This window comes from Melanerpes formicivorus, unplaced genomic scaffold (genome assembly GCF_026170545.1).
Source record: "Melanerpes formicivorus ecotype bairdi unplaced genomic scaffold, bMelFor1.0.p_v2 SCAF_56, whole genome shotgun sequence".
Taxonomy (NCBI): Eukaryota; Metazoa; Chordata; class Aves; order Piciformes; family Picidae; genus Melanerpes; species Melanerpes formicivorus.
The window spans coordinates 2,800-124,695 of NW_027142408.1; the positions used below are offsets into that span (position 1 = coordinate 2,800).

The window sequence follows — 121,896 nt, forward strand, 5'->3', positions numbered from 1 at the left end:
ACTGAGGGAGCTGGGGTTGCTTAGCCTGGAGAAGAGGAGACTCAGGGGTGACCTTATTGCTCTCTACAACTACCTGAAGGGGGGTTGTAGACAGGCAGAGGTTGGTCTCTTCTCCCAGGCAGCCAGTACCAGAAGAAGAGGACACAGTCTCAGGCTGCGCCAGGGGAGGTTTAGGCTGGAGATCAGGAGGAAGTTCTACACAGATAGAGTGATTGCCCATTGGAATGGGCTGCCTGAGGAGGTGGTGGAGTCATCATCACTGGAGGTGTTCAGGAGGAGACTTAGTAGGGTGCTTGGTTGCATGGTTTAGTTGATTAGGTGGTGTTGGATGATAGGTTGGACACGATGATCTTGAAGGTCTCTTCCAACCTGGTCTGGTCTATTCTATTCTATTCTATTCTATTCTATTCTATTCTATTCCATTCCATTCCATTCCATTCCATTCCATTCCATTCCATTCCATTCCATTCCATTCAAATGCTAGGGGCTGGAAGGGACCTCAAGAGCTCATCCAGTCCAACCCCCCTGCCAAGGCAGGATCACCTATACCAGATCACACAGGAACGCATCCAGGCAGGTCTTGAATAGCTCCAGAGAGGGAGACTCCACAGCCCTCCTGAGCAGCCTACAGTGGTTTTGAAAAGTGGGCTTAGTTCTTTAAATCCTTCTGAAGCTTGCAGATCCCTACATCTATTAGTTCAAACCGACAGCAAAGAAAAAAACCCACACTCTGTGCACAACATTGAAAGCCCAAGGAAACCAAACGGACAAACAGCTGCTCTTCAAAGAGCTGCATAAATTAACTGCAAACACACCCCCCAATCTGCTGGGTCTATCAGTTTCTGTAGCAGAAGAAAGATATCATTAACTTTAAGCAATCATCATGCAGAATCCTAAATATTTGATTTGCTTTAGTTCTCCTCTCTCCAAAAGCCGGCTACGCTACCACAGAAGGAAATTGTACTGCTCTGAAATGATTTGCTCTGAGGAAATCCAAGTCTGCTGCTGCTACCTACCCCCTAGTTATTTTTCCAAATCTGTGAAGTGTTTCCTTTTGTTACATTTTTTTTGCCCCCAGGAACTGAGGTTAAATTGACTATAGCATAGTCACTAAACTGTCTCTCAGATCCTTTTTTGCTTCCTTCGGTAAAGCCAGGGCCTGGTAAATAATCCATTCTCCCCAAGAGAGCAAACTTGGAACACAAGCCCTATGAGGAGAGACTGAGGGAGCTGGGGCTCCTTAGCCTGGAGAGGAGGAGACTCAGGGGTGACCTTATTGCTCTCTACAACTACCTGAAGGGGGGTTGTAAACAGGCAGAGGTTGGTCTCTTCTCCCAGGCAGCCAGCACCAGAACAAGAGGACGCAGTCTCAGGCTGCACCAGAGAAAGTTCAGGCTGGAGGTTAGGAGGAAGTTTTACACAGAGAGAGAGAGATTGCCCATTGGAATGGGCTGCCTGGGGAGGTGGTGGAGTCACCATCACTGGAGGTGTTCAGGAGGAGACTTGACAGGGTGCTTGGTGCCATGGGTTAGTTGATTAGGTGGTGTTGGATGATAGGTTGGACACGATGATCTTGAAGGTCTCTTCCAGCCTGGTCTATTCTATTCTATTCTATTCTATTCTATTCTATTCTATTCTATTCTATTCTATTCTATTCTATTCTATTCTATTCTACTTACTGGTTCCAAGAGGCTTCCTTGCTTCAGGTCTTCACACATCTGCAGATATGTTTGTCAGACTCAGTTGAGTTGAAAACATCTGATTTACCCAACGTACTCTTTAATTTGTTCTTTCCATATTCCAGTCTGAGACGTTGGCCCTTTGTTCTTTTCCATAACTGCATTAGATCACAGTTGACCTTTTTGGTGAAGACAGGCTCCAAAAAAAACCCACTTAAATATGCCATCTTGATGTCCTTTATTAGTCACTTCTCCTGTCCGTTAGGTAGCAGAAAGGTTTGGGCTTTGATCTTCCACTTGCTTCTATTGCACTGATTGAAGATGCTGAGGATTTCTTATCATCAGTAAGGTTTCCTCACAACCACATTTCACTTATGTTTTGTCCTTCTGATGTTGTTGCTGCTTGCTCAGTTTGCCTTTTCATATCCAACCTTAGTGATCTGCTCTACATTCCACTTTCTCTGTTCGTGGGCTTCATCTCCATGAAGACTTCAGTTTAATTAACCTGATCTCTTACTAACATCTTTTTTCCTTCTGCTTTGGGGCAGTTGGTGCTGCTGCCTTCAGCAGTGTTTTCTTGAGGAACTGCCAGGTCTCCTTAATGTATTTGAAGATTCATTGACATTTCCAGAAATGCTCTGCAGTCCCAAAGATGAACAGTATACTCTTCAGCTGAGTTTCAGGTTTCCTTCATGAAGCTGACACTAAGCCCGGATAAAAGGCTCGATCTAGACAGCTGCAGAACAGGCAAGGCAAATAACCTCCTGATAGGTGTTCCCATTAAACCTCCCTAAAACCTTCTCAACCTAAAGAGGCTTGTAGGACACCTTCACCAGTGAAGTTCTGCTCTCACCAGATGGGTCTCTAATTGGGGAAATCATTCACTCTCCTTCCAGGAAGAGAAAGATAATTCAAGAGTAAGAAGCAGTTGTTTGTCAGAGTAGGCTGACACTCAAAATCTTTCACTTTTTCATCTAGAATGATTGCCTTGGTTTGTTCTGAATTTAATCTACCTAGTGATAACCTCCTGATTAGTTTATTAATTATTTTGTGTGAAATTTTGTGGGTTTCTTTTGTATTTAACATTGCTTTTCTGTAAGTGGTTATAACCTTTTGCTGTTAGATGGCAGTGGCTCTAGTGCTGGCCATTATAATGCTGGTCACAAAATGGAATACCAGCTCCACCCTAATTATGAATCTCTTATTGTATGCAGTTACAAAAAATCATGCCAGAGACCAGGTTTTAATGCTTCCTCTGTGCTTTGCTATCTGATTTTCAGTATTCAGCACCATAAGTGATTACTGTAAGTTCTCCATGTCACCACATCCTTCTCTTTCAACAGTACCAAATAAAAGCAGATAACATTGCAGCAGGAAGTACAGCCTTTGATTTCAGCCTCCAAACAGTATCACAGTATCACCAAGGTTGAAAGAGACCCTGAGGATCATTGAGTCCAACCTGTCGCCACAGACCTCATGACTCAGTAGCTATCAGTCTAGATGATTTACGACTCCTTTCCCTCTAGACTTGGGCACACCAGGCTCGAAGGGACATCCCACCAGCTCCAGCAGGGCACTGATTCTGCTACACAGCATTTGTGTGGAGTCCTAAAGACAGAGTAGAGCAACATACCAGGTTCTGCTCTTTTGTGGACCAGGAAAGACAATTTCTTGCTTAAAGTGTGAGATCCATCATTGGTGGTGTTTAGGAGGAGAATTCATGGGGTGCTTGGTTGCCATGGTTTAGTTGATTGGGTGGTGTTGGGTGATGGGTTGGAAGCGATGATCTTGAAGGTCTCTTTCAACCTGATCTATTCTATTCTATTCTATTCTATTCTATTCTATTCCACTCCATTCTATTCTATTCTATTCTATTCTGCTCTGCTCTATTCTATCTGACAACCCCCTGCTAGTACCACACCACAGCTGCTGTCCCAGTGCCTGACAAAGCAACAAACTTTGCCCTTAGCCTCCTGGGCACTCAGATGATTCCCAGGCATCTCCTTTTTGCCTCATTTTAGAACAACAAAATAAAAGTTAATATTTTCAACTTAAGCTGCAAAGTGAAAAGTACAGTTCCTGCCCTGCTAATGCAAGCTTTTTCTGTGCCCTGGACAGAGAAAATACTTTGTGTTCTAAAGCAGAATGAAAGCAATAAATAAAGCCACACATAAAACGTACCTTGTGTGCAAAGTAACAGTCACAGAGCAGTATACCAGCTCAATGAAAATACTGCATTTCCCCATAAATTGGATGTTTCATTCTGATTCCAACTGACTTGAATCACACAAAATGAAAAACTGGTAAGGAAAAGCAATTTGAATATGAGAAAGAGGCAGATAGATCAAAGCTTCTGTTTGAGAGTTTTTCTAAGGAAGAGGGTGGCACAGAGAGGAGCTATGAGTAAGCCACAGCATCCTCTAGAGAGCAGGACTGCTTTTGGCAAAGCACTCCTCCAGAGCTGATTGAATAGGTGCCAAAATCAAGTGTGAGTCCTCCAGACTGAACCTCCAAAATGGATCTTGCAGCTGCCTCATGCCAGTTTGTTAGCAGCGCTTCTGCACCTAAGCAGCCACTGCCAGCTGTTGAAGCTTCCCTCTTCAATAGTTTCATGAATTCTCTATTAATCCACAACTGGAATATATTTAACTCTCATATAAATTATACTGAGAGTAAACAATTTTCTTTGATTTATCCTCAACCCAAAAAAATCTGTCACACTTGGAAGCTGGAAACTTCATTTTTCTTCCCTTACTACAGCTATTTCCCCACTTTTTCATCAGTTACTGCACTGCCCTAGGCCTTGTTAAGATACAAGGTCTACAGGGCATTGCTGCTGTCCTTGCACGTGCTTAGATAGCTCTTGTCACGCTCTAGATTAGTCTGCACAAACCTCACACAGAAAATACCCTGAGAGCATGTTATTAGCTTTGCAATTCAGTTATTAAAAGCTGAGGAAATACCAGGATTAAATTTTGCTCTGTTGTGCCCATGCTTGTGCTACAGAATGGAATGATGCAAGCACATTCTTCTCTCCTCTCAGAACAGGTAGGCTTTCAAAGAAACCTTAAGAAATTACTCCAGTTATCCTCATATAATGCATGGAAGAGTCACAGATTGCATTGGGTTGGAAGGGACCCTTAAAAAGGGCCTCTTGTCCAAGCCCCCTGCAAGGAGCAGGGACACCTCCAACTAGATCAGATTGGCCAGGGCCACATCCAGCCTGATATTGAATGTCTCCAGGGATGGGGCCTCAACCACATCCCTGGGCATCCTGGTCCAGTGTTTCACCACTCTCATTGTAAAGAATTTCTTCCTTATGTCTAACATAAATCTACCCTGCTCCAGTTTCAAACCATTGCCCTTCATCCTATTGCTACAAGCCCTTCCAGTTGACCAATGAAGACAAATAACTGTGACAGATGCTGAAGAAAGTTTTCAACTGACTTGGAGTACAGAGTTTAATATCTGCTATTAATAGCTGCTATTACAAGTAAGAAAAGCATAATTTTTGCACACTACAGTAGGTCTCTGTGCCCTTTTGTACCTGCAGCTCAACAGTAGTGCTGGAAAGATCTCCAAAGCATCTACAGCTATGCCAACTCTTACATCCTGGTTCCAAGGCAGAGAGAAGCTAAGACTTTTTCCACTTGCATTAGCCTCCTTTTTTTTCCCCCTTACAGTCTAAATGACTAAAAATGTAAAAGAAAAAAGCCAGTCTGAGCAGTCACCCAGTGCAGGAAACTTGAACCCAGGGGGAAATTGGCTAAATGATCAGCATCTGAAGGCAGTCTCACAAAAAGAAGCATCAAACACCGCTGGCAATAGGTGGGGCTAGAAGCCTACCCAGTAACGTGAAGGCGCTTGCTCTCGGATGCCCACGACAGGAGGGTTGGAGTAGATGATCTCTAGGGTCCCTTCCAACCTGAGGCACTCTATGGTTCTGTGTTGCTACAGACAAAGCCCTGCAGTTCAAGACAGAAGCATTTCTGTACATTCCACATGCACAGCTGGGAATCCCTTCCAGAAGGGCCTGCTCCTTTCTTCCAAGAGCCAAACTGAACTCAGTCAGTTTTTAATACACTAAATAGAGAAGAATGTATTAGTAATAAATATCAGCATATCTATCTATAAATAACACATTTTTTGAATGAATGAGTGATCTATCCATGGTTTTCTCTTAGACAATAGTCTGCTGATTGCAGCAAATTCCCTGGAGGAAGGTAAGCTTGGCTCACATCCACCCTCTCCCCGGGGGAATCTCGAGCTACACTTCCACCATTCTGTTCAAACACCTTTAGCAGTCAGACTGAAATGATTCTGCAGTAGTGACAGTCATTAGCCTTCCAACAAAGCCCTGTCAAAAAGGTTCAGAGCAGAAGTCAGGGGTGAAGGGTACTTGCAGGGCCTGGGGACTCTCCAGGGAAGAGTTATCTAATGCTTTCTTAATTACATGATCCTGTTCTATTTCAGCTTTTTCTTCCTATGGTATTTATTTGTTTCTCACACTGCTGTGTGTTGGGGCTTTTGTGTTTGGGTTTTTTTGCTTTAAAAAACCCAAAAAAAGCCTATAAGAGAAATCTCTTGATTCCAAAATGTTTTTCCCCTAGGCACCAAAACTGCTATAAAACCCAGACAAACAGATAGGACTAAAATAGTAGGTGTCACTTGCACATGGTGTAATGGAAGCTGTCTGACTCATTTCACTCCTTAATGTGCATCTCACTAGTGCCAGCGATCATAGAACCATAGGGGTTGAAAGGGACCTCTGGAGATCAAGTCCAAACCCCTTGCTAAAGCAGGATCCCCTAGGGCAGGCCACACAGGAACATGTACAGGTGGTTTGGAAGTCTCCAGAGAAGAATCCACAGCCCCTCTGTGCAGCCTGCTCCAGTACTCCATCACTCCATCCAGTGAAGAAGTTTTTCCTCATGTTGAGGCAGAATTTCCTGTGTTCCAACTTGTGTCTGCTGCCCCTTGTCCTGTCATAGGGCACCACTGGAGAGTCTGGCCCCTTCTTCTTGACAGCCACCCTTCAGAGGTTTGTAAACATTAGGATAGGATAGGATAGGATAGGATAGGATAGGATAGGATAGGATAGGATAGGATAGGATAGGATAGGATAGGATAGGATAGACCAGACCAGGTTGGAAAAGACCTTTGAGATCAAGTCCAACCTATCACCCAATACCATCTAATCAACTAAACCATGGCACCAAGCACCCCATCCAGTCTCTTCCTAAACACCTCCAGTGATGGTGACTCCACCACCTCCCTGGGCAGCCCATTCCAATGGCCAATCTCTCTTTCTGTGAAGAACTTCTTCCTAATATCCAACCTAAACCTCCCCTGGCACAATTTGATATGGTGTCCTCTTGTTCTGGTGCTGGCCACCCAGGAGAAGAGACCAAATCCCAGCTGGCTACAACCTCCATTCAGGTAGTTGTAGACAGCAGTCTCAGTCTCCTCCAGATTAAACAGCCCCAGGTCTCTCAGCCTTTCCTCACAAGCCTTTCCAGCTCCTTAATGTTGCTTGTAGCCCTCTGTTGGATTCTCTCCCTTATTTCCCCTTCTGTCTTGAACTGGGGAGCCCAGAACTGGCTCAGTATTGAACCCAATTCCTCTAATGGTGATTACATCATCATCACAACTGATGCTGTGGGCAGGTACCAGGGAACTCCCAGACTTTATTCAACAGCAAGTGAGAACCAGGTTCAGGAGCTAGATTGGGGAACTGGATTCAGGAACACAGATCAGGATCAAAAGGCAGAATGGACAGAGACCTTCTCAAACACTAACCACTGAAGAAGAGAGCTTACCCTTTCTGATCCCTCAGCTTCACATTGAATATAACATATGGAATGGAATCCCTTGCTGATAAGTTTAGGGTCACCTGTCCTGTCAGCTCCTCCCTGCAAGTCTATCCTCTTACTTAGTGCACCCACACAAGACTTAGCAGTGACCTTGGTCTCCACAGAAGCAAGTAGAAGCAAAAGCCTTTCTACATGCTAATCCTTGGTAGCACCTATAAACATCAAGTGTTATCCACTCCTGTAAGCAGGCACTGCAAAAAACCATGCAGCAAACCCCAGGACGCTCCATCACTTACAAGGAGCTTAACTAAAAAGTCAATTCACAGGAAACAATTAGTTGTGTTCTAACTCAGAACACAGGATTATCCCCAAAAGCTAATATTCTGGGTTTGTGTCAGAACTTCATTCCTTAGAGCAGTGTGAGGTGCAAAGTCACAGAGTACCTCGAAGAAAGAAGGTGGAAAATAGGCAATTTAGTGCCACTTTTCCCTCTCCATCTGGGTGTCAGATGCATTACTTCAGGACAAAACAACAAATCAAGTTTCTCACCTCAGTAAAGAGGAGAAAAAATAAAGTTTCCTGATATTATCAGATAGCTACACAGGTGTCTGAGACCTTGCCTTGCTTGAGAGATGATTGCTTTTTGCAGGTCACCAAACAGCCATAGGATAGCCAAGGGAAGTCTGGTACATGACCAGCACCCAGTTAGTCCACAGAACTCAGAGCTGTTGCTTGACTGCTGTGTGTGGCCACCCGACAAACAGTGCAAACAGTTTAACAGACCAAATGTTGTAAAGCTCAACCTTACTAACAAAATCTCCTTTACCATGGAAAGGCTGTGATAAAAAAACCTAAACAAAACCTCTGTACTACTGTCAGGAGTGTCTTTTATCTGATGTACTGATGGAAACCACCTGAAAACCCCCACACAACCAGAAAACACTTGCCCATGATAGTAGATTAAGGGTTCCCAGTGCTTCAATTCACAAATGGATAGTAGCCAATAGATTTAGATAAACCACAATGAAAAGCTTTCCAGGTGAGACACTGCAATGATTGCTTTCAGATCCTGTGGAATCTCCATCACCATGTGAACATTAACATCTTCACAGCCCTGCCTGACACCAATTCATAGATAGCTCAGCTGTCCTTGGAGAAGGAAGGGATAGGTCCTCATTATCAACACAGGCTGGGGGATGAGATGATAGATAGCAGCCCTGTGGAAAAGGACTTGGGGTTGCTGGTGGAAGAGAAGCTGGGCATGAGCCAACAGTGTGCACTTGCAGCCCAGACGGCAAATCTCATCCCTGGCTGCATCAAAAGCAGCATGGCCAGCAGATGGAAGGAGGTGATTCTGCCACTTTACTCTGGTGAGACCTCACCTGGAGAACTGCATCCAGCTCTGGAGCCCTCAACACAGGAAGGACATGGACCTGATGGAGAGGGTCCAAAGGAGGACCACAAAGAGATGGTGAAGCTGGAGCACCTCTCCTACAAGGACAGGCTGAAGGAGGTGAAGTTGTTGAAGAAGGGAAGGCTACAGGGAGATCTAATAGCAGCCTGCCACTACCTGACGAGGACCTACAAGAAGGCTGCAGAGAGACTATTTACAAAGAGGCAGGATGAGGGACAATGTTTGAAATGAAAGAAGAGGAGATTTAGATTGGGTGTTATGAAAAAGTTCCTTACCAGGAGGATTGTAGAACACTGGAACAAGTTGCCCAGGGAGAAAGCTGAGGCCCCATCCCTGGAGATATTCAAGGTCAGGCTCAACGAAGCTCCGAGGAACCTGATGAGGTGGAGGACGTCCCTGCTGACTGCAGGGAGGTTGGACCAGATGACTGTGGAGGTTCCTTCTAACCCATTATGACTGTTCAGATTCAAAAGCTTCCTTTTAGGTCCTGCTTCAGGCTGAATTTTGTTGTAGAAGTTTCCATGAAAAGGAGTGAGCACTTGCAGTAACCAGAGGAAATACGCTAGGCTTTAGCTTAATATTAGTATTCATGACTGTTTACTGAAGAGATCAGGCTGCTCTGTACATTGAAGCACTTGCTTGACACTTGACTGGAGTCCTCCTGGTGTCAAGGTTAGTCCCTTTTTTTCACCCCAAGAAAAATCCATTCAAGTCTGAGCAAATGAGAAGATTTGGAATAAAATCTCAATATGGTCAGTAGAGATTTGCTCTATGCTGGCAGTTTCCAGAGACACCACCTGTTCTAAGTATGTTTCATCCCTTCCCAGCTTCTACAAGCCAACCAGACATGCCATGAATCATTCCCACTGAGAGACTGTATGCTGTGCCCTAGGGAGTGTGATGTGTGCAGGAGCAAAAAGCATTTACCTGCAAGTGTCTGTCTGCTGAGGATCGTGAGGTGGAACAGAACCTAACACCATACTGAGTCAGCTACAAGTTGTCCAATCTTTTTACCCCCACCAAAACAAGCTGAAAAGTGAAAACCAGGCCCAGGATTCAAAGTCCTTTTAATCACTTTGATTTTATCCTTTGATAAAAGGATATGGTTTGCTTTAATGCCACCAGGGCAATGACTGTGTAATGCATTGTCCTGGAAGTTATCATAGTATCATTCAGGGTTGGAAGGGACCACAAGGATCATCTAGTTCCAACCCCCCTGCCATGGGCAGGGACACCCCACTAACTTAGTCCTGGCCACAGCTCCCCAGAATAAGCTTATGGGTGCCACCCATAGAACAGAGCCATAGAATGGTTTGGGTTGGAAGGGACCTCCAAAGGTCATCCAGTTCAACACCCCTGCAGTCAGCAGGGACATCCTCCACTAGATCAGGTTGCTCAGAGCAACAATATCTGCTTTTCCTAGAAAATCTGCAGCCTTCCACACCATCATTCCAGTCATGCATGCCATCCTATCATGTCTCCATAACTGCCACAAGGTCAGGGCCCTGTGCCTGCACCCACACCTCTAGCTCTCTAACCTAGGTTTAATGTGCAATCTTGTCTCAAAGCAGCAGCCCAAGTCAGAAAGAAAACCTCTGAAATGAAAATGCCTGCTGTCTCCTCATGCCTTCCACTACCACACATACCTGAATTACTGGCAAGCAGGACAAAGAAGAGCCAAAAGACCTCTCGATATCAACTCTACTATATCACATTTCCACAAGTATGCACAAGCATCCATATGATTTCCATTGCTAATTATCTATCCAACAGAATAAGGAGGGCACAGGTGCAAGGGATGGCTTGTGTGTGTGTTGTGACAGAAGTGGAATATCAGCCAACAAGAAAGTCAGAGACTAAAGACTTTCTGATAGAAAAGAAAGAAACAACTAATTTGCCTGAGAATGGAATGAGCTAAACCAGGGCCAAGCTGTTGGCTACTTCAGCTTTAATCATCAAAGAAAATCTTCTTCCTTCTACTTTCATCCAGATCTATCTGGATTATTGGCATTTTTTGAAGAGTTTAGGATGAATGTAGAGCCTCCAATGTACTTACTGTGGTTTGCATGCAGAGCTGTCTTTGCTTTGCTTGAAAGGTTCTGTCCTCTGACAGAGAACAGACTCTTACTCTGAAAGAGCACAAGGGATGATTTCAGCCTGGTAATGTCAGAATAACTTGGGATCACTCTGCTCTTTTGCTGTCACTCACAAACACCCCATCTCTTTCCCCCACACATGTTCTGGCAAAGCTTTAGCCCACAGAAATACTTTCAAAGACGTTTTCACTGGGGGCTGGAATTACAGTGACATGGTAAACACAGTTCTGCCTGTAACTGGAGAGGCTGTCTTGTGTGGCTCAGTAAGGCAAACATAGGAACAGCACAAGTGTTCCTGTGAGCTATCTGCATTGCTTTGCCACCCACACAGCCACAGGTAGCCTTCTGTGGAAACTGCCTAAACAAATATGAAGCATTGAGAAACACCTTCCATTCACAGGAGAGATTCTAATGGCTGCAATGAATCCAGCCCAGTAACTGCTACCATCTGGCCAATTAAGATCATTCATACTCCTAATAATCCTCCAGTTTCTAAAGTCTACAGCTTTCTGGTGTTCTCTCTAGAAGGCTGACCCCTTTCAAGCTTTCATTTTGCCCAGAGTGATCTGCTGTTTTGTGTGATAAGTAGATAAAAAGCCAACCACACAGCAATGGGATGAGAAGGAAGTTAATAGTATTACTTAAGGAATACTGATAGCACCACCCTTCACAGCCTTAGAGATTGAAATTACAGGGTGAAATTAATCTTGGAATGAGCACCCTGAAAGACTTTACTATGGAAGACAGTCTTCTTTCAGCTAAATATTAAACACATGTATGTCTAGCATGCACATTTCAGCTAAGCTGAACCAACAGACTCAGCTCAGCTGAACAACAGAGTCAACAGCCTCGAGGGTATTTAGGTATCTAGCTCCATACCTTTGAGGCTTTGGGACTTAACAATGCTAAGTCTTTAAATTACTGACCTATTAATAGGATCACTTTCAAAACCTGTCAGGTTAAATTTCTATTCTTGGTACCCAGTTTATGATAAGAATTAAGGGAGGCCAAAAATGCTGTTCCCACATCTTAGAGGAAATATCCTTCAAAATGATCTCCCATCATAGCTGTAGTGGTGACCCTTATCCATAACAGGGTATGAGCTGTTTCAAAGCATCCCTCCCAGGTCTGCATTTTCCTCAGTGATCCAGATCTTCCTTTCTGTAGCCCTGTGAACTACCTTACATCAGCAAATCTGACTAGTACTCAGCTCCTCCCTGAGCCTGCAGTGTAGCTTCTCATAGTCACAGGACTTTCCGTGTTTCAGCATAACCTTACTACATCTTTTCTCTGTGTAGCCCTTGAAGATCACTTGCAAAGATGGGCCCAACAAGCCAGAAAAGGTGACTTGTAGATATTAATAATTCATCTAGAGACAGAAAACTAGCCTAAGCAATTTAAAGGATAACACCTGGCACTTGGACTTGTTGAATGCCATCCTGATGGACTCTGCCCATCTGTCCAGCCTGTCAAGATGCCTCTGGAGAGCCCTTCTACCCTCTGACTGACCAACATCTGCTCCCAGCTTGGTGTCATCTGCAAACTTACTGATGACTGACTCAACCCCCTCATCCAGATCATCAATGAAGATATTAAAGAGGATGGGGCCCAGCACTGCTCCCAGGTGGACACCACTAGTGCCTGGCTGCCAGCTGGATGTGGCACCATTCACCACCACTCTCTGGGCTCGGTCCTCCAGCCAGTTCCTAACCCAGTGCAGAGTGCTGCTGTCCAAGCCACGGGCTGACAGCTTGGCCAGGAAGCTTCACTGCAAAACCTGATTCTGTGGCACATCCCAGCCTTGATTTGAGATTTTTCACTAAAGGAGCTCAAGAGCCACAGCAGTTCCTAAGTTAATTCAAGTGAGCCATGATCGATCTTCCCTTGTCTTGTCATCGTGGCACGTGTCTAGAGGTAGCAAAAAGGAGGCTCTGAAAACTTCCCTGCTAAAAACCAAACAAACAAAAACCCCCAAAAACAACCAAACAAAAACCCCACACTCAAACTAAAAAAAAAACCCAACCCAACTCAAACCCCTCCACCTTCTACATCCCTGAAGGCTAATTACTGCAACTGCGATATTAAGGCGTTCTCAGACTCATTTTTTTCTGACACACGCTGCTGACGTACAGTAAAGGCTTTAAAAAACATCTCCCTTCACCTTTCCTGCTCATTCACACAGCTAAGCCAGCTCATTGAATCTCTAAATGTTAATTCACAGCTCTTCATTCATCATATTCCTGTGGTGGGGTGTTTTCACATGAATAGCTGTAATGCAATTTTCGGTAGTTTAAATGCCAGCCTCCTCTGACCTATCTGCAAACAGCTGGAGATCTCTGGAAGGAAGGAAAGTTCTCTTGAAGGAAGGAAAGTTCTCTGGAAGGAAGAAGTTCTTCACCATGAGAGTGGTGAAGCCCTGGAATGGGTTGTCCAGGGAGGTGGTCGAGGCCCCGTCCCTGGAGGTGTTTAAGCCCAGGCTGGCTGAGGCTCTGGCCAGCCTGATCTAGTGTGGGGTGTCCCTGCCCATGGCAGGGGGGTTGGAACTAGATGATCCTTGTGCTCCCTTCCAACCCTGACTGATACTGTGATACTATGATACCATGCTGAGGTCCATTCACAGCTGGATCTCCCTTATTCATAGAATTGTAGAATTAACAAGGTTGGAAAAGACCTCAGAGATCCTCAAGTCCAACCTATTACCTAATACCTAACATCTCATGACTACTAAGCTATGGCTCCAAGTGCCACATCCAATCCTTTTTTGAACACCTCCAGGGATGGTGACTCTACCACCTCCCCAGGCAGCACATTCCAATGGCTAACAACTCTCTCTGTGAAGAACTTTCTGCTCATCTCGAGCCTAAACTTCCCCTGGTGCAGCTTGAGACTGTGTCCTCTTGTTCTGGTGCTGGTTGCCTGGGAGAAGAGACCAACCCCCACCTGTCCATAACCTCCTTTCAGGTAGTTGTAGACAGCAATAAGGTCTCCCCTGAGCCTCCTCTTCTCCAGGCTAAACAATCCCAGCTCCCTCAGACTCTCCTCATAGGGCTTGTGCTTGAGACCTCTCCCCAGCCTCGTTGCCCTTCTCTGGACACATTCCAGCATCTCAATGACCTTCTTAAACTGATATTCCATTGATATCATCCACTTAAAGCATAGAAAGGGGGGGGGGATGTATCACAGCATCACAGTATCACTTAGGTTGGAAAGGACCTCGAGGATCATCGAGTCCAACCTATCAACACAAACCCCATGACTAGACCATGGCACCAAGTGCCACGTCCAATCTCCCCTTGAACGCCTCCAGGGTCGATGACTCAACCACCTCCCTGGGCAACCCATTCCAATGCCGAATGACTCGCTCGGTGAAGAACTTCCACCTCACCTCGAGTCTAAACCTCCCCTGGCGCAGCTTGAGACTGTGTCCTCTTGTTCTGGTGCTGGTTGCCTGGGAGAAGAGACCAACCCCTTCCTGGCTACAACCACCCTTCAGGTAGTTGTAGAGGGCAATAAGGTCACCCCTGAGCCTCCTCTTCTCTGGCTAAACAATCCCAGCTCCCTCAGCCTCTCCTCATAGGGCTTGTGTTCAAGGCCTCTCACCAGCCTTGTTGCCCTTCTCTGGACACGCTCAAATGTTTCAATGTTAAGCTGCAAGGTGTTTAGGAAGAGACTGGATGAAGCACTTGGTGCCATGGTTTAGTTGATTAGACGGTGTTGGGTGATAGGTTTGGACTCGGTGATCTCAAAGGTCTTTTCCAACCTGGTCTGGTCTGGTCTATTCTATTCTATTCTATTCTATTCCATTCCATTCCATTCCATTCTATCCTATTCTGTTTCCTAAAACTTGGCAGATTCTATGTAAGTCTAACTTCGTACTTCACAAGTTTTTAGTCTCTCTCTCTTCCTCTCCAGACTTTTCATACTTTCAGTCAGAGCATAGATATCAAACTGTACTTTAAGAATGCAGAAGTGACACATGGTCTGCAAGCTTGAAACTAGAATCACTAAAAGGTCAGACTCCCTGACTGCCACTACATGCCCAAGGCCAGTCAGAAGTTCTTCACTTCTGAGAGACTGGTGAAACACAGGAACAGGCTGCCCAGGGATGTGGTTGAGGCCCTGTCCCTAGAGACGTTCAAGATCAGACTGGATGTGGCCCTGGGCATCCTGATCTAGTTGGAGGTGTGTCCCTGTTCTCTGCAGGGTTGCTGGACAAGATGACCTTTGAGGGTCCCTTCCAACTCAGTGCAATCTGTGCCTGCAATAACTGAAGTGTGGCTTACCACACAAGCAAAGCAGAAATACAAACGACACAAGGTCTTTCTGCGAGCTGGCACAGCTGTGGAATGCAGGCCAATTAAACAGACATGCCTGTTTGTACTAATGTCCTCTGCAAGTCCTTTCTCTGAGGTTTCTACCTTGCAGGCATGCTGGGGCTGGATCGTTAGCCTGCGCACTGCAGCCTCCCACAGTTACTTCACCTGATGCACTCTTGGCAGCACTGGCATTTCAATTTTTGCTGCTTTCTCCTTACACAGCTCCAAGAACTTGTCAGATAACACCAGATTTCAAAGCTCTTAGCCCAGGTAACTCTTTTTTATCTGTATGTTTTACATGTGAGTAGGTTGCGCTGCCCTATAAGCTCTTCAGTTTGCTCAGGCATTTAAGCACTGTTCTATCTTGCCTTAGAATTAGTTTGGGAGTGAAAGGTATGATGTGATTTTATTTTTAATACCTCTGTTTGCTAGATTACAAGTTTGGGGTTGGCTCTTTTGGGTGGTTTGGGTTTTTTTTTTCCTTTGAGAAAGGGTTGTTTTGGCATGTGAAGCTGAAAACCATTTTAATGGAATGAGGAATGAAAAAATTGCCTGGAAAGGACATGCCTCCCGTACAGACAGCTGAAGAATTAAAGTTCAGCTTGTTGAAAATCTACTCTGACAGATATTTTCTGGCTGTAAATACTGACTTGAGCTGATGGCTGCCCTCCGTGGGCACCTGTCAAAATTGTGATGGGAAGATGGAAAGCAGGCAGGGAGGCTGGTGAGACCTGCCTGGACATCCAAGCTCCTTAACTCTGGGTGGACAGATTTTTGGTCACCAGGCTTCCTAGGGAAGGAGAGGTCAAAAGTGCTGAGCAGATGCCAGGCTTCCTGGACTCCTCCTCTGGCCAAGAGTCAGCTCCTTGACCACAGTACTTTCGTGATTACTGCTTTATGTTGGATAGGATAGGATAGGATAGGATAGGATAGGATAGGATAGGATAGGATAGGATAGGATAGGATAGGATAGGATAGGATAGGATAGGATAGGATAGGATAGGATAGGATAGGATAGGATAGGATAGGATAGACCAGGTTGGAAGAGACCTTAAAGATCATCGCATCCAACCCATCAACCAATCCAACCCACCTAATTGACTAACCCATGGCACCAAGCACCCCATCAAGTCTCCCCCTGAACACCTCCAGTGATGGTGACTCCACCACCTCCCCGGGCAGCCCATTCCAATGGGCAATCACTCTCTCTGTACAGAACTTCTTCCTAACATCCAGCCTAAACCTCCCCTGGCACAGCCTGAGACTGTGTCCTCTTCTTCTGGTGCTGGCTGCCTGGGAGAAGAGACCAACCCCCACCTGTCTACAACCTCCCTTCAGGTAGTTGTAGAGAGCAATAAGGTCACCCCTGAGCCTCCTCTTCTCCAGGCTAAGCAACCCCAGCTCCCTCAGCCTCTCCTCATAGGGCTTGTGTTCCAAACCCCTCCCCAACTTCGTTGCCCTTCTCTGGATTCGTTCCAGCAACTCAACCTCCTTCCTAAACTCTCTCCAAAGGCAAAAATCCTAAAATCTTCCCATTCCACAGAACATTTCATATTTCAGAAATGTTGTTCAACTCTAAATGGTAAATAAAGGGAAAGTTGTTCCCTGTGCATCTAGTCACACAGTTTATCAGAGCAGCAACATAATAAAACAGTGCTCCTCCCACTGAGAGCTGGAAGACACGTTATTTCCTGTGTACTGTTTCTGCCTCCTTAGCTGAGTAAATCAGGCCACACTGCAGCTAGAAAGTGTGGGAACTGACTTTTAACAGCTGGGACTTTACCTCTTTGTGTAGCTAAACCACTAGCTTATGGAATCATACAATGGGTTGGGAAGGACCTCCAAAGGTCATCTAGTCCAACCCTCCTGCAGTCAGCAGGGACATCCTCTGCTAGATCAGGTTGCTCACAGCCTTGTCAAGCCTGATCTTGAATATCTCCAGGCATGGGGCCTCAACTCCCTCCCTGGGCAACCTGTTCCAGTGTTCCACCACCCTCATGATAAAGAACTTACTCCTAACACCCAATCTGAATCTGCTCTTCTCCGATTTCAAACCACTGCCCTTTGTCCTGTCACTCCAGGACTCTGTAAATGGTCCCTCTGCAGCATTCTTGTAGTCCACTTCAGGTACTGGCAGGCTGTTATTAAGTCCCCCTGGAGCCCTTCTCTTCTCCAGGCTGAACTTCACCTCCCTCAGCCTCAGCCTGTCCTCGTAGCAGAGGTGTTCCAGCCCCCTGATCATTTTCTTGGCCCTCCTCTGGTCCCTCTCCATCAGGTCCATGTCCTTCCTTGTGTTGAGAGCTCCAAAGCTGGACATAGTACTACAAGTGAGGTCTTACCAGTGCAAAGTGGCAGAATCATCTCTCTTGACCTGCTGGCCACACTGCTTTTGATGCAGCCCAGGATGCTACTGATTTCTTGGGCTGCAAGTGCTCATTTTTGGCTCATGTCCAGCTTCTCATCCACCAGCACCCACAAGTCCTTTACTGCTTCATAGCACAGTTACAGCCACTTAAAGACCATTGAAGAGACCATCTGTAAGGCTTGCCATCGATTCCCACACTCAGCCAGTGGCAGTTCTTCTACTGACTTCAGTGAACGTTGAAGATTTCACGGGAAAGTGTCCAAAAATGGTTAAATGTCTGAAAACATTTATATGGGAGAAGGAGGAAGCTCAGAACGCTCAGAGCTGAGCTAAGCAGTGACTCATCGGGATCTGATTGCCATCCACAACGTATTTCAGAGAGGTTAAACACATGGGTGGGAAGAAACTGCACAGGACAAGGAGGAAAAGGAAGCAGTATGATTGCAGACAATTTGGGCTGAACTGCAGGCATAGCTTCTCAATAGCATGGCTGCTTAGACCACGGAACAATTTACAAGGGAGACGGTGGTGGTCTCAGCGGTTTGGCCATTTACCACCAGATGGGCAAAGCATGTGGTGATGAATAATCCTGATGTAGAAGTAGAGGGACTACTACACAGCTTTTTTCGTGAGCTATGTGTGTTTCCAAGCTTCTGGGATCTCAGGATGAAGCAGATGGGGGAATAAAAGAGGCAAGTACAGTTTTACTACTGTTTGCTACTTTAAGTGAGCAGTATCTCTAAGCGTCCAGAGCTGTTCTCAGCTTTCATTCTGTTACTGTTTCGCTCCCTCCAATCCAAAATGTTCTTAGTTCAACAGCACTGTATTAAAATGGCACTAAAAGAAGCATAAACCATCTACATTTCCTCTTGCTCAAAACTAAACAGCAGCCATTATGCCACACAGGTATTTAAGCAGGCTTACAGAGCGCTGCAGTTCCATCAGCACTAAATAAAACCACGTGGACATTTTCATCCTTTTCTTCTGCCCTTGGGTACTGTTATTAATGATGTACATAGCACTCTGCCTCTGAAAAGAGACCAACAGCTGCACAAGATAGTTTTGCAGACAACACACAATACTGTATGTGTTGTGCAGTGAGTGAGAGGCTGAGCAGAGCACAGCCTTAGAGCTCTGTGGCTTGGAGAGAAGGATGCCCTCAGACAAAGCAGCGGCTGCAGCATCACGCAGGCAGGGTTTAAGCACGTTTCTTACACTACTAACAACCTCAGGGACCTGTGGGGGCACAAGCAGCCAGCTTTGCAGGAATGAATGAGAGATTAAGTGCAATGGATGCTTTATTAAATAGAGGAAAGGAGAAGATCAAAATGTGTACCACCTAAAGACAAACAGAAAAACTACTCCAGCTTTAACTTGGGAAATGTCTGTTTGAAGATGAATTTGAAATACTGGGTTTAAATGACTTGAAGAATGTTTTCTAGGAGGTGAGGTAATGCACATGATAGTAAAGGATGTCATCTATCCAGCTCCAGAGCCCTCAACACAGGAAGGATGTGGTCCTGATAGAGAAAGTCCAGAGGAGGGTCACAAAAATGGTCAGGGGCTGGAACACCTCTCCTGCAAGGACAGGGTGAGTGAGCTGGGGTTGTTCAGCCTGGAGAAGAGAAGGACTCCAGGGAGACCTAATAGCAGCCTGCCAGTACCTGAAAGGGGCCCTGAAGGAAGGATGGAGAAGGACTGTTTCCAAAGGCCTGTAGAGATAAGATGAGGGAATGGTTTGAAATTAGAGGAGAGGAGGCTTAGATTGGATGTCAAGAACAAGTTCTCCACTATGATGGTAGTGGAACACTGCAACAGGTTGCCAGTGGATGAGGCCCCAACCCTGGAGATATTCAAGGTCAGGCTCAGCAAAGCCCTGAGCAACCTGATCTAGTTGAGGATGTCTCTGCTGGCTGCAGGGGGGTTGGACTAGGTGACCTTTGGAGGTTCTTTCCAACCCAAACCATTCTATGATTCTGTGATTTAGAGGCACAGTTTCTAAGTCAGACAACATGTCCCCACGTTTGCTGCCCCTGAAACTTGCCTGTGTAATGCCAGGGGGAAGTAAAACAGCACTCAGAAAAATCTCCATAGCACCAAGGTTTCCACTTTGGGACCCAGCAGGCACCATGTTCTTTGCTCTCCCCACACCTTTCCCAACACCCTCACCAACCCAAATACACTCAAAGGCTTTCAAAAGCACCTACCTTTAAGCTTGGAAAGTGTTTGGAAGACAAAGTGTGCTTACAGCTTAGCACTTATGTAAATGAGAGAAAACCAGGGCAGAAACTGGCATGTGGCATAATTCACACTAACTGCAATTCATGCTGCTGGATAAGTGCTTTAATATTAAACAACAAAGGTAGGTGAGACCAATAGAACAGCTTTCCTGGGATAAATAATCTCCCAGGATGAGACTGAAGGAGATATGCTCTGTCCCAGCCTTAGTCTCAGAACTCCTGGAATACAGAGCAACCCAAAAGAGGTCAGGAAGCAGAACGAGGACAGAGATGCTGAAAAAAGCATTGAGCATCCCTACCAATATGTCAGAACAATGACTGGGGGGGTCAGGGGAGAAGCAGAAGAGCAGAAATGAGATGGAGGTGAAGCACAGCTCAACCAAGCTTCAGCTGGCTGTCCCAAAAGGCAGCCAGTGTGGACAAACCAGCACCTAGACAGATTGCTGGTGAAAGGCCAAAGCCAGAAACTGGGGGAAAACAATGCTTACAATAATTAAACTGGGAGGACCAAGGACAAGACAAAGATTTCTTTTTAGGAGCAAACTCAGAAAAGTTGCAGCTGTATTGGCCCAGACTCCAGGCTTCCTTCAGCACAAAGGGATCTTCACTTTTCATAGGGCTGTCTGAAAAAGCAAAAACACTGCACAGCTTTTGCTGGCCACACTGCTTTCCCCAAGTGATGCCTTAAGCATGAGTGTGAGTGCTGCATCCACCAACCCATGCACAAAGCTGGCTCCTGATACAGGGAAACCATTTACAGTCTCATCTTATTGGCAGAGCTGACCTGGAATAGCTTTTATACCTTGTCACTTGCCTTGCTCACAGCTCAGGCTCTGTGGTGTCTCAGCAGCACTCCCAGTACATCACTGCTCATGTTGGGCAGTGGCCACAGTGTGAGGATCCGACTGGGGGTGCACCAGTCAAGTCACCCAGGGGGCCTGGCTTTCTAGAGGACCATGCTACACCCATGCCTGAAGCATCATTTAGATAGAAAGCATTTTGGTATTTTAAGATTTCAAGATTCATAGAATGGTTTGAACTGGAAAGGACCTTCAAGATCACCCAGTTCCAAGCCTGCCTGCTAGGGGCAGGGTCACCCTCCACCAGACCAGGTTGCTCATCCAACCTGGCCTTGAACACCTCCAGAGAGGGACATCCACAACCTGCCTGGGCAACCTGTTCCAGTGTCTCACCACCCTCACTGTGAAGAATTTCTTTCTAATCCCCAGTCTAAATCAGCCCTCCTCAAGCTTCAATCCATTCCCTCTCATTCTATCACTACAAGCCCTTGTAAAAAGTCTCTTCCCAGCTTTCTTGTAGCCCCCTTCAGGTACTGGAAGGCTGCTCTAAGGTCTCCCCAGAGCCCTCTCTTCTCCAGGCTGAACAGCCCCAGCTCTTGCTGGGGAGGTTCTCCAGCTGTCTGATCACCTTTGTGGTACTCCTCTGGACCCACTCCAGCTGTTCAATGTCCTTCTTTTTGCTGGGCCCCCAGAACTGGACTCAGTAACTCAATACTCCAGGTGGGGTCTCACGTCCCACATCCTGCTGGTCACACTTTTGATGCAGCCCGGGACTCAGCTGCCTTTTGGACTGCAAGCTCACATTGCCAGCTCACATTGAGTTATTTTATCAGATGACACCTCCAAGTCCTTCTGGCCAAGTGATTGTTGTATGAGAAGAGGCTGAGGGAGCTGGGATTGCTTAGCCTGGAGAAGAGGAGGCTCAGGGGAGACCTTACTGCTGCCTACAACTACCTTAAGGGAGGTTGTAGTCAGGTGGAGGTTGGTCTCTTCTCCCAGGCAACCAGCACTAGAACATGAGGACACAGTCTCAAGCTGCACCAGAGGAGGTTTAGGCTGGATGTTAGGAAGAAGTTCTTCATAGAGTGATTGCCCATTGGAATGTGCTGCCCAGGGAGGTGGTGGAGTCACCATCATTGGAGGTGTTTAGGAAGAGACTGGATGGGGTGGTGCTTGGTGCCATGGTTTAGTTGATTAGGTGGTGTTGGATGATAGGTTGGACTCTGTGATCTCAAAGGTCTTTTCCAACGTGGTCTGGTCTATCCTATCCTATCCTATCCTATCCTATCCTATCCTATCCTATCCTATCCTATCCTATTCCATTCCATTCCATTCCAAAAGGGGAGAAAGAAAAGCTGAAGCTTGCCAAGGCAAACACAGATAGGGAAAAGAGGAACATCAAAACTGCATTGGCTTCACATTGGCTAAAGTGTAACTCCACCTGAGGCCACGACTCAGGGCACATCTGGCCCTGGCTAGACAACAGGGTACACCTGGCTCTTTTTTCCCCTACCATGTAGCTGGATAAAAGGAGCCTGCCTAGCTTTCTGCCTACTCCTCCTGGGGGAAAGGTGCTATTGTGAGAGGAACAAGCTGCCACGGTTCTGCTCTGCACCTCTCACCAACAAAAGCCAAAGATGACTCTGCCCCTCCGAGGGCTCAGACTTTGCAATCAACCATACAGGGAAGGGGCTGGAAGCCATCAGCCACGAGAAAGAAAAGGAGAAAGCTGCCTGTCTGATGCCTTTGTTGTGCAGAGCTTTTCATTTGAGGCCTCCTTTAATCCAATAGAGCAGGCTATAAAATGGATCCCCATTCTACCACCTCTTTTGAGAGAGGCCTCTTGATGATTTTTTTTGTTCTCTATTTCTGCTCAATTGGATTATAGCAGATCTTTTCCTCTTCAGGTTTTCTCTTCTCAATAGGCTTTCAAGCTCATTTCTCCTTTATCTAAACCTATCAGTCCCTTTTCCTCCACCTAACTAATGTCTCAAATGCCCTTTGAAGCAAAGACAGACCTTGAATCCTTTCAAGTCCTCAGGGTCTATAAAAACCCCTAAAAATTCCCTCCCTGCTCCTTGGTGCCTCTTTTGCTTTCAGTTAAAGAGATTTGGGTTAATGGTAAACATCAGTATTTTTGTGGAATGTCTAAAGCAAAGCAGCAAAGGAACAACAGATCCAAACTTGAAGACAGAAGGTTTCACCTCAACATGAGGAGAAACTTCTTTCCAGTGAGGGGGACGGAGCACTGGAGCAGGCTGCCCAGAGAAGTTGTGGAGTCTCCTTCTCTGGAGGCTTTCAAAACCTACCTGGATGCATTCCTGTGCAGACTACCCTGGGCGATCTTGCTCTGGCAGCAGGGTTAGACTGCATGATCTTTGGGGGTCCCTCCCAACCTCTAACACTCTCTGATTCTCTAATTTCAAACCATTACCCCTCATCCTAGCCCTATAGACCTTTGGAAGCAGTCCCTCTGCAGCCTTCTTGCAGGCCCCCTTCAGGTACTGGCAGGCTGCTATTAGGTCTCCTGGGGGCCATTTCTTCTCCAGGCTGAACAAGCCCAGCTCCCTCAGCATGTTCTCATACCTGAGGTGTTCCAGCTCCCTGATCATTTTCATGGCTCTCTTCTAGACTTGCTCCATCGGGTCTGTGTCCTTCCTGCGTGGGTGGCCCCAGAGCTGGACAGAGTACTCCAGGTGAGGTCTCACCAGAGGAAAGTGGCAGAATCACCTCCCTCAACCTTCTGGCCATGCTTCTGTTGATGCAGCCCAGGATGTGATTTGCCTTCTGGGCTGCAAGTGCACACTGTTGGCTGATCACAGGCAGATATGGCTCACTAACATATCGAGTCAGCCTAAGTTTCAATGTGCATTGTGGCTACAGCTGAGGAGGTGCATTAGCTGTGTCTCTTCCCACAGACTGATGACAAATGTCTTTTTGTTACCTGGAGTACACCAGGCATTAGCAGTCAAGCAGATTCTTTGACTTTACCCAAAAGCCCTACAGTAATGAAGAACAACTTCCAGCTGACCCAGCCTAAGAACAGCCTTTGTCACAAGCATTAAAGCCCTGCTGTTCATGCAAATTGCTATCTGAATAGGAGAAACTGTTCTATGCATCCCAGTGACTGAAGTGAGAGACTTGGAGTAGTAAACTTCAATAACAGTCTCAAAACAACTTTTGCTGTAGAGCTGTGAGGGCCTCGTTCCTCTGCAGCCAGCCTGAAAACACTAACTGGGCTTTCTGTGTTTCCTTTCCTCTTTGTTAGAGCTAGACCCAAAAGCACAACCTTTAAACCTCAAAAACCATTTTCAGAAAGCCTGTTGTGCTGTTAAAAAGAGTGTCAAGATGAAAAGGGAGAAAAGGCTCTCCAGTCTGTGAATAGGTATTTGGCATAGCAGCCCTGTGTGAGGGCTGGTGTGGTTGGGCAAGAGTAGAAGGAAGGGAGGGTGCTGGATGATCAGAGAGCTGGAACACCTCTTACATGCAGACAGGCTGAAAGAATGGAGGCTCTTCAGCCTGGAGAAGGCTCCAGGGAGACCTTACAACCATATTTCACTCTCTGAAGGCTGGGGGAGGGCTGCTCAGAAGAGCTTGTAGCGATAGGATGAGGGGCAGCAGCTTTAAATTGGAACAGGGTAGATTTAAGTTGGACATAAGGAAGAAGTTCTTCACAAAGAGAGCAGGAAAATACTGGAATAGGCTGCCCAAGGATGTGGTTGAGACCCCACCTCTGGAAACATTCAAGATCAGACTGATGTGGCTCTGAGCATCCTGATCTATCACAGTATCACCAACGTTGGAAGAGACCTCAAAGATCATTGAGTCCAACCTGCCACCACAGACCTCATGACTAGACCATGGCACCAAGTGCCACATCCAATCCCCTCTTGAACACCTCCAGGGATGGTGACTCCACCACCTCCCCTGGGCAGCACATTCCAATGGCAAACAACTCTCTCTGTGAAGAACTTTCTCCTCATCTAGTTAGAGGTGTCCCTGCTGACTGCAGGGGGGTTGGACTAGATGACTTTTGGAGGTCCCTTCCAACACACACCATTCTATGACCTGGATTGAATGCACTGGAAGCCTTGTGGCAAGGACTCCCTGTACAATATTCTTAACTGAAGCCTGTCCTGTGTGATGCAGCTGAGTTTAATGCTAGCTACAAAAAAAAACCCCGACAATATCGTTTTCAGCTGGAAATGATGAAAAATATTTACCTCTGCAAAACGTATTCTGAAGACCACATTTCAAACCAGTTGCCATGACGACCACGATGCACAAAGATAGCTGCTTTACAATGTCATCGCCCTGCCATCGTGTGCCAGCCCGAGGTACTGCTCACAAGCATCTCACACGGAACCCGGGACTCTTCCAAGGCTTGGAGATTTCCACCACTAGAAAAACACAAACTGCAATCTAAACATCAGGGTTTAAGCACTTGGAGTTATTAATATGCTCCAGTGCTGAATGAGAGTGATTCATGCACATGTGTGTGAATGACTGGATTTGCTTCTGTCATTCCAGAATCACAGCATGTTAGGGGGTGGGAGGGACCTCGAAAACTCATTCAGTTCAAACCCCCCTGCCAGAGCAGGGTCACCTAGAGCAGGTCACACAGGAGTGCATCCAGGCAGGCTTTTAACATCTCTGAAGTAGGAGATTCCACAAGCTCTCTGGGCAGCCTGTTCCAGTGCTCTGTCACCCTCACAGTGAAAAGGTTTTTCCTTATGTTCAAGTGGAACCTCCTCTGCTCCAGCTTGCACTCACTGCCCCTTGTCCTCTCATTGGACAGCACTGAGCAGAGCCTGGCTCTGTCCAGCTGACACTCACCCTTCACATCTTTATAACCATGAGTGAGGTCACCCCTCAGTCTCCTCCAAGCTAAACAGACCCAGCTCCCTCAGCCTCTCCTCATAAGGGAGATGTTCCACTGCCTACAGCTTCTTTGTGGCTCTGTGCTGTCCTCTCTCAAGCAATTCCCTGAGGTCCTTCTTGAACTGAGGGGCCCAGAACTGGACACAATATTCCAGATGTGGCCTCACCAGGGCAGAGTAGAGGGGCAGGAGAACCTTTCTTGACCTTCTAGCTACAGCCCTTCCAATATACCATTGGCCTTCTCGGCCACAAGGACACATAATACTCTATAAAAAAGAGGTCAGGAAACCAACAGTTGATTTGATGACAGCAGCAACATTGACACTTCACTTGACTCAAAATGAGTCATTCCAGGCTTGGCCATTCCTCTTTCAACCAAGACTCATTAAATTCCAGATGCTGTAGGAGATCACTCCTCTTGCACCCCATTGCTGTACTAAATCAGCTGTATTAATCATGTGTGCCATATCAGAGTCATAGATACAGGGAACTGTTTGGGTTGGAAAGGACCTTGAAGATCATCTAGTTCTAACCCCCCTGCCATGAGTGGGGACATCTTCCCCTAGACCAGTTGCTCAAGGCCCCATCCAGCCTGGCCTTGAACACCAGATTACCCAGGCTTAGCAGACTGCATCAGCACAAGGTGGGAAAGCTGCTTTTTGGCCTGGTTAGGCTACAGAAGCAATGTCTGAGTGCACACCCAGCCAGCTCTCAGCTCTGTATCAGAGCAACACGTGGGCACGCATCAGCCTCCTCTTCCCCGTGGAGATCCCCAAGCACACACCCTCAGATCTCAGCAAGTCATTCATTTCTTAACTCTTGTGCTAGTGAGCAGCTATGGCACTTCCTCTGTTTAAGGTAACAACCCCTCAGCTTCCATTGCAACTTTGAGGCTGAAACACTGCTCAAAAACCTTTCAAGCCACATAGAAGAGGCTGCTACCTCCTCATCTCTCATCCAACTTAGTGCTAGACTGTGTGGAGTGTGCATCCTGCTCCTAACCCTCCTTTGCTGGCAGATGCAAGTTTGCTGTGCAAGTGTAGGGCTGGAAGAGAGAGAGAATACATTGCCAGCTGGCTGACATGAAAGTGAAGTCACTATAGCAGGGATCTGTACTCTGAGGCACTGAGCATATCACTTTAAACATGTAAACTTAAATAAACCTGAAGCAGCTCAGGACTCCTAGGAAGAAAGCATTCACAGCTTCCAGAAAGCCTCAAACTCAGCAGCTGTGATTGAAAGCAAATCACTGGAGCTCTGACCCAGCTGATACAGATGAAGCAAAACACTCAATAAAAAGTTATTTAAAACCTCCACAAGGAGCCTGAAATATCCCTGCCCCAGCTGAGGCAGGTTCTAACTCTTCACTGTCCATGCATAACCTTAGCCAGTAAGATAACTCAGCAATGGGAAGCTGTGCTGCCTGCAGAGGAGGGGAGCTCCGTGCTGCCTGAGCTGGTAACAGATTCTACACCTGCTGCCATCACACCATTGTACACATGGCAGCCAGCCACAGCACAAAGCAGCTCCTTTCCTCTGTTCAATGGTCTACCCTTGTGAGCAGATGTGAGATTCAAGGCTGCCACCAAGAACAGTGCTGTCAGAGGCAGCCAGCACATCCAGCCCTCTACCTCTCTTTCACAGGCTGATGGGTTTTGGTGTCTGCTCTGACACCGAGGACCTCAACATGAGGAGAAACCTCTTTACAGTGAGGGTGACAGAACACTGAAACAGGCTGCCCAGGGGGGCTGTGGAATCTCCTTCTCTGGAGACTTTCAAGACCCATCTGGATGTGTTCCTGTGCAGACTACCCTGGGTGATCTTGCTTTTAGCAGGGGGGTTGGACTCGATGATTTCTGGAGGTCCTTTCCAACCTCTAACATTCTGTGATTCTGTGACCTCACCCTGCAAATAGTTACTCACAAACAATCCCCTTGACTGCAGCGGCAGCAGTTCCCACAGGGTTGTTGTATGCCCTTCTCCTGTGTGCATGCTGGAGCTGCTGGAGCAGCTGAGGAGACATTAATATAGGTCTATTTCCAGGGCAAGAGTGGACTCACAAGGGTAGTAGCTGCTTGTCCCTTCTTCAAGGGCAAGCAAGTCACTCCTCAAAAGTATTTTACCTCAACCAGTTTTTGTCTGCTTGTGTTTTGCTTCAAGCCAGTCTAAATCCATGAACTGGTCAGAACCAAAGCTTGTACTAAGACTGTTCTAGGTGCAGGCTAAAGGGACCTGGCAGGCTAGTTTAACTCTCATTGATTTTGTAGCAGCAGAGACACCCAAGTCTCTTAATCATGGAATGGTACCAATCACATGCAATTAACTCAGCATTGCTTCCTGCCACAGGTCATTGCACTGGGATGCTGCACATTTCCCCCTCACACTCCAAGCCCATCAGGCACTAGGGGCTGTCACCTGTCAGTGCTGTTTCCACCACCTTGCAGTGCAGGAGGGCTGTCTACAGTTAGGGGATAAACCCTGGTAGTTGCTTTATCACCCAGTGACCCCTCCTTAGCAGGGAGGAATTGGGGAAATGGAAAGAAGACCCATGGGGTGAAGTAAAAACAAAACAGCCAAACTGATCCCAATGTCTGTACAAAGTTATACTCACCCCAGCAAAGGCAGAGCAGCCACACTACACAGGCAGGTTAGTCCTCCAGAGCAGCAGACACAGGAGCAAGATCAGGAGGAACCCAAGCAAGAGGCTCTAGCAAGAAACCTCCCTCATCATCTCTGCCCCTTTATATGGAGTGTGATGCTCATGGTCTGGGGCATACCTGTAGCCAACTGCAGTCAGCTGTCCTGGCTGACTTGGAGCTGCTAATGGCCTGCAGCTAATAGTTGGACTGGGATCCTGTCCCAGCAGCACCAGGATGAGGATGGATCCCACCTTAGGCCAATAGATCGGAGCAAGGTCCAAACAAATAACCACAACGTTTCCTGTGTTTATGCTAGGTTATAGGATGTAACAACTTCATACCATCACAAGGGCACAACAGGGGAAGAAGCTCTTCACAATGGGAGCTGTAAAACACTGGACCAGGTTGCCCAGGGATGTGGTTGAGGCCCTGTCCCTGGAGCCATTTGAGATCAGACTTGATGTGGCCCTGGGCATCCTGATCTAGTTGGAGGTGTTCCTGCTGACTGCAGAGGGGTTGGACAAGATGACCTTCAAAGGTCCCTCCCAACCCAACCCAGGCTGTGAATCTGTGCTGGTTTAGAGCTTTTCCTTCACTCAGCTAGACAGAGGTGAGAAAGGAAGTCGTGGTCTTAGATGTGAGAGACTGCCCTTGGTGGCCACAGAAGGCAGTGTGAGGAAGGGCTCTGAAGGATCCTAGACTTTTAGTGCAGGCATCCAAATACTCTGATGAGACCTACCCCATGAAGATGCAATAGGTAGGAGGAATCAGGTAGGTGTGACTTTGTGAAAGGTCCTCTACAAGCAGCTATAAAAACTTCACTTCAGGGCCCATGGATTTTGGGAGCCATCCCCCCAGGTACCTTATTCAGTGCTACATAAATGAAAATGCTGCTGCTTGCCCAAGAAGTGTTTTGAGTCCAGCAGCAACACCTCTGCAGGAAAGTCTGTTGCTTACCTTGTTTGTGCCCTGGGAACATCAGCATCCACTGAAGACCTTCTAAGCCCCATGTATGTTTGTTTGCTTGCTTCCAAAACAAGTGTAATTAAGTAACTTTGACTCTTGTAGATGTTGTTTCTCCTCTGAGAAAAGGCCAGAGGGCTGTTTGCTTGCTTCTGCCTGTCCTCTCAGAGTGGGAAAATGTTGATGTGAAAAAAGAATGTGGTTGTGCCAGACCACACTCGCTTGTGCTGGCCTCGTGCAGGGCTATGAACACCACATAGAATCAGTCAGGGTTGGAAGGGACCACAAGGATCATCTAGTTCCAACCCCCCTGCCATGGGCAGGGACACCCCACACTAGGTCAGGCTGGACAGAGCCTCATCCAGCCTGGACTTAAACACCTCCAGGGATGGGGCCCCAACCACCTCCCTGGACAACCCATTCCAGGGCTTCACCACTCTCATGGGGAAGAACTTCCTCCTCACCTCCAGCTTGAATCTCCCCACCCCCAGCTTCATTCCATTGCCCCTAGTCCTATCGCTACCTGAGATCCTGAGCAGTCCCTCCCCAGCCTTCTGTAGCCCCCTTCAGATACTGGAAGGCCACAATAAGGTCACCTTGGAGCCTTCTTTTCTCCAGACTGAACAGCCCCAACTCTTTTCAGTCTGTCGTCATAGGAGAGGTGTTCCAGCCCTCTGATCATCCTTGTGGCCCTTAATGACTAGATGACCTTTGGAGGTTCCTTCCAACCCAAACCATTCTGATTCCACCAAATGTACATGAGCAGCACATGCTCCCCTTGACAATCCTGCAGGTGGCACTGAGTGAGGTGCTGTGGCAGTTTGGGCTGGGTGCCTCCTTCTGCTGCCACACAGGGTGCATCTCTGGTGCCCTGGGTGTCCAGCCCAGTGGGTGGACACAGGAAGCTGTGTATTTCATACCCATAATGTCCTGCTCCATATAAATCCATCTGCAAGGTCTCACACTTTCTCTTTCTTCCCTCGCTGCCCCCGTGGGAGATGCTCCCTATCTGGTAATGGAAGGGGAGTTATCTCAAGACCTCTTGGGCCTGGCTAGGCCTAATGCCAGGATGAGAAGGGGGAAGGGCAATCTCAGATCTGGCCAGCTGAGATTAACCTAACAGTGCAGGGGGGAGGAAGAAAGAGCCTTGGGGGTTTTGGGTATACCCTCAGGAAGGGAGAAGGGAAATGCTGGGAGGCTTCTGGGTATGCTCTGGGACCGTTTTGTCACTGCCCTTGTGGTTCTCTGTAAAGCACTCACTGCTTTTCCATTTAAACTTTCCATCACTTCTGCAATCCCTTTGTGTGAGTCTCATCCTTTTTCTGCCCCTGGGGAAGGCAAGAGAGGATCTGCCTCAACCTGGGCCAGGTGCTCACTGATTTCTGCAGCAGCCTGTTTGTGGGCTGACGGCCGAGCAGCACGCCGAGGCCCCGACACAGAAAGTGCAGACCCCCACGCCGGGCAAACCACGCCAACTGAAGGCTCTAAAATGTAAAGTAAACTTTTATTATCCTTGAACCACAAAATAGATTTCTTTGGTTGTACAAATTTCACTAGTTACAGTCTTGATGCGCTAATTTTCCCTCAGAGTCTCTCGGGAGAGGATGGGAGAGAACCCAGAGCCTGGCACCAGGTACCGCAAAGGGAAAGAAAACCAGGGGGGAAAAAAAAAGAACAGAAGAAGAAGAATCACAAGTTAGTCACCAAAACCAATCCAGGATTGTTTCCAAAATTGCTGCTGTTAAAAAGCAAATGCTAAAATTAGGTTTTAAAAAGGAAAAGCTCAAATTGCTGATGATGGAAGCAGCCGCAGCTGCGGTTTGAGATTTGAGTCAGAGTTTCCCCCCCCCCCCCCCTTCAAAGCTCTGTAAAATTAAACCATACCAAGTCAGTCAAAAGGATCCACTGGATTTTGGCATGAAGGGAGGTCCTCAGCTAAAGGAAACTGCATCCAGTTCTCCCGCTCAGCAAATGTACAAGCAGAAGTGCCTGTCGCTCCAGAGCCACGCTGAGTCGCTGCAAGGCTTAAGGTCCAGCTCTGGTCTTACTGCTAGGGGGGTTCAGCAGAGAGCACCAATGCATCAGGGCAGACAGATCAGAGCCCTGCTGAGCTCCAGTGCCTTGCTCCCTGTCGGAAGCATTTTAAACCCCCCCATGTTTGAACTTCAGTAGTGGGCAGCAGGGGCTGATGTCAGAGCTATAGGCAGCATCTGTCTCCTCCACACCTGCAGAGCTCACTTGAATCTGTTCACAGCCCTTGCTCCTCTCACGGAAAGCAGGAGTCACTTCCCTGCTCCTTTTTCAGTTTCTCCTTTTTCCCTCTTGCATTTTCCCTTCCTGACTGGAGAGGGGCCTGAAGCCAACGAGTTGGCAAAGAGTAGAATTGTGAAGTTATTGCAAGGCATAGGTTAGGCCCAGCCTGCTTCACCATACTCCCTGCCTGGCAGGTCCTCTGCCAGAGCCCTGCGCTGGGCACCCGCCGTCCACTTCACTTCACCGCTGGCAGGAAACGCAGCAGGCTCTCCACAGGACCCTCCCGCCTGCAAGACCCCTTTACTCCTAACCTGACCCCAGCAATGCCACTTCCTACCCTTCCTACCTGCTATGGTATCTGCTGTGTCCCCCTCCTACTCTGCACCGTACCTACCCCAGCTACTCTGCTCTCTAGCGCCGTCCTGCATGCACACAGCTACCCCTGCTACAGCTGCTCGGCTCCCTCCTGCCCCAGCTCACTCCCCAGCCTGCTGCCGACAGAAGCAGCGACCTGGCCTCTGACACCCAGCAGAGCGTGCCCTGGAGCGCTCCAGCAGAGCCCCGCGGTCACCGGCTCCCGGGACGGCACAAAGCTGCGGCAGGAGCGGCGCCCCCCGCCGGGAGCTCGCTGCGCTCACAGAGGCAGGTGGCACAGAGCTGGCACAGGCTCCTGCTTGGTCAGGTGTCTTTGAGCACACAGGTGTCGGTGTCAGAGGGAGGCACTTTGCTGAAACTCCTTTTGTCCTGTGTTTGCTTTTGCTTTTGCCTCCAAGCTCTCTCCACAAGCTCCCAAAAGACAGTGAGGTGACGGGGTGGGAGGTGGAAGGAGAAGCTTTTTGGCAAAAACCTGGAAATCAAACAGGAGCCAAGGCAGGCTGGGGCCTTCCTTCTGATTCATACCAGAGCAGAAGCTCCCGTAATCACCACCAACAAATTCAAGCTGAGGAAATAACAGCTGGAGCCCAGCACACTCTCACACTCACACGTTCTCCCTGTCCTACCCTTCCCCACACACAATATTTACAGGCTAATGAGCTGCCCACTGTCCTGCCCACACCTCCTCTCAGTTTGCCATCAATAAGTCTGGTGTTGTCCCGTCTCCTCCAGCACCTGCCCCAGTGCACCGCTGGCAGAGAAAAGAGGGCGGTTCACAGCCTTAAAGGAAGTCAGTTGACCACAATGCTCACTGGGGTGCTCAGGTCCCATGCAGAGCCCAGGAGGCAGCAGTGTGGGCAGTCCAGTGCTGTCCCTGGAGCACAGGAGCTCGGCAGCCCTGTGCTGGGCCACGCCATCGCCCAGCTGCAGCAGACCTTCTACGTGGGGACAGCAGCCTCCAAACTGCGGCGGCCGTGTCGGAGCTTGCGTTTGCTGCTGTACAGGGCCATTTCTTCAAGTGCTGATGAAGTAGGTGTTGGTGGATCCCGTGTTAGTAGCATGTCCTCTTCCTCTGGCTGCCCATCCTGCTCCTGGGGAGCTGTGCAGACAAGAAAAGCACAGGGTTAAGAGGGAGGTGCCAGGCTGAGGATCCAGCTGGCAGCGCTGGCACCGACCGAGGGGACAGCCAGGCCGGGCCAGGGGCAGCACCGCTGTCTGGGCGAGTTCCAGTGAGCCCTGCCCAGAACCTGCTGGTGGCCTGTGGCTGTGTCGTGACCACTGTCATGTGTAAGATGCCTGCTCCTAAAGCAAGTGTGCTGCAAGGACTAGGGGGCTCCAAGCACTTCACCTGTTCCAACACAGAAGCCTGGACTGGTGTGACCACAAAGCACAGCCCTGGGGCAGCTGGTGAGGGTCCTGGCCCTGCTCCATGCTAAGACCTTTCTGTGAATTCAGACTGTGATGTGGGGCCCTCACCAAAGGAGCTCACCAGGGAAGATCCTCTGGCAGGGCAGGCTCTCAGTGAACTTGGTCTCAGGCCTTCCAGGGTGTGTTCTGCATCTCAAGGACTGCTGTTACCATGGCTCCTTACCCTCCTGAGAGGAGCTGGTAGAGCTCATCTGTTGTGCTTTGACACAGACCTGGGACATCTGCCCTTTGCCCATCTGGCTTGAGCAAGCACTGTGAGATGCTGGTGCAAAAAGCAAAAAACCCCTCACAGATGGAGATTCTTCCCTTCCAGTGGGACCTGGCTCCTGGGAAGCCTTTCTGAAGTCTCTGAACATAGGAGAGAACCTCAACCACAGAACCCTGTGAAGATGTGTCAGAGGTGATGTGACAGGCTGATGATGGTCTCTTCTCCCAGGCAGCCAGTACCAGAACAAGAGAACACAGTCTCAGGCTGCACCAGGGGAGGTTCAGGTTGGATGTTAGGAAGAAGTTCTATACAGAGAGAGTGATTGCCCATTGGAATGGGTTGCCCGGGGAGGTGGTGGAGTCGCCGTCATTGAAGGTGTTCAGGGGGAGACTTGATGGGGTGCTTGGTGCCATGGGTTAGCTGTTTGGGTGGGTTGGATTGGTTGATGGGTTGGACACGATGATCTTGAAGGTCTCTTCCAACCTGGTTTGGTTTATTCTAATAAAGGTTTATTCTAATAAAGGTACACGGCCTACCAAGCCGTACCTGGTGGCTCACCCTGGCTCTAGAGCCAGACTCCAAGATGTGATGTCCTGAGGGAATGTCCCTGCTGCTACAGCACCCAAGTGTGAGCAGCTGCTAGGACCCTAGAATCCTTCCTGAACCATTCCTCAACTGCTGTTTGAAAAGGCCTCAGACCCAAATGAATGTAGGTGATGCCTGGAAGGGACACTGGGACAGGTAAGCAGCTGAGTGACTCCCAAACAAGCAGGGGCACATGCAGACATACAGATGAGAGAGGGGTTGGGGGAGAAAAATCAGTGTGCCCTGGAGGGAAGTCAATCCTTCTAGACTCTCTTAGACCCATATCTGCCAGAGGAGCTATCAAACATGCAAGTTAATTGATCTCAACACAGCATCCTGAACTTGTTTGATTGTTCCTCAGGAAAGCTCTCAATGAAAAGGAGCTGCCCACGGACAAGAGACCCTTTAGTGAGTAAGTAAGTGGTACAGACACAGAAGGGCAGGGAGATGCTGCCTGTTATCACACACAGAGCAGCTAGGATCAGGATTTGGTAACCAGCAGGAAGGCACAGAACTGCTGAATTTATCAGAGAGAAACTGCTGATGGTACCAAGCTGTGGACCAGGGCAGTCAAATGAAACTCAGCTGCAGAATTAGGACTTCACAGCATTGAGTGGGCAATGATGTGGAGGGTACAACTTACTACTACAGGCTCAAGAAAGAGAGAAATGACTCTAAGTCCTCTGGCTTAGGAGGTGCTCAACCACAGACTGCTATAGCCTGGGGCACTGTTCTGGAATGAATTACTTTGTGGTCTTCTTCTTCTCTGCTCTTTTCTTGGCATCCCCAGTGGCTTGCATCAGACCCAATATTGGACCAGCCAGAACCTGGTGCTGACTCAGCAAGTTTAGAGCTGGGGACAGAAAGAGCACAGCTGGGACAGCCTGAAGGAGACAGCAGTCAGAGCTTGAGCTCTTTAGGTGACCACACACACAGGTCCAGGAGTGCAGACTTGGAGTCACCTGGGTCCTCAAGCACCCAAATGCTCTCCAGACTTAAACCAGAATGAACTTTGCTGCTGCAGCAGACAGCAGGAGGTTTTGCTCTAGCAAAAGGGGCACAAAGCAGCCCCTGAACAGTGGATGTTACCCACCTATGGCTGGTGACAGAGGCCAAAACTTCCCACCCAACTTCTGCTACCCCTTGTTACTCCCGAAGACAAACCCAGAAAAGAACCAGGCATGCTTGTTACAGACTGTCAGCAGATTAGTCACCACCAAAGCACAATGCAAGCATCCTACCCAAATCTGAACGTGGAGAGTTGGAGGTTTCAGTCTAGAATGGACAAAAGAGGACATTGCTTCAAGCAGCAAGAAGTTCAAGTCCTCAGGGTTGTTGACCCCACAAGAAGGGAACCCTCTAGAACCATGGTGGGACTCAAGCAGTACAAAGAGGATTCCTTTAGCCATGGGCTTACCTGAGTTATTTCTGTCATCTACATATCTGAGGTCATCAGCTGCATCAGGAGACTGGAAGAGAACAGAAGACATGAGGCCCACATCTGTAACACTGGTGCCAGGTAATCCCCCACCTCCAGCACACCACAGAACCCTTGGCCCCTGAAGGTGCTGCTGATACAGAAGCTGGGACAGGACCCTCAGTGGTCACAGCATTAACCCTCTGTGCTGAAGCCAAGCAGCCCATGGCCTGATCTGCAGGATGAGGAGTGACTGCCCATCAGAGCTCTCCTCTGGCTTTGTGTGAATGGAGGAGAAGACAGGAACACAAAAGGCAGAAAGCACAAAGACTGGAGCAAATGAGCAGAAATGTGGGAGGAGGCCAAAGACAGAAGCTACATTTCCCTGAGAATCCTGGATCCCAGCTCTGCCTTTGCACAGTCTGCAGGCCTAGGTCCCTACACAAAACCAACCTCCATTACATTCAGGTGTGTATAGAGAAGTGAGGAGGGTAGGAAGCAGTTACAGCCCAAGAGACAGCAGAGACAGCTAACTGATAGCAACCAAACTCCAGCAGCCCCTGCTGATTTTAAACCACTCACAAAATGAAGGCCATTCCAACACCCAGAGCTGTCTGGAGCTCCTCAAACCAGACTTGACAACACCATGGGAAAAACTTTGCTCATGGTCCTGAACTTGAGGTGGCTTGAAAACCAGCACTACTCTGGGGGCAGGCATAAATGTCCCAAGCCCTCCTCACCTTTCAGCTCTAAGTGCCTCAAGAAGAGAGAGCTCAAAGTGTTCTGCTGAGGAATTCTGCTCCTCCACAAGTGGCTGCACTAGTTACTTCCACTGCTCCTTCTAGGCCCATCCACAGCACTTACACTGAGCTCAGCACTGGATGAGGCCTCGAGCAACCTGGTCTAGTGGAAGGTGTCCCTGCCCATGGCAGGGGGGTTGAAACTAGATTTATCTTCGAGGTCCTTTCCAACCTAAGCCATCCTATGAATCTATGACTTCCTTAAATCATTCAGCCCCTGCTCTGAAGGCCATGACTTGCTGGTGCAGGCTCCTCCAGCACACCAAGCCCCAGCAGAGGTGCAGCATGCAGGTTGTACCTGGATTTCGTAAACAGGTTTGGAGGAAGGAATAGCAGCAAATTCCCGGTAGTCAAACTTCTTTTCAGACAGGGACTAGAAGGGACAGCAAAAGAGAAGAAAGAGAGAAGAGAGAGTAAGGGGAGAGAAATGGATGGAGAGCCAGCAGCAAGCTGAGCAGTCTGTGCAGAGACAAAGCAGAGGGAAAGTACCATCCTCAGAGCCAAGACAGCCTGAAAACAAGGCACCTCTGGGCCTCTGGACTAAGCTCTTCTGGTGGCAGGCCAGGGCTTTCAAGCTGCAGAGAACACATGATGGGCTGCACTAACAGGCACATGCACATCAAGTCAGGCAGGAAACCTGCTTTGCTTGGGAAAATTGGTGGCAAGACCCCTGATGGCTGCAGCACGGTCAGGAGTTCAGTGCAGAGCTGGCTGCATTGTGTGACTCTGGGCCAAACCAGGACCCCACTTGTGCAGCTGCTCCCACTCTTGCCTTTGTCTCACTGCTAACAATGTCCTCTTGTTTTTAGACAGTGCTCAGGAAAAGGAGAAAGCTGATTTCAGCTAAAATCCCAGCTTGATGCTGTTGAGGAGACAAAGGGCTAAAGCCTGTGGCACACAAGGCTTTCTGAACATGGAGGTGAAGGGCCAAGGAAAGGATGAAACAACAAAACAGGAAAACAGAAAGCAGAGGCTGTGTTGCAGTGGCAGAAGATAGGGGTGCCTCTAGTAGTGGCTGTGGCAGAGCTCCATCCACTGTGCCACCCAGCCAGACCTGGGGATCCCACTGCCCAGATGCACAGCCCACACCCCAGAGAGCCCAGGGTTACAGGAGATGACAAAAGCAAGCAGGGGTCATGCCTTACCAGCCTTCCTGGAGAAGTGATGCTTCTGGGACTGCAGTCTGCAATAGATAACAAAAGAGCACCATTAGTGACCATGCAACACCCCCTGGACCCTCCTTCCAGTGACAGAAGACTGTGCTCAGAAGGGTACTGCCCTCTCAGGACAGTGCCTCTCCTGTTCTTCTAGAGCCGTGATGCTGGTTCTATTTCTGCTCTGGATCCCTGGAACCATCCCTCAGATGTTCTCTCACATTCTCCCTCCCAGAGGATCTCCTCTGGAGATCATCTAATCCAACCCCCTTACTAAAGCAGGATCACCCACACCAGGCTGCCCAGGATCCCATGTCCATGTGGGTTTGGAAGCTCTCTAGAGAAGGAGATCCCACACTCTCTCTGGGCAGCCTGCTCAGGGCTCCAGCATCCTCACAGCAAAGAAGTTTCTACTCATGTTCAGATGGAAGCTCCTGGGTTCCACTTTGTGCCCTTTGGCCCTTGTCCTGTCACTGGGCACCACTGGGAAGAGTCTGGCCCCAGCCTCTTGCCCCCCACCATTTAGCTATTGCTGAGCATTGATCAGATCCCCTCTCAGGTTGCTCTGGGCTCAACAGCCCCAGGGCTCTCAGCCTTCCACAGACCAGGCCCATGCCCGTGCTGACAGATGTCAGAGGTCCCAAAGGACCTTCTAGATGAGGCTGAAGGAGGAAGGTGCTTTCAGCAGCTCTGCTTTGCAGCAGGTTTAGCTAGAGCAGATGAACTCTCTTCCTCAGAGAGCTGCACACTACCTTCCAGAGGTGTTGGTGACGGGGTAGGAACAGGTGAGGGTGACTCTGCCAGCTGCTCCAGGGTGCTGCGCTTCTTCCCCTCCTTGGACTTGGCAATAACCATTTGGGCTTTAAGAGCATCCTGTTCAAGTGATTTCATCCTGCCTCAGAAAGGGAGGAGAAAGACATCAGACCTTGCCTCTCAGTGAGGGACAAAGCCACCTCCTGTGCCCAGCAGCCAGAGCAGCGCCAGCAGGCTGGGCACAGCGCCAGGGTTGAGCACCCTTGGTGCTGAGGGACAGACAGACTGAAAGCAGGGGAGAGCAGCTGGGCTTGCTGTCCCCCACACACAGGACAGCACACGTGCTGGACAGACAGAGCCTGGAGCTGAGCACCAACACACTGAGGGGCTGCAGGGCGTTCCAGAGGTGCCACACATGCTGGGAGCAGCCCAGGCTGGGAGGGGAACCGCAGGGGCTCAGATGGGTCAGGTCAGTTCTCGGGGCTTGACTCTCCTCTGTGCTCTCAGTGTGTTGCATCTTAAGCCCTTTTTGGGCATCAAGAGATCATGACATAGCCAAGAAAATGTGGGCTAGGCACTCAGAAATGTCTGCTCCCTTCTCCCAGTCAAACAGACCCAGCATCCTCACCATTCTCACTGAGACAACCACCATGGCCAGTGGGATCTCAGGTAACTGAATGCCAGCCACCACTGCCACCCCCTCCCTGCCCCTGGCAGGCCAGCCACAGCTGGAGCTCTGCAGGAGGAGGGAAGGACACAGCTGGGGCTGTGGAACATGCAGCTGGTGGGGTTGGGGGGGAGTGTGCACACCTGGATTGGCTTCCTGAGCCGTGACTCTGCCTTGGACTAGACATCTGAGCTGGCCTGGCCCCAGGAGCAGGTGCCCACTGCCGGGACTGGTACAGCTTCCTGGCCAGATCCTGCTCGTACTGTTTAATACTGTCTTCAAGAGCTGAGGATCTGAGGAGGAGGAGGAGGAAAAGGAGAAGGAACAGGAGGAGGAGGGAGAGGAGAAGGAAAAGAAGGAGGAGGGAGAGGAGAAGGAACAGGAGGAGGAGGAAGAGGAGAAGGAAAAGGAGGAGGAGGGAGAGAAGAAGGAAAAGGAGGAGGAGGGAGAGAAGAAGGAAAAGGAGGAGGAGGGAGAGGAGAAGGAAAAGGAGGAGGAGGGAGAGGAGAAGGAAAAGGAGGAGGAGGGAGAGGAGATGATGGTGATGAACATCGCAGCAGACAAGCACAGGGAAAGAAAGAAACAGATACAGGAACATACCCTGGCAAGAAGAAACAAGGGTCTGATCTAGGGGCAGCCTTGGTTAGAATGGGCTCCTCTCTCTCATCCTGTCCCACACCAACTCTGCTGCAGAAGCAGGAACCTCCAAAGAGCCTTCAGACCCTCAGCATCCAGTGGAGACACTCAGCAGGCCAAAGACACAGCCCAGGAGGTGACTCCCTGGGCAGGTGTGCGTGGGGCAGCCTGAGGGAGCGCAGGGCATGAGTGTGTGTCCACTCATGGGTCCCTTGCTGTACCTCTGTGTGCATCTGTCTGGCCACCAAAAGGGCAAGCCAAATGGCCAAGGACACTACAGAAGGTCTGTGTGCTGCAGGCCCTGGCAGACCTGCAGCTGAGGTGGGTGCATGGTGGGAGAGGTGCTGAGGGGCATCCAGCACTGTCTGGGTGCCTGCCCCTCGATATGTGCCTGTACCTTCTGAATCACACCCTCTCTACAGCACCAGTGCCAGGGCTGGCTGTGCCCAGGACACCTTTGGAGTACAGGTCCCAGTGTGTTTGTCCCAAGAGAGCACAGGGGTGCACGCTGGGAGGGGGAGCAAAGGGGGCACACCACACATCCTGGCAGAGCACTGATGACACAGGGAGAAAAAGGAAAGCCCAAGAAGGTGCAAACTGATGGGGTCACGAGTGACAGCACACAGACCAGAGAACTGGAAAGAAGCAGAAGGTAGAAGTTTAGAAAGAAAGCAACAGACCCAGTGGCATGCACTCACAGAACATACAGCTTAGTGTGGGTTCTGCAGGGCCACACAGCCCTCCCCCCAGCACACAGTGCTGACTGGGGGCCTCTGAAAGAAGGTCTGAGCCCTGGCTGCCATCACCTCACTGTGCCTGCTCTGGCTGCTAGAGAAGTGGCAACCTAAGAAGAGGTCTGTGGTAGCAGGGAGCAGTCCCTGTGTGTTACCAAAAGGATCCCATTGTGGTGACTGATTCCTGCCAGTACTGAAATAAGCAAGGCTTTAACCCTGTCCAAGGGGGCAGCCAGGGGCTTCTCCAAGAACTACACCTCGTTAGCAGCAGCAGCAGAGCTGAGGACCTGGTCTGCAGAACTCAAACCCAGTAACACAGGATCTGATAAGTGGAAAGCAAGGCAGCTGCAAGCAGCTTCTTGTCATCCTCTAGAAGGCTTCCTTCACTACTTCATCTTCCAAGAACAGAACATGCCGAGAGGAGACTGAGGATTTGGAATGCAGGGATCAAACACCTACCCATGGTGGACAAAACCTCTGCACTCAACATTCCCTGACCCTTCCACAGTGTAATGTGGAGTGCAACAAAACCCTGGCTAACCCAAAGGCATGGGCAGATGTACACCAGCTGGCAACAGCAGCAAGTTGATGGAAGAAGAGATCCTGAGGCACCTGGTGCTCTGTGACACCAGCAAGGTCCTTGCAACGGCTTTGGCTGTGCTTCTCCTTCCTACACCCATCCTAAAGCTTTTCTTACAGCACTTCCTGGATGTGTTAACTGTTAGGCTTTGGAGGAGCCAGAGCTGGCACCCCCCTCACAATGCTTGCCGTGCAGTGTGAGGAAACCTTCATGGAGGCAGGAGGGAAGGGGCGAGAGCCCAGGCTCTGCTGCCCCTCCAGCACAGCCAGGCTGATCTGCAGAAGCCTGACAGACAGCTTCTGTTTTGTTGGATCAGATACAACAGTGGAGCTTCTGGGGATGTTTAAGGGGCAAAGGCTGAGCAGCAGCTCTGTGCAAGACTGCCCCTGATGACACGGTGATGCTCCTGTGGCATCACCCTGGCAGTGTTTGTGAGGCATTCAAGGCTATGAGCCTCTCTAGGAGGCAGAGCAGTGCTGGCAGGCCTCTCTCTGTCCTGCTGCAGCACACAGGGACCTCCTGGTATGCCAAACATCATCAGGCAGCACCTGCCAGAGCAAGAATTTGGACCTGGCCATCTTAGGTGTTCAGGAGGAGACTTGACAGGGTGCTTGGTTACATGGGTTAGTTGATTAGGTGGTGTTGGATGATAGGTTGGACACGACAATCTTGAAGGTCTCTTCCAACCTGGTCTGGTCTGGTCTGGTCTGGTCTATTCTATTCTATTCTATTCTCACACACCCCTGCAGCTCAGCCCTGTGACACTGTGTCTCTCCTGCCAGCTGTCTACAAACCCTCCTCTGCTGCTATTTCTGCAAAGGTTTGCTCCTGGCTGAGCACAAAACCACAGAGCTTCCATCTGCACGTGATGCCACTGAGAAGTTGTGCACAGAAACCATGGGAACAGCATCAAGCAGAACAGGTGTGAGATGCCAGACAGCAGAATGTGTGGTAAATCAGCAGCAGATGGAATCCCACCACAGTGGGGGCATGGAACAACAGCACAGGGTGGAAACAATCCTGTCACAGCACCCTGTGGCATCCTGGCTCGCCTCTGTCCCAGCAGACAGGCATGAGCAGGGAAGGAGAGATTACCAAGTATAGACTCAGAGTAACTCAGGTTGGAAGGGACCCCTGGAGGTCATCTGATCCAAAGCTGCTCAAAGCAGGGCCAGCTTCAAGGGCCTAACAAACCTGCCAGAGGATGACAGAATTCATTCTCTTCCAAATCAAGGTTCCATAACACAAACAGGCCTTCCAGTGGCCTGCTCAGCTTCCTAACATGACAGGGCAGTGCTCATCTGCAGCTGAGACAGAGCAGGCAAAGAACTTATCCAAGGCAAAGAGCAGAATGCCAAGCAAGTTATTCCCAAAGGGCAGAAGCCCTGGTGCTAGGAACATGAGTCCAGCTCTGAATAAACCACAAGGAGATGTTGTGTGAGCAGGTAACCACAGGAAGCTTTGTATCCTCAAAGCCCTACAGAATTAGTCAGCTCTCCCTGAGGATTCCAGTCTGTGGTTCTTCATCCCCAGAGCCTCCCCAAGCCTAAACAAACCCACTGGGACTGCCAGCTCATGGTCATCCCTACAGGGTCTTACCTAGCAGGCTGGCAAGGATGGGGCAGTAGCAGCTCTGCTCTTCTAAAAGCTCTCATTCAGCCCCCAAAAGAGACTGTCTGAGGATGTCCTTTGAATGCCTCCCACAGGAACGTTGTGGGAAGGAAACCACCATCAGTGGTGGGAGCAGCCTGACTGAATTCTGCAGGACCTCCATGGCACAGCAAACGCCTGGGCCAGCTTTAAGTCTTGAGTTCTGAGCTGGGAGATTCTCCCCCTCCCAAAGCAATGCTGAATCACTGCTCCATGGCTGTGTGGGTAAGAGTGCCCTCGCCTTGCCCATTCCTTGGCTTCAGCAAGCTTTCCAGCCTGGCAGCACTGGATAGGTGAGATGGTGAGATGCTCTTTCCATTTTCCATTCTGAGCACATCACCTGGCAGCTCCAAGAGATCTGCTCTGCATGTGTAAGAGAGGAGGTGGAAGGCTGTGTGCTAAGGGGAAGGCAATGCATTCACCATCACCTAAAGGTGAGAACCATAAATTCAACACAGAACTCCACTGTCCTCATGGCTGTGCAAACTAAGAGACACCTCACCCCTGTGGCTGTCAGAAGCAGATGAGCTCAGTCAGGTGCCAGATGCCTTGCCCTGTTTGAACAGACAGGCTGCCACCTGCCCTGGCACCCAGCTCAGGAGGGCTTCCTTATTCCCTGCCTTTCACAGCATGGAACCACCCCACAGCCCTGCAGCAGGTCCCTTTTCAGGAGCCAGCCTAGAGAGCAGTGGAGGTTGCCGGGCCTCACCGTGCTGCCCTCCACATGGCTCGCTTCTCAGCCTCCAGGGCCCGGCGCTCTGCCGGCGACAGCTCCTTCTCCTGCCCGCTCAGCAGCTCGGGGCTCTGCATCCGCAGCCGCTCCTGCTGCCGCCGCTCCGCCTTGGCTGTCCGCACCGGCGCCGCCGCCTCCCCCGCTCCGTACAGCGGACTCAGCCTGGCCACAGAGAGAAGCAGCAACAGGTTGCCTGGCCTGGGCCACCACAACACTGACAGAATCATAGAATGGTCTGGGTTGGAAGGGACCTCCAAAGGTCATCCGGTCCGACCCCCCCCGCAGTCAGCAGGGACATCCCCAACTCGACCAGGCTGTCCAGGGCCTCGTCCAGCCTCACCTGGAATATTCCCAGGGAAAGGGCTTCAACCACCTCCCTGGGCAACCTGTTCCCATGTTTCACCACCCACACAGTAAAGAACTTCTTCCTGATATCCAATCTAAAACTGCCCTTCTCTAGTTTGAAGCCACTGCCCCTCATCCTGTCCCTGCAGGCCTTTGCAAACAGTCTCTCTCCATCCTTCTTGCAGGCCCCTTCAGGTACTGGAAGGCTGCTCTAAGGTCTCCCCAGAGCCTCCTCTTCTCCAGGCTTCTTTTCCAAGAGAAAAGGTGATGACCTGTTTGGGCATCCAAACAGTCCACATCCAAGGACATGGGAGGTGAAACCAGGTTGGTGCAGATCATTTTCCCCTGCCCCACAAACTCCTTCCTTTTACACCCTAAGTCTGCTGAAGAGAAGGAGCCATCTCCTCCATCATCAGGCAGCTCCTAGGCCAAGGGCATTGCTGATCCACTTACCCAGACACAGAGTTGGTTCTTTGTTCAGGCTTGAGGCCTTCTTCCAGTGAATTCCTCTGTGAGCTGTTGTTCTCATTGACCTCAGAGGGCCTAGAGCAAAACAAGCAGGTTAGCCCACAGGATCACAGGCTGACACACCAACAAAAGGCTGAGAGCAGATCCAAGCCCCAGAAAGCATCAACTACTTCCTTCTGAAGACACAACCCTGACAGCTCCTTCTCCACTGCTGCCAGCACTTCCTTGCTGATTCATAATTGTTCACACTCTCCAGCATCAGAGCTCACCTTCTGCATCTGGAGGTCAACCATACACTGACTCACACACACACACACACACACACACTCTCACACACACAGACAGACAGACAGACACACAGACACACTCTCCAAACACACAGCACCACATCTGCTGATAAGTTCTGCACAGTTCAAGCCTGGCTCCTTCCAGCTGCCACCACCTGAGGGGCTGCCTAGCTGCTCCCAGACTCTTCCTTTGCTGATGTCAGATGTTGGCACAGGAGGACCCTCCTGTGCTGCAGGTGAAGGCATGCCTGGGCCAGGGGCAAATCCTGAGTGCTCTCAGAGCAGAGATTCTCAGTGTGGCCACTCTGAGCACAATGCCTGCCCTACTGGGGCTTTATGCCCTTAACCAAACCCCTGCAGCCTGCAGATCAGCCCTGCTGCAGTCACAGCTCACGCTGAAGCTGTGCCCCTGCAGACACCACTCGGTTTAGTCAGCAATGGAGGGAGGTCACACCAGCCTGTTTGCCACAGGTACTGTGGCCCAGGCAGGAAGTTCCTTGTGACTCTGAGCAATTCTTTTTACTGCTCAAGTTTATTTTGATTCCATTTCAGTTTTGGTTCTGGTGTGACAAAAAGAAACAAAAACTGAGTCTGTTCCACTGCCTTGCCTTTGTTCAGGCACAAACAGTAAGCAACTGGAAGCCATCTGATGGAGCCAGGATTGCTGTTCTCTAAGCTCCTATGTTTCAATATGAGACCCCTGAGGATGAGCTGGCCTTCATGTCAAACCAAGAAGCTGGTTTGCATTTGGCTGCTGTCCTCCACAGAGCTGCCCTGGCAGCACAGGAAGGTTTCAGTGCATTCCTCATGTGAGAAGCTCCTCAACAGAGACCAGACAGCAACAACAGAGAGAAATGAGATTGAAAACAGACAGGAAAAGGGTTTTCAGCCACTGTAAGACTGACAGTGGAAGTGTCTGTGAAAAGAATGTCTGTAAGACTCGGAAGAGTCAGTCAGATAAGGACAGTTTCAACCCTGTTCTAGTGCAACCCCCTTTTCAGTTGAACTCTTATGAGAAGCCTTCTCATCCTTCCCTAGTTCTATGCCCAAGAATCAGGACAACATGAAGGCAACCTACAGGGCAAGTACAGGAGAAGCAGGGAACAAAAGCCTAAAAAGCCCAAATCTAGGTTCAGCTCCAGGACTTATGCTGAGTTACCTGTCTCTAAAAATCAGTATCTCTAGGCACCCAAGGCAGAGCTGAAGGAGCTACTCTTCTGAACAGAAAGCTGGACACCCACCCCCCCCACCCCCCCATTTCTGTGCTAAGAAGAAATACTGCCCAGCCCTCCTTCCTGGACAGCAGCTCTGGCACACGTGGGTGGTACTGAGCCACCAGTCTTGTCTTACCGAGTTGCTGGAGCCTGGATGCCCCTTCCATTTAGCCTCTCAATCTTGTACTCCACCCCTTCAATGATGACACTGGACTGCATGCCCATCTCAGGCACCTGCTTTACCATCTCATCCTCTTCTGCCTCCTCCTCCAACAGCAGGGTACGTTTCTGCTGCAGTTTTCGAGCTGCCAAAGTAAGAGAGACTCATCTTACACCACAAACCACTCACTAAAACCCTGCCAGGATGCAGCCTCCAGGCAGGCTCCTCAGGCTCACCAGCCCCCTGCAAGTCTGTGCTGTTCAAGTCCATACCCTCTCCATGGATCTTTTCTTTCAACTCTGCTCTGCTAATGCTTCAGACCCAACAAAATCTGCAGCCTTCCCTCAGTCCCTCCTCTAGTCACTAAACCTCTGTTCCTGGGTGCTCTAGAGAGCAGATCTCCAGCAGTTCACCCTGCTGAGTGTGGGCATGGCATTCAGAACACGATTTAATGGCCATGGTGGTCTTAGGCTGAAGGTTGGATCTAATGATTTTAAAGGTCTCTTCCAACTGAAACAATTCAAGAGCAGCCCTGCAGAAAAGGACTTGGGGGCACTGGTGGATGAGAAGCTGGAGATGAGCAACAGTGTGCACTTGCAGCCCAGAAGGTCAATCACACCCCTGGGCTGCATCAAAAGCAGCATGGCCAACAGGTTGAGAGAGATGATTCTGACACTTTGCTCTGCTCTGGTGAGACCTCACCTGCAGTACTGTGTCCAGCTCTGCAGCCCTCAACACAGGAAGGACATGGACCTGATGGAGAGGGTCCAGAGGAGAGCCATGAAGATGATCAAGGGGCTGGATCATCTCTGCTAGGAGGACAGGCTGAGGGAGCTGGGGTTGTTCTGCTTGGAGAAGAGAAGGCTCCAGGGAGACCTAACAGCAGCCTGCCAGGGGCTACAAGGAGGCTGCAGAGGGACTGTTTCCAAAGGCCTGCAGTGACAGGATGAGGGACAATGGTTTGAAATAAGAGGAGATTTAAGCTGGATGTTAAGGCCAAGTTCTTTACCATGGGGGTGGTGGAACATGGGAACAGGCTGCCCAGGGAGTTGAGGCCCCATGCCTGGAGATAGTCAAGGTCAGGCTCAACAAGGCTCTGAGCAACCTGATCTAGTGGAGGATGCCCCTGCTGACTGCAGGGGGATTGGACTAGATGACCTTTGGAGGTCCCTTCCAACCCAAACCACTCTATGATAATGCAGTGATTCTCCTCATCCTCCAACTGGAAGCTGTGTGCAGACTCCTCTGCCACTTCCCCAGAGGAATCTGCACACCCACTGCTGAGTTACTGCAGTTCACCAGCTACAGGAAACCCTGACACCAAAGCACTTCCCCCAGTCCACACCATGACAGCAGAGCATCCACAAAATTCCTTCACAGCCACTTGCTTTCAGCCATTTCCAGGCCTTGGAAGGTAGCACCCAGGGCTCTGGGAAGTGCTGGATTTCTGCTCAGTGCGCTCTCGTGCCTCCCATGCTGAAGGCGCTCACTCCACAGGACCAATTTCCTGGCACAGATCCCAACATACCTTCCTCCTCTTTCATCTTCTTCAGATCATCCTCTCCTACCAAGGAGACACGCTTGGGAGGCTTATCCACCTGCTGCTGCTTCACCTCGATCTCAAAGTACTTCTGCCTCTCCCGGAAGGACCTCTGCTCGGGGCTGTGCCCGCTGGGGCTGTGCGCGGCCACCTGTGAGAGCCACAGGGCACTGTCCAAGTGACTGTGAGAGCCACAGGGCGCTGTCCAAGTGACTGTGAGAGCCACAGGGCGCTGTCCAAGTGACTGTGAGAGCCACAGGGCGCTGTCCAAGTGACTGTGAGAGCCACAGGGCGCTGTCCAAGTGACTGTGAGAGCCACAGGGCGCTGTCCAAGTGACTGTGAGAGCCACAGGGCACTGTCCAAGTGACTGTGAGAGCCACAGGGCGCTGTCCAAGTGACTGTGAGAGCCACAGGGCACTGTCCAAGTGACTGTGAGAGCCACAGGGCGCTGTCCAAGTGACTGTGAGAGCCACAGGGCGCTGTCCAAGTGACTGTGAGAGCCACAGGGCGCTGTCCAAGTGACTGTGAGAGCCACAGGGCGCTGTCCAAGTGACTGTGAGAGCCACAGGGCACTGTCCAAGTGACTGTGAGAGCCACAGGGCGCTGTCCAAGTGACTGTGAGAGCCACAGGGCGCTGTCCAAGTGACTGTGAGAGCCACAGGGCACTGTCCAAGTGACTGAGCCAGCCTTGCCCCACCAGCCCCACCTGCCCCCCAACCTGCCTGTCCCAGACCTGCTCCACACCCTCCTCCTGCTCCCCAGCCCCACCATGCTGTGATCCCATCTCCAAGAGAGCCTGCAAGTCCCTGTCCTCCTGCCAGCTCCAGCCACCGGAACTCACCTCCTGGGCAGCCCTGGGACTCTCCGTGCTGGCCTGGCCATGCAGCTCCTAGGAACACAGAGAAAGGGACACATTCTCAAAAGCAAGTTTTCTCCCAGCACTCCTGCCCTCCAGCCAAGTGACACCAAGGCCATGTGAAGGGCAGCAGTGCTGGGCATCAGCTGGCAGGCTGGTTCCCAAAGCAGCCCCAGGATGCACTGGGCTTGGTAACCCTGACTGACAGGGACTGACTGAATTGAGTGCTGAACAGACTGATGGGGACATCTTTTACAAGGGCAAAAACTGAGGAGCATGGGGAAGTAGGTGCAGAGCAGGAGCAGAGCAGGAGCAGAGGCTCAGTGTGAGATCCAGGAGGCTGAGCCCTTCCTTAAACCAAAGATGCAACCATCAGCATTTACTTCTAAGAAGTAGAAACACCATCAGGAAAGAAAAAATCTGTATTGCCCAGAAGGAGAAAAAAACCCACAACAGAATGTTGAATATCCTCTCCCTGGAGGTGTTCAAGTCTGGTTGGATGAGGCCAGGTCTAGTGGAAGGTCTCCCTGTCCATGTTAGGGAGGTTGCAACTAGATGGTTTGAAACTGGAGCAGGGTAGGTTTAGGTTGTACATTAGGAAGAAGTTGTTCACAATGAGAGTGGTGCAACACTGGACCAGGCTGCCCAGGGATGTGGTTGAGGCCCCATCCCTGGAGACATTCAAGATCAGACTGGATGTGGCTCTGGACAGCCTGATGTAGCTGGAACTGTCCCTGCTGACTGCAGGGGGCTGGACAAGATGCCTTTGGGAGATCCCTTCCAACCCAATGCAATCTGTGAACTGCACAGATGTGTCTGAGACCTCAAAGCTCACTTTTGTGAGCAAACCTGCTTAACATTTTCACTGCCACATGTGACTTGGACACCAGAAGGTGATTTGTGAGTGGCAAGGAGCAGAGCCCACGTCACAGAAGTGCAGTGTCCTGAGGACAGCCTCCTCTGGAGGACAGGAACTGTGCAGCCTCCCTGCACCCACCCTCCCTTCTCAGTTGCAGTGGTGGTGCCACTGTCTGTGCAACAGCTCCCCAGCACCAGTTACCTGTGTCCCAAGCAGAGGCTGTGACAAGGGCACTGCTGCAAAGGTCTTGTAGGCTTGCTTGACGTTGATGGGGATCTCATCAGGGGAGGGTGGTGAAGGTGGCTTTTGCTGCATGGACAAAAGCAGAAGGTGATGGCCAGGTTGGATGAGGCCTTAAGCTACCAGGTCTAGTGGAAGATGTCCCTGGCCCATGGCAGGGGGGTTGGAACTGGATGGTCTTCAAGGTCCCTTCCAGTCTAAACCATTCTATCAACCTATGACTTGTGTCCACACCCAGGGTATCCAAACTGGTGCCTGAAGGAGCCCAGCCCCGGCTAAGGCACATGATCTTTACCCACCAGAGAAAGCGGCACCAAGGTGACCCAGGGCAGAGAGAGAGAGCTTAGCTGGGAGCGACTGCAGGCCACTTACAGTGCTGTGGGTACTGAGGCGCAGCTCAGGCTGCTGGAAGGGGTTGGGGCTGTCCCCGTCCTCCGGGCTGTGCGAGGCAGCGCTTGGTCGCACTCGGGAGAGCGGCTGAATGACGCCAGGCTTGGTCTGCTCGTGCCAGCACCACCAGAGGGCACAGGCAGAGAAGGGAGGAGAGAGAAACCAGCAGTTAGGGCAGCAGCAGGCTCTGCCATGCAACGAGACCAATCCATGCACCTGAGCAGCTGACTCCAGCTACAAGCCAGGCAGGGAGAGCAACTGAATCAGACACCAACCAGTGCCGCTGGTGTGAGTACTGTGGACAGGCAAAGAGATTCAGACAAGTCTGGCTCAGGACAGGACCAGAGGGTCACAGAGGACAGGACACACACAAGGGTCACAGAGGTATGGCATGAGCATGTCAAGGAGTCAGGAGTGGAAGGTGCAGAGGGGGAACATCAGCCAAGAGAGAGTACATGCAAAAGCCAGGGATGGAAATGAACTGAAAGCCAGGCAGGGTCCAATTAGAAAAGCAGACAAATGAGCCTGAGATCTGATCTAGCTCTGTCCTCACTGCTGGATGCTGTGTGGGAGTGGATGAAACATCTAACACAGAAGAGAGCAGAAGCAGGAATTGAGCAGGACAGCAAAAGCCACAGGAGAGAAAGCTCCAAGGGCAAAGAGGAACAGAAGGTGCCAAAACACTTGCACCAGGACCTCAAACAGACAACACTGAGGACTCTGCATCTGTGCAAACATCAGCTGGAGCAGAGGTCTGAAGAAGACAGAGCAAGAGCCAAGAGGGAGACTTCAGGGACTGTGGGAGTGAGCACACACAGAAGGCACAGGCAGGCTGGAGAAGGTACAGGGACAGGAGGAGGAGTTCCATGGTGGATGTACTCACTGATTTGCTGTCATCCTGTGATGTGATGAAGTTAATGGAAGCCTGAAAACAGAAACACAGGGGACATCTGGAGCCTGGAGGGGAGGCCTTCAGCTTGCCCTGCTCCACCCAAATTTTCCACCCCCTCCTCTGTCCTGTGCAGGCAGAAGCTCCCACTCCATACTGATCCCCACCAAACCTTCTGCTGTGGGGAGCAGTCCAGAGCCCACCCATGAGAGCTTCTCCCAGCTCCTCAGCCACATGAGGCACTCCCAGCTCTGCACATCTCCAGGCACTGACCCCCGTGCCCCCCATCTCTGCACCCCCTTCAGCTGGCCCTGGCCCTTCCTCACCTCCCCTGCCCTCTGCACTTGCCACTGAGCTTGAGCAAAGCCCTCAGCAGCACAGCTCCTCTGCCAGGAAGCACCCACAGAAGCCAGCTCAGCAGTGGCTAGCAGGGAACAGCCTCTGGAGCCTGGCTTGCAACCCTGGGCACAAGCCCTGGCTGCCCAGCAAGCCCCAGAGCTGGGAACATGGAGCTGGAGGCAAGAGGCAGTGGTGCCAGGCAGGAGCAGGCAGAGCAGCAGCACACACCAGCAGGCACCTCCAAAGCAAGTGTCCCTGCCTGGCAGGGGCTGGCACACTGCACACCAGCAGGCACCTCCAAAGCAAGTGTCCCTGCCTGGCAGGGGCTGGCACACTGCACACCAGTGGGCACTTACAAAGCAGGTGTCCCTGCCTGGCAGGGGCTGGCATACTGCACACCAGCAGGCACTTCCAAAGCAGGTGTCCCTGCCTGGCAGGGGCTGGCACACTGCACACCAGTGGGCACTTCCAAAGCAAGTGTCCCTGCCTGGCAGGGGCTGGCACACTGCACACCAGTGAGCACTTCCAAAGCAAGTGTCCCTGCCTGGCAGGGGCTGGCACACTGCACACCAGTGAGCACTTCCAAAGCAAGTGTCCCTGCCTGGCAGGGGCTGGCACACTGCACACCAGTGAGCACTTACAAAGCAAGTGTCCCTGCCTGGCAGGGGCTGGCACACTGCACACCAGCAGGCATTTACAAAGCAAGTGTCCCTGCCTGGCAGGGGCTGGCACACTGCACACCAGTGAGCACTTCCAAAGCAAGTGTCCCTGCCTGGCAGGGGCTGGCACACTGCACACCAGTGAGCACTTCCAAAGCAAGTGTCCCTGCCTGGCAGGGGCTGGCACACTGCACACCAGTGAGCACTTCCAAAGCAAGTGTCCCTGCCTGGCAGGGGCTGGCACACTGCACACCAGTGAGCACTTCCAAAGCAAGTGTCCCTGCCTGGCAGGGGCTGGCACACTGCACACCAGTGAGCACTTACAAAGCAAGTGTCCCTGCCTGGCAGGGGCTGGCACACTGCACACCAGCAGGCACCTCCAAAGCAAGTGTCCCTGCCTGGCAGGGGCTGGCACACTGCACACCAGTGAGCACTTCCAAAGCAAGTGTCCCTGCCTGGCAGGGGCTGGCACACTGCACACCAGTGGGCACTTACAAAGCGGGTCTCCCTGCCTGGCAGGGGCTGGCACACTGCACACCAGCAGGCACTTACAAAGCAAGTGTCCCTGCCTGGCAGGGGCTGGCACACTGCACACCAGTGGGCACTTACAAAGCGGGTCTCCCTGCCTGGCAGGGGGGCTGGCCGAGGGGCTGCCGGCATCTGGAGAGGGGCAGTGCCCGGGAGGACCATACAGAGTGGGAGAGAAAAGGAAGAGACTGGGTTTTCTGTGGAGAGGCTGAGACAAGCACCTTTCCCAGCAGAGAGGCTGCAGTCAGCCAGAGCTGCCACCCTGCCCATGGAGGAAGCTCCTCTGCCCTCACTGGCACACATACAGACCCACCGTGAGTACCTCCTTCCTCCCCACTCTCGCCTCCTGCCCCACCAGAAGCTTGCAGAACTCAAGGCCAGGCAGGGCCATCCTGACACCAGCCTTGGGACAAAGAATCCAGCTTCCCTCAGGAACTCTCTGGAACAACCCCACACATTCTAGCTGGGCTGTAAAGCCTAAGAGTTTACACTAAAAACAGATGGCAGAGAATGAGAGATGCAGCTCCTGGGAACCTCTACTCTAGAGTCCCCCGAAGGGAGGGTAGTGACTGCCCTGTGTCCTTCAGCACTACCTGCTGGACCTGCTCCATTTTGCATCACACTGTCCAGACAGAATGCAATCTGCTAGACACAGACAGCTGTGGAAGGCTCTGCCCCAAACAGAGTTAAATTATCTAAGTGTGACAGAAAGCTCAGGTACAGAGAGCAGGGCTGAGAAGTTCACCAGCAAGACTGTGACACCAAGGCATCTTCCAGAGCAGCTCTGCCAGTGTCACTAACTGATAACAGCCACAGAACAAGTGAAGAGGAAAGGCCATCAAAATAACACATGAGGGTGGTGGAACACTCCAGTGAGGGAGTTGAGGCCCCATGCCTGGAGATATTCAAGGTCAGGCTCAATAAGGCTCTGAGCAACCTGATCTAGTGGAGAATGTCCCTGCTGACTGCAGGGGGGTTGGATTAGATGGCCTTTGGAGATCCCTTCCAGCCCAAACCATTCTATGATTCTACAGACCCTAGCCTCAGAAAGGAATGCAGTGAAGAAACCTGCTCAAGACCTTAAAAGGCTAAAGAAAGAACAAAGTAAGGGAATGGGCTGTGAATGCTGTAAGGGTTTGACAGAATCTCTCTGGGACCAACTCTGCACAGAGATAAAACACCAGAGAAATGCTATGGAGATGCTGCACTTCAAAGGAACACAACAGACTCAAAGTGACTAAGGAGAGAGGACAAGTCCCACTGGCAGCTCATTCCAGCCCCCCAATATAAAAACAAGTTACTCAGAATTGGATTGGAAGGGACCTCCAAAGGCCATCTAGACCAAACCCCTGCAGTCAGCAGGAACATCCTCCTAGATCAGGTTGCTCAGAGCCTTTCTTGAGCCTGACTATGAATATCCCCAGGGATGGGGCCTCCACTCCCTCCCTGGGCAGCCTGCAAAGAACTTCTTCCTGACATCCAAATTAAATCTACTGTTCTCTAAATATAAAAAATGTGAGAGGATTTATCCTCAAAAGGCTCAACTAACTTGTGCCTGCCACAGGATGAGCGTGAAATCAAAGACCTGGCAGGAGGGAAAAGCTCAGAGCTGGTATGAGAAGTAAGAACAGCTGGTGACAAGAGATAGTGCCAGGAAAAAATACAATCAAAAGCTACAAGAAATAAAGAACTTCCCACCACAGAGTGAAGGCTGGCCTCTAACCAACCCATTTTGATAAGACCACTCCCTAAGGGAAGGTGAACCTACAGCTGTCTGCTGCAGGATCCTTCAGCTCTCTTCAGAAGAGCTGATGCGCAGCTCGGACAGGACAAGGGGTCTCTGGGAACCAAGCAGCAATGCCTCCCAAAATGGTTCCCAAATCCTGACTTTTCCATTTCTTCTGAGGTGCCAGAATGAAGGAGTCTCTGTGTGAGGCACTGGTTAGGCCATGCTTAGGGAGGCCAGACACCTGTCAGTGCACAGTGACTCCAGGCAGCCTGCTGCCCATCGCTCCCCAGATGAAGCCACCCCGCGGAGCAGTGACCTCCAGTCTGTGACCAGCTTGTGCCTGAAACATTCCGAGGAGCAGAGCTCTTCCCCTGGTTCTCATATTGCCCCCTGTGATGGACAGCCTGCCCACTCTCAAGAGTGAAAGTCACTCTCAGCCTCTTCCTCCTGTCCTGGCACAGCCTGCCCTGGCACCATGCCACCCCGCCTCCCCCCGCACTGCCTGTGCTGGGGCCAGCCTCACCTGCTGGGTGCCCGGAGGAAAGGGGGTTTCACGCCTGCAACTTCCCGTCCCAGCCTCGCCTGCAGGAGCCTGAAAGAGAGCAGACAACGCTACACAGTTACTGCACAGCAGCAGCCTCCCTGCCTCTCCCTTCACAGCGACACCAGCAGGCAAGGACACCAAGGACATCAAGCCTGGAGCCAGCCAAGGGCCACCTTGCTGCAGGGGAGCAGTCAGCATTGGGCCCAACAGCAGCTGTGCCACAGCAGAAACTTGCAGGAGGTGCTGGAAACAGCAAGGGGATGACATTAAACCCTGGAGCTGAGGCCACATCCACACCCCCTGCCAGGCCAACAGAACCTGGTTAGAGCCTTCTGCAACACCCCCAGGAACCCTCTCCCCTGCTTCTCTTTAGCCTTCAGTGGACTGGCCCACTCTGGGCAAACCTCCTGAGAAAAGCAGCCCTTCCTCAAAGGAGACAAGATGCAGCCACAGCAGCTGGTGGTCTGGCAAGACCTCCAGAAGTAGCCTAGAGCATAGCAAAGACCTGGTTCTCATTGCTTCCAGAGGAACCCATGATCACCAACCAGCCCACAGCCAGCCCCAGCAGCAGAGTCTCAATCACCACCTGCAGCCTCCTCAGAGGCTTAAGGAGCACAATGTAAAACATACTTTAGATGCCTAAAGATGCAGAGAGGTCATCTGGCATTTAGAGAACTGTGTAAGCAACTGCAGGGTTCCACAATCATCAACACCATGCCCATGCACTTGTGAACCTGGTTAATCTGATTCAAGTCAGCCATGGGCAACTGCACCTCCACTGACCAAGCCAGCAGGTGTGATCTGAAGCTTAACCTGGAGCACAGAAAACATCTGATCCCTCTCAGCACTCAAGGACAGAGAATGTGGCACTAGTAACTGACCTACTTCCACCCTTCCTGCCCACTCTGCTTCTGGCTACGGCTACCCAAGTCCTCCCCTGTGCCAGCACAGGCAGCTTTACCAGCCACCAGGGAAGGAGCTGCTCTACAGCACTGCTTTTGATGGACTTCAGCTTCATGACCCAGCTGACACACAGCTGCTCCAGCTCTGGAGAACTGATCCATTCTGCCAGTGATGTGGAATGAGCTCAGCTCCAGCTACCTGTGACACCCACCTCCAGAATGACCTAGGAGCGGATCTGGCGTGAAGCCCACCCTCACAAAGGGGCAGTGCTGGTCTGATCTTCTGAACTCTATAAACCTGGATGTCTATAATGTCCAAACCACACCTCCAACTTTCAACACACTGAGAGGTCACAGATTCAGCTCCAGCCTACACACCTGTGAGAAGCAAAGTCTCACCAAGTCACCAGGCTGCAAACATCTAAGAGGATTACAGCCAGGGGTTGGATGGTTTGTTCCTTTCAGGGGATAGGGGGGCAGGTGTGTTTGTCTGCAGTTGTTTTGCTTCCCTGGATTTTCAAACCTCCCAAAAGGCTGAGAAGGGAAAGGAGAGTAGTATGGTGCTAGTCTGGAACTCAGGATCTTCAGGTGTAGTCTTTGCTCTGCCAGAGTGCAAGGGTGAGTGAGTTGTAGAGCAAAAAGCAAAGCATCCCCCTTGAAACCTGGAAGCGCTGACATCCTGAAGCCTGCTCCTTCAGGAACAGTGTGGCCCTGGGCTGTGGACTAACTATGCCAGCTGTGCTGCCTCAGCTGTCAGAAGTCTAAGCATGGCTGTGTTTGTCCAGGCCCAGATGCACAAGGGTAACACCACCCTTGTGGTGTCATAGAGTGGTTTAGGTTGGATGAGACCTTAAGGACCATCTAGTTCCAACCCTGCTGCCATGGGCCTCTCCCACTAGACTAGGTTGCTCAAGGCCTCATCCAACCTGGCCCTGAACACCTCCAGGGAGGGGGCATCCATGACCTCCTTGTGCAACCTGTTCCAGTGTCTCACCACCCTCACAGTGAAGAATTTCTTTCTAATCTCCAGTCTAAATCAGCCCTCCTCAAGCTTCAATCCATTCCCTCTCATTCTACCACTACAAGCCCTTGTAAAAAGTCCCTTCCTGGCTTTCTTGTAGGCCCCCTTCAGGTACTGGAAGTCTCCCCTAAGGTCTCCCCAGACCCTTCTCTTTTCCAGACTGAAGAGCCCTAACTCTCTCAGCCTGTTGCCACAGGGGAGGTTCTCCAGCCTTCACGGCCCCACTCTGGACCCGTTCCAGCAGCATCATGTCCCTCTTATGCTGGGGGCACCCACACTGGACACAGTACGCCAGGTGAGGTCTCACAAGAGCAGAGCAGAGAGGGAAAATCACCTCCCCCATCCTGCTGGTCACATTGCTGGTGCAGCCCAGGACCACCACCCCTGTACAAGCCCCCCTCACCACCAGAGATGACAGGGCACACCACGGCTTCGCGCCTGACTCCTGCCCACCCAGAGAGCCCTGTGGTAACTGCCTGGCATCGCTGCCTGCCCTCGAGGCGGGGCTCAGCAGCACACTGGGCACCTCCACACCAGGGCAGTTAGGTCTTGGCACGGCCCAACGGCAGGTGGCAGGCCCTGGAGGGCACACGGGGCAGCAGACGATGCGTTAGGTGGCACCAGCCCCGAGCACGGGGGGTTAGTAGCGGGTGGGAGGCCATAGCTGGTGCCTGCATGCCACACACACATGCTGGGAGCTTGCCTTGGAGTAAAGGTTGGTCTTCAGCACTCCCCCCCTGCCATAGCCCAGGGGCGGGCCCCCCAGGCACGCCTTGCCTGCTGCCTTGCCCCTGCGGTTGGCCACCACAAAGGGGTTCTCACTGAAGAGGATGGGCTGGGAGTCCACCAAACACTCCTGCTCAGGCGTCTCTGGCAGCTGCTCCTGGGGCAAGGGGCAACCCGTGGGATCCTGCTTGTCCAGCTGGGGCTTTTCTGCCCTGCTGGTGCCAGGCGAGGCAGGGTCCTGAGGCAGCCCAGGCACATTCCTGAGGGCCGGGCCCGCGGCTGGGTCTGGGCGCGGCTCCCGGCTGTCCTGTGCCACGGGCAGAGCCAGCAGAGTGCAGTCCCCCTCCATGCTGGAGCTGGCCTTATCACACTGAGCAAGCTGAGAGGAAGAGAAAAGGGTCAGAGAAAAATCAGGAGAAGAGAGCAGAGGAGAGGAGGGAGAAACCACAGAGTAGATGCTGAAGGACAGAGACGAACTCCCCAAGTAATGCCCAAACCACCAGCCCTCCTCTCTGCTCTACCACCAATCTCCTGGTCCCAAATGCTGCTTCCCAGGGAGGACCTTGCTGTCCACAAGCAGTCCATCCACGGGCAGCTGGCAGGCACAAGCACACTCCCTGCACTTCTCCAGCTCTCACACATGTTCTAGGCTGCACTCCAGCAGCTCACCAGTGACACTGCTCTCTAGCAAGCTGCCTGCCCAGCACACATCTTCCCCGACCTCACTGAAGCACACTCTCACTTCGGCTCCAGCAGCACGTGGCGGCACACCATCTCTCACCCCAGCACCCTCTCAAGTAGCTGCAGCAGAGGAACACCTCTCACCTTGCTCCCAGGCAGTGCCTTGCATGCACAGCTGTGACCATAGCACCCACCCCAGGCACTCCCATGCCTCTGTGGCCCCACTTTATCAAAACACCCCACCAGTAAAAGCCTAGCATCAGCCAACAGAGCACAGACCCCTGGAGTGCTCCAGCCAAGGCTGGGCTGAAGCAGAGCCCCAGTTCTGCCTTGGCTCAGCTGCACCCATCCACTGACCTTCCTCTTCTAACGCTGCAAAAGAGTTTGTTACCCCAGCCAAAGCCTTCTTCAGGGAAGCAGAAATAATCAGAGAGCAATGGTCAAACCTCCTCCTATCCAAGAGCCTGCTGGGGAACAGAAAGACCTCTTTGCTCAGAGCACATTCTCCAGCTTCTGTGTCATGGCAGCACTCACCAAAATAGCTCTCAGGGCTGGGTGGGCAGCTGAGAGGCTCAGGAATTCCTGAGGCCCTCCCCTAACCCCTCAACCCCAACCCAACCTAAAGCAATGGTTGGCAGAGCCCTGCCTTGGATCATATTTCTCCAGAAAGTGGAGCCTGTGCTACCCTTAGGAATTTTGCTATTGTAGGAATGTGACATCCCAACATAAAAAAAACCCCAACAACCCCCCCCCAGACACCCCCACATTCCAACCCTCTCTTCCCAGTGCCACCAACTATGTCAGCAAGAGCTACAGCTACAGGCAGAAAGTTCCCCCAGGAGCAGCACTTGTTCACTGAGGATGCTATAATGAAAACCCTGCCAGCAACCCACCACCACAAACCAGCTCTGGGATACCTGCAGCCAGCCCCTCGGACACCACTTCCACCTTCCCATGCCACACAGAGGAGCACCAACACCAACCAGCCCTGGCTCCAGGTAGATCCCACCACTGAGACACAAAGGGCAAAAATAACCAACACTCTCAGGGCATTGTAGAGATGGCATCTCACCAAGACTGCATGAAGCCTGATAGTCCCTGGGGAGCCTCAAGCCCCTGGACATGACTGGCACTGAGCTCCATCAGCCCCACCGCAGCGGCATGTCCCGCGGCGGGACGCCTCACCCCCTGCCCCAGGCAGGGCTATTTTTAGCAGACAAGCAGCAATTTCTATTTTGGGCAGGCAGAGATCTTGGCTTTTCCCAGCCCTGCCATGTCACTCCCTGCTCCAGCAGACAGGACAATCATGTCTCACCCTCCATCCTCCAAGATGAGTGCAGAAGAAACAATCCATCGCTCTGCCCCCAACAGCAAAACAAACCTGAGTCTAAATCTAATGAATGAATACAGAGGAAGAATCCAAGGCCAGAATCTGGAGAGAAACAGACCCAGACCAGACCGTGCAGACCAGCCCTGGTGACAGCTATTGACAGCTGTCAGGTGTTCTCCATGTCTTACAGCCCAGAAAGCAAAGCTGGATCCTCAATGTTTTGCTGAGGCAGGATGCAGCCATTCACGGGTGGGGGCTTCAAGCCTGTGCTCTGCAGAGCCCTGAGCACTGCAATGGCAGTGTCCACAGCCTGCAGCCTGCTGGGGCTCTGCAGACATCATGGTGCCGAGAGGCTGGCACAGCTGGAGGGCTCTCATGCAGCTTTCAACTGAATTTTCAGTTGGGGTTTTAAAAGCAAACACACAGAGGAGGCTGACACCGCTGCCTCTTTCAGATCTTGCTGCCAAAAGGGACACAGCAGCACAGACCAATGCCAGACCCCTTCTTTAGGGGCAGTTCTCAGTGTCTTCACAACAAATTCCACAGCAGTCCAGGACAGGGGCTGGCACCTCCCCTGGGTCAATGGTGTGGAGAGCAGCAGATCCTGCAGCTCCCCTGCAGGGACCTACACCACAGCAAAAGATACCTGGAGACTGCTGGGAGGAGGATGTACCTGGTGAGCAAGTTCTCACGTGGTGAGGCCTAGAGTCAGGAAGGAAAAGAAGAGCGCTGTGGGACCTGGCAATAGCATTGGTCACTTTCCTGCAGTCAGGCTGGAGACAACCTGCTAGCTGAGCCCTGTGCTGTCCTGCAGGCAGGGCTGTCCCGAGGCTGCCAGGCTGTCCCCAGCTCCTGAAGGCAAGCGGAACCTGGCCGTCCCCAAAGCCCACATCACCTGCACCGCCCGGCTAGGCAGAGAGGTCTTGGCAAAGGGAGCAGAGACGGGGCTGGGCAAAGGACAGCTGGAGCAGGCCGAGCGTGGGCAGCCAGTGGCCCTTCCCCGGAAGGGGACATTTATAGCTGCAGCTCCTGGCATTCCGGCCTGGCCGCCCCGCGTTCCAGCGCCAGGCGTTCCCGCGCCAGGCGTTCCCGGGGCTGCTCGGGGCCCCCGCTGCTGCTGCTCGGCTCCCACCACACCGCTGCTGAACGGCAGAGGGGCAGCTGCTGGCGTGGGGCTGGCCTCCCTGCCATACCAAGAGGTCCTAAAAATAGGTTCAACCTTTCCCTGGGAAGACTCCTCGGGGTGAAGAGCCAGCAGAGAAACCCCTGAGACAGAGCAGGGCTCCAATCAGTGTGGCAGCAGAAAACAAGGGCCTGAAGCCAACGAGAGGAGAGATGAGCAGGAAGGGAGACCTGGCTGGGTGGAGGAAGATGGAGATAGTAACAGTAAAAAGATGACCCTGGCACAACAGGATGGGAACACAGCAGCTGATGATGGCAGCAAAGGGTGGCCTTGTTGCAAGAGCAGGAAAGGAATCGACAGCAAGACTCAGAAGTGTGGGGGAACAGGCAGAAACCCACTGGAACAGGTACAAGGCAGCGAGATAAAAGGGGACCAAAGGAAGCACAGATGGAGAAGTGAGGTGAGATTTTAAACACCAGAGGGGAGACAGAGGACTTTGTCATCTGCCAGGTCTGTGAAATCTGGATTTCCTCCGGGCTGAGCTGTCACTGCACAGCAGGGTCACTGGGGCAGGAGTGGCCAGGGCTGCGTCAGGGCTAAGCCACAGCCTGCAGTCACTGACACTTCTTCTGCACTCCTGGGTGGATCTTGACTTTCAATACTTGTGTCAGCATTCTGTGTCCCTCCCCCTTCCTAAACACCACCCCACAATGAGTTCACAGCTAAGCTGTGCACACAGAGCTGTCATCTCCTGTGCCAGAAGGAATCTTCCTTCCCTGGTAAACCCCCTGCCCACTCCTGTTAATGCTCTGGGATGAATCACAGAATGTTTTGGGTGGGAAGGGACCTTTAAAGCTCATCCAGTCCAATGCCCTGCACTGAACAGGGACACTTCCAACTACAGCAGACTGCTTAGAGCCCTATCCAGCCTGACCTGGAATGCTTCCAGGGATGGAGCATCTCCCACCTCTCTGCCTCCACATGGCACTTTAGGACATGGTTTAAAGGCCATGGTGGTGTTGGGTTGAGAGCTAGACTTGATGATCTCAGAAGCCTTTCCAACCAAAACGATTCTGTGATTCTTACAGACCTTTCTATGCACTGAAAGGCCTCCCTGGAGCCACAGGCCACTTCCCTCTCCAAAACAGGAGCAACCTGGCTCTCCACTCTCCTCATTTTTGTTACTCCCATCTTCCTTTTGTGGCCACCTCCCGTTTCAGTGTCCAAGTCCACCACAGCTCTGTCTGCTGGCTCTCTTCTGCAGAGTGCTGCCAGGTCTGACAGCAGGGCACAAGAGAGGGCAGGTCCCAGCACACCCACTTTCCCCCCAGGCAGGGACCCCATCTGCACAGCCCCTCACTTACGCTGCGATTGACTCTCTGCAAGCCGCTGCTGGGCAAAGCAGCCAGGGTCCGATAGTCCAGCCTCAGGGGTTCACTGGTCATGCTCTGGAGAGGGGCAAGGTGGAGAGCAAAAAGACACAAACAGCAGGAAAGATCAGGCCAGAAGTCAATGACATCAGAAAGAACAATTAAAAGGAGACTACCCCTAGCAGTAATCAAGTCCTCATCTTCAAACTCTGCAGAAAACACCCACGGCCTGGCAACGAGCCTGGAATTGTTCCAAGCACAACCATGAAGACCCATGAGGAGGCCAGGCTTGAGCAGTACAGCAGAGGACATGTCAGTGGGCCCTTGGTCACCCACCAGTGCACAGACCCCCACCATTCCTCCTGCCCCATGTGCACACACTCCATAGAGGGGCAGAAGAGAATGTGAGCTGCATGCCTGTGCTCTCCAAACAGCACCTAGAGAGGTTTCCAGCCTGGACCTGCAGACATTTGAGAGTGCCAGTTTGTGGATCCTCTCCAGTGTCTGTTCTTGCCTTGACTGTGTCTGTTCTTGCCTTGACTGTGTCTGTTGACAGTGTCTGTTCTGAGCCTTAACTCACAGGGTCTAATTCCATCTCATTTTGCTTCCCATCTGCACTTGTCTGCATTTCTAACTCTAGACATGGTTCTCCACCAGCCCTTCCTCAATCACATCACAGACTTCTCCATCTCTGGTATCTGCTCTTACACCCCAAAGTCAAGTCTTCTAGGGGGCAGGGGGAATGGAGAACAGAAGTTATGGGGAACAAGCACTTTCTGAAATTTCTCTGGCTTTCACATCCAGTTGTGTCCCTTTTCTGTGACTCTCCAACCCTCCCACCATGCTCCTCACCTCTGCCTCCTCCTCAAGCTGCTGTGTGGCTGCCTCCCGCTCCCTACGCATCCACTCCTTCCACGAGACAGGACAGAATCAGAGCAGCATCCAAGAAGCACAGGCAAAGAGAGAGGGAAAGAGGTCAGCACCATGCTGGGAGTAACCCCAGAGGGGACAGAGGAGTATGAACAGCACTGGTACCAGGAGAGGGTGAGCAGAAACCCAGCACCTAGCTTGGGCCTGGGGAAGGAGGAGCTGAAACTCTGCATGAGGTTGGTTATCAGCAGGACAGGAACAGACACCCTGCCCAAAACAAGCCAGATGAGGGGAAGAGAGCACAAGTCTCTAAGATCCTCATCAGCAGAGTCCATCCTGGGGAAAAGCCAAGGGAGTTCAAGCTTCCCCCAAGCATAAGATACACCATCACCACAGGAAAGGAGAAGATGGCTTACTGCTGGAAAAGAGACCTTGAGAGCACAGACTGAAGAAGCTGGAAGGGAATGGAAGAAGAGATCTACAGAGCATGGGCCTGGTTGTCACTAAGGAAAAAGACCTAAAAATATCTTGTGTTTGTTAGGAGCACTGCAGCCAAAGGACTAAGGGCTTCCACCAGCTGGTCAGCTCACAGACATCACAGGAGTGTTGCAAGAGTGACCAATGACTGAGATGACCAGTCACAGCTGTGGGCTTGCTTGCCAGCTGCCAGGTACTAAAGTGTCACTTGTCCTAAAGGATGGTTTCTGTGCATTTATACTTCCACAGCTTCTGTAGGTTGGAAGGGACCTTTACAGGCATTTAGTCCAACCTCCCTGCAACAAGTGAAGACATCTTCAGCTAGATCAGGCTGGAGATGACTCTGTGAAGCCATTCCACTGGAAGAACTCCAAACCACAGATCCAAAACACCATCAGAACAGCTTGCAGACACTTGGGATAGAAGCCCCTTGCCTTCCTCCTGCAGGTGCTGACATCAGTGGAAGCTGCGGGACAGCAAAGCTTCCAAAGGGAGGCTGCAGCACCCTGAAGCCTTTTGTCTTTCTGCCCCAGTCACCTGTGAAGTTGTGCCCTGCAGAGCCCACTGCAGGCCCTGACAGAGGCAGGGCAGGGTGATGTAAATGTGAAACACAAGCAGATGTCATTTAACGATCCCACAGCTCACGTGCCTGGCAAGTCACAGGGCCAGGCTCCTGCCCACTGCTCTGTCCTCTCACAGCCTGTGCCGCTCTCTGGTCAAAACCTCACACCTTTTTATTCCAAACCAGGCCAAATACGAAGTGGTTACTGAATTCTAGACATCGCCTCGGTCCAGAACTGCCAGGGAAACTACACTTGGGTGGAGTGGCGAACGGAACAGCAGCTGAGTGACTGCCACCAGAGAAAGAGCCCAGAGAAGCATTCGGTGCACCTCAGCTGGAAGCCTGAAGGAACACTGCAAAAGGGACTCAGCCCTGTATGCCAGGGCAGGCTCCCAGCTGACAGCACTGGAGACTTCCATCAACCTCATCTTCTGAAAGAACCTGACCTGAGGGAGAAGCAGAAAACCCAAGTCCTCAAGGGGCTTGACTCTGTGAAAGGCTGAAATAGTTGGCAAAAAGAACTCTTCCAACACATCAGAAAAACTCTGAGGTCCACTGTGGAGGATGACAACAGAGCCACTTCTTCTGCTCAGGGCAGCTCTGTGTTCTCATCATGGCCCGTGAAAATTGTCAGCTCACAGGCAGAACAGATTCAGCATGGGCCTTCCAGCTATCCCTCAGAGCTGCAGCTTGGCCAGAAAGAACCAGCAGGTAACCAAGCTATGACCAGCAGAGGAGCACCACCAGAGAAGGACATGGGAAGGCAGGGCAAAGCCAAAGAGCAGCTGGAGCACCCAAGCAGCGCTAGGGAGAGGGAAGGTCCAAGGCCCCCAGCACTGACTGGGCAGAGATAATCTGTGGCATTTTCCTCAGGGCTCTGCCAAGGACAGATTCTGCTACACGAAAAAGCTCTCACCACTTTCTCCATTTCTTCTCTCTCCCATTGAGTTGCTTCTCTCACCATTTCCATCTCCTAGGAGAGACCAAAGTTAGAGCCACTTCACCCAGTGCTCTCTCTCTGCTGGGAGCACCTGTAACCTCCTGAGGATTTGAGTCCCATCCTGATGAAAGTGCTGGGACCTGCTGCTCCCATGGAAAGGAAGTCCACTGCCCATTATGCTGCAGATTCCATGCACCAAGGGAGACACTTGGTGTCTCCACTCTGTAATGTTCTCCCAGCCACAACACCCACCTTCTGCAGGATCTCCAGTTCTTCAGGGCTCAAATCCCGATCGATGGAAGAGATGCTTTCCAGGCTGTTCTTGCGCCCAATGCCAGCAGCAAAAGGGTTTGCAATAATTCCTGGGGACATCTACAAACCAAAAAGGTCACAAAATGTGGAGGGAGCCCACAGTGTGCCATAGAAAGAACTCCACAGCCTGGCCTCCCAGACATGGGGTACCAGGACAACCCTGGGCAAGTCAACCCTTTCACAACCTGAAACCTGATTTCAGCTGTCAATTACCCAAGGAACATGAACTCTGAGGAAGATGAATTTAAAAGGAAACAGGTACAGAAAGGGGATAAGGTGAGCAGGGACAGGGCACACATGCTAGTGGAGAAAAAAGCTGAACTGCCTAGCCTTGCAAAGAGAAAGCTGAGAAGACATAGCATTGCTTCTATCAACTGGCAACCACCTCCAGTCCATACAGCAAGAAACCAGACTTTGGAATCTGGGATCTCAAATAAAATTCCAATCAACCCCTCAAAAACAAAGGCTGCAAAGATCCAGCAACCTCCTGTGAAGAGAGAGGTGAGCTCCTCGTGGTGCTGCTCACTACAGGGGCACCTGGCACCGGACCTCTCACCTCGATGGCAGCTGCAGCCTTGGGGTCGAAGCCGTCGCAGACCAGCACCAGCAGCGCGTCGCCCACGCTGCGCAGGATCTGCACAGCTTCCGTGTGGGTCATCCCCAGCAGGCTCTGGTGGTTCACCTCCAGGATCCTCATGCCCACCTTCAGGCGGCCATCCCGAGCTGCAGCCCCCGAGGAGCTCACCTGGAACAAAGCAGGGCAATTGAGATGTCACCTCGGGAGGTAGGAGAAGATCAGAGAGCATGGGGACCATCAGGAAGGAGCAAAAGGGCAGCACACCAAGGGAACAGGGGAAAATGCTGAGGCATCAGGGAGAGCATCTGGAAGTATTTGGAGGTACTTATGGAGAGGGTGGAAAAGGAAGAGCAGGGAGGGTTTGGTAGAGCAAACACGAAACATCTTAGGGGAGGTAAAGACTCTGTACTTGAGAGGTGTTGTCCCAAGGAAAAGAAACTGCCTTTGCTTTGTCAGTGAGGCAGGTGAGGAAGCGAGCTCTCCCTTCTAGGGTTCAGGAAATGCAAGCACAGGGATGGGTTTTTTGTGGATAGAGATGAAGGAGGCACAAAGGCTCTTCACTGTCTGCCTGGTAGAGACTGGAGTCACAAAGAAGGAATTCTGTAGCTGCTGCAGAGGAGGAAATATGAAAGGATACAAATGGGCCTCCTGCAGGAGATGGAGAACACTCCAGATGCGATGCACTCAGTGAAAAGTGGAGAGAGTGCAGTGAACACAGGGACCACAGAACCCCCTGGTAGGCCTCACATGGGACCAAGCTGCAGTTCCACCTCTGGTACCTTAGAAATGAAGATGCCTTCATCAGTGGGATCAAAGGGGTTTCCAGCATGACCTTTGGCTCCACCCCGGATGCTGATGCCCAGCTTTTCTCCTGGAGCTTTCTCAATGCAGATTTCCTGGAAAGACAGAAAAGGTCTCCTTGTTTCTGGGTCAAGGTCAGACTGGGACTGTTAAAGAAACACTTCTGCTAGCTGGCCATACTCTAAACACCCTGAAAAGAACCCAAATTAGACATTTCTTCACTCATCCAGCAGAGTTTAATCCTTTTAATGAGACTCTGCCCTTCTCTGTCTGCTGTTTGGGTCTGGTCTTCATGGAATCTGATCACAGCATCACCATGAGCATGGCCAGAGACCCTCCACAGCCCTCAAGTGGATATACACTTACAATAGACTAGATTTTCCAATGAAAAGGGAATTCCAACCAGGACTTTGGTTGTGTCCTAGCCCCAGACACAAACTGCCTTCAAAAGTGACCCCTCTACAAAGGAGGGCACGACCCCAGCATTCTCTTGCTCAGAGCCTACCTGCATGCCTGGTGGTGGAGGATCTCTCCTCACTAACATGGTCAGCTCCTGGGTGTTGGAGAGCAGGGCATTCACTGCTTCCTGGTGGGTAGCATGGCGCAGGTCAATGCTGTTCACCTCCAGGATCCTGTCCCCTACACGGAGCCCACTACGCGATGCCAGCCCCCGGGGAATGACCTGCAAAGAACCGCTGATGTTACAGCTGGAGAAGGAAATGTCACCTCTCCTGGGAGAGACGCTGCTTGCCTCCACAGCCTACTCTCTTACAACCTCTAAGGCCTGTCTTGATTTCTCCCCCTGCCCCAAAGCTCCCCAAGAGGTCAGGTATCAGTGAACACTGGCAGAGAGTGAAGGAAGGTCTCATCTGAAGCGTTCTCAAATTCTCATGTTATCTGAAACTGAGCCTGGGTCAACTTTTCCATCACTCTGCCCATGACTGTGATCAGAAGAGAGCCTTCTCACAAGACCTCTCAAGGAATTCACATGTAACCCTGCAGGACTCTACCTTGGAAATGAAGACACCTGGTTCATGAATCCCAAACGGATGGCTCGAGTGGTCACTGCCTCCTACAATGCTGAGTCCCAGGGGACCACCTGCTTTGACAAGGTGAATTTCCTGGAGGGAACAAGAAGCAGAGTCAGAGGGAAGATGGGGTTCACATGAGGACCACAAACACTGGAAAACACGGAGTCAGGGGGGTTCTAGGTGAGAGACCACGAGGCAAGCACCAAGGGGACAAGGGGGTTCCCCATTCCTTCTCAACGCCTCAGTAACAGGAGCCCAGCCCCCAGGCACCGCCGACATTCCAGACGAAGTACGCCCAAGCCGGCCCCAGCCCAGAGCCCAGCAGACTCACCTCAATGGGGTACTGGTCCTCCAGGCCCTTGGGGAGATGGTTCCTCTGCAGGGAGGGCGTCTCCTCGGGCGGGCTGTCCCCGTGGCCGGGGGGCGGTGGGGAGTGCATGCGTGCCCGCGGGGTGCCCGCCGCGTCTCCCTCGCCGGGCGGCTCCGCACCCTCTCGCTCTACCAGCAGCACGATGGTGGGGGAGGCCGCGGTAAGCAGCGCTACGGCCTGATCATGCCTGGCTTCTGTCATGTCTACCCCATTGATCTAGAACGACCAACTCAGCGTCAGACCCTGCTCCAGCATGAAGCCCAGCACCCCTGGGGCCCCGGCCTGCTCTGGCCCTTCTCAAAAGCTCCTTCCCTGCGGCGCTTCGGGACTTGCCCTGCTCCTTCCTACCTGTGCGGGGATGCGGGCCCTGCCCATTCCCACCTGACCGGGATCCTCCTTCTGGACAGCTCACCAGCCCCTTCCCCACCTTCCCTGCACACCTCCAAGCCCTGACAGCATCAGGGATGCTGCAGGGGCCCACAAAGACTAAGCCTGATGCTCCTGGAGCACCACAAACCTGGCTGCTGCCTGGGCTGAACTGTGGCTCACTCTTTACCAGGAGGGTCCCTGTCACTCCTCCTTGGCTTTGCATTGCAGCTTTCCACTGGGACGTGACAAAAGTAGCCCAAGAAGAAGGCTCCAAAGACCTCATTGTGAAAAGAAGATAGAACAGCAGATCCCAGAGATGATGCCACAGGTCACTGATGTACCACAGCATTGGCTGCCTTTGCTCTTATCAAGGGCTCTCAAAGCCCAAGCACAGGCACTGAGGAGCACGGTCTGATGTGTGGCAAGACCTGTCACTGCCCACGAGGCTGCTGTCTACCTGTGCTGGCCAAAGTCACAGCAATCTGGGGAAAGTTTTAAGTTTTAAAGTGTACCCCAGCTAGAAAAAGACTGAGAAAGGGACTCTGGTGGTCCACAGTGACCAACTGGCTGACAAAAAAGGAAAACCAGAACTCTTTTGGACAAGGAAACATTATCCAGCATGCTCTGCAGAGTCATTTCAAGAATCCCCCTACAGTCATTTTATGATCTCAGTGAAAGACAAAACCCTTCAAGGAGGCTCTTGCAGCACATGCAGGGAAGCAGTGATGCCATTCCTGCAAAGCACTGAAGAGAACCCGTCTAAAAAGCTGTGTCCTCATCCTTCACACACACAAAACTTAGCCAATGCAGTTTAAGATGTGCACAGAAAAGCTGCCCCCACAGGCAGCATGCAGAGCCCTGCCTACAGACCCAGGGTTTCAAACAGCTCGCCTAGAAACTCAAAGGACCAGAAAGGTTGTGACACCAAGGAGAGCTGAGCCAGGAGGACACTGCCAAAGGGACAAAACTTGCCATGAAAGAGATGAAGCTGAAAACTAAAAGGTCTCTATCCCTGTACTCTGGAAAAGCTTTCCTAACTGAACAATGAGGACACAGCAGCTGCTGAGATGGAGCTGAACCAGATATTACACAGCTACAAGGTGACTTGAACAGTCCCAGCAGCTGAGTTCTGTAGCCTGTCTCCTCCCTGTGTGATTCCTAGAAATACTCCAGCCAGTCCCCAGCTCCTTCCAAGAAAAGCTGCTCCTGGACAAAGCTGAGTGCACACAGTCTGACAAGGCTGTGTCCAGACCCTCCCCAAACCACACCCCCACACTCACCCCACCTGCCCCATCCCATCAAGAATGCTGGCAGGAGACAGGCAAAGCAGCCCCGTGCTGGGCAAGCCAGGAAGCCCTCAGCCCCACAGCATCCCCTCTATTGAGAGGGCTGCCCCAAAGGGACCTACAGGGACACCAGAAGGAGGTGGAGGCAAGCAGGGAGGGGAAAGAGCTGAAGATACCCAGCAATGGCTGCTAAGACAGGGCACTAAGAAGGAAAGTTCACTAACTAACCACATGGGTGCAAAAATCCTAACGAAAGGCAGGTGACAGAGACAAGACTCAGCTCCTCATGGATGGACTATTACAGGACTCACTCAGGTGGTAACATTGAAGTGTGACCAAGAACCTTGTCATCTACACACAGAGGAAGCCAGAATTGTTGTGGGCTCTCAAACCAGCTCTGCTAGGGAAGAACAAACCTCTGCAGGGAGTTTGAGGGAGGATTGTGGCAATGAGCAGAAAGATCAGAGGTGGAGAAGGAGAGGGGCCAAAGAAGAAAGGGGAGGAACAAGCATGAGAAATGAGACAGTAGAGAACAAGAGGCTCAGCACAGGCAGTGTGTGCTGCACTCCAGTCCAGCCAAGCCCTGTGCCTGATGATCATCATGCTCTGCTCTGCTCTGCCCATCAAGCTCTGGTTGTATTCCTGTGTGAGCTGGGTGTGCCTGCAATAACTACCAGCAAAATTCAAGTGGGACTAGCCATCAGGAAGGAATCCAAAACATGGAAAGACGAAACAGCTAGCCCAGAAACTGGGAAAAAGGCTCTGGGTCTGAACAAAAAGCCTAGAGAACATGACCCCTGGGACAGAGCCTGGAGCCCTGCAAACATGAACATTGATGTGAGCTGAGTGAAGGACTAGCAAATCTCAAACCAGAGGGTTGAGGGAAGAGGGTGAAGCTGTCTATCTTGTTCATGCCCTGTGAGGACCTTTTGGGTTTGTACCTGTCAAGGCACTGTCCCTTTTCTGCCTGTGTAGATCTGTGGCCACCATTGCCTGTGGTGTTTGGAACCTGCTCTTAGCCTTCCTGATGGCTGAACTAGGAAAGGAGGATCCCCTTAGGTCCTCCTGTCTGCCAGACTTCAATCTCTAACAAAGATGGGATGCTGAAGAACACAGCTCTTAGGTCATGGCCCTTAGAACAAGACCCTCAGGTCCCTCTCACCAGATCAAGGCCCAAGGTGCTGCACAGACAGCCCTGCAGCAGCTGCATGCATTCATGGCTTCCTGCATTCCCTTCTGATTTCTCTGCCACTGACAAGCATCAGACCAGAAGCATGCAGTGATACTTCCCCTGATCAGTGAACCTGGAATCCTAGGGGTACCAGATGTACCAGCCCTTGGTGGCACTTCACTCACTCACTTCCAATTGCCTGGCAGTCACAGTGCCCTCCCAACATGTGGCAGCTGGTTTTCAGTAGCCCTGCTTGGCAGGAGAAGCAGCCCAGTCCCAGCAGCTCAGCTCCCCAAGTGCCCAGAGGAAGAGCAAGTCTCACATGGCCTTCCCCAGATCCACACAGGTTTTTGCACACCAGGGAACTCAACCATTCTGGCCAATTCCTTGGTGATCAGCCTGCTCTCACCAGGACCCCTGTGTGTCACTGCCTGCTCCTACTGTCTCACATTCCCCCCCAGAATCAGCTTTTCCAATCTACTCTCAGCCCTATCCCAAAACCAGCTGCCCTTATCCATTGTTGCAGCCCTACACCCTCTCTGCTGGATTCTCATCCCATGATGCAAACTCTCCAACATTCTCCCCTTACTGCTCCCTGTCCCATGTTCTCCAGTACCAAAATGACTCCCAGGACACCTGAGATGACCCCCAAGACACACCAGAATGTGGGCAAAGCTGGAGGGTTAGTAGTCAGTCACTGGTGAGTTTTGGGGGAGTGTTAACTTTAAAGAGCAATCTGGGCTGGGCTCCTCAATCCATGTGCTCAAAGCTCCCTTAGGAAAGTCAAAGGAGCTGTCCCAGCTCTTCCCCTGCAGGGAAGGCCAGGAGGGTTTCGAGCACAGGGGAGCAGCATGAGGCTGTGCTGTATTCCCTGTCCCAAGGAACTGAAGCTCAGTGGCAAGGAAAACTGAGGCATGACCAGCCTGGGAGGCACAGCAGCCGGGGCAGCGGCAGCCAGACACCTGCTGGAAGGCACAAAAAGGCTTCTGTGCAGTCCAGCCCAGAGCAGTCTTCTCCTGGAGGACAACAATTTGTTCCTGCTTCCATCATGACTGAGCACAAGACTGGAGGTGTAGCTGATGCCCAGCAGCAAACCTTTCATGCCTGCACACACCTCAGCACAGGTGGCATCCTGGGAGCAGAGGACCACGCTCAAGCATGGGCAGGTTTCCTGCCAGTGCAGTAGCACCACAGCAGAGTGTGAGAGGCTTCCACCCATGTGGACACCCAACAAAGGCCCTGAGCCCATGCACTGCAAGCCCTTACCAGGGAACTGGATCTGCTGTTCCTACCAAGCTGCCCACAGATATAAATAGAGTTGCTAGTGGGGGTGGAGCAGCTCTGACTGGTGACTATTCTGGGGTCTCATGTCTCCTTCTTGCCACAGGTAAGGCAAATGAAAGCCCTGTGGTGGGCTGTGTGCCTGCACTCACACCTCTCAGTCACGCCTCAGTACCAGGAGCACCAAAAGATGAGCAAAACCAAAGTAATTTGGACAATCTGGCAATGCTCAGGGTCAGGGCTTGACATGGGGAGGAGGAGGGAGCACTAGCAAGAAGGGAGAGATGCTGTCCCCGTTCAAGTCTCCTGCCCAGATGAGAACGTCAGCCCTGGGCCAGAGCAAATACAGCACAGCCCCCAGCCCGGGGTAGAGCAGACAGAAGCCAGCACTGACAAGGCTGTATCAGTGCTTACTCACGCAGCCCTGTGGGGACACATGCTCTCACCACAGCAGCTGGACCAGAATCCCACCACCAGCACCAGATGCAGGAGCTTTCCCTCGGAGGTAGCATGCGAGCTCAGGGAGAGGCTCAGGAGGCTCCCAGGACAGGGAGCAAGCGACACATTAGGCAGAGAGACTCAGGTTAGAGGCAGCAAAGATCCACACCAGTGGTACCAACAGGAGGGGAACTGGGGCTGGAGTTCCCAGTGGAAGCAGCAGAAGCACAGTGGTGACACCTGCTCAGCTCCTCATCTCCCTCCACTGCCACCCATGCCGACCCCTGCCAGAGCCACTGAGCCCTAAAGGGCTCCTCCCATCCACAGGCTGAGCTACAGCAGAGCCCTCAGTGCTGTCCCACATAGCTGAAGGACACTAGGGCAGGGCTCCCAGGTCACCTGTCCCCAGTGCAGCCCAGCTGCAGGCAACGCTCATGGGCAGCGCTGGGAGAAACGGGAGGCACTGACTGCAGCCAGCAGCAGGCAGGCCAAGAGCGAGTGCTCTCCCCAGAGGTTCAGAAGCTGAGCCAAGGACCCCCAGTGTGTACCTTCAGGGACAGAAGAGCCCCTGTGTGAGGCCAGGCAGGAGCCCCCAGCCCAGACTCACCGAGATGACCCGATCCCCCACGTGCAGGATCCCGTCCCGGTGCGCTGCGCCGCCCTCGGCAATCCGCGAGATGAAGATCCCCTGGAACACAGGCAGGGGGGTCAGGGCAACCCGGGCTCCCCCCGACCAGGCCTGGGCTTCCCGCAGCCGCTCCTGGACACCAGGCAGGGCTCAGACCTTTCCCCTTTGCAGACCCCTCCCCTGGCACTGCCCACTGTTCCCCACTCCACACAAACCCTCCTCTGCTTCTAGAGCCACCTGCAAGCCTCCAGCTGCAGTAAAGCCTTCATGTGGCTGAGTGCCCAGAACAGATGTCAGGAGGACAGCAGCAAGATTGGATGTCACTGGCAGGGCTTCTGAGTCCCAGCCCCACCTCCTTTGAACTTCTCTCCTTCCCTGACTGGAGAGAAGATCCTGACTCCCAGAGCCCTCCTGGGCACCAGCCCCAGGCCACACTGCATCGCTGTGTGCCCATGGGTGAGGAATCATTAAGTGGTTTGGGTCAGAAGGGACCTTAAAGGTCATCCAGCTCCAACAGCTCTGTGTGGCAGTCTCAGGCCGTGCCTGGGAGATTGTCCATGTATTTTGTACACACACTCTGCATTCCACTTTGATTGCAGTTTTGCTTGTAAACACAGCTTCCTTCACTTCCCACTGAGCTGGGCTGGCAATTTCATGTCGGGAGGGATTTTCAACCCACCACACCCTGCCGAGGGCACGGACCAGGCTGCTCAGAGCCCCATCCAACCCGGCCTCCAACAATTCCAGGGAGGGCATCCACAACTTCCCGCGGCGGGAAGCCCCCGCAGTAGCGGCCAAGAGCTGGGGATCGAGGCCAGGGCACTGACCGTGTCCCCGGCCCGGTAGGGCGTGGAGCCCTTGCCGCCGGCGATGCTGAAGCCCAGCCCCTTCTCGTTGCGCACGAGGCAGGTGGAGAACCTCTCGGCGGGAGGGGTCCCCTCGGGCCGCTCCGGGAAGCGCAGGCCGCCCCTCCTCTCGCGGGGGCTGTAGTCGTCCTCGGGGCGCAGGGGGGTGACGGTGATGGCGTTCTCCGGTTCCACCATGCGCTCCCGCAGCACCGTCATGGACACCGAGCTGCCCGAGCCGCGCAGGGCCTCCACCGCCACGTGGTGCTCGGCACAGTGCAGCGAGACGCCGTTCACCTGCAGACAGGCACGGGGAGAGCCCTTACCTCCTGCCGCTTCTGCCAGCAAGGCACACCCGGCTCCAGCCGCCGCGGCTCCAGCCTCCGCAGCCCCTCCCCTGCAGTGCTGGCTCCACACCTGGCTCCTGCAGGCTGCCCAGCAGACCTCATCTGCTGCCCACAGGGGACCTTCCTGCACTTGCCCACTGCTGAGCTGCCTGTCCCAAGCCAAGGCTGACCCTGCCAGGCACCCACACAGGGAGCTCCAACAACCTCGTCTCTTGTGTCCACCTTCACCATTATCCACTCTGGACACAACTCAAAGATGGACAAGTACAGCATGGGACCGGCTCCCTGTTAAGGAGTCCTCTTAAGAGGTCACCTTCTGCCCCACACAGCAAAGCAGATGTACAGAGGCTGCTGGTCACCCCCCTGGGGACTGAGGCACACTCTGCTTGAGGGCCTCCTCCCAGCTGGGTCACACCACACCTCCAGGTGCATGCAGGAGCTGTTCCTGTCCTCAGGAAGCGGCAGCAGATTCACAGGAACATTAACTCTGAGCCAGGGAGAGTTGTGGGACATTGCCTCTGAGCTGGGGGGGTTGTTTTGCTCTTGCCCAGCTCTTGATACTTTCTTTGGCCTTCAGCATGAAGCAGACAACCCAAACCATGCTTCTCCCCACACTTTCACCACAGGCCTCTTCACAGCAGTCAGGTTCTTACCTCCAGAAGCTTGTCCCCAACACGAACCCCTGCACGAGCTGCAGGGCCCTCTTCTGACACACGGGAGATGAAGATACCCTGGGAACAGAATTGCTTATTAGAAGAGGTGAAGCCCATTCCTCAGCCCTCCAGAGTATAGGGAGGCTACCTCGCTCCATCTGAGAGGAAACCCCTCACCAATGTCACACCTGGGTGTGGGGGCAGAGCAGCCACAACACCCCCCCAAGACGTGAAGTCGGAAGAGGATCAAATTCACCAGAGCCACCCCAGAGGTGGCAGAGGGGAAAAGAGAGTGACACTGGAGGCCTTTTCCAGTGCACTGAGAACATGACACAGGTGATGCCACCACGTGTGGGGGACAAGTTCACACTCTGTGCCTTGTGGTCCTGTACCTTAGGAGACAGCTGGGACAGGAGCAGCAGGTCTGAGCTCTGGCTGCTCCCACCTTGTTCTGAGAGCCCAGCCCAGCCATTCAGCTGATCTCTACAGACATCCAAGCTGCAGCTACAGAGAAGCAGGCCCTCCAAGAGGGCACTGCACAGCTGGACAGCCCAGGGGCTTACCTCATCGTCGCCCTTATAGGGGGTGGAGCCCTTGCCCCCCGCGATGCTGATGCCCAGCCCCCCTGTCTGCCGCAGGATTGTCAGTGTCAGCTGGAAGCAAACACAGGTCACAGGTCAGTGCAGACCAGGAGAGTGCCAGAACAACATCAGGATGAGGTGTCCACCACAGAGCAAACCCAGCAGCAGCGGGATGGGACTGGGTGAAGGAGCAAGAACAGTGCTCACACCACAGCCCAGCTCTGCCACGTGGCTCCCTTTGGGGTGTAAGTCCGTGCTGGGAGGCTGAGGGCCACCCCAAGAGTGTCTGTAAGAGGAATGGCACCTCCTCCAGCACACCCTGGGCAGACACTTGGCTTTGCTCTGATGGAAACCAGTGTGTGATTCCAGGGAAACCATCTGCTCTGTCCAGCTGGCCCCTTCCTCTTCTCCCCTCTGCACGGGCAGGCTCAGGACTCTAACTGTGCAATCCAGAAGTCTCCTCTCCTTCCTGGCCCCACCTCTACACCATATCATGCCCCTTCCAATAGCAAACCTTCTGGTCAGGCTTGAGCCAAAACTGCTCCTATTCAGGACACCAGCACAAACCAGTCACTCACCCCAGTCATGAGAAGGAAGACAGAGAGCATGTGGCAGGACACAGGGAAAGGAATAGGATAGACAGGGCTCTCTCAGGGATCTGTCAAGGCCAAAGACCAAGGAGCTGGTGAGGCAGATAACAGGAATGTACACAGGCTCCTGGAGAGACCCAGATTTGCTGTTCTCCAGATGTCACTTCTCTGGAAGCAACGTCCAGAGCAGAGAGCGGCTGCTGCAGAGGCCTCTGGCTTCAGCGCGGGGTCTGCCTGGCCTGGGCAGGACCCCAGCACGGGCAGCACAGGGAGCAGGGACCCTCCCTTCAAACCCTTCTTCTCTTTTACAAGGACAGAAGCAACAGCTTGTGGGCCTTCATGATCTCCTGAGTTTAAACCACACCCAAACCACCCCAGGAAATGCAGAACTAAAGAGAAGTCCCTGACCATCTCCTCTGGTGCCCAGCCCACAGCGTGGCAGAAAGCTGCTGAGGTCTTCACAAGAGAATCCCTGATTGTAGGCAGACCATAAGAACATGGCCTCTGGTGCAAGACCCAGAGGCTGAGTACAAGCCAAGTACTGAAAGACAATGAGTGTTCAGGTGACAGAAACGTGGCAGGCCTGGGGTAGCCATCAACAGCTCTCTGGGAGAGCAGCAGTGGGCTGGAGGAGGGAGAAAGCTGCTGGATCTACCTGCAAACACCACTGCTTGCTTCCAGTCCCACCAGACTGCAGTGATGTTCTGAAGACTCCCAGCTACATTCAACACAAAGACTTCTAAAGGCAATGGAAAACTAGGTCTGCAGACAAGGACCAGAAAGCATTACACCAACAGGATCCAAGAAGCAGTATTCACAGAATCACAGAACGTTGGGGGTTAGAAGGGACCTCAAAAGATCACATCCCAACCCCTGCCAGAGCAGGTCACCAGGAGTGCATCCAGGCAGGCTTTTAACATCTCTGAAGAAAGAGACTCCACAAGCTCTCTGGGCAGCCTGTTCCAGTGCTCTGTCACCCTCATAGTGAAGAAGTTTTCCTTATGTTCAAGTGGAACCTCCTCTGCTCCACCTTACACCCACTGCCTCTTGCCCTATCATTGGACAGCACTGAGCAGAGCCTGGCTCTGTCCAGCTGATACTCACCCTTCACATCTTTATAACCATGAGTGAGGTCACCCCTCAGTCTCCTCCAAGCTAAACAGACCCAGCTCCCTCAGCCTCTCCTCATAAGGGAGATGTTCCACTGCTTTCAGCTTCTTTGTGGCTCTGTGCTGTCCTCTCTCAAGCAGTTCTCCGAGGTCTTCCTTGAACTGAGGGGGCCCAGAACCAGACACAATGTTCCAGATGTGACCTCACCAGGGCAGAGTAGAGGGGTAGAAGAACCTCTCTTGACCTACTGACCATAGCCCTTGTAATACACCACAGGATGCCATTGGCCTTCTTGGCTACAAAGACATTAGGAAGAAGTTCTTCACAATGACAGTGGTAAAATGCTGGAAGAGGCTTCCCAGGGATGTGGTTGAGAACCCATCCCTGGACACATTCAAGATCAGAGTTGATGTGGCCCTGGGCAGGCTGATGTAGTTGGAGGTGTCCCTGCTGACTGCAGGGGCTCTGGACAAGATGCCCTTTGAGGGTCCCTTGGAACTCGATGCTGGATACAGCAGCAGTGATGGCCTCTGTTTCACATCCAGTATTTCACATCACAGCCTGGACACTGGTTTTTGGACAATCCCAGGAAGTTATCTCTTCCCAAAGCATGTCTGTCCTAGGGCTGCCCCAGAGCTGCCCTGACTCCCACCATGCCTGGCCTGACACCCTGGACTGAGCCAACGGCCACCCTGCCCGCAGGGGCAGCACAGCTCCCACCCTGCAACCACCACTGACTTCCTTGGGCATTTTCCTCTTCTTTGTTTCTTCCCCTAGTACCAGGGCTCCAGGAGCAGCTCAGCTCAGTGGTGACAATAATCTGTGACCTGATCCCAGCAGATTCTGGCTCCTTCCTTTGTAGAAAGGGAAAACCTTTATCATGTTGCCAGCACACCCAGAGGTCCTTCCTAGCTCCTCCCAGATGGCCAAGCATCCATGTCCTCCAGGGACAAGTTCTACTGGGGAAGGAGAAAAGAGAATGGAAGAAGTTGCCACTTCAGCCTAGAGCTGTCACCCCCCTGAACTGCCTCTGGAGACCAGGGGAAACCCGCTTGTGATTGATGGCACCACAGCACAAGCCAAGGAAGCAGCTGTAGGTCCTCTCCTCTCCTGTTTCCCTCATCCACCGTGTTTCTGCCTGTTTGTCTCTGGGGAACACCCTCAAGCAGGGCCTGCTTCCATCCCACCCCCTTCTTCAGGCATTTTTAATAGTGAATTAACCCTGTGACAGAGCCACTTGATTCTGGGAGGTTTTCCAGCCTTAAGCACACATGGTTCTGGAGAAGCCAGAGGCGTGGCACACATGGACAGGGTGACTTCCCAGCTGAGCATCACCTGTAGAGCACTTGGTGCTGTGCTCTGCCCCTGCCAGCAAAGGGTTTCTGCAGCCTGCTCTTGGCAGGGGCACTGCAGACCCAGAGGCAGGGAACCAGGGTTGAGCTGCCCAAGCATGCAGCTGATGTACTTCAGAGCATGCTGTTCCTCCAGACAGAGCCAGGGCAGTGTGGGTTTCAGAGCTTTATTTCCAGAAGGCAGCAAGTGTCTGGAGGCACAGGTACCTTTCTATGACTTGCTGTACATGCAGGGGCATCCAAGTGTCCAGTCCCTGAACTGACACCACCTGGACAGCCAGCAAAGACACAGGAAATACAAACATGCCACAAATGCTTCAGACCTGTGTGTGGGCAGAAGCATGATGATGCAAACACATCTCATGGAGGGGAGGAACCAGGCTTCACTGCAAGAGCAGCTGAAGAGTCCACTGCATATCACCCACTGCATATCACCAACCAGGAAAAACCCTTTCAGAAGGCCAGGGGACTGGAAAGCCCTACGAACTGACTGAGATCTCTAAGATGTTCATCAGCCAATTTATGAAGTTCTGGCATCTTGACACCCTGGAATAACACTTAGATTGTGCTGCTAGACCAGGAGATCACATGGGATGGTGCCTGGAACCATCAGCCCATCATACCAGCACAGACTCTACAGGAGCAGCTGAAGAGCAGGCATGCCTCTCAGCAGACACACAGGACCAGCACTCATGCCAAGCAGCTGCATTTTATGAGCTTTATGTCTCTCAAAAAACCAAACACCTCTCTGTTTTATTTATACAAGACTCCACTCAGAATCATAGATCTGGTTGGAAGAGATTTCTGAGCTCATGGAGTCCAGCTGTTAACCCAGCACTGCCAGGGCACCACCAAAGCATGGTCCTCACTGTCACATCTCCATGGCTCTGATACCTCTCCAGGGATGGCGACTCCATCACCGCCCTGGGCAGCCTGGGCCAGGCCTGGACAGCCTTCAAGGGGAAGACAAGTGGCTCACAGAGTCACAGCAGAGGTTTAATACACACAGTTTTGTAAAGCACAACGTTTGTTACAACAAGATGTCCTTATTGGCATGGCTGCTGCTGGTTCAGGTGGGTATTTTACACATCAAGACCTAGCAGAGGCTGAGAACTGGTCATCAGTGAAGAACCAAGAACAGGGTCCTGCCAAGACTGCATCACACCTGATCTCATCCCAAATCACAGTTTAAATGTTCATAGGTTCACACAAGGAGAGGCCAGGAGCCTTCAAAAGTAGTGGGGAGGGACAGACTTCTTCCATCTTTCCATGCCATTGGTCACTCCACAGGCAATGGTTACTCCATGTTTGTAACAGCAAAGGAGTCAGGGATGCACCAGATGAAGTTGTCACCAGAAGGATTCAAGTGATGCTCTTTGCTACAAAGCTCAAACAAATGACAGCCTTTAAAACCACTAAACACCGTGGAGTTAAAATGTGCAAAAGGGACATGAGAGATCAGACAAGTCCATGGAGAGCAGCTCCATTTGTACCCCAGTCCAGAAGCCCTCAGCTACAGACTGCAAGGACCTGGGGAAGTACCAGAGAAAGGACCACCACATCTCACTGTGGTCAGTGCTTCCTAGTCCCAAAGGAAGCCCCTAGCAGCCACCATCAGAGTCATCTTTGCACAGACATCACCCTCAGCTCTGAGTGCCCCTGTTCCAGGAACACCATGGCAGAAGGGGGCACTTCCACAGCACATCAATCCAAGAGACCCATGGGAGCTGGGAAGCCAGAGCACTGACTCACCAGGCAAGATGAGAACAGCTAAATCTGCCTGGCTGCAGCAAGCAGCAACTCGTGAGGACGGGGGGACAGGCTGAAAATATCCATGACCCAATGGGAGGTGGGAGATTCCTGCAGGAGCTGCTGAGAGCTAAATTAAACCAACCACGGAGAAGGGAACAAGGAGAGGTCCTGCCCTGGCAGGGGAGCAGGCTGCTGGGTGCACACAGCGGGCCTTGGGCTCTGGTGTGATTCCATCCCCTGGCTCAGGTGGGATTGGAGTCACCAAGGGAATGGACACTGAAAAACAGAGGTGGCAGGGCAGAGACTGGAGGAGCCAAGCACCTCCCTGCCTCCTTACTGCCCACCTCCCATCCAGCTCAGTGCCAACCAAGCATGAAGGCCCCAGGGGCTGACAGCAGTGGTAAGAGCAGACAGAACAGGGACCTGCAAGGTGAACACACTGGTGGAGGCCTGCAGAGCCTCCCCCAGAGAGATTCTAGAGGGGTGAACACTTCACCACATGAGGATGAGGAAAGGAAGCACTCATAAAACTATGAAACATGGTGACTGAACTATGACTGAAAACCTGGGCTCACTGGGATACAAGTCATCTTGGGGTGAATAGCTAGAGATGTGAGAATGCAGTCACCACACAGCCATGACTCACAGCTCAAGCTATAGCTGAGCATCCACATCCATGGGGGGGTTGACAGAGATTTGGTTTCATCTTGGTATTACCAAAAAGTGTTCACAGTGAGAACAATCATTCACTGGCACAGCCTCCCTGGGGATGTGGTGGAGTCTCAGCAGTGGAGGCTGGCCAGGCTGGTCCTTTCCCACAACATGATGGGCCTCTGGAGCTCAGCTCTGACCTGGGCTGTTTCATGAGACCCCACCTGCAGTACTGCAGACAGATCTGATGCCCCCAGCATAAGCAGGACATGGAACTGCTGGAGCAGGTCCAGAGGAGGGCCACAAAGATGATCAGAGGGCTGAAGAACTTTCCTATGGGGACAGGCTTAGAGAGTTGGGTCTGTTCAGCCTGGAGGAGAGAAGGCTCTGGGAAGACCTTAGAGCAGCCTTCCAGTACCTGAAGGGGGCTAGAAGAAAGCTGGAAAGGGACTTGTACTAATAGGCTGAGAGGGAACAGACTGAAAGCCTGAGCAGGGCAGATTTAGACTGGAGGTGAGGAAGACATTCTTTTTGGTGAGGGTGGTGAGACACTGGAAGAGGTTGCCCAGGGAGGCTGTGGATGTCCCCTCCCTGGAGGTGTTCAAGGCCAGGGTGGATGAGGCCTTAAGCATCCTGGCCTAGTGCAAGGTGTCCCTACCCATGGCAGGGAGGTTGGAACTAGATGAGTTAAGGTCCTTTCCAACCCAAACCACTCCATGAATCTATGGCTCCAGGACCAGCTCTGCCATTGATGAATTCCAGAAACATGAATGGATAAAGGCAGTGCCCAGGTGTGCCACTGGAATGGAGGGTCCTAAAAGGAACAGGGTAGGCTAAAGCATAGAATGGCACAGAACAAAGTCTCTCTGGAAAGGAAAACATTCAACCTCTTGGAGAAGCAAAATGCACTTTGGACAAAACTACCAAGCCCCAAACCATTCCCAGAGCTGAAAATGGGACAAAATCCTGGACGTGGAAGTCCTGTGGGTTCAGCTGAAGTAAGGGGCACAAACATGCTGCATTTCTGTCTCCCCTCAGCAGTAAAGAGTGTGTGTTCCTCTTGATTCTGGGTGATAAAATCACTGCTACAGGCACTTGTCTTGCATCCTTCTGATGACAAAATTTCACCCAGAGGCTCCTCTCAGCCCAGTCTTTTCTTACTGCTCCAAAGGTCCATTTCACCAGTGTGCATTTGCAGGCCACAAGGCCAGACACATCCTGGGCTGCATCAAAAGCAGCATGGCCACAGATGGAGAGAGGCAATTCTGCCACTTTGCTCTGCTCTGGTGAGACCTCACCTGCAGTAGAGTCCAGCTCTAGAGCCTTCAACACAGGAAGGACATGGACCTGGTGGAGAGGGTCCAGAGGAGAGCCATGAAGATGATCAAGGGGCTGGATCACCTCTGCTAAAAGGACAGGCTGAGGGAGCTGGGGTTGTTCTGCTTGCAGAAGAAAAGGCTCCAGGGAGACCTAACAGCAGCCTGCCAGTATCTGAAGGAAGCTACAAGGAGGCTGCAGAGGGATTGTTTCCAAAGGCCTGCAGTGACAGGATGAGGGACAATGGTTTGAAATAAGAGGAGAGGAGATTTAGATTGGATGTTAGGGACACATTCTTTACCGTGCGGGTGGTGGAACACTGCAACAGGCTGCTCAGGGAGGGAGCTGAGGTCCCACCCTTGGACATATTCAAGGTCAGGCTTAATGGGGCCCTGGGCAACCTGATCTAGTTGAAGATGTCCCTGCTGACTGCAGTGGAGCTGGACTAGACCTTCCAACCCAAACCATTCTATGATTTAATGCACAATTGCAAGACTGACAGGACTGGAAACTCTTCGCCGCTTCTGTTTCAGCTGTGTGCTGCTAAGGGCTGACAGCACAGGGCGACAGCATTTGTCCAAGGTGACAATGGAACATTCTTGCAGTAAACCTGGCATAACCCACTTGAAAACACACAAGCAGAGGCATCTTTATGTGCACCCACAGTCTGGAGGACAAAACCCACCGAGGACCTTGATGATGCAAGAACAAAAGTTCGGTGGCCAAGAAGAAGCTACCGCAGGTGAAGCAGAGAAGTTTAGTCACCTGAAGTCTGAACAAACTGTCCTGTTAACCAGGCAGACCCAAATTCAGGTAGGACAGGAGAGTGAAGAGCCATCAAGAAAGCCAAGGACAAATCTGTATCACAAAAGGCCACCACAAAAACGTCTTCTTTCTTTCATGTGGCAAAAGGAAGGCTGGAAGGAGTTGTGATGATGTCCCTAACCACACAGCAAGGACAAGCAAAGGGTCCACAGAGAGACAGAGGTTTTTCAAGACAAAGCATAGCAACAAATGAAACACCACTTCTGCTTGAAAGTCAGGGTTTTTAATCACTGAAGAAGTGGAATCTTGGAGGAGCTTTTGGTTTTTCCAAGTAGGAGGAAGCTGAATGTGTGCACACACATTGAGTTAAGGAGGCAACCACCTGTCTTCAATGAAACCTTTGACTTAGGGACTGTCTGGGTACCGGTGGTGGTAGGAGACTTGGTTCCAGGATTCACTCCAAATGTGAGTGTTATCTCCACTGTGAATGGAGCTGGTGGCTCCTGAACTGAGCAGAGCACAGCCTAAAGCCTGCTCCAGAAATGCTGACCTTTCCCAGTCTTGCCTTGTCTCACTTCCCAGATCCAAGCTGGAGCTCAGATCTGGCTGAAAATCAGGATGGCAGTGGAGTACTCTGTTCAAACATGGCATCTCCTCTGTCTGCTAAGCCCTCTCCTCTGCTGATGTCTGCTCTATTTGCAAAGCAGGTGACCATGCCCTATTCTGAGAGCAGAAGGCTCTCCAAGCTGGAGAACAGTGCAGAGCACAAATCCTGTGAAAAGCAGCTCAGGAATCTGGGGTGGTTAATCCTGGAGAAAAGGAGGCTGAGGAGAGACCTCCTGACTCTCTGCAGCTCCCTGAGAGGAGGCTGGAGCCAGTGGGGGTTGGTCTCTTCTCTCAAGGAACAAGTGACAGGACAAGAGGAAACAGCCTCCAGTTTCCCCAGGGGAGGTTTAGGTTGGACATGAGGAACCCTGAAAGAAGGCTGCCCAGGGCAGTGATGGAGTCCCCATCCCTGGAGGGCTTTAGCAGAATCACAGAATCATTAAGGTTGGAAAAGACCTCCAAGATCCTCAAGCCCAACCATTAACCCAACACTGCCAAGCCCACCACTAAACCATGTCCCTCAGCACCACATCTATGCTTTTTCCAACACTTCCAGGCATGGCAACCCCACCACATCCCTGGGCAGCCTGCTCCATGGCCTATCCCCTCTTTCAGCAAAGAAATGGCGTCCAGCCTAAACCTCCCCTGTCACAACTTGAGGTCATTTCCTCTCATCCTCTCATACTTCCACCTCCCCCATCACAGCAACACCACAGAATCTTTCAGTAGCTCATAAATGGGTGTTTCTGAGGATTGCTAAGATTTCTTTTGAGCCCTTGAAGCAGATCCTCATTCTTCTCCCTTAGTTCAATTTTTTCAGGCCAGCCTCTGTGCTAGCTGTGCTCCTCTTCAGCTGGCTGAAGGCTAGATGTGTACATGTGGTGCTGGTGGTGTACTTGGTAGTGTTAATGGTTGCACTCTCTGGTCTGAAAGGTCTTTTCCAGCTTTAATGATTCTGTGGTTAGAGCAGGAGAAGGAAGCTCCACAGACAGTTCTGCACCTGTGTCAGGAGTCACTCCACAGCTTGCTCCCTGTTCCTTCAGAGAGCTCCAGCTCAGACCAAACCTGCAGCTGCCACAGGGATGGAAGATAAGCCAGCAGCAACCACACAAGCCACCTCCTCACTCTGTAGGTGAATGGAACTTCAACTATGCCCTGCAGAGCTGAACATGAAGTTGTACAAGGGGAGAGACCCCAAGCCCTGTCTCCCAGCTGCTGGAGGCTCACAGCACAAGAACATCAGGGCCCTCCAACCCAGTGGGAAGAGGTCAGAAGGACATTCCTGTGGCAATGAATAGAAAGCAGACAAGTTGTAACAGCAAACATGGCACCTTCTGCCTTGCTCAGGGGAGCTCCCATCGCGCAAAGAGGGAAGTCCCAGCATTGTGGGTTTGCTAACACAGGAAGCAGCCTCCTCTGTCAGAAGGTATCTTCTAGCCAAGGCAGCTGAGCAAACACTGGTGACATCATACAGGAGAGGTTCACTCATCTCTGCATGGCCTGGAACGCTCAGGTCACCTTGTGGGACAAGTGAATTTGCTAGGTAAGAATTCTAAGCCCAAGAAGGTCCTACCAGGCTCATGGTCTCACCCAGAGAGCACCACAGCACCCAGGGCCACGTGTGAAGGCAGTGGGGTGGTAGACTCAGAGAGATGAGCAGGACTGCTTGTGACACAGGACATCCTCATGGCACCCAGTCAGCAAGAGAGGCCTTCCAAAGCTGAACCCCTCAACAGGGGGTCCTCAGGACCCAGCTCTCTGTGGCCAGCATGAAGGGTGGTGCCAAGCATGAAGCCTTCAAACACCAACAATTCTGCTTCTGAGCAACTGCCACAGGAGAAGGCTCCTTTGTAGAGAAGATGTGACTGCCTCTGACTCCAGAGGACAGGACAGGCACCTGAGCAAAGGCAGCTGCCAGGATCTTTTCCACCTTGTGCAAGGAAGTCAAAGAGTCTTAAACATCCAAGCTCAGCCTCACTTCCTCTGAGGGAGAGGACTCAGCAGCACACCCAGTGCAGCTAGGAGAAAGCACCATGCAGAAGCAAAAGCCTTTGATGATCCTCAGCCAGCACAAGCCTTGCCAGTGCAGAGCCCTTCATGACTCTGACATGCAGAGGCTGGGTTAAGCCTAGGCAACCACAGGAGGACTCCAGCCATTACTGCAGACAAAGCAGCACAGGTCACTCAGAATGTGGGACCCTTCTTCCACTTCAACCTGCTCAGCAATTCTTTCTGGACTATTTCTTCCCAAAATCACCTGAAAAAAGACTTCAGGTGTAACCTTGTGCCTTCAAAGAGCAGCTCAGCATGCTGCTCCTCTCCTTTCCTCCAACAGCCTGCCTACCACCCAGACACAGCCACTTCTGCAGGGAAGTGGGAGACAGAGCATGGGACAGCCAGCAGTAGAAGCCAGGTCTCCAGGAGCAGGCATCATGCACTCCAACAGATGATGTCTTACACTACAGCAGAGTCCCACTGGCACCAGCAGCTGAAGGAGCTCTGGCAGTACCAGCACCAGGCTCCCCACCCCCTGAGATGCTGGCAGAAGCTAGGCAGATGTCTTCATCTGGCAAGGTTCTTCTTTGGCTCAAGACTATGGTTTAGGCTTGAGGAGCACACAATCAGCAGCTCCTTCTCTCCAGGAACTGCCTGAAGTTCCACAAGGAATGTGACAGCAGCATGAGGAACTTCAACTGTGCTGCTCAAGGGGCTCCAGGCTGCTCTCCACACGATGATGTTCTCACTTAGTTCCATCAGCCCACTGCTTCAGCTCTTCTCAAGGACCTGAAATGACCCCTGGAACAGCAGGCAGATGTTCCTTCTGGGATGGGTCACTTCCCAAGCTAATTCTCCACTCAGGTGCTAGGAAGTCTCTGAAGCCCTGGATAGTCCTCCTGTTGTCCTCCACCTGTGCACTGAGGCAGGTGCTTTCCACAGCCATATGCTAGGAAAGGTGGCAGGGACACAGCTCCAGCAGGAGTGAGGTGTCCCAGCTGCCTAGTGCCCCAGGTCAGCTCTCACTGATGGCATTCTCAACCCCAGCCCCACTGCCTGGTTCCATTGATGTTTCTTGAGACAGTCCCCCACAGGAGCTGCAGCCCTGATAGGTGCTCAGCATGAATCCACCAACACAACAGAGCATCAACTGACTGAAGAACCCAGCAACCACCCACACAGCACAGCACTCCCCCAAAGCTGTAGGACCATTCACTGCTTCCCAAAGCTGGTGTGGGCTGGGGTGACCTCAGCTACCACCACTCATCTGGTGGACCTCTCTTGTGCTTGTCCTCAGGAGCTGCACTACCACACTGCTCTGCACACTGAGGGACAGATCTGCCCTGCAGGGACACCAGAGCAAACTGAGGCCTCTAACCAGCCACCCTCTCCAGCTACCACACAGAAGCTTCAGGCACTTCCACCAGATGCAGGTGAAGCTCAGGCAAGAGCCATGGAACAGGCAGGCAGTGTCCTGTCCTGACACAAGGCTGAGATTTCCTGGGCCACTCACTGCACACCTTGGGGAGCAAGGAGAGAAGGGCCTGAAGAGAAGGATCAAGAGCAGCCGTTTCCCTGGTGAGGGATGAGGAAGCCCCTGGCTACAGCTTTGCCTTGGAGTGATAGAAGAGCAGAGGCAAAAGAGAAAAGCAAGGAATACTTGTCAGTGACCTAGAGCTAGGACAGGCACACCTAACAGTGGACCACAGCTGAGGCAGTTCACGTTTCTCCTGGAAAGAATTTGCCACCTCCCTTCCACAGCCTTACTCCAAAGCCACAATGGAAACTGCTGAGGAGGGAGCAGCAAAGAGCCCAGCTCACAGAGACAAGCAGCCCAGCACACAGGTCACACAGGGGACTGGCACCATTCTCTGTCCTACAGGAGAAAGCCTCCTGAAAGCCATCAGCACTGACAACAGCTCCTACCTCAGTGCATCAGCACCCTGCTCCCAAGCATTCCTGGGGAACACAGCCTCAGGAAGTGCACTGATCACAGTCAGAGGATGAGACAAGGCAGTGAGATACAGGACCTTAAACTCAGGCACTGAACACAATACATGTCCAGGGGCTTTACAGATCCTCTGGTGCCACCTGCCCTCTTCTGACACCCCCTCCAGTGCCAACCTGCCCTCTTCTGCCATCCCAAACTGCTGCACATGATTCTAGAAGGGGCTGAAGGAGATGCACCACTCATTAGGTCCAGTCCATCCTTCTCAGGCCATGGCATTGTGTCCTGAGCTGGATCCTCCTCCATCTCCCAAAGGGTCACACACAGAACCCAGCAGGTTCTTGAGGCCTCTGCTCCTTCAGGGTTGCCCCCCACTCCCAGAAGTGAGCACCAATTTTCCTTCACCCTCTCTTTGCTCAGTGCACAGCAAACAGAACCTGACCTTTCCACCTCAGCCCCTTTGGGCTCTCACATTGCTTCCCTCTCACTCCTGGTCTGCAGCAGCCATTCTCACCTCAGGGATGGAAGAGTAGGGAAAGGAGGTGAAAGCAGGGGAGGAAACAATCACTGGGTGTCTGTGATCAGTCAGGTCCAGAAGCCACTTGACCCAGAGAGATCAGTTTCCCCTACAACGAGGGGAGAGCCTGGGAAGCAAATCAAGCAGAGGGCATGATTTTGGCAGAGAACAGGAGTGGTACAGACCTCTTCCTCCTCAATGCGAGCAGGTTCAATCAGCAGATTATTGGCTTGATCAAACGACACCCCCTGTTAGGACAGGAACCAGCAAAGAGGCATGCGGATTAGTGGAGCATAAACCAAACCCACCACCACGACCACCACCACCCAACACACACCACTGACAGGGCACAGCACCAGAGCAGACCCCCTCACACCACTCCTGGCCACCACCTTCCCCGGGGCCAGCGCCAGGGCGGCCGCCGGGGCACAGCCTGCAGGGTGCCAGCGCCCGGCGAGCCGCAGCCCGTCCTCGGGGCCACCTTCGCCCTGCGCTGGCACCGCAAGGCTGCGCTCACCAGGCTCACAAGCTGGACGCTATTAGCTGAGGTCACCCTTCTGCACCGAGTCCCTCAGTGAAGAAGGAAGGATTGAAAACACAGGAGGAGAGCCCAAAGGGTCGCTGGTGCCACCCAGCTGCTGCACAGGAGTGAAGCGGTCCCAGATCCAACCGCGCTGGTCCCACTGGGAAGGAAGAGCCTCTGGTGGAACAGGATAGCCTCCCAAGGACCTAGGGACCCTGTTTCCAAAGGCAGGGGCCCTTGGAATATTTCCTGAAAACAAAATGTCCCTGCAAGACCTCCTGGTTTAAGGACTGGGGCTCCTGCACAGCTCGCTCTGCCCCCTCCTTCAAGGCGTGTGCAGCACCTTGCTGGAAGCGCCTCTGCACGGGGCCACTGCTCCCCACATTCCCCACATCCCACTTCTGAGGACAGCTCAGGAGGCAACCAGCCCAGAAGGAGGAAACTGCCATTTCCCAAGCAGGAGGCTCAGACAGTAGCAAAGGTGTCTGGCAGCCACCAAGCCTGTGGTCTCAAGACCTGTGCAGACTTCACAGGGTTTGCCAACACGTCCTCAGCTTCAAGTTCCTGACTAAAGCTTCAGGAGTGAGGGCACTTCCAAAGCCACCACACAACTCCACTATCAACTGGTCTAACCTCACACAGTGTTTCTCTCAACAGTGGTTTCCTACTCCACTGTGAGGATCTTCCTCAAGCAAGAATCTCTGCATGTCCCAAACCAAACCATGGTGGTTCAGCTGAGTAGAGCCCAGGGCCTCCTATCTCAACTAGCCCCCAACACAAGCAGAAAGGTCCACGATGGCCTCATGGGGATGGCAAAGCTGCAGAGCATGGGTTCCCTAAATGGGAGTACATCTGGGGCATGGTGGGTGGGAGCAAGGGGAAGGGCCCCCTCCTGTCTGCTCTCACTGCCCACTCCCCTCCAGAAGCAGAAAGGCTAACATGAGCCTGAGGTGAGATCCATCCAAAGCTTATCCTGTGCAAAGGAGGTGCAACGACCAGCAAGCGCGGAGGCGACTGAAAGGCACGGAAGAACCTGTGGGTGGTGGGACAAAGGAGATGCTCCTGCAGCACAGGACACATCACACACAGCAAAGAGGGTGCAGGAACCTGGGTACAACACAAGGAGTCAAGACACAGGCAGTGTGGCACAGCTCTCGGACAGCCACATGAGCCCCAGAACCAACCGCAGCTCTCCCACCCTCAGCGCCTCTCTCCTGAAGCGCTGGAGCCTCCTGCCAAGGTTTCCATGGGTACCACATCAAGCTGCTTGGTAGCTCAAAGCAGCAGAAGGGAAGTCTGGCACCCCTCTGATTGCACCCCCTCCCCACAAGACCTTACCTTCACTGACGGCTGAGCAGATAGAGCTCCACTCTTTCTGTCATCCTCATCCCATGCTTCCTCCCGATCCTCAGCCTCTGTGTTGTTATTGCAGCCTCCCAACTCCTCCTCCTCTTTGGGGACACCATCACTGTTCAACCCCTGCAGAAGTGCCACCACTGCCTCTGGCTTGGGCAGCTTGGTTATCTTGAAGTGTTTCTTGTAGTGGGGTGTGTCCTTGCGGATCAGCCTCTGCTTCTCCACCGGGAACGGACGCTCTTCGTCCTCATCCTCATCCTCGCTCCGTATCAGCGTGTCCTCAGCAAAGTGCACAGTGGGCTGCAGGGGCAAGGCCCCAGAATGCTGTCAACCTCAGGCAGCAGCAGTGCAGACACCTGCTGTCCCCCCACCCAGGCAGGCAGAGCCAGCACTGCTATGTTTGTCTGGGACAAAAGACCAAGTGCCACATTTGCCTTTCCCCACCTCACATCCTGCACCCTGACATCTTCTGGCAGCTCCAGGGACTGAGGCTGCTCCAACCTGTGAACCCCATTTTCCTGCAGCCCCCATCTGGTCTCCATGCTGCCCTCCCTGGTCTCACAGGCTGCCTCCACCTCTACTTGCACTTGGCCTCCACAGCCTGTGCTGGCCACCAGCAATGCCCAAAACCCACTCTGCTCGCCCATCTTCTTGGAAAACCTCAAGTCCTTCCACTTTTCATCCCGACCTCACCGCCGTTCCTAGGCTCCTACCTCATTGTATTCCACTTCCACATCCTCCTCCTCTTGGTCAGCAGCTTCCTTATGCTCCTCTTCGGCTCTGGGCTTCGCCTCCCTCTCCAGCTCGGGCAGCTCGGGCAGCTGCCCGTTGGGCCAGCCGCGGTCTGCCTGCTCCTCGCCCCCGTGGTCGGCGGAGGCAGTGCTGTTGGACAGGTGGGAGTCCTCGCTGCGCTGCGACGTGGCGCTCAGCCTCTTCTCCTGAGGACAGGGTTTAAGGTCAAGATGGACACCAAAGCAGCAGGCAGAACACTGCTGTGTGCCTGCTCCAAGCTGGGGTATGACCCAGTACCAATGGAAGCAGCTTTCCCTGCCAAGCCTGCTGCACCCCACCATGGGCCACCTGTGGCAGTTTTAGGCTGTGCCTAGGAAAAATTTCTGCAGGTTGAGTAGAAAAGTAGTAGAATGCAAGTAAATTACCACTGGATGTGGAAGGGAAAATACTGACAAGGTCCAAGCAATCCCATTGGTCTGATAACTAACAAAGGTAGTTGTATTAACTAACTCTTCTTTCTCTGCTCTTCCCTCTAGCTGGTGGCTTTTGCTTGGCTTTGCTGACCTTGGCTGTGTTCTTCTTGTGCCTAAGTACTAACAAGCTACTCTCTGCTTCACAACAACCCCATGCAGAGCTACTGGCTGGGGTCAGAGTGGCTGGAGAGCTGCCAAACAGAAAGGGACCTGGGGGTGGTGACTGACAGCCGCCTGAACATGAGCCAGCAGTGTGGCCAGGTGGCCAAGAAGGCCAATGGCATCCTGGCCTGCATCAAGAATAGTGTGGCCAGCAGGAGCAGGGAGGTCATTGTGCCCCTGTACTCAGCACTGGTTAGGCCACACCTTGAGTCCTGTGTCCAGTTCTGGGCCCCTCAATTTAAGAAGGCCATTGAGACACTTGAGCCTTGCCCTCTCCCTGTCTGGTGACAAAGTGAGACCCGTGCACACAATTCCCCTTACGCTGTCTCCTGCTTGCATCTCTTGCTCCGCCCCAGTGGCCCCAGCTGACACCACGAGGCAGATTCCAACCCCTGGAATCCAGGTGATCCAAGCTCAGCCCCTTCCAATCCTTCCCAAAAGTCAGTTCTTCCTGCCAGCCTCCCCCCACTGCCTCCCCCAGCCCCTCCTCATGCTCTCTGTGGTTACCCCATTCCTCAGGTCCGAGTTAGGAGAGGCCAGGTCGGGGTCAGCCTTGGCAGCGTGCGCCTCGCTGCGCCGAACTTCAATCACCTTCTTCATCACCTTCAGCTCGCTGGGGTGAGGGGTTGCCCTGCGCTGCAAGCCCTGCAGAGAGCAGCAGATGCAGCAGTCAGAGCTCTCAGGATGGAATCCTTTGCATCAGTGCCAGAGTCCCAGCCGGGCATGACCCAAATGTCAGGCTGAAGGACCTGATCTGAGTCTTTCCACTGCAGTCTGCAGCAGGGGAGAGGAAACAGAGGCAGAGACCTCTTCTCTGAACTCTCCCAGCCATCACCATGCTCTCTGCAGGTGACAGAGGGACTGGGAGGAACTCTAGGGATGGGAAATTTCCAGTTGTGCTTCAGGCTTAGGAAGTGCAGAGCTGTCAGCACAGAAACCCCTGAGGGCCACACAGGTGAGTATCTTCCTCATCCCTCCAGTGCTGCTGAACATGCCTGACAAGCTCCTGTGCCACCTGAAGGTGTGAAGCTCCATCCCAGCTAAGAGGCAATAAAAACTCTTCTGAAGTTACTAACAATGTTAAAACCACTCCAGACAGCCAGCACCTCCAGCAGCAGGGACAGGGTTTAGAGGATTCAGGTCTCAGGAGCCTCTCTCCACAAGAGAATGAAAAGCAAACCAGCCCTGCAGGAGACTGACTCCAAGAGTACTTGCTGCAAACAAACATAGACCCTGCCCTTTGATCTGCCACAGCAAAAATGATCTTCCACAGGGTTTGAGGCTGCCCACAGCGCTCAGCTGCCCCAGTAAGAGGACACTCCACAGCTGGGGCTGGTGGCTGGCTCCATGCAGGGAGGACTGGGGAATGCCTGGCTCCAGCTTGGCTGGGCAGATCTTCCCCAGCCCAGTGCTGAAGGTGATCCAACTGCTGGGGTCTCTGGACTCCCCAGATGGCAGCTCAGCACCAAGTGCCCTTCAGCCTGCAGCAGTGCAGCACAGGCCTGCAGCAGTGTGACAGGGTGGAGCATGGACACCATGACAGCTCCCCATCTAAGGCACATGAAGGCTTTCCCTGTGTTTCCAGAGGAAGCCAGTGAGCCTCCTGGAACAATTCTTACCCTTCTCTCAGCCCCAGACTCCTCTTCATCATCTCCTTTGGGTTCATCCAGGAACTGAATGACACTGACTCTGTTTAAGTTGGTGTCTGTCCAGCTCTCATCCACACTGTTCTGCAGAAGGTTCTCTGGGGAGAAAGTTGACAATCAGGGCTGTAAGGCTTGGATGAGAGACAGCTCTCCACCCACCAGGGCACTTCTGTTGTATCTGCCCATGGCATCAAACAACAGAGGCCTTGAGGACAAAGGATGCAGCCTGCACAGTTTGTCACCTCTGAGACATCTCCCACCAGATCTACAGCAGCCTCTACAGGAGGACCTGAACAGTTTAGCTCTAGCACTCCTTAGCCAAGAACTAAGGATAAAGGCACTGACTGGAAGTATTGACATAGCAACATCATCAGGACAAGAAGCAAACCTTACAGTGAACTACTCAGCCAACAGAGCAGAGCAGAAGGCTGAGGACTGGGCTGCAGCTCTTCTACCACCCAGCAGAGAAGCACTTTCAGTTCTAACATCTGCCTTGGCAAGCTGCCCCCACCCACTGCAGAGCTGGGGTCTGCAGAGGGTGCCACAGTGACCACCACGAGTCCAGCCAAGGGCAAGGGGAGGATCAAGGCTCCATCCTGCAGTGCTCTGCAGAGGACATGGTGCTGCCCAGCACTCCCAGTGCAGGCTCTTACCTAGGCTGGGAGAGGGCTGCTGGGGGAGCAGGTAACAAGTCAGAACTTTTTCTCCTGTCTTCTCATCATCCTCAGTCTGGAATTTCAGCATGGGCTGGGACTGGTTTTCTGCCAGCCACAGGGCCTTCAGGTTCAGGTTTGTCAAAGCAAAGGGCAGGTTCTGCAGCCTGCAAAAGCAAAGATCTGCTAGTGAAACCCACCTGGCAATGAGGGGGCTCAGCTCAGCCCCAGGCTGCCTAGCCTCACTGCAGAGGGACAGAGCCAAGCTACTGCAGGATCCCCCTCTCACCCATGCTGCATTCATATGGGTCTGACCCAGCCTGGACTTCAGTAACCCACCCTCACCCCCAGCAGATTTCAACAGAGGACAACTCCCATCAGCCATGTGAAAAAGAAGGACTTTGAAGAGGAGTCTAAAGACAGAAAAAGGAGTCCTTCACAGACCAATACACAGAGACTGTTCCAGAGAGCAGCTCCAGTCAGCTTCCAACTGCTACCAAAATCCTGCAACTAAAATCTGCAGTCTCTCAGAAGAGAGCACAGATCCTTCACACCATGGAGCTGTGCACACTGGGAACATGGCTTTGCCACCAGCCACCTGAGGACTGATGGCACAAGGCTACAAAATCTACAGGAAGGCAGAGAGCAGACCAGGCTTTCTCTTGGTCTTTACCCAGGTGGCAAAATGCCCCCACATCCTGTGTCAGCTCTGTCCTGTGTGCAGCAACACGGAGAAAAGGCTTTGCCAGCAACGCCTGAGAGACGGAGCCCTGAGCAGCCAGAGCCTGGCTGGGCTCCTCCAGACCTGGCAGCAGCACAGAGCCAGCACCTCCCAAGCCACAGCAGGGCCCAGCTCACTGCTCCTCACAGCAGCCCCCCCTCACCCTTGTGCTGCTGACCTGTTGCCAGCCACATCCAGGACGTGGAGCTCGGTGGTGTTGGCCAGCTCCGGGGGCAGCAGGGCCAGGCGGTTGTCGCGCAGGGACAGCACGTTGAGGTTGGCACAGCCGCCGATCTCCGCCGGCAGCGCCGTCAGACGGTTCCGGTCCACGTTCAGGTTGGTCAGCTTGCCCAGCTTGCCCAGAGACTTTGGCAGGGCCTGGGGAGGGGGGGATGCAGGGGTTGGGAAGGAGAAGAGTGGCAGAATGAAGGTGAAAAGGCAAAAAGCTCTGTCTGGGGGAGCTGCTCTCTGGCCTAACTCTCCTGAAGCTCTCAGCGCAGCCCTGGGACAGATCCCCCCCAGGATCACAGGCTGTGAGGTGCCAACTCCTCACCTCAGCCCAGCACTCAGAACACGCTGGCCAAGATTCTTCTCCTGCTCCTCTGCCTGTTCCCAGCTCTTGTGTTTGGACAATCAAATCATAAGCAGCCTGCAGCAGCCATTTCAGAGCAGATACTCCATGGCCTCCTGCCAAACACAGCTTCTGATGGAGCCTTATCTCCCCCATTCTGGGCTTCAGAACTCCATCTCCCAGGGCCAGCACCCCAGCTCCTCCAGGGCCACCTCTCTGGCAGATTCTACCAGCGTCTTCTTCAGAGCCTGTGAGCTCAGTGGAACTGTGATCAGAGCAGCTGGAGCACACTCAGGGATCTGGCCCAGAGGCCAGAAGGTGGGAAAAGGTCCCTGACATGTGGCTAGGGAACAGCAGAGGAGAGGCAGGCAGCTGCTGGGGCACCTACCGTCAGCATGTTCTCCGTCAGGATGAGCTCAGAGAGGTTCTCACAGTCCCCTATGGACTCTGTCACCTCTGTCAGCCGGTTCTGGTCCACCTTGAGGATGGAGAGCTGCTTCAGCTGACCTGGCCAGGACAAGAAGAGAGGTGTGAACTGTGCCACCAAGATTATGCTGGTGCTTTATGGTCATCTGGCCAAGAAGAGAAGGCTGAGAGGAGATCTTATCAACCTCTATAAATATCTGAGGGGTTGGTGCCAGGCTGAAGTTGCCAGGCTCTTTTTGGTGGTGCTCAGTGATGGGACAAGGAACAAGAGGTAAAAGCTGGAACACAGAAAGTTCCACCATTGACATGAGGAGACACTTCTTTATGGTGAGGGTGACAGAGCACTGGAGCAGGCTGTGGAGACTTTCTCTGGAGACTTTCAAGACCCATCTGGACACATTCCTGTGTGGTCTGCCCTAGGGGATCCGGATCTGGCAGAGGGTTGGACACAATGGTCTCTGGAGGTCCCTTCCAACCCCCAACACTCTGTGATTCTGTGATGCAGGCACTGCCTTTGCTCCATCCAAGCTTGTCCACAGGTTTCAGCCATGCACAATGCAGATCAAGAAGCTGAACTTGTCCTGTACAGCTCTGCTCACCAGGATCACCTACTGCTTCTGCACTCAGCTGTTGTGACTATGTCCACCAGGCCCTAACCTCCTGTCACATACCCCTTTACCTGAAGCTCCCCTGCCAGGAGCACTGCCCTGAAGTCCTCCCCCATCCCACAGCACTCACCAATCCCATCTGGGATGCATTCCAGTAGGTTCTGGGACAGCAGCAGGTCTGTCAGTGCCACCAGCCCACTGATCTCGTTGGGCAGCTGCTCCAGCTTGTTCTCCGACACATCCAGGCACACCAGGCGGCGCAGGTTGCCCAGCTCCTAGGGTCAGAGAGGAGACGTTGCAGTGGCTGAGGAGGGATCAAAGGAGAAGCCAGGGCCCTGCAGGGGCACTCACCAGGGGCAGGGCCGAGAGCTGGTTCCGGTCCAGCCAGAGCTCACGCAGGTTGGGCAGCGCTCCCAGGGTGTCCGGCTGCAAGAGAGCAGGACAGCAACAGCATCAGGCCCTGCCACGGCCAGAACCTGCCCTAGGGGGCCACAGGCCTCTGCAAAGCAGCACCTGCTGCTGCTCCCACACCTCCTGCTGCTCCCACACCTCCTGGAGCCATCCACCAAACGGTTCAGGAAGCTCATCTCTGGTGCGCCACAATCCAGCAGCACACATCTGGAGATCTCTGCACAAAGTTCCGTGGGGAACAGCAGCAGGGACTGTCTGGGAGCAGGCAGGACAAGAGCTAAACTGGGCTTTGGAAATCCCAGCCTTCCTGAAGGAATGAGAAGCTCCCCTCCTCAGACATGAGCACAGACACTTGGGGAACAGTGGCCAACTCAACACCTTCATCACATCGCTCCACAGACCCCAAGGAGGTTCTGGAGCTCATGCTCCTGGTGGGTATCAGACAGCTGTTCTCCCAGGGACACTGCAGCCTCATGCACAGTGAGATGCACAACCTCCTCTGCCTCAGAGGCTCTTGAGGAGCTCTGCTGAAGAGCACAACAGGACAGGAAGAGCAGGGCCCAGTGACAGCTTCACCCACAGCTGCAGAGTCAGAGTCTCACTGGACGCCCCTGAGTGCCCAGACAAGCTGGATCTCAAGGCTGGCACTGAGCATGCCTCCATGGGGACACCCCAGTGCCAGGACACACACCCCACACTGGGTGACTGCACTGCCAGGAGAACATGGCAAGCTCCCACACTCTGCAGCAGAGAAACTACATGGGAAAGAGACAGGCAGAAAGCTGTCCCAAGAGTGAGGAACAGCAGCTCGGGGCAGAGCAGCACAGAAGAGAAAGGAAGCTCCAGAGTCCCTGGAAAGGAAGGTCCTGAAGCAGCCAGACAGCAATGGACATCCCAGAGCAAAAGTGCTTGGACAGAGCAGTGCAAGGTGTGCCTGAGGACAGCAGGAAGCAAGACACAAGGGCTAACACATGGAGAGAACATCAAGCTGGGAACAATGCCTAGGCCATGGTGGCAGATCAGAGCCTTCCCAAACACCCTGCTCCTTGCATTTCAGATGAAAACCCCACTTGTTTCCACAGAGCTCTAGGGTTCTGCCCCTCCAACCACCCACAGGCCCTCCCCCACCATCCCTCACCTACCAGTACTTCCAGGTCATTGCCACCAAGATCCAACTGCTCTAACTTGACAAGGAAGGAGAGCGAGCTGCAAGAGACAGGGAGCAAAGAGGGGAAGAGAGGGAGAAACGAGAGAGAAGAACGAGAGGTTAGCACCTGGGACATTCACCTCACAAACCAAACCATTTCTAGTAACTCCTCAGGCTGCTGGGGCAATCCTGACCTTCTCCACAATCCTGAGCTAAGCAGTTTGGGGGGTGGGGTGGTACCTTCCCCAGGGGATCAGTTCAGTAGCACCAGCAGCCCCAGTTCTCACTCCCATCAATTTGCCTTCTCCCTCTCCCACCACAAAACACCCTGAGCAAAACCAGGGCAGATAACAAGCCACAGCTGAACCCTGCAGGGACCAGGACCTGGGCACAGACTGACAACAGGAGTGGGGCAGCAGGACAACACATATCTGAGGGAGCAGGGGGAGCACAGCTGCAGGGAGAGGCAGGAAAGACAAACTCAGCAGCCTCAGGCTCCCCACTCAGAGACAGGCAAAGACAACACCGGCATGATGTCTCGGAGGACGCCAAGACGTACAGACAAGAAGCCCACAAGACACTGCAAGAAGCCTGCAGGGGAGCCAAAGCCTGTCCACAATGGTGGTCCAAGGATGTGCCCTGAGGATCCAGATGCATCACAACCTGGTGGTACAAAAGGCTGCAGCCCCAGACCACCAGCATTCAGCTTTCCTTACACAGCCCAGGCGCTCACACCTCCTTAGCTCTCTGTCCTACCCCACCAACTCCAACTGCCCAACCAGGGGCAGCTGCCTCTTGCCCTGTGATGCCATCTCACAGCCCTGTCCATTGCCCCAGCAGGAAGGGTGCTCAGCTCCTCCTCTTCACAAGGAATTGTCCCAGCACAGAAGTCACCCTACTTCCATGGAACTGGAGCCATCCTTCACAGTGCCATCCAGACCAAGGAAGCTGTGAGGCACACTACAAGACCTGTCTCAGGCTAGAACAACACTTGGGAGGCACAGGAGAAGCAGGCTGCCAGAGGGTGCTCATGCTGCCAGCTTCTGTGCAGGGAAGATGTGGTGACTTTGGCATCAGAGGCAAGGTGACAGTGCTAATCTGGACTGTGCTCCTACACTGTGTCATCACCAGATGTGAAGCCTGGGAGATGACCACTGCAAACTCTTTGTGGAAGCATCTTGTCCTCTGGGCCAAAAGTGACACCCAAGTTCTACAAGCAGATACAAGTGATGACAGAAAGCCTGGCAGGTACCTGCAGGTCCCAGAGGAAAATAACCATCAGGAAGAGCATGTGCCTAAGTCAAAGCAACATCTCACAGTGAGGAGACATGGCCACCACAGAAGAAAGACTTAAAGCCCTGGCTGCCCAGAGGCTCAAACCTTGCCTGAACATGACCACCAGATGCCTCCTCTGCCCTCTCTCTTGAATAAAGCAGAGGAGTGAGAGGAAAACACAGGCAGCCAAACTGAAAAGCTGCCATGAACAGCCAGAGAGCACTGAGGTGACCACAGCTGCATGCTTCACAGGTTCACTGAGGAGCTTGTGTGGCTCCAGAACACTGCTACTCAAGGAGCAGTCAGGTAGAAGCCACTCCAACATCCATTCCAAGGATGACTGAATAGGTAAGCAGCAGGCTGAAACCTGGCTGATTGAGCTCATGTGGATTACAAACCTCAACAAGCAGCTCTCATGGGCTCCAAGCCAGGACTAAGGCACAGACTGCTTGGTTCTCCCTCTCCTGCCTACCCCCCACAGCATCAGCTGTGCCAACCAGGCCCTCCAGCAGGAACTGCTCTCTGCCCCTGAGCTCTGGCACACCTAACAACACTTACCTCTTCTCCCTGGCTGGCTGATTGTGCCTACTGCAGGAAAGCCTATTACCCCACCCATCCCTCAGCCAGAGCTACCAGAAGGGATACCCCAAAAACCAGAGATGTCAGAAGCAAAGCAGATCTTCAGCCACATTCTGCTCTCTTCAAAGGATCACCTGCACTGGACAGAGCTGTCCCTACATCCACATCAGGACAACTCTCTTGTCTTTTTCCAAATCAATCCTTCATCTGCTCCACCTCTCCAGGAAAAATGGTTCTCACCATTTCCAGCAGCTTTCCTGGGGGACCCTGTCTGTTCCAAAGCAGTCCTGACACAGAGGCTGAGGGCCCTGACCATCCTTCCCTGCCCTTCAGCCCTGTGCCACCTCTCTCCCTCCTCACCCCCTTTACAGAGGTCCAGCAAGATGCAGCTAATTCATGTCAGGCCTTTAGCCTGTGCTACTGAAACAGCAAGTCCCTGAGGGCTCAGTCAGAACAATCAGCAGGAGACTCCTGAAGCCACCAGACAGACACTCACGTGGGGAGAGTCTTTAGCAGGTTCTCACGTAGCTCCAAAGTCACCAGGTTTGCCAAACTGCAAGAGAAAAGGGATGGAGAAAGCCAGGTTCACTGACCAGGGCTTCAGGGGTAGCAGGAGAGCTCATGTCCTTCCCTTGGGACCACCCTGGTCGCCTGCAGGAGTGCGTGAGCACACGGATGGAGATGAGGGGAGGACACAGCACAGGAGGGGCTGCGATGGCTTCTGATGGAGGTGACTGCTAATGGCACAGGGATGGGGACACAACACCGTGCCCAGGACAAGGAACATGGCATCACACACAGCACTGTCTGCCCCAAAAGATCAATGCCCTCAGAAAGCCCAGTCCCAGGGGAGAGGCCCTGCACCCCACAGGCAAGGTCCCGTGGGCTCTGCCTTGGCCGCCTGCTAACAGCCAAGCCAACAACCACCTCCACGTGACAGGGCAGACCCCACCTGGCTGGCAAGGGGCAAACAGGGACTCAAAAGCAAGGAAAGGATTTGAGGACCCTGGGTGCACTCCTTGCCTGTGCCATAGATCAGAGGAGCAGCAGCAGCTGGGACCAGGAACAGATCCTTTCTAGAAAGGTCCTTTAAGAAGAGTAATGGCTGGAGGTGCCCCAGGGCAAGCTGCAAGGGCGATGGCACACCCTGCCCCTCCACAGCAGCACGGTGTCCCACCCCAGCCCACCTCCCCAGCCCAAGGGACCATGGCATACTCACTTCCCAATGTCATTGGGGAGGCTCTGCAGGGACACATCATTCAAGGCCAAGTGGCCCAGGCTCCGAAGCTGCGTGAAGCCCTCTGGAAGCCTGCAGGCGTGGCAGAACAAACCACCGTCAATGCTGTGCACACAGCAAGCACTCAGCTCCTTGCTCTGATCCCCCAAAGCCACTCTTGTCACAATCAGTGCCCATGTGAGATTAGGAGAAGAGCAGGAACCAACTCTGCCCTTGGCTGCTGGCCCAGATGCCTGTTTCCCAGCCGCCCACGCCCTCTTGCCCCATCACCAGTCCAGGTGTGCAAACCGGGCTCTGCAGCACCCAGGAATGAACCCCAGGCTCGATCATGCCACAGGATCCTTCAAACTTGGAAGCAGGGAGGGCTTCAGAATCATCCAAATGCTCATCTCTGGGTGTTTCTGCAGATGACACTGCAGCATTCCCCAGGAGCAAGGAGCAGCATCAGAACAGCTCCAAGGTGCAACATAACCCACAAAAAAGAGAAGAAATCCTGTGCTGCTCTCAGGCTGGCCCTGGAGCTCCCCTGCCCCACTGCTCACAACACATCTCACAGCTCTGGGCCATGAGAAGACCCTGACAGGTCACTGCTGGTGTAGCAGTGCTGGGCTGGTCACTCCTCTGGGACAGGGTATCTCACTGATTAAAAGCTTTGCTGATAGCACAAGAGCAATCAGCCCCAAGATGGCCCTGGGGAGACTTAGGTTGGACATGAAGAACAATTTCTGCCCCTTGATAGTTGTCCAGGCCTGGCCCAGGTTGCCCAGGGTGGAGTCTCCATCCCTGGAGGGTTTCAAAGCCAGGGAGATGCAGTGCTGGGGGCCATGGTCTGGTGGTGCCCTGGCAGTGCTGGGTTAACAGCTGGACTTGAGGGCCTTAAAGGCCTCTTCCAACCCAACTGACTCCAGCTCTGTGGCTCTGGCACCACAAGAGGGAAGCAGAGAGTGGAAGCTGGTTAAAGGGTGGCTTGGGCAGCGCTTGCCCAGGAGCACAAAGGGCAGGAGACATCTGGAGCCAGACTGGCACCTACAGGGATCCTGCAGACAAGACCTGGAGACACCAGCGCCTGAAATCCTGGTCCACCAAGGCAAAGGAGCCACATTCCCAAAACACTGGCAATTCAGAGATGCAGAGAGAGGAGACTGAAGGAACAAGGCAGAAAGCCCCATTCCTGGACACAGCTCTGGGCACTGAGGTAGCAGGGAAGCCAACCCAACAGAGCTCACAGGACAGCCACCCTAAGGTGGGAGAGCAGCAAGGACAGGAGCAAGCAGAGGGCAGCATCAGGGCCTCTCTCTGCTCCTCTGTAGTACATTAAGCCCAAATTCCTTCCAGTTTGTGCACCAGGCAGATAGGGCTGGAAGCAGGGAACAAGCTTCTCCAGAGCACTGAAGTCCTCCCCACTGGCATCCACATGACTGAAAGTCACCACCCCAAGCCACAAGCCCCCCCAGAAGATGGAGCACACACCAGCTCTCCCCCAGGCTGAGTGTTCCACCTGCCTGCAGAGCAGACACCGCCACGACTCTAGGCCTGGACTTCAGGAGAAGACAACTCCAAGGTGAAGATCAGAGAAAGCTAGGGAGAAGGAGGAACTTTGCTCTCAGCTGGACAAAGGCTGTGCAGCTGCCCTCCTACCTGGAGAGAGGATTGCCGCTGAAGTCTGCGATCTCCAGGGACTTGCAGAATTTGATGCTTTCAGGAATTTCTGGAATGTCTGGAAAAAAACACAGGAAAGGGATTGAAAAAAATCAAAAAGAGGCTTGAGAAGAGTCTACAAGGTGGAAAATGGGACAGCAGGTACAGCAACCCCAGGCAGTGCTACAGGCTGGGGTCAGAGTGGCTGAGAGCGGCCAGGCAGAGAGGGACCTGGGGGTGCTGGTTGATGGTAGGCTGAACATGAGCCTGCAGTGTGCCCAGGCAGCCAGGAGGGCCAATGGCATCCTGGCCTGCAGCAGGAACACTGTGGCCAGCAGGAGCAGGGAGGTCATTCTGCCCCTGTACACTGCACTGGTTAGGCCACACCTCGAGTCCTGTGTCCAGTTCTGGGCCCCTCAGTTTAGGAAAGGAGGCTGAGTTGCTGGAAGGTGTCCAGAGAAGGGCAATGAAGCTGGGGACAGGTTTGGAGCACAGCCCAGTGAGGAGAGGCTGAGGGAGCTGGGCTTGCTTAGCCTGGAGAAGAGGAGGCTCAGGGGTGACCTTATTGCTCTCTACAACTACCTGAAAGGAGGTTGTAGACAGGTGGGGGTTGGTCCCTTCTCCCAGGCAACCAGCATCAGAACAAGAGGACACAGTCTCAGGCTGTGCCAGGGGAGGTTTAGGCTGGAGGTTAGGAAGAAGTTCTACACAGAGAGAGTGATTGCCCATTGGAATGTGCTGCCTGGGGAGGTGGTGGAGTCACCATCCCTGGAAGTGTTTAGGAGGAGACTTGACAGGGTGCTTGGTGCCATGGGTTAGTTGATTAGGTGGTGTTGGATCACAGGTTGGACACGATGATCTTGAAGGTCTCTTCCAACCTGGTCTAGTCTAGTCTGGTCTATTCTACTCTACTCTACTGGTGACAGCCTAGCAGAGTAAAGCCACCATGCTGTCAAGGGTCTGGAGAAGAGGTGAGCGCAGGGCTCGCTGCAGGACAGGAGCGCCCAGCGCGGCGCAGGGCCCAGCCGCAGCCTTACCGTTGCGGGAGATGTCCAGCTCCACCAGCTGCATGAAGTTGGCAACCTCAGGGGGCAGCCTCTGGATCTCATTGTCGCTCAGACCCAGCCTGCGCAGGTTCAGGAGCCTGAAGAAAGGCTACGACAGGAGAGCAAAGCGGAGTCAGCTGTGTGGGGAACTCGGCTCCTGGCCTCAGGGCAAAGCCGAGCAGCCAGCACCCAGGCAACTGCCTCCCCTCACCACCTCTGCCCTCCCGGGGCCTCCCCGTGCAGCTGCTGCGCAGATGAGAGCCCTGATTAAGGTCAGCGAGACGGGAGGGGGAAAGAAGAAAAGCATTTAATGAGTTTAGCTTGAGGACTCCTTTACCACCTCCCCCTGCCTGGTGGGGCACAGAACGGACGCCCCTCGCTTCCCCAGGGAAGTTCACCTTGGGCACTCGGAGACAAGCTCCGTGAGGAGGGCACTGCCAAGCAGCTCCCCGGCAGGCGTCACAGTGCCTACGAGTCTGGCCCAGAGAAGCCAACAAAGGAGCAATGAGGGCACCTCCAAGCTGCAGGCCTGCCCCTGCTACCACACACACCTGCTGTACAGTTGGTTTTGGCAGGACACCAGTGAGATCCTGACACCTGGAGGACCCTTCCCGGCTCAGGACACCAGTGACCAGCCCCAGCACCAGCAGGGAACGAGTTTGTGTCACTTATCCTTTCTAAAATCACCACAGTCATCAATATGCTGGCTGGAGGGACCTCCAAAGCTGTCCCAGGCCAGCAGCACCCAGCTTCTTCACACCTCAGCCTTCTCAGAAGTCATCCCTATCACCACTCGTACTTTCTAGACCCCAGCAGCATCTCAGGAGCTTACAGACCACCACCACCACTGCACTCATTCACTGAGCACACCCTGCAGCTGCTTCTGACCCCCTGGGACAGGAGACACTGGGCAGGATGGGACCCAGGGCTGTGGATTGTTTCAGAGCACCTGGGAACTGCACCCAACCAACACTGGGCACTGCAGAAAACCTGCAGCTCAGGGCAGCCAGCCCAGGACCCACCAGCAGATAAAGGCAGAGCCAGGCTGCTGGGCACACCCAGCTGTCTCTGACAAGGAGTTTGGCTGCTACCACAGCACAGACAAGGGCTCTAGGGCTCCTCTAACCATCCCTGAGTCTTGGCTAAGCCTTGGCAAACTCAAAACTGGATGCAAAAGTCAGTGGTGATGAAGCTCAGGCCCACGAAGGGACGGGCAGAAGCCACTTCCAATCCATGCAACCATCCTGCCTGTCCCATGCCAGTGGCAGCGAGGGGGTCACAGTGAGCAGCTCAGCCTACAGATCAGGAAGCACCTCCAGAGAGCCAGGGCTGCTCACACTGACCACACTGAGGAGGATCCAGCCAGGACTGGAGGTTTCAACCTGCTTTCTCAGTTGCCTCTCCAAGTAATCCAGGCTGCCAAAACAGACCTTCCCGGGAGTATAGGCACTGGGGGCTGGAGCAGCGGGACACCCACAGCTGTCACTCATAGCAGGGCCAATCATGCCACTGGAGAGGTTTCTCTGCCACCTCCTGTCTCAGTCAGGAAGCTTTGCTGGGTGCAAGGGAATGTTTGAGGGACAGCAAAAGTCAGCACAGGCTCTGCCAGGCTGAGGTGGTCCTTCCGTGTCACTGCCCATGCTGACGGAGCAGAGCTCCAGGATGAACAGCTGGGACATGAAATCCATGCTCCTGATGCCCTGGAGCACCAAAGGAGAACCAAGGGAGAGAGAAGGAAGGAAAGGAAGGAGGAGGGAGAGAAAGAGAGAGAGAAGGAAGAAAGGAAGGAGGAGAGAGAGAGAGAAGGAAGAAAGGAAAGAGGAGAGAGAGAAAGAGAGAAGGAAGAAAGGAAGGAGGAGGGAGAAGAAGTCCTCTTGGCACTGCACATCTTTGGTCCTTCAAGTTCAGTTTATCCAATGCTGATCAGTTTAACAAGAAGGGAAGTAGGTGAAAGTCTAAATGACAACAAAGGTTCAGGCCAGAGCAGGAGGTTGGGAGACTTGATCTGCTATTGTTTCCTAGATCCTTCTCCTAATTTTAGAATGCAAGGAAATTCCAGGCAAGACATTGTGCTGACCTGCTGGAGGCTGCAGGCTGGGAAACAACAAGGGGAACAGAACATCCACAGCCAGAGCTCCAGCACTGCAGGGTCTCACAGGAGAAGTGCTGACCCTTCTTTAAAAACATCAACACAAACAAACTGGGGCAATTCCTGGTGCAGGTTGCACTGCAGTGTGCATGAGAAGTGGTCAGTGACACAACAGAGATGAATTGTCTAAGTGTCTGTGGGGCAACCACCAGGCTGCCCTGAACACCAGCTGGAGCTTTGCCTACAGGGCAGTTTGCCTGTCCTAGCAAGGCCACCAAAATCCAACCATCACCACTTGCTGTGGCCTCCCCTGGCCCTGCTCCAACAGGTCCATGTCTCTCCTGTACTGAGGACTCCAGAGCTGGTCCCAGCACTGCAGGTGGGGTCTCAGCAGCATGGAGCAGAGGGGCAGAATTCCCTCCCTGCACCTGGTGCTGGGGATCGGCCCAGGACAAGGCTGGATCAGGGCTTGGAGCGTTTGTTGTGTGAGCACCCAAAGCCCAGCTCCTGCTGGCAAAGCTCTTCACAAACCCCAGCAAGCAGTGGAAGTTTGCTCTCACCCCTACTGCAACTGCAGTCAGTATGCTGTACTTGGGGCTGCTGGTGGATGAGCCACAAGCCAGCAATGGGCACTTGCAGCCCAGAAGGCGAATCACATCCTGGGCTGCCTCAAAAGCAGCGTGGCCAGCAGACTGAGAGAGGTGGTTCTGCCACTTCGCTCTGCTCTGGTAAGACCTCACCTGGAGTACTGAGCTCAGCACAAGGGAGACACAGACACGATGGAGTGGGCCCAGAGGAGGGGCACCACGATGATCAGGGGGCTGGAACCCCTCTGCTATGAAGACAGGCCCAAAGAATTGGGGCTGTTCAACCTGGAGAAGAGAAGGCTCCAGGGAGACCTTATAGCCACACTTCACTATCTGAACAAGACCTACAGGAAGGCTGGGGAAGGACTGTTTAGAAGGGCTTGTGGTGATAGGATGAGGGGCAGTGGTCTGAAACTGGAGCAGGGCAGGTTTAGGTTGGACATAAGGAAGAAGCTCTTCACAGTGAGAGTGGTGAAACACTGGAAGAGGCTGCTGCATCCTGTGAGTCTGTAAGACACAGGAACATGGCATCACCAAGACCTGATGGGCTGCAAGCACCACCTCCAACCTTTCATTCTCAGCTCTGGGCACTTCAGCCCATGAAGCCAAACAGCCTGCACCAGAGGCTCATTGGTGGCACTGGAAATGGAGAATAAAGTCATTCCCAAAGTGCTGCTGGAAACAAGAGGGAAAGCTCCAGCCCTGTCCCTGTGGAGATCAGCAATTAGCCCTTTCTCTAATCAACACTGACCCAGCCTTACACAGCTGGCAGGAGGGAAGACACCAAGTCAGCACTGCACTGAAGGTCTCTAGTAAGATGAAATGTGTAGGTACAAGAAGAAGAGTGTGGCCAGCAGGTCAAGGGAGGCTCTTCTCCCCATCCACTCTGCCCCAGTGAGGCCACAGCTGGAGTCCAGTTCTGGCTCCCTGGCTCAGGAGAGACTGGGAACTACTGGAGAGAGTCCAGTGGAAGCTGGGAAGCTGCTGAGGGGTCTGGAGCATCTCTGTGAGGAGGAAAGACTGAGAGCCCTGGGGCTGTTTAGCCTGGAGAAGAGCAGCCCCAGAGAGGATCTGATAAATGCTGAGCAGGTGCTAAAGGGGATGGGGCCAGACTCTACCCAGTGGTGCCCAGTGAGAGGACAAGGGACACAAATTGGAACCCAGGAGGTTCCATCAGGAGCAACCTCTTGGCTTGGAGAGTTCAGAGCCCTGGAGCAGGCTGCCCAGAGAGGTTGTGGAGTCTCCTTCCCTGGCATCAGGATCCTGAGCAACCTGCAGTGGGTGAGACCCTGTGAGAAGCTGAACTCTGAACACATGGACCCAAGGACAAAAGTTGAACACCTTGAGCACCACATCCAATGAGAAGAGTGGAGAAGAGGTGACTGCCAACAACACACAGAGAACACTGCCAGCAGCAGCACCTGCCACAGGCCCACAGGGCCATTTGCATAACCAAACAAAAGCCTCAGATGTCCCTTTTTGCTGCTGCCAGGCAAACACTGAAGTGTGCAACCAACATGAACAAGGGAACAGAATCAGCAGAACTTCAGGAGCCCCCTGACTGTGACAAAGCTTTCAAAGTAAACCACACCAGGCACTTGGAAGCTGCACATCCATCACAGCTACCTGCCATCCATGGGCTGGGCTTCCAGAAACTCCAGCCAGCCCATGGACCACACTGAGCTGCTCTGCTCCTGAGAGGAGACACAGTGCTCACCAGTCAGCTAGGTCCAGCTAACCATGGCTAGGCTGGAAGGACTTTGCTTCTCTCTTAACAGTGACCAATGGCTCAGCAGTTCTGCAAGTCCCACTTCAACACCCACACCATGATACATGGGAGAGCTGAGAAAGGATGAAGCCCCAGTGAACCTCTAGACTCAGACCACTGCCTTTGGAGTCACCTTAGAGAAGAAAACCATCAGACTAAGAGAGCAGAGTCACTGCTGGGATTGCCAAAAGAAAACCCTCAGACTAAGAGAGCAGAATCACTGCTGGGGTGGCCAAAAGAGAACCATCAGACTAAGAGAGCAGAAGCACTGCTGGGATGGCCAAAAGAGAACCATCAGACTAAGAGAGCAGAATCACTACTGGGATGGCCAAAAGAAAACCATCAGACTAGGAGAGCAGATTCACTGCTGGGATGGTCAAGAGAAATCCATCAGACTAAGAGAGCAGAGTCACTGCTGGGATGGCCAAAAGAGAACCATCAGACTAGGAGAGCAGAGTCACTGCTGGGATGGCCAAAAATCTCATTGCAAAGGAACAGAAATGTCAGCTTCTGGTGGCAATATCCTGCAGAACTCATCTCCAGCAGGTAGCTCAGTCCTACCCAAGGAACATCTCCCAGCAGCAGGCTGGCTTGATCTGGGGTTATGCACAGCAGCAGCAGGCTCAGCCAGCCCCTGAGAACAAGGAACACCAGCAGGGCTCCATTTGGCAGCTTCACCTCTGGCTCCTGCTGAGGAACCTGGGCAGTGAGGAGGTCCTGAGCCTCACACCCTGCCTGATCTAGGACACATGTCTTACTGATAACACAGGGAGGAAAGAGCCACCTTGCAGGGCTTCCCACCCAGTGAGAGACAGAAGCACACAAAGCCTGCAGCTCACAGCCAAGCCAGGGCCACCCAGGGCTCCAGCCCAGGTCACTGGGGAGCTCCATGTGGAAAAGCACAGGCAACACCCACCCAGTTCAGAGATGAGCTTCTGGCTTCATGTCCTCACCATGGCACAACTGCTCCCCAGCAGTGGCCATGGCACTGCCCACAGTTGAGAGGGAGACCTGTCCAACTCCTGAGCAGAGATAAGCCTGACAGTCCCTGCACCCCCTCCTCACTCCTTGCACGAGGAACTCCAAGGGTCCCTCTCCACAAACAGCCCCACCAGCCACCTCCTGCTCTGCCAGAGAGTGGAGCCAGCCCCAGTGTCCTCACCCCCAGCCTCCCTCAGCACCAGGCACCTCGCTGCCTGTGGGCACCAGCACAGAGCTTCAGCTGAAGGAAGTCAACATCAGCCAAAGCAGTACAGGAGAGCAAGGCAGGGGTGCAGGGTCCCACATGCAGCAGGGCACTCAAAAAGGCAATGTGCATCATGGAGGCAGGCCCAGCAGAACCACAGAGGGACTGAAGCTGGAAGGGACCTCTCAACATCAGCCTCTGCTCCAAGCAGGGTCAGCTAGAGCAGGTTACCCAGAGCAGTGTCCACTCAGGTTCTGAGTGCCTCTGAGGATGGACATTCTGCAGCCTCACTGGGCAGTGTGTTCCAGTGTTTCACCACCCCTCCAGGAAAGGAAAACCCAGAATCTCCTCTGTGTCACTCTGTGCCAGTTACCTCTTGTCCTGCCCTTGTGCACCACTGAGAAGGGTCCAGCTCCTCTGCTCCCTGACAGCAAACTCACCTCAGTGAACCCCCCCAGGCTGAACACTCCCAGCCCCCTCACTTTCTCCCCACATCAGATACCTCAGTCCTTTATTCATGTCCAAGTTTTCCCTGCACAGGACACGCTCCTCCAGAGCGGAACAGAGGGGAAGAATCACCTACCTTGACCTCTGTGGCAATGCTCTTCCTAACTGCCTGTCAGCTTGAGGTCCCCCAGGGCCCCCAGCGTTCCTGCAGAGCTGCCTGCCAGGCAGTCAGTGCCCTGCTTGTCCTGCTGGATGAGGCTGTTCCTCTTCAGGTGCAGAACTGGCAATAGCAGCCTTCCACTGGCCAATTTTCCCAGCCTGCTGCGGTCCCTCTGAGCAGCAGCACAAGGACCTGGCACAGGAAGGTCACACACAGCATGTTCATAAGCAGCCAAGCCACAAAGGGCCCTTGTAAGCCCAGTCTCTTGTCTGTGAGAGGCCCCAGAAAACCTCTGGAGGAGGTTCCATCCTCCTCTCTGCAACCAGCGTGCCTCCAGCCAAGCTGCGTTCCTTCAGCACGCCAACTGAGACAGCATCCTCCAGAGTCCTGCCTCCAACCAGCCACACTGACCTCTGAGAAGCTCCCAGCGCTGCTGGTGGGGCTGCAGCAGCGCCCCAGGACAGGGAAGAAGCTCCTGGAGCTATGAGGTTGGCCTGGAGAACCACGGCGCTCAGATAACCACGCTGGGAATTTGGCCACCACCCCCCAGGCTTCCTTTCTCTGCTCAGAGCCCGGCCTCCCAGCCCTGCTCGCTCTTTCAGGCAGACCAAGAGGTGGAAAATGAAAGGAGGAGAAGGGACAATGGATGAAAGGCTCAGCACAGCCCTGCTGAGCTACCCTCGGCTGTGCCCCTTCCCACGAACAACAGAACCCGAGGGCAGGCTGGGAAAGCCTCCTCTCCCCAAGCACCTGCCCCCAGCCACCCCCGGGAAAGCCTCCTGCCCCCGGGAAAGCCCCGGGAAAGCCTCCTGCCCCCAGCCACCCCCGGGAAAGCCTCCTGCCCCCAGCCTCCTGCCCCCAGCCACCCCCGGGAAAGCCTCCTGCCCCCGGGAAAGCCCCGGGAAAGCGTCCTGCCCCCGGGAAAGCCCCGGGAAAGCGTCCTGCCCCCAGCCACCCCTGGGGAAGCCTCCTGCCCCCAGCCTCCTGCCCCCAGCCACCCCGGGGAAAGCCTCCTGCCCCCAGCCACCCCCGGGAAAGCCTCCTGCCCCCAGCCTCCTGTCCTCAGCCACCCCCAGGAAAGCCTCCTGCCCCCAGCCACCTCCGGGAAAGCCTCCTGCCCCCAGCCTCCTGTCCTCAGCCACCCCCAGGAAAGCCTCCTGCCCCCAGCCACCCCGGGGAAAGCCTCCTGCCCCCAGCCACCCTCGGGAAAGCCTCCTGCCCCCAGCCTCCTGTCCTCAGCCACCCCTGGGAAAGCCTCCTGCCCCCAGCCTCCTGCCCCCAGCCCCCCCGGGAAAGCCTCCTGTCCCAGCCAGCCCATGCTCCTCAGAAGAGCGCTGGTGGGGCTGGCCCGCGGCTGTGCCGGGAGGCAGGCAGGGAGGGAGGCAGGCAGGGAAGGGAAGGGATCCGGCCCCAGGACGCCCCCGGCAGGCTGGTGACAGGGAGCAGGGCGAGGGACACAGAGCGACCAGGCCCCACCGAGCTCCCTGTGCCTGCCCCCGCCACGGCCACGAAGCCCTTGAGGCCAGAGCCCTGCGTCCCTCCAGGACCCACGCTGCAGGCCCAGCCCTGCTGTGCCACAGCTCCGTCCCGCCGCAGGAGCACGCAGCCAAGCCGGCAGGGAAGGGTGCTGCAGCCTGGCACCTGCACAACACCAACTGCTCCTGCACACAGGCTGCTCCTCACCTCCAGGTCAGCCCCAGGGTGCTTCCGTGCCCCTCTGAATCTCTGCTTTCCTGCAGCTATAGCAGAGACCTCCTGGCCTGCCCAGGGCTCAACTCCAGCTCTCTCCTCACCTGGCTGTGCTCTGGCACGGAGACACTCGCCGTGATCCCTGCACTAACTCACAGCACTGAGACACAGATGAAGCCATCCCACCTGTCCTACCAGAGGCATCTGTTCCATCTCACACCTCAAGCTTTGGCCCCACCACAGGCACCGTGCCTAATCCCAGGGGAAGGGGAACCAGGACATCAGGGTCTTTGCCACACCATCGACTCGCTGCTCTCCTCCAACAGCCCTCATGCTCCTGCTCTTCCTGGAGGACCATCTCCACAGTGGCAAGAGGGAGCCAGGAGGGTAAGTGGAAGCCCAACCTCCTCTAGCAGCCCCTCCAGAGAAGGAGCCATGCTCTTGTGGCAGCAGACAGCCCAAGGGGGCTGCCCCAATGCCAGGAGCCTGCTGCAAACAGCAGACAGGACAGAGCAGCTGTCCGGCCTCATCAGGGTGCAGAGACATTCCTCCCCTCCACCAGGCAAGTTCTCAGCAGGCCTCAGTGAAACACCCCCAAGATGGGGCATTTCCCAAGGTGAAAGAGCTGCAGCTCTGCTGAAGGGCAGCAGGACACCCAGCTCCCACACACACAGGGCTCCAACAGGCTCAGGTGCAGGCCAAGGTCTCCAAAACAAGCTGCTGACCATTTACATATCTGGAGACCAGGATCAGAGCCTGACCCTTGACTGTGGTCTTCAAACTGGAATGCCACAAAACCTTCTGGCTTCTGCAGCCAGAACCATCAAGGTGTTCCCAAGCTCTGCTGGGCAACAGTAGGTCCCAGAGACCTCCTCCTGCCCAAAATCAAGCCAGGCTGCCTCCGAGACGAGGGCCCAGAGCTAGGGGTGCTTGGACCAGGTGGTTCTGCTGCAGGACTGACACACCAACAGCTGCTGCATTCCTGCTCCAACACAGGCTAAGGGGTGCAAGGCAGAGGCTCTGCTAACCTTTCCAGCCCTGGGGGTGTCCCTGATGAGGACAGGTCCTCCTTACATCTCCTGACAGTCAGAGTTTCAAGTCCAGCTGTCAAACCCTGCTGGCAGAGTCACACCGCCTCCAGCAGGACAGCACACATGTAATTAAAGGCAGGAAGATAATTACAACTCTCCTGGTGATTCAGGAGCAGGAGGAGGGCCGGGTTTCCCATGCCACCAAGGGATGGGCTCCCAGCAGCACACAGCACAGCTCCATGGCCATCCCCACACAGAGTGAATGGCCATGGGCAGGAGGTGTCCACCAGCAGGGACAGAGCAGCTCCAGGTGCCCTCAGCTAAACCAGGTCAGGCATCTGAGCCACATTCCCTTCACATCTCTCTGGGTAAACCTGGGCTTGGCCTCTTAGGAGATGCCCATGGAGCAAGCAGAGGCTCTGCTGTGTGCTCCACAGCCAAGGGTCCCTACACACAACACATGTTGGCCCCAGAGACCTACAGAGTGAACACCACCGGGGTCCCTCCTTGCCTTCCTTCAGTGCAGAGCTGACCTCTGGCAGCGGTGCCCAGGAGGCTGCCTCTGGGGACACCAGCTGCATGGGAGAGGCTGAGGAGGAGCTGGAAGCAAAACCAGCAAAGCAGAGCACTTGGGATCTGCTCAGGTCTGAGGTTACACTCGGTCCTCCGAGTCACTCTGCTCAAAGCCAACACCTCACAGGTGAGGCCACAGAACCAGCCAGACCTGTCCTCCACAGCAGGGCAGCTCGGGCATGAAGCCAGCTGCAGGAGCCAGGCCACTGCCAGCAGAGCCAGGCTGTGTCACCTGGCAGTGAACCCAGGACACACCTTTCCCTGCACCAAGGAGCAATGCACACCAGGTGCCCTCCCACAACAGCCAGGTTCCACCCAAGACCCAGTCAGCACAAGGGAAACAGTTGTCACCCAGTGCCAGCATGGGGGGGAGGCTGGAAGGGACCTCTGGAGATCATCCAGCCCACCCCTTTGCTACAGCAGGGTCACCCAGGGCAGGGTGGGCTGCAGGGGCCAAAGAAGTAATCATCACTGCTGAGAGAAGAACATCAGGTTGGGGCTCCAGCAGAGAGGCCCCCACAGGCCAGCCCTGATGCTATGGGGAGAGCACCAGTACCAACGCAGACCCCCAGCCCTGGGCACCTGGTGCTAGTACCTAGAGACTCAGCATGACACCCCTGGGCAGTGTGGGACAAGACCACAGGCAGTGAACACAGCAGATGCCATCCCAAACAAGAGGTCTCCCCAGGGACTGACCCCAGTCACAGCAGCTCCTGTTCCACACTCCTCCCCGAGCTCACCACGGACACCAAACCGGCTCCAGCCTCTCCTGGCCACAAGCACACAACCACCAACACCTGGGGGACCACAAGAGTCCAGAGACAGGGGACGGTTTGCAGCAGCCTTCAGCTGAGCTGGGGCTTGCAGAGGGGCCTCAGGAAGAGGAGACACTCCCCAGGCAGACCCTGGACAAGGAGGGGACACAGGAACAGCCCCACGTGTCCCCACAGACAGCAGAGCCAGGAGGAGATGACCGGCAGGCAGCAGGCTGCCCTGGAACGCGGGCTGCGGATTTCCGACCATTTAACCCCAGCCTCAGGCCTGAGGAATGCAGCTCAGACACGCAAGAGCCCTTGGTCAGGGAACATTCCAGCCAAGACAAGGTCCTCTCCACACCATGGCTCCCCAGCTGCTGCTTCCTGGGCATTGAGTGGGGCCTGAGGAATGCAGAACCTCCTGGGGCCAACCAGCCGCTGCAGACAGCTCACTGACCAGGACCAGAACCTGCTGCCCTGCACACAGCTCACTGACCAGGACCAGAACCTGCTGCCCTGCACACAGCTCACTGACCAGGACCAGAACCTGCTGCCCTGCAGACAGCTCACTGACCAGGACCAGAACCTGCTGCCCTGCACACAGCTCACTGACCAGGACCAGAACCTGCTGCCCTGCACACAGCTCACTGACCAGGACCAGAACCTGCTGCCCTGCACACAGCTCACTGACCAGGACCAGGACAGATGCAGGAATGGAATCTCTGGTCCAAATGCCCTGATGCATCAATTCAGGGCCACAGAAAGGAATCCCCAGGCCAGAAGCAGATAAGCACAGCACAGTTCACACCTTGCTCTAGAGAAGAGCTGTGGGTGCTTTACTGACAGGAGCAATTCATGGTCTCAGACATGAAGGCAGCAGCAGAGGGACCCCTTCCTGAAACCAGAGCACCAGGACTTCCACTCCAGTCCTGCACAGCAGGCCAGGACCAGTCCAATATCCAGTGCCACCAACACACCAGCAAGTCCTGAACATCCATGGAGCATCCAGCAGCATTTTCCATCAGAATACTGGAAAAGCACTGATCTGGAGACCTGCTGAGATCATTCCACGGGACAGTGCTCTGGCCATGGGTGCAGAAGCAAAGCCTAACACACCCCAAGCACTAGCCACTGACTTCTGCTCTTATCTCCTCTACCATTTACCTCATCCCACCCAGCCCTGACACACCAGCACCTCAGGAATGGCCTCCTTCAGCATAACAAAGAGGCTTGACTTACCAACCTAGCTTCCTCTGACCAAAGAAGGGTCACCCAACAACTGCAGAGAGCAGAACTCGCTTCTCTGTCATGCCACAGATCTGAGCAGCAGGGAGAAGCACCGTGAGTTCCACAAGAACCTCCTCCAGCTGTCTCAGGTGTTTTCATGAGGCAGAAGTCCTATCACCCCATGAGTTCACACAACAAACAGCTGTATCTCCAGCAGCAAGGGACATCAACCAGCCCCAACAAATGAGCTCTAAGCCTGAAACTGGCCAAGGAGCTCAAGTTGATTAACTGGAAGACAGCGACTCGGGCTGCAGCAGACTGCAAACCTGGGGCTGGTGGAAGCACATCTGGGGGGCTGGGAGAAGAAACTCTTCCAGGAGAGTTAAGTGCCCCTGTGTGGAAGGAGACAGCAGGAGATTCTCAGACACAAAGGAAACAAACAACTCTGAACAGGAAGAGCACAAAGAGCAGGCAGGTGCCAAGGCAGCTCTCAGGGGAGCCGTTCAGACATCCACCATTAAACACCCTGAAATGGAAAGAGGAGGAGTCAGAAGCCACAGAGAACCTTGCAGTGCAAGAGCTCTGCAGGCCTCACAGCCTGTCTCAGTGTCCACCAGGCTCCTCCACCACCATTCCCCACCTCATCCCAGCTTCTGTCAGTGAAACGAGGGTATGAAAGCCAGGAAGAGTCAGAGGAGATCTAAAGACGTTCACCAAATCCTGCCTTTGCCTCTAACCACCACCAAAACATCTCAGTCACTCCTAGCAGACACTCAGACAGGAGTCAGGGAATAAGGAGAGGTCTCAGAGCAGGTCAGCTGACAGCTCAGCAGGGCCACAGTGCTCTACATGCAGAGTCCTGGGAACATGAGTGAGGGAAGGTGAACCTATGCCAGAAACTGTCACCAAGGAACAGGAGGAAACCCAGAGGTGCAACTGAGTCCCAGGCAGCTGGCTCAGCAGTCAGTGCACCCCAAGACACAGAGGATGTCATTAACCACACGACAGAGATGCACCTAGAGGTGCACCATAACCAGGTCAGCTGAATCCAGGGGACAGACTGGGGAGGTGGTGACCTCCCCACACCACACAAAACCGGTGCCAAGGAAGGTGGGAGGCAGCAGCATGCAGGCCACAGTCACCCACCTCTTCATGAACTCTGCACCACTGGACCTCTTCACCACCCAGCAGGTCTTTTTATCTCACTGTCACACTCTCTTGAACCTTCTCCAAGACTTGAAGCCCTTCTGAGATGCACACAGGGCAGCACACCCACACCCTGTCCCTCAGCCAAGGTGGCTGCACACCCTGGAGCTCAGAGGGTGAATGTTCACAGTCAGCTCTTGTTTGCAACCCATGAAGGACAAAATCACTTCTGTGCTCCTCTTTCCCATTCCCTTCTTTGTATCACAGAATGGTTTGAGTTGGAAGGGATCTTAGAGAGCATCCACTTCCAAGCCCCCATGAGGGTCAGGGACATCTCCTGCTAGACCAGGTTGCTCAAGGCCCCATCCAGCCTGGCTCTGAACACTTCCAGGCTTAGAGCCTCCACAGCTTCCCTGGATAAGCTGTTCCAGTGCCTCACCACCCTCACGGGCATATGCCCAAGAATTTTATGCCAGAAGAGCTGCTAAAGCTCTTCTCTCCACAACTGAGCTGCTACCATGCCAGCACAAACCCCTGGCCACCTCCCAGGCTTTGGATGACAGACAGTGACTGCACAGAGAGAGGGAAGGACGAGGTGAAATGGCCTGCACTTATCTCATCTTCTGGGCAGTACCACCTCCAGACCACCTGGCTGTGGAGGAACACCACCACATCCATTTGTACCCATCAATTCACACAGCCCTGAAGCCCCTGGAGGAAGCAGAGAGGTTTGCCAACTCTGCACACAGGTCCCACAACAAGCAAGTGAAACCAGTTCCCTGACAGGTTTTGTTAAGCAAATGCAGCTGGCAGGTTTGACATGGCCCACAATGCAAAGAATTCACAGGCAGAATGCAGAAGGTGCCCAGGAGGTGCCCACCACATGCTCAAGAGTTAATGGGCACCAAAGCTGGCTTGGTCTGGTGAAGGCTGGAGAATTCCAGCCACCAATTCCTGGCTCCCCGACTTTCTCAGGAGCAAGGAGAGATTGAAAGAAGCAGCTTTGCTCCTCCATGAAGTGACTAAAGCCCAAGATGCTTCTGGCAGGCCCCAGATGCCAGGAAATTAAAAGCTGATCTTAATTAGCTTTGCAAGGCCCCACCTTGTCTTGGGAAAGTGACAAACTGCTCTCGGGTTTCACCCTGCTCCAGCAGCTGGATCCAGGCTCCAGACAAGGACACTGGATGCTGTCACCCCAGCCCACGGCAGCCAAGGAGGAGGAATGGCTGGAACCTGGATGGCTTCTGCTGGCCAAAATGCTCTGGCCAAGGGGGAAACAACAGGCCTGGGCAGAAGGGTCCATGCTGGGCCCACAGACCTCTTTCCCTCTGGTGCTCCAGGCAAGTGTCCATCTCTCAGCTCCCAGTGAAAGGCAGTAACAGCTCACTGGGCAAGACAAAAGCTGCTCTGCACTGGGCCCAGTCTGTCGTGGGAGCGTGAGGAAAGAGCAGAGAGCAACAACCCCTCCATGGACATCCCCAGGGCTTGCCTCTCCAGCACCACTGCTGCTCAAAACCTCGGTATCAAAGCCAGCTCTGCAGCTTCCTCCTTTTCCCCACCCTGCACCTTCCTTCTTTTCCCCTCCCTGCACGGCCCCAACCTCAAGACATCTCCTGCCCAAGGATCCTTCCAGCAGGCCTCCAGAAGCCGTCACTCCTGCTGACACAGGAGAGGTCTCCTCCCTCCTCCGCAGTAACTTGTTCACGACTTTCATCCCTGCTCAGCTCCACCCTCTCCTCCTCCTACACCAGGTCCTAGGAGTGCTGCTCCACCCAAGTTTCCTCCGACCTCTCCCTTCTGCCTTTCCCATGCTCCGAACCTGAGCACTCCTGAGAGCACACCAAGAGCCTCTGGATCTGCTCCTGGGCTGTGACCGGCTCCGTCCGCCACCTCCAAATTCCTCTGAATTCCAGGCCCTGCTCATTCCTCTCTGGTTGAGACCTGCACCTCTGAAGTGCTCCTGAGAGTGGATTCAAGGAGCCAGGTGGTTCTTGTAGCTCTCCTGAAATGAAAGGCTGCACTCTCGAAGCCTCCACCCCAGCTGAAGCACCTGCTATTAACCTGCACTTCAGGTCCTGCAGCAGTCGCTTTGTGCCAGGCAGGGCAGGAGCCAGCAGTGTCAGGATGTCCTCCTCTGAATTCAGAGGTGAGCACCCTGGTGAAGAGCACAGGGACCTCTCAGATGGAGGTGATCATTTTATATTACATTATCTCTGTCACCCTGGCAGCAAATCCCTGCACCGAGGCAGCAGATGCTCCTGACACAGATCCCATCCATCACTGCACACCACCACGGCACAGCTTCCAAAATGGAAAACATGCAAGCAAAACAGGCAAGATTCCACACAGGACACAGCAAAAGGAGCGAGGCAGAGGGCATTTGGCACCACAGGGCAGAGGCACAGACTTGGAGAAGGAGCTGAGGGATGTGTTCAGGAAAGCCAGCAGGCCAGCAGATCATCTAATCAGATCAAGAGCGAGGCAGCAGCTGAAGGTCTTCCTGAAGCTGAGGGTCTGGTAGGGAGGAAAATGGTGCTGCAGAAATGGTCAGAGGCTGCCCATGTTTCTGGGACACAGACAGAGGGGCAAGGCAAGCAGAGGTGGCCTGACAGCAGGCACTGGGCAGGAGGAGCCTAGGAGAGGAGGCAGATCAATTCCAACATCTCCAAAGGAAGCCCCTTGCAAACTGTAGGTCAAGGTGGCCCTTCCAAAAGCCAGCCAGCCCTCCACTGGTCACCTCCTCATGGATGCCCACACAGCCCCCAACATCAGCATCCACAAACAAGGCCTCTCCTGCATGTGATCTGGACCACCTGGTCACTGCCAGGTAAGTTCTACAAGCACAAACCATTAAGACACACACTGGGTGAGGCCTCCGGTGGATCTAACCTTGTGTCCTTGTTTCACCAGGCTGAGGACCTGCTCACCAGCTGCCTCCAGACCATCCATGCCATCAGCAGGGGGAAACCTAGGAGGGGCTGGAAAGACTCTGGGTCCTGCTTCTGCTCCCTCTTCCTGACATGTCTCTGGTGCACACCATCTTGAGGCAGCACCCACCAGCTCCTCAGCGTGCTTCAGGAGCAGCTCACACTCAGGGTGCTCTGCCTGGTTCCCCTCCCATTCCCCAGCTCCACATCTTTGAAGCTCGCCTTGCCTTGAGCAAGAGGGAATTTAGGTGTTGCTGGAGGAGGGCTGACACCCACCATGACCAGAGAAAGCCCAGGACAGCTGCAGATGGCACTGGATAGGGACAGTGTGGGTACAGCAAGCCCCAGACAAGACTCCCCACATCCCTCCTGGGGTACACCAGAAGATGATACCCTCCTACACACTCTCCAAGTTGCTTTCTCTTCCATGACCTGATCCGCTTCTCTCCTGAGAGGAAGTCAGCTTTGAGCACCCATTACACCATCTGGCAGCAGCTCCACTCCACTTTACCTACATTTTGCATGACAAACTACTTCATTTATTGGGAACTGCACCCTTATTGGTTTCACTGAGTCCCCCCAGTCCACCAGCAGGAAGCAGCAGTGGTCAGTGGCTCCTGTTCATTCCCTCCAGGCCATCTGATGGGGGAACAGCACCACTGTTTTCAGAAGGGAGCTCGTGGCTTCAGTTGGAAGGGACCCTAGAGATCAGCTAGTCTCAGCCCCACTGCCAGGGGCAGGGACACCTCCCATGGCACCAGGCTGCTCAAAGCCCACATCCAGCCTGGTCTGAAACACCTCCAGGGATGAAGTGCCCACAGACTCTCTGGGAAACCTGTTCCAGCATCTCACTACCCTCAGAGCAAAGAGCTTCTTCCTCATGTCCAACTTCAACCCACCCTGCTCTAGTTTCAGACCACAAAAGGTTGTCCATTGGGTGTGATCACACTGTTCCCCTGACTTCACCACAGTCCTTCCGGGAGCAGAGGACCAGGCTCTTCCCTGCCTGCCCTCTGTTGTTTACCTAATAACGTGTGGGAACTCAAACACCAGAGAGGAACCACGACCACAGGTGAAGTCCTGGCAAGAGCTCTGGTGCTCCCAAGCCACACCAACACAACAGCCCAGGTTCAATAGCAGAGCTCATGGACACAAAGCCTTTGAGTGACAGCAGGGAGGAGATGTGGTGCTCAGGAGACACAGCACCTGCTCTCATGGGCAGGACTAACTCTGTCTGATCACAGGCTGACCAAATATCGACATGAAATGTGAGTGTATCATCCCAGGGATGAGCTCCACCAGCTACCCAGACCCCAGAAGATTCTCAGCCCCAGTGGGTCACAGCAAACACAGGGCAGGATGGTGACCACGCAGCAGAGCAAGGTCTATCGGGTTCCTGGCAGCCAGGCCACAATTAGCCTCCTCTGCAGGAAACCAAAGCTCACCATGTGTCCTGACCTGCCTGCAACACCTCCCAACAGTTAGAGAAACCTCCCTGCCTCAAGTACAAGACCCTGAGGTGCAGGGACAGAGAGCTGAGGAGATGTCACCCTGGTGTCTTCACCTGAGCAATCCAGCTCAGGGCAGTCCAGAGACCAAGAAGCAGGGAAGGGAGGCCACAAAACATCAGAGACACCAAGGGAGCAAGAAGCTGTCTGATCCAGCCAAGGGAATGAGTTCAGGTAGGGAAGGATGAATTGCACAGCCTGGCAGCAGTGAACCAGTTCAGCCTGGCTTGACTCAAACTCAACTTTTGGGTTGCATGGGGGTTTTCTGTCCAGATTCCATGGCCAATCCCCAACGTGTCAGTAATTCAGCAAGAAACTTTAAACCAAAAAATAATCACCTATTCCTCAGCATCTTTAATAAAGAGATGACTGAGTTCACATCCACTGAGAAGCCTCTGTCCAAACAAGCTACAGCCCCCTGCTTCCCCAGCACAGCTGACCCCTACCTAACTCTTTACAAAGGGTGCAGCTTCCACAGGGTGTGTGGTAGAACTTTCTCCAGCACATTCCATGCCCAGTGTCGTCTCAGGGCCTTCTTCCCGAGAGCCAGGTTCGGGTTCCAGCTCCTGTCTGTGGTGTCCTATTCTCCAGACTGCACAGCAGATCGGAACCACCATGGCTCAGCTCCTGCTGCGGGCTCCAAGGCACAGCATCCGAGCTCAGCACGGACCCTGGTGCACGGAGACCTCCCGGGGGCCGGAGAGGTGCGGGTGACCGGAGCCCCCAAGCAGAGATGCCCTCTGCTGCAGCAGGAACACCGCCGTGCGGTGCGGGGTAGCTCGCCGGGGGCTCACCCCGGCGGTGCCCGAGCTCGAAGCTCTGCGGCTGAAGGGAGCTGCGGGAGCCGCTGCGGGCGCAGGCTGCGGGCCCGGGCAGCCAAAGTGCAGAGACCCTGTACCGCTTTGGGAACAGCTTCGAGGCTTCGTAAGCTGAAGCCACGTTCAAACCCCCCTACGCTTCACTCAGCAGCAGGCGCAGCTCTAGGCGCTGCTGCCAGCGGCGAAAGGCTTCCCTCTCGCGAGCAGAGGTCCCCGCGGACGGACGGCAAAGCCCCAGCGCCCACCGACCCACCCGGGGCTCCCTGCCCACGGGGCTCTCCTCCGGCCGTGGGCGCACGGAACACGGAACCCAGCCGGCAGCCCCGCTCCGCTCCCACCGCCCAGCCCGACCCGGACCCGCCGCTGCCCCGCTCAGCCCCACACCCGGCACGGAGAAGCGGCCGGGCCCGGGCTGCCCAGAACCCCGCTCCCCACCGGCACACCGGCGAGGGAAGGCGGCGCGGCCGGCAGCTCGAGGCCGTGCCCCGCAGCGGGGCCGGCGGGCCGGGGCAGCGCCCGGCGGCTGCGCTCCCACCGGGCCGGACCGTGCCGGCCTCCAGCCCCGCGGCCGCGCCGGCCGGGCCGCGGCAGAGCGAGGCCTGCGCCGGGGGGCGGGCGGGCCGGGGCGCGGCCTCACCTTGGGCAGCTCCCGGAGCTGGTTGGCGTCCAGCAGCAGCTCCTCCAGCGAGCGGCTGTAGCGGTAAATCTCCTCGGGCACGGCCTGCAGCGAGCAGTGCCGCCGGTCCAGCGCCTCCACGTGCCGGTTGCAGCGCCAGAGCGGCGGCATGCAGCGCAGCATCGCGCCGGGCCGCGCCAGCGCTCCGCCGCGATCGGCTCACGGCCGCGCAGGGGCGGGCCCGGCCGGGCGCCGCCGCGCCGGGAAGGGCCTGCCCGAGGGAGGGCCCGGATGTGCGGGGGTCGGGCCGGGCTGAGCCAAGCCGGGCCGGGCAGGGCTGGCCCGAGCCGAGCCGAGCCGCCCCGTGTCCGCTCCGCGCCGTTTCCGCGCCCGCCCCTCGGGCCTGGCCGCCGCGCTCCGGCTCCGGCCCCGCCGCTCCCGCCCGGCCCCGGTCGGCTCCTAGGGCCGCACCGCCCCCCGCGGGTCTCCCTGGGAAACCGAGTCCGCTCCCGCCCTGCCCCGCGCCCGCCCCGGCCCCGCCCGCAGCCCGCGCAGCGCCGGCGGTGCGGCCGGGAGGCGAGCTGGGGCGGCAGACCGGAGCCGGGCTCGGAAGCGGTGTCACACCCCCGCTGTGACCCTCTTC

The 121,896-nt window shown here is 53.5% G+C and overlaps 1 protein-coding gene across 19 annotated transcripts; it reads right to left on the reverse strand.

Moving 5' to 3' along the window:
- Positions 1-30,691: 30,691 nt before the first annotated feature.
- Positions 30,692-121,691, reverse strand: SCRIB (scribble planar cell polarity protein). Of its 19 annotated transcripts, XM_068161057.1 has the most exons (47): positions 121,275-121,691; positions 102,718-102,835; positions 101,681-101,759; positions 100,025-100,114; positions 99,302-99,358; positions 96,947-97,010; positions 95,745-95,819; positions 95,524-95,668; positions 94,748-94,866; positions 93,967-94,166; positions 93,068-93,234; positions 92,388-92,512; positions 91,276-91,413; positions 90,115-90,339; positions 89,384-89,701; positions 87,708-87,770; positions 74,902-74,991; positions 74,339-74,416; positions 73,321-73,635; positions 72,473-72,553; positions 67,282-67,536; positions 66,930-67,040; positions 66,425-66,601; positions 65,898-66,014; positions 65,098-65,286; positions 64,482-64,601; positions 64,206-64,262; positions 62,233-62,289; positions 61,375-61,458; positions 56,854-57,255; positions 54,207-54,275; positions 52,036-52,086; positions 50,423-50,464; positions 49,522-49,647; positions 49,111-49,218; positions 48,036-48,083; positions 47,182-47,344; positions 45,630-45,798; positions 43,978-44,067; positions 43,156-43,341; positions 38,990-39,139; positions 38,179-38,318; positions 37,418-37,455; positions 36,571-36,645; positions 35,473-35,524; positions 35,297-35,330; positions 32,850-32,933 (listed from the first exon to the last, which is right to left on the reverse strand). In XM_068161057.1, exons 1-46 carry the CDS (start codon positions 121,434-121,436, stop codon positions 35,326-35,328), a joined length of 5,790 nt encoding a protein of 1,929 aa, XP_068017158.1. In that variant the 5' UTR covers positions 121,437-121,691; the 3' UTR covers positions 32,850-32,933; positions 35,297-35,325. The 19 variants fall into 19 exon arrangements, with proteins under 19 accessions (XP_068017148.1, XP_068017156.1, XP_068017153.1 ...); XM_068161047.1 differs by lacking the exon at positions 35,297-35,330 and having other exon boundaries at positions 30,692-32,933; positions 121,275-121,690; XM_068161055.1 differs by lacking the exons at positions 35,297-35,330; positions 49,522-49,647 and having other exon boundaries at positions 30,692-32,933.
- Between the last annotated feature and the right edge of the window lie 205 nt (positions 121,692-121,896).

Coding starts and splice junctions, on each gene's coding strand:
- SCRIB (XM_068161047.1), bottom strand. CDS start 121,436: ATGCTGCGCTGCATGCCGCCGCTCTGGCGCTGCAACCGGCACGTGGAG. Junction 99,359..100,024: donor CTCCCCAATGACATTGGGAA/GTGAGTATGCCA, acceptor TTTCTCTTGCAG/TTTGGCAAACCTGGTGACTT. Junction 74,417..74,901: donor CCTATAAGGGCGACGATGAG/GTAAGCCCCTGG, acceptor TTCTGTTCCCAG/GGTATCTTCATCTCCCGTGT.